At 48.1% G+C, this 144,179-nt stretch overlaps 2 protein-coding genes, 1 non-coding gene and 1 pseudogene across 3 annotated transcripts; 2 read left to right on the top strand and 2 right to left on the bottom strand.

Moving 5' to 3' along the window:
• Positions 1-67,665: 67,665 nt before the first annotated feature.
• LOC149356501 (U1 spliceosomal RNA) lies at positions 67,666-67,830 on the bottom strand. The gene has a single exon (XR_016291972.1). It is a non-coding gene; the product is annotated as a U1 spliceosomal RNA (small nuclear RNA).
• Positions 67,831-87,288: 19,458 nt separating this feature from the next.
• Positions 87,289-141,275, top strand: LOC149356498 (uncharacterized; annotated as a pseudogene).
• On the top strand, positions 111,031-111,954 carry LOC149356500 (uncharacterized). The gene has a single exon (XM_089575365.1). The coding sequence runs from the start codon at positions 111,031-111,033 to the stop codon at positions 111,952-111,954; it is 924 nt and encodes a 307-aa protein (XP_089431491.1).
• LOC149356499 (uncharacterized) lies at positions 115,991-123,109 on the bottom strand. Its single transcript, XM_089575364.1, has 4 exons — positions 121,678-123,109; positions 120,713-120,967; positions 117,777-118,037; positions 115,991-116,816 (listed from the first exon to the last, which is right to left on the bottom strand). Exons 1-4 carry the CDS (start codon positions 123,107-123,109, stop codon positions 116,023-116,025), a joined length of 2,742 nt encoding a protein of 913 aa, XP_089431490.1. The 3' UTR covers positions 115,991-116,022.
• Positions 141,276-144,179: the final 2,904 nt, after the last annotated feature.

Genomic DNA, 144,179 nt, shown 5'->3' with positions numbered 1-144,179 from the left:
CCATCCATCCATCCATCCATCCATCCATCCATCCATCCATCCATCCATCCATCCATCCATCCATCCATCCATCCATCCATCCATCCATCCATCCATCCATCCATCCATCCATCCATCCATCCATCCATCCATCCATCCATCCATCCATCCATCCATCCATCCATCCATCCATCCATCCATCCATCCATCCATCCATCCATCCATCCATCCATCCATCCATCCATCCATCCATCCATCCATCCATCCATCCATCCATCCATCCATCCATCCATCCATCCATCCATCCATCCATCCATCCATCCATCCATCCATCCATCCATCCATCCATCCATCCATCCATCCATCCATCCATCCATCCATCCATCCATCCATCCATCCATCCATCCATCCATCCATCCATCCATCCATCCATCCATCCATCCATCCATCCATCCATCCATCCATCCATCCATCCATCCATCCATCCATCCATCCATCCATCCATCCATCCATCCATCCATCCATCCATCCATCCATCCATCCATCCATCCATCCATCCATCCATCCATCCATCCATCCATCCATCCATCCATCCATCCATCCATCCATCCATCCATCCATCCATCCATCCATCCATCCATCCATCCATCCATCCATCCATCCATCCATCCATCCATCCATCCATCCATCCATCCAGCAAAAACTCGGTGTTTTGGGTTTCGGTTCACCGATGTCGATGCAGACGATTACGCTTTTGCATCATGCACGGCTCAACTAAGTAAGTACCGTTGTAAAACTTGGTACGGTACAAAAGGTATTATAATACTCAAGCTCTGTGTGCAGTTTCACCGCAAACGAGCCAGCGGTTGAGGTAAGAAAATTTTTGAAAGTCTTTACGATAAAAACGCACAATACTGTATGTTAACTGCACCTGCATTCAACTCCTATTTAGACTCAAAATGTACTGCGTGTATTTGTGGGGCGCGATTTGCTGTTACATTGAAAACAACTTTTAGCGTAGTTTTGATTTGCTATATTGTTTTGAATATTCAGAATAACACATGCATACATTAACATCCTTCAGAACACGCTGCCGTCCCGTCCGGCGGCCCTTCCTATGGCAGCTACTGCTCTGTGTCGTTGTGCCAAAACAACGGCAGAACGCACAAGAAGCCAGGAAATAGTTTCTTCCATATACCACGGGACAGCAGGTGCGTTGAGTTTTCTTATGTTTTGAATTTCTTTACGCTTACTATCTGCGCAATAAGGGTGAAAACAAAAATCGTTTATTCACACTTATAGTGCTAGCTTCTTAATAGGAAGGCTTGGGCAAAATGGCTTCTTCATTTGATTTCAAAGCATTGTAAATGATTACCAATACGGGTTAGTAAATATTGTAGCTATTATTTCGGAATGCTTGCAGTGGCGGAGCAACTACACATTTTTTAATTTTGGATAATCCGTAAAAAATGCGGCAAAAAAGGATATGTAAGCAGGGCTCTCAACAATATTGGCTTTGTCTGATATGTATTATTTCAATCGGTGCAGGTGCTACTTCAAGACCCCCTCAAAAAGGTAAGTTATGCTTTTTGGTCAATGCCTGTCATAAGCTTGCTGCGGACCCCACAATTTTTTATTCCTTAAAGTTTGGCTATATTAACTGCCTCCGGTAAAAACATCTTGTGGTACCAAGTGTAAGAATATTATTCAAGCAATTACGCTTATGCTAGGTGCATCATCACCATTGCAGGATGACGGCATTGGTGCAGTACACTGGAAGAGACGACCTTCTGAGAAAGCCAGCCAGCCTACTGTATGCCACATACACGGTTTGCAGTGACCATTTTACTGCAAAAGATTTAATGGATCCTGGCCACACGAAGCTCACAAAGCTGGCCGTGCCTTGTGTCTACCGTAACTACTTGTTTTTTGTCTTCTCTGCTAGTACTTTCAGATTTGCCTATGTTAAGGAATGGCATTATATTTCCTTTCTATACCATGCTGTCCTCGGTTTGTGTGTAGCCTGATGGGCTCATTCTTTATATTGCCCTGGAATAAACAGTTTCCTCGACACTCCGTCTGTTTATTAAATACTGCTATGAACTTCCTGCTATGAATTTGTATGCGCAGATGGCGAAGTTGGAATTATAATCGGCTGCATCGGTGTATGGCTCCAGGATGATTGAGGTACTCTGTATGCAGAGCTCGCGCTCTGGCTCGCCTTCTGCCACCGTGGAAGCCCGGTAGCATATTTTTGGGGAGCGGTTTGATGAGTTTGTCGGGCACTCCGCGTATTAGAGGGCCCGGTCGGTTAGACATGGGTTCAGCGTTTATGCCTATTCGATCTAGAATCTCTCGTCCCGCTGTAATGTTGGCCAGTCTTTGGATGTGCATCGCCTTGTGTGCAGTGATGAGTTCTTCTGCAGTGTTGTGTATACCCAAGGATAGAAATCTGTCCGTGGGTGTGTTTCTAGAAAGCCCTAGACCAGCTTTTTATAAGCTCGTCCGAGTAACCTGTTCAATATGTCGATGTCCACCTTAAACAGTGTGAGGTATGGTAGAGAGTAGGTGAATCTGCTAATGACGAATGCACGTATAAAGCGACAGGTGTCGGCCTCCTTCATACCTCTCTTTTTAGCAGTGATTCTTCGAATGAGTCTATCTGGTTGACCGTTGTTTCCAGACGGCTGATTGTAATGTTGCTCTTACGATTATTTTGTATGAACAGGCCTAGTACTCGAATGGTTGTGACAAAGAAAGAGAAATAGGGGCCGTAATGAAGAAAATGAAAATTGTGTTTGAGGAACGGAAATTGCTCAGTAACTGTCTCACATATCTCGGTGGACACCCGTCATCCGTTTGTAGAGGAAGGAAGTCCATGGGAGTGAAAGAAGAAAGAGAAAGAGGGGCTGTAATGAAGAAAATGAAAATTGTATTTGAGGAGAAGAAATTACGAAGTAACTGTCTCACATATCTCGGTGAACACCCGTCAAAAGTGTGACACCTCTGCTGGCAAGCTTCTGCCGACAACCTTCTGTCGACAACGATGAGGAGAGGTCACAAGAGGTCACCATGCACTCGGCCAAGGCTGTGGCATGTGCAAGTTGCGCGTCCGTGCCGTGGGTGCCGCCGTGGTCGAAACGATTGCAGCGATCCTGGTATCGGCGGTAAACGCGGCTGCAGCACTCGGCTGCGACTGGCGTCAGGAAGTACGTCACTACTGCGCAAGCGTGTCGTATTCCCACCACACGCGAGAGGGCGCGAGCGTCTAAAGGAATGTAGCGCACAAACTTCTTGTTGCTAAATAATTATGGTCGAACGCCACTGTTTCAACATATATAAGAAGATGCAGTTTATTAAAAACGCTTCAAAGTTTTTTTTTTTCGTTTGCACTGTCAGCACTCGGCTGTGAACAGGTTAGGCACGTTTTTACAACGATGCTGCTTGAAAACACCTGCATAAAGAGTCATCAAAGGCTACTGTTGTGTTTTTACATCACAGTGAGCTATGACATACGGAGTAAGACATCGCGGAGCCCGTGTGGGCGGTTTGTTTACAAGAGTAAGGCGGTGAGATAAGGTGGCGTGAGGGGCCAGAGCACGGATGAACACAGCATGCACTCACTGCGCGGTGCATGCACAATATTCTAGACTTGTGATAGGGTGGTGCATACGGGAGGCAAACTGCCTGCCGATGTTGGAGCACCTTTTTTTTTCACTTTGTGCGCCAGCTGCAAAGCGTCACTATTTGAGGACGTCCAGCTTGTATTTTTTTTTCTGCAAGGAATAACGATGTTGTTCTCTCTGTCAAAAATTTCAGATTTGCTTGTATTAAGGAACGCAGTTATCTTTGTATCGAGCCTTTCTGTACCATTCTGGTCTTGGTTTGTGTCTAGCCTTTGTGTTCATTCTTTATATTGACAAAGAATAAGCAGTTTCCTCGACACTCCGTCTGTTTTTTAAATACTGCATGCTGGATGACCACTTGCTCCGAACAGGAGACAAGCGCCAGACAGAAAGAGCCCTTGTTGATTCATGAGCCCATAGCTACCTGTATTATAGGTATACTATTCTGCACAACTTGCATTGAAATAATTTGGGTACGACGAAATTCGGAAAAGTGATTAAAGGAGACATTGTCCACCTCCGCTAAACTTGCGCCAGTGGAGACGAAAGAACTGTGTGCAGGTTGCTTTCACAAACTTCTGGGTGCGCTAAAATCCATTGGATGGCGCGCAAACAACCTGAAATTCGCTCCAGTGAAACCGAAACCGGAATGTCGGCCAGTTGATCTCACCAACCGCTAGGTGCGCTAGACTCGATTGGGCCTCTGGGGTCTATGGGAGTGTCCTCTATTATTCATTCTTTCTCTATGGGAGCTGTTTGGTTTCCCCAGAAATGCGTCGCATTCAAAGCTGCTTCCAGCGGGCAAGGCGTCGCGCCGAACGGGCAAAGGCGTTCCGTGGACTCGCTTGCAGCTTTGCAATGGGTGAGGTGCGTTCCTTCCTCCATGGTTTCCACATTCAACGCAGAGACTCATGGGAAAGCCGTCTGCTACCGCTACTTCCGGTTCCAAATTTCTCCGCCTGCTCGCTTGCTTCACGGCAGTCGCTCTGTTAATTCGTTTCGTACACTGATTTATTTCCACTGCAACACCGCTGATTGTATTGCATCATCGCAAGACCAACTATTCGTCGACTCTATTCTGCTTCGTAGCGTGTTTTCGCATGAAGTACAACCAAAATAATGTAAACGGTCGGAGGCTTTCTATGCGTATGCAGTGCGATGTGTTGAGACGCGCTGCGCGCACGGTTGCAAGTATGTATCTGCTAGCCCACTGACAGCTTTTACATGCTTTGAGGCAGATACATCTAACGTTTGCTAAACTATGCAACCTCAGCCTTTGTTTCCTTCGTGGTGCAGCAAAAAAAATTAACATACAATGACCAACGTGTTAAACTAGTTCCGCACACACAGCCGACTGCCGTGCATACGCAAAACTGCCAGCCTTCGCTGTCAATATTATAACTGCGAGAAAACACTCGTACCTTTCGTAATTGTCATTTTCTGCGCTCAGGCCGGACGCGTTCATACACGGCACGCGGTGACCTTACGGTGATGCTGTGGAATATGCAATGTCGCAGCACAAATAGATTAGCGAATAAACGATGCACGAATGCACGGCAACTGCTATGCAGAAGGAAGTGTGTGGGAAAAATTTGGAAGCGGAAGTAGCTGGCAGATGATTTTCCCATGGTTCTATGCGTTCACTTCGGAAAAGCACCTCACCCATGCGTTGTCACTTTCCATTCCTAAAGGCGAAGCTTAATTGTCCTCCAGTTTTTGCCACCTGAGCGGTGAGCGACAATAACAACGGACAGCTATTCAGCCTCTCCTTCCACATCATCCATTTTCCTTCTTTCAGCCTGTCCTGTTTTTCTGACTGCGCAGTGTGGGCGTCCCCCGACAGTCACCTTTCGTTCTGGCCAACGCGCGGCGCGAAATTTGAATGAAGCGCGGTGGAATTGGACGAATTGCAGATTCCTTCAGTCAGACGATTATGCAATCAGTGAGAGATTGATACGTGATCGATAAGTGATCGATGCGTAACCGATAAGTGATTGAGAAGTGATAATAAGTAATTCATAAGTGATCGATGAGTAACTGATAAGTGATCGATGAGTAACTGATAAGTAGGGCCCGGAACTTTAGGCATTTGCCTAAACATGCCTATAAATGCCTAAACGGGGGATTTTTGCACTTGCCTGCCTTTTTGTCATTTTTTTAGGAAATACTACCTATTTAACCGCACTTTTTGCCTATAAATGCCTAAATCCGGCACTTCGGTCCTCGGTGCCATTTTTCAATTTTGAGACATCTGTCTCTGTATGGTGAAAGGCGCGCGCCGATGCATGCTCAAAAGGCGCGGGTCTCGCCGAACGTTTTTCTCGAATTGTAACCTGAACGTAATGTAACGAAGTGGTTATCTCGAAGAGTAGCAAGAAGCGTGTTTGGAAAGAGACCTGACATACCTTAGTGCAAACTTCCCAACATTGACGGAAAGGATGACAAAGTTGGAAAAGGCTGGACTCTCAATATATGAGTCGTTGAAGGTAGTGGCAGAAGTACCAGCAGCACTTCGGGAACTGGAAGGAAAGGGCGCTACTGCTTCTACGAAGATGCAACAATTGGTAGAAAAAAATAGATGTGGGAATCCTGGCTTTCCGCCGTCGCCTTTGCGCGGCTGTGCCGGCTTCCCGCGTTGTTTCTCCTCTTTTCCTTGCTGCCGCCTCAGGCGGTGGAGAGGCGGCTAAGTGACTAATCATTGTCATTTGGCCACAGCTCCGCCCCGGCTCCCCAAGGGCCTTTGCCATTGGCGCCTTTTGGCGGTAATTCGGGACCCGCTTTTGGCGGCCGCGCACCGCGCGACCGTCCGAGTGGGGCCCAGAGAGAGAGAGATCCCTCCGAGACAGCGTAAGGTGCGTACGTTACTGTTTGTCCGTGCCGGCCTTTGCCGTTCGGACCAGTGCTTACTCGAGCTCGCCCGCACGTGTCCTCTGACCTGCAGCGGCTCGAGCCTGTCCGCGGGGTCCAGCGACCTCCGACAGGCGTACCTTGCGTTGATTGCCCACTCTCTCTCGCAACCGGCCCAACGGTCGACACGAGAGAGAGATCACAGCACTGCCGCGGGGACATTCTCCTGCAGCGGCGTGCTAGCGGCGCGCATTACTCTGGTCGCTTCGTGCGCGGAGCGGAGCCTTGCTCCTCGCGCGCCCCCGGGACGGGGTGACGATTGAGTGTGTGTGTACTGCTGAAGGACGACGTGAATAAACGTCTCCTTGGTGAACTTGGAGGCCTATTTCTTTGCGGCGAATCGCTCTCCTCCCTGCGGAGGTTGAGTGCACCGCGTCGGTGTCCCAGTGTAGTGTGGTGACGGCTGATCGGGGCCCTTGGCTCGCGCGAAGCTCGAACCCGCGGTGGTTGGTGGCCTGTGTCCACGTAGAAACCCACAATGTCCAGAAACAATTTCCCAAATCAGAGACTTTCTACGCGCAGACGATACGGTTACATCACCTGAAGGCCTAAGCCTTTATCAACTCTCATGATTTAGGTTCGCGCAACTAAGTTCATGTGATGTCAAAAGGCTACCCCGAAAGACGCGGGTTTGATCCCAGCCACGGCGGTTGATTTTTTTTTGGAGGAGAAATTCTAGAGCCCCGTTTACTGTGCGATGCCAGTTAAAGAACCCCAGGTGGTCGAAATTTCCGGAGTCCATCACTACGGCGTCTCTAATAGCCTGAGTCGCTTTGGGACGTTAAACCCCATAAACCAACCCAAACCTTTTAAAGTACAAAGCTGTACTTAGTGAAACCGAAGGAGCTTCAAGTTCGAAAACCTGAGAATGCACTTTATTTCTTCAGTTGAGAACTGCGTACGCTCCGTGCTTGACTTACAAATCTTGTGCTTATGCATAAAGAGTATTATTCAAAGCGCCTATTTCAATATTTTTTAGAGCCTAGTTGCCTGCTTATTTCGGGGTTCTTTAGTGCCTAAATTTCCGGGCCCTACTGATAAGTGATCGATAAGTAACTGACAAGTGATCGATAAGCAACTTATAAGCGATTGATACGTGATATATATGTCATCGATAAGCCAATTAAATGGGCAGTTGTGTGTGCGATATAAAAAGAGGCATTTATTAGCATTGAGAGGCAATTAGGAGCCAAGAGAGGCGACGAGTGCCGAGGAGGCGTCAATGCTTTCGCATTACTCCAGTGCGGTTTCCGCAGTGCCCGCTAATGTTTTAAGCATGAAATGCTATTAGCTACCGTTGTCGGCAGTGTGGTGACGTCACGCCGAGACCGAGAGCCAACATCCGGGCACTGAATTCCACTCATCCGGGCACTGAAACGAGAGCATCCGGGCACCGTACGAGATTTAACGAGACTTTCTAAGAGAGAGGGCCGTGGAGGGCCGCTTCCGCGCCGTCCCCAAGGATTGCGCTGCGGTCCCACACTCGCGCATGTAAAAGACCGGCCGCTGGGCCTTCAGCTCATGACGTTTGCCCCTTTGGCGGGCAGATGTATACACGACCGCGGAGTACTAGAACGCGCTGCTTATACATTCTTCTGCATCGTCCTGCATTTCAATGCCGCCACCGTCACAGCTGTTTAAGCCGAGCAATGGAGCCTGATGAAGGGGAGGGAGGAAGCATCTTGCGGAAAGCGATCGCTTTGCGAGTGATACGCCATAGCAGAAGACTGCTCGCCGCTGCCGACAACGCCATGATTATATAAGTGAAATGCACAAGAACTTAGACAGGACACAGAAAGAAACACATACAACAGCTCACGTGCGCTCGTGAACTGTTGTATGTGTTTCTTTCTGTGTCCTGTCTAAGTTGTTGCGCATTTCACTTATATACTATGCAGAACCAACTAGCCCGACAACACGCTCTTCTGGGCCATGATTGTGCGGCCGCTCCCGCAAGCGACCAGGCCGCCACGGTTCGTGGCTGCCTACCTAAGCCCGCACTATTGCAGGCGATCGCTTCGACGCAACAAGAAGATTGTGGTGTGGTGTGGTGAACACTACACCCATTTCAAGATTTTGACTAGTACCATCTACAACCAATGTGTTATGCCCGTAAACATTTCACGCTTACTCTACTCTCGATTACGGGAGAGGCAGATTTTTTTGAAAAGGCTCATTAATAACGTAGTTACAGCCATCGCAATCAAGCTACTTCGCCATGCTCCTCTCCTTCCGTTCCCTTCTCGAGATTTTTCTCTCTCAGCCTCGTCGAGTAGGCTACGCAACGAAAGAAATTGGCTGTGGTTTGACCAATGGCCATCCCGAGTAGAACTGCGGAAGCAACGCCGCGGCAATCGCAGCGGCGGCGGCATCTCAGGGGGCACTTTGACTGTCTAAAAAGTGCGTAGAGGCGAAAGCGTTTTCTGCACTACTTTGACTGCCTGTGTGGCACTGGTGACGTCACACATAATTACTAAGTAATGACAAACTACTAATTAATGGCTGATTAATGACTAAATATAACTGCTAATTAATGACGCCTAAGCTTCGCCTTTAGGAGTGGAACGCGACAGCTAGCGTGTTGTCGCGCTGCCAGGGAGTCCACGGAACACCACCACCCGTTTGGCGTGATGCCTTGCCCTTTGAACGCAACGCTTTGTGACGAAAGGAAATGGCTCAGTAATTCTCTGTCATCTCGGTGGACACCTGAACCCCACCGTACAGAAAGGGAAGTGGGAGTAAAATAAGAAAGAGGGGCCGCAATGAAGGAAATGAAAAATGTATTTGAGGAAAGGAAATTACGCAGTAACTGTCGCACACTAGCTCCTCGCGCAAGCGCAGCTGGGGATCTCCGGGGCTCAGCGAAATCGCTCATACCTAGCGTAGTGTTGCTTCCGCAACAAAATCGCCCTTCCTCCTCTGATGTTAGCAGGAGGCGCGGTGTCTGGTGGAGTGCGTCACATGTCTACGTCATGGCCCCGAATTGAAAAGAATTATTTTCTTGCTTTTTGCTACCCGGCTTATTTAGTGGGAGGAGGGGGGGGGGGTCGCGCGGGTCTCTCTACGCCCTCTCTATTTTGCCCCTTGGGTCTGCTCCTCTCTTCGTCCTTCCTCTCCCAAGTTTTTTTTTTGTTTGTTTGCTTCTTTGAAGCTTGTTTGAAGCCCCCCCGCCATTTTACGACCGGACGGGCGGGAGTCGCATTTGTGCGAAACTCACGGTGTAGCGCAGACCCGGCAACCGCCCTCTTGCGATTCTCCGTGTGTGTTTATGTGTTCTGTGCTTTGTGTCTTTTCTCAGCTCCTAAGCTCCTGTCGCTAAAGGGAGCCAAGACAAACCAGGACCGTGTAGACAAGATGAACGAGCGATAAGCAGTGCGGGTGCGGAGCGGTCGAGTGTGCGAGAGAGGGAAAGGCTCTAGGACACACGGCACGACATACGCACAGAACACGCTGAAGCATACATGAACTGGCACAAGTGTCTAAAAACCTTGTTTCGGGGGGCTTGCATGGAGGAAAAAGAAGGAGGGAGCGCGCACACAGCGGGGCTAGATATCACAGCATGCTATCACGTGGCGTGATCACGGCGGGGGGGGGGGGGGGGGGGGACTCTTTCCGTTTCACTACATTTTTACTTTTTATGACTAGGCTTCAAGGCTGTCGCCGGGTGCTCCCTCCTCAATTTTCTTTTCCTCCATGCGGGCTTGTATGCGTGTGCGAAAACGGACGGCGCTGCAGAAAGCGTGCGCGCAACGAGCAGACAACCCGACAAACTGGCTACGCCCAACCTTTGCCCGTCAGTCAGAACGACGCACCAATGGAATGCCTTTAGCAAAAGCTTTCAAAATGACGTCAACTTGGAGTCTCGGTAGCCAGACTAGAGAATGAGGATGTTTGCTTCTCGAAGGAAAGAATGAATGGGCTTCGATTTGAATTTTTACAGGTTTTCGGGGCGCCCATGGCTCTAGCATTTTGCCGAGGTTATCTTCGATGTCTCATCTATGCAGTGGGCTTGTTTTTCTAAAATGCCCAGACCCCTGGTCCGTGGGCCTTCAAGTGATGACGCGCGGCTTCCTCTGCGTTCGGTCACCCGCTTGCATGATCCATGTGTGCGATGCGCTGCCGTAAATGGGTATTTGTGTCCCCTAAATTTCCGCAGATCAAATGATTGGCGCAACGCACCCTTGGGACTAGTGCCGCCATGGGCCTATCTTAGCGCGAGCCGCAAGAAATAAAAAGGTGAGGTCTGCACGTGCAAACAGTAGGGCAGAGTTGCATGTGCTCTCTTTAAGTAAGTGCTGGCAGCACACAGCGGCGACTTGATTCTGCTGCAGCGCTCTTTTGTCGTCTCTTGAAAGACGCAGGTCAGGTAGTAGAGTAGATAAGTTTTTGCTGCCACCCGAGCTTTTGCATCTTCTCTTTTATGCGTTGTGGTCACGTTCCCCGCGGTAACACTGGAACAATATATACTTCCCTCTTGAAGTTGTTGAACAACGCCGAATTTCTCTTCAACTACAGAGTTTCTGTGTAACTTTCCTTTGTAGCTGTGTATGGCTGCGGTTTGGTGGATGATAATGAGTAATTACTTCCTTGTTACAAATCAAGACCAGGCTGGGGAATTCGCCTAAACATCTGAATTACATAATATTGCAGTTTTTGAGCGCAGCTCCTTGGCGCCCGTTTCTGCGTTTCGCGGCGCCGCCGTCGCTGTGTCGTTTTCAGTTGTAACCAGCAGTGGACACCTTAGTCGCGCTGCGAAACCAATGGAGCGGGAGCTTGGAAAGCAAAGGAAAGGCGCATAACTGCCCTCTTGCAACAGTGGACACCTCAGTCGTGCTTTAAGCTACGTGGCGATAGTGACAGTTGTGCGCTGCATACGTTGGAATTGACAACGTTGTGCCATTTTAAGGAAAGAAAGTGCGCATAACTGCATGGCTCCCTGGGTTAGTGGACGCCTGAATCGGGGGGTGATGAGAGAGAGATGTGGGCTGCATGCGTTAGCGCTGACAACGCTGAGGGAACTCTCGCGATCAACCATTAAATGCCAGGGTGGGTGGGGACTTTAATGTACATATAAAGACAAACAGGAATTTCTTACCACTTATGCGTGAGAACATTCCGTTCCTCTCGGTCGTAACACCTCCAACGGCTGTGACAACCTCGCGAAATAAATGCATTGACCTCGTCTTTGAGAACCAGGCATTGGTGCAGCAAGTTGAGCATCATTTCTCCGACCACAACGCTTCCTTCGTGACAATCAAGAACTGTTAGTGGAGTGTTTCTTGAGGAAGGAAAATATGTGAAAAATAACAAGTTGTCTGTAATTGTACTTTCGGGGACAGAAGTGGTATACTCCACGCGGCAGGAGACCGAGCAACGGCGGAAAACTGCGTTGCAACGCCATCTACAGGCGGCATCTGGGATCGAGACAGCCAATGCGTGACCATTATTATCAGCTGGCATGTCGCTTGGCTCGTTTCAATGTTTCGTGGTTTATAGCTGGCCAAAATACCGCAGTTTTCCGTTGCTCGGGCTCCCGCCGCGTGGAGTATACCACTTTTGTCCCCGATAGTACATACATGTCTTGCTCGAATTCTTTTGCCTCAATCGAAAAGCTGCAACAGCTGATGAGCTGCACTCAAATATCGCATTAGGAAGTAACGTAATCGTCGGCCATTTTTTTTAAGCGAAGGTGCACTGTATGCCACCCTGAGCCTAATGAGTTTTACAGATGGGCACATAACAACTGTAGCTAACAATACATAACAGGACTAAAATATCAAGCTGGTCTGAAACGAAACTGCCCCGTGATGCTTCATTACGGCCGGGGTACCAATGTCAACTAAATCATTCTGTAATGTGCTGATGTAACAGTACACCAAATCGAATGTTTTGATGCCTGATGTAGTCTGAATCCACCTTTGACGTCCAGCCGTCGTTCGGTTGTTGGAATTGAATCCGAGCAGTATTTGAGATGAAAAATCAGTTTTAAATTACATAGCGCTGATATAGGGGAATACCGCGGAACGTTCCATGTATACACTAATGTCTAACTCATGGTACGATTGGCCCGCCGTGGTGGCTGAGTGGTTATGGTGCTCAGCTGCTGACCCGAAAGACGCGGGTTCGATCCAGTGTTCCTGAATTGTGGGATATTTGCCATATCGGGGGAAAATAAAAGCAAGCTACAAAGAAAAAAAGCGAAATTCTTTAACCCACTGAAAATGTGAGAAATTTAGGGTGTCACTGAAAACTGCTGTTCCAAATGTGTTTTCTCGGGAAAATATCTGGAGATATAGTGAAACATCTTCCGTCGTGGCGGCCTGACCAGTCTTGGGGCAGAAATTCGGCCCGTCTTCTTCTTTTTCCTGCCTAGCCTTGCCTGCAGAACCACAGAAACCTGCCCAGGAGTATAATTAATCGCGGGGCGCGGCACGGGCACACTGCACAAGAGGCCGGGGTGGGACGCATTCTCTTTTGGGGAGGCGGGGAGGGGACAGCTTTCTCATAGTATGTCCCTCCTCGTACACACTGATTCCAGGATTGAAGTTCAGAATGGCGCAAAAGACACACACACAGGAAAAAAGGGGATGACAGAAAGAGCGCCAATTTTTCCTGTGTGTGTGTCTTTTGCGCCATTCTGAACTTCAATCACGAACCAACTAGCCCCAAAGCAAGTTCTTCAGCAACGCATTCCAGGAATTCATCGAGATACCTTGACTACTTTTTTGGCAATGCAGCAGAGCTAGGTTAGTCAGGGTTTTTTTCCCCTGCGCGGGAAGTGGGTTGATCGCTGTTCGGGCTGGGGGTGCCGAGGGGTGAAGGAGTTCAGTTCGAGAGAAGGTCGCCATAGGATGTACCAAAGAGGCCCATCTGTTCTGTGGACACGAGAAGGAGGGGCCCCTCCACATCGGCTCCTTCAACCTCTATCATCCCTCCCCTCAGGGCGCAAATGACATACGATGACTCTTTTTGGCTTCCGCCATGTATCTGTGATATTTATTTATTTTTTTATTTTTTATTTATTCATACTGTCAGCTGCTGCCAAGACAGGAGTTGAGATCCTTGAAATAATCAAGAACTAGATGTAGTACATCAGCAGATCACTGCCTTAGGAGAAATACAAAACAATACAGCAATACAAATTTATAGGAAAGACAAAATGACATGTGATATGGGTCAAAAACATACCAGTCAAACCAGTCACAAATACTTCATGAGGGCGTTTTCAAAAGCCTTTAAATCCGAACATTGAATCACTTCTTTTGGTAATTTGTTCCATTCGTCAATAGTGCGAACCAGAAAAGAGTATTTGAAGGAATCTGTTCTAAAATCCAGAGGTGTGATATGTTTGGAGTGTTTTGTTCTGCTGCCAGAAGCATTCAGTGGTTTGATGTATCGGTCTAGATTGACCTTACAGCTACCTGTCAGCACATGAAAAAAGAATATCAGTCTGTTTAGCTGCTTAATATATAGTTGCTTAACGCCAGAATCGTGAACTTGCAAGAACAGGAACATATGGACTTTGTCGGTGCGGTTAGAGCACTGCGAACACCTATTTCACACGCATCAGTGCTTGGTCCGGGAGGTGCCTCTCCAACATGCCATGAAAAGTGCGTCGCTTAGACCATCCTGCGAGATATTTGTCGGAGGAGGCGGAAGAATATACCTTTTAATTTGAACCTCTCAAACGCAAGTAGCACATGCGTGCCAATCTCATCTCAAAACTTATCAAATTAGAAGCGACGATGACGACACGATGCAGCGCAGCACAACAGCTTTTTGTCGGAGGCTATATCGCAGGGTCTCTATTGTAACGCTGAGTCTGCAGAGAGAACTGTTCTGAGGAGGTGAAACCGCTACAAAAAGCTATCTCCGATTTTCCTAATTCATGGACGTTGTATTTAATTTTACCAGACTGATTTTTTTCTATCGATTTCCCTAGCGATATTCACTCTAAAGTTGCCCTTTTGCGAAATAAATATTGTTTGGGAAACAAAAAGGGAAATTTATAGTTCAGAACTGGGAAAAGCCAACTGACCAATTCGGCAACACTGTATTTGTACATAGCCTATACTGCCGCCCTACCCGTATCCTTTCTTACTATCGCTGCACCCCTTGTTTCCCTCTCTGTCTTTTTATTCCCGCCAGCCGCAGCTCAAGCGCTTCAGGTTTCGGTGGCATACGCCACGGCTAGTAACATCTGTTCTTTCCATATAGTATATATATTTTTTATTTTTTATTTTTCTTAACAATAAATTGCCACTAACAACTACAGCAAATTGTAGGGGCCCGTGTACTCTGCGACGTCAGGGCACGTTAAAGAACCCCAGGTGGTCGAAATTTCCGGAGTCCTTCGCTACGGCGTCCCTCATAGCGTCGAAAAAAAATCGTATCATGTCAGTCGTTTGCCGCAGAATGTTCCCAATGACGTCATACTAATCAGCGTTTCGTGCAGCATAAACTTACTGTTGTGTCCCCTTATTGCTTTTGTGTGTGTGCGCCCCCGCATCCTCCTCCTAACGACCACTCGCATCCTCCTCCTAACGACCACTTTCCCCTCGTCGCACGCTGTCGCCAGATGCCCCCCCATGGTGCGCCCCCGCATCCTCCTCCTGTTTTGGGAAGCCACTCCCTCCCGTGGACGCTTCTCCGCTCCCTCCTTTCTTCGGGCGGCCAGTTCGGCTCCTGCCTCGGTCGACGCTGGTCGCACCCTCATCGGCTTTAAATAAACGAAGTCTTAAAGTACCGTGTGCGTCTTTCGCTGCATTCAACACAGCGACCGGACACGACAGTGGCGACGAGAAAGTGGATTCGACCCGCGCTACGCAACGCTATTGACAAGCCATGGCTACGCGAGGGTTTCCCAATCAGATACCAGAATTCAACGGCTCATCGTGGTCATCGTGGGTTGGACGCCTTCAGTTCTACTTTGAAGCTAACAACATCACAGACCCAGCCTTGAAGAGGGCCAACCTGCTGACGCTGTGCGGGGAGCAGACCTACGATACTGTCTGCGCCCTTATCAGCCAAGCACACCAGCGGCAGTGTCTTACGACGACATCGTAAAAGCGCTGCAAAAGCACTACGACCCAAGGCCATCCGAGGTCTACAGCCGGGCTCGCTTCCAACGACGAGATCAACTGGGAGGAGAAACTGTGAGCGCCTACGTAGCCGCGCTCAAGAAGCTCGCTGCCGACTGCAATTTTGGAACGCTGTCGACAACAGCTACCGGGCAGGAGGGAGACGCAGCTTCTTCTGCTAATACCACCATGCTTCCCTTGGACGTGATGTTACGCGACAGATTTGTGTGCGGACTGAGTGACGAGTCACTGCAGCAGCGCCTGTTCGCTGAGAAGGACCTCACATTCAGCAAAGCTTACGACATCGCCGTTCGAGCGGAGAGCGCCGGTCACCAGCAGAGAGGGATTCGCCGGAACACCGAGCCGGTACACCAGACAAGCAACCAGGTGCGCAAGCCTTCTGTTGTTGTAAAATCGGTCAAAAAGGCACAACGCTGCTGGCGGTGTGACGACCAACACAACCCCCAGGGATGTCGATTCCAGTCAGCCACGTGTAATTTTTGCCACAAGCGAGGGCATATCGAAAGAGCATGCATTACGAAACGGAGACTTGCCAAGATAAAGTCACCTTCCCAGCCTAATCACAGCGTCAACGCCTCAGAGAATACGCCGCTATCTGATCTCCATGGAACAACATCAGCAACACCATCTGTGTTGTACGACCTGAACACCATGAATCTCGGCACGCGACCGAAGATTTTTACAGAAGTAAGCGTACATCACCAGCTGATTAAGTTCGAGGTGGACTCCGGCGCAGCCTGTACTCTGATCAGTGAGGACACGTTCCGAACTTCATGGCCATCTGACGCACCCGCCCTGCAACAAGACGACACGCACCTGCGAACGTGGTCAGGACAGAATCTGCCACTATTGGGCTCTGCCAACGTGCAGGTTAACTACAACGGCCAGACCCATACGCTACCTCTGCTTGTTGTGAAGGGCACAGGATCAAGCCTTCTAGGGAGAAACTGGTTTTCTCCACTAGGCGTGATGATATGCGGCATACACCAGACGCCGAGCCAGAACATGGTTGAGCAACTGCAAGAGAAATACGAAAGAGTATTCTCGGAAGAGATTCCAGGAAACGAAGGGCCCCCGGTCACACTGGAGTTGTTGGACAACGCGCAACCCAAATTTCTGAAGGCCAGACCGGTGCCGTTTGCTCTCCGAGATTCAGTTGAAAAAGAGTAGGACAAACTGGAGCAGCAAGGTGTCATCGAGCCGACGCAGCATTCAGAATGGGCCACACCACTTGTCGTAGTTCGCAAGAAGAACGGAACCATACGCCTCTGCGGAGACTACCGGAGCACCGTCAATCTTGCGACTAAAGCGTCCTCTTACCCGCTACCGACACCTGAAGAAGTATTCAGTGTACTACGTGGCGCAAGAGTCTTCAGCACATTGGACCTCACCCAGGCGTATCAGCAGCTGAAGGTGAGCGAGTCAACTGCTGAATTATTGGCAATTAACACACTGAAAGGCTTGTACAAAGTCAAGCGACTGCCTTTTGGCGTAGCTGCAGCCCCGGCCATATTTCAAAAATTCATGGAGACAGTGCTTCAGGGCATCCCAGGAGTTTGTGTCTACCTTGACGATGTCATCATCAGTGGCACTTCCACTGAAGAGCATGCAGTGCGCCTAGAGCTCGTTCTCGAAAGGCTAGCAAACGCTAATTTGTGCATAAGCAAATCGAAGTGCTGTTTTGCGGTGCCAGAGGTGCAATTTCTGGGACACCGAATTGATGCGGAAGGCATTCACCCTACCGAGGACAAAGTGCGAGCGATCACAGAAGCACGAGCTCCAACAAACAAGCAGGAGCTACAGGCTTTTCTCGGACTCTTGACGTTCTACGACCGGTTCTTGGAACAAAGAGCTACCGTGGCCAACGACTTATACCAACTCCTTCGGAAAGATGTGACATGGACATGGTCGCCACGCCATCAGCAGTCATTCGATGCCCTGAAGGACCTGATTCGAAGATGTACAGTCCTCCGCCACTACGACGAAAGGAAGCCTCTGCTTTTGGCTTGCGACGCATCACCGTACGGAGTCGGCGCGGTTCTATCGCAAACTGACGAGCAAGGAAGGGAAGCTCCCATCGCCTTCGCCTCACGTACGTTGTCGCAAGCAGAACGCAACTACGCGCAACTTGACAAAGAAGGGCTAGCCATCGTCTACGCGGCGACACATTTTCACCAGTACATTGCCGGCCGGAAGGTGACCTTTATAACCGATCACCGACCGCTATTGGGCATTCTGGGACCACAAAGGCCTATGCCATCAACTTTGTCTCCGCGAATGACACGTTGGTGCATCAAACTCTCAGCGTACGACTACGCTCTGGTCTACCGCAATGGGAGTAAACATCAAAACGCCGATGCGCTAAGCCGTCTGCCACTAGACGCAACTGTTGACGAACCATTTCCACCAGGAGACGTTCTGATGTTCGAAGCACTGCCAGAACCTCCGCTTACAGCAGGCACAGTTGCAGCATCTACGCAGAAGTGCGCAGCTCTCCGGCTAGTTTACACAGCTGTTCAACAAGGCAACGTGCATAAACTCAAAGGGGACAACTTCGACGCTTACCGCAGGCGAGCTACAGAGTTGAGCACCCATCGCGGCTGCATCATATTTGGGTCCCGAGTTGTGATGCCGAGAGAACTACGCGCACAAGCTATGTCTCTCATCCACGCCGGACATCGGGGCATCGTTGCAATGAAAAAGTGTGCCAGAAGCTACATGTGGTGGCCTGGCATTGACAACGACATCGAAACAGTGGTGCGAGAATGCAAGCCTTGCCAGAGCAGCCGGAGCGCCCCGCCGAAAGCTCCTGTCCCAGAATGGGAAAAGCCAGACACACCATGGCACACACTGCACATTGATTTTGCAGGACCAATTGAGGGCTGCACTTTCCTTGTGGTCGTAGATGCCTACACAAAGTGGCTTGAGATAAGGCAAATGGGACAGACGACTTCGGCAGCAGTCATTGACAACCTCCGATCACTATTTGCAACGTTCGGCCTGCCGCGCAAGGTAGTGTCGGACAACGGAACACCGTTTGTGTCTGCGGAGATCCTCAAGTTTTATCGCGACAACGGGATCTCATCAGTTACATCGGCCCCCTACCACCCAGCGACAAACGGACAAGCCGAGCGCTACGTAGCCGAGCTAAAACGCGCCCTTGAAAGAGATCAGACAGGCTCGCTGCAGCGCCGGCTTGCGCGCTTTCTCTTCAAGCAGCACACGACGGTTCAGAGCACAACAGGCGAGACCCCCTCGAAAATGATGTTCGAGCGTGAAATGCGAACCCAGCTCACAGCCATCCTCCCCGAGCCAAAGGCAGAGACGTTCCGGGAAGAAAAAGCAATTCCGCGCTGCGGCACGCTTAATGAGGGGCAGCGCGTCCTCGCCCGACAGTTTCTGAAAAAGCCACGCTGGGAGGAAGCTACAATTGTCAGACGCATAGGCCTGCGCTCTTGGCTCGTCAACATACATGGCACAGTAGCACGCCGACATCTCAACCAGCTGCGTAGATTTACGACGCCGTCTGAGAGCTGTCCGCCAGCGGAGAGAACACGTGCACCATCTTCCCACATAGCCTGGCACCTCTTCCCGGAAGAAGAGACTTCGCCCAGGACAGACCTAGGAGACACAGCGAACAACAGCCAGCCTACAAGTGTTTCTCCCCCGAGCGCACAAAGCCAGCGCGCCTCCACGCGTGAGCGCCGACCCCCTGCACGATACCAGGCAACTTTCTAAGGGGGAAGGAAGTGTTGTGTCCCCTTATTGCTTTTGTGTGTGTGCGCCCCCGCATCCTCCTCCTAACGACCACTCGCATCCTCCTCCTAACGACCACTTGCCCCTCGTCGCACGCTGTCGCCAGATGCCCGCCCATGGTGCGCCCCCGCATCCTCCTCCTGTTTTGGGAAGCCACTCCCTCCCGTGGACGCTTCTCCGCTCCCTCCTTTCTTCGGGCGGCCAGTTCGGCTCCTGCCTCGGTCGACGCTGGTCGCACCCTCATCGGCTTTAAATAAACGAAGTCTTAAAGTACCGTGTGCGTCTTTCGCTGCATTCAACACAGCGACCGGACACGACACTTACTAATTAAGTTAGAGCCTAGCTTGCGGTAGGAAGTCGAACCGGCGGCCTATAATCGGGGGCTGCATGTGTCCAACCAAGATATGCGAGATAGTGATGCGTCATTTCCTTTCCTCATATCCAATTTTCATTTGCTTCTTTACGGCGCCTCCTCCTCTCTTCTCTCACTCCCACCTTCCACCCCTCTCTTACGATGCGGTTCGTGTGGCCACCGAGATTTTGAGATTACTGCGCCATTTCCTCTCCTCAAAAATGCGTTGCGTTCATAGGTGCTTCCAACGGACAAGGCGTCGCGCCGAACGAGCGATGGCGTTCCGTGGACTCCCTGGAAGCGGTGAAACACGCTGTCGCGTTACACTCCTAAAGGCGAAGCTTAAGCGTCTTCCAGTTTTTTCCACCTGCGCGGTGAGCCCCTCTCGCTCTACTGAAGCCACAGTAATAAAGGACAACTATAGTAGGTATTCAGCCTTTCATTCCACCTCCGATTTTCTTTCTTTCAGTCTGTCGTTTATCTCTTTTTCTGACGGCACAGTGGTCCTCCGACAGTGACCTGTCCTTCTAACCAATTTAAGTGCCGACGTGCAGCTTAATCTACTTTCGGTCGCCCGCTTGCATAATCCATGTATGCGATGCACTTCCGTAAATGTGTACTTGTGTGCCCTCTATTTCCTCAGACTAAAAGACTGGCGCAACGCATCCTTGGGATCAGTGCCGCCACGGGCCTATCTTTGCGCGAGCCGCGAGAGGCGAAAAGGTAAGGTCTTGACGTTCGACCAGGGCGGCACTAAGGAAGTGCTGGCAGCGCACAGGGGTGATTTGGGGGAGGGGGGTATCTGTCACTACTCTCACAACCGGCTTCGTCGCTTCTCATGTTTGTGTAGCGTTTGGAGAATGGCGTGCGCCCAGGAGGAGTAGTTGTTTTGGAGCAGTCTATACTGGGGCAGGGACTGACGGAAAGCCGTCCAGTCTGGTAGGCGAGCCTGCGCTATGGGGCGGTGTAGGAGGCGGGCATACCTCGACAGTATGCCCGTAGCTGTAGCACTGCGGCGAAGCCGGCGCAAGAGCCATTGGCTAGCAACCGCCGCACCTGCGCTTCGCTAAAGCCATTGAGGCGCTTTACGCTTCGCCGCTCCGTCTGGTATGACGTCACCTAACCGTTGCGCTCGCCATCGGCAAGAGTGTTCGGTGCTCTATCTGTTACGATGTCACCCAGCCGCCCGGCGGGGTACGTATATATAGAGGCAGTTGGTTCGTCAATAGACGAAGCTGACGAACCGCTATGGAGGACGATGGACCATCTACGGCCCTTGCGCGCTGGAATGAAACCAAGAATAGACGCGTGCCGCGGAGACAGCAGAAGAGCTCATAAAACGCCTGGAGAAACGCCGTGAAGGGGATGCAATTAGGGCTCTTACCGAGGATGAGTCTAGGGTCAGCCAAGATAAACAAAGCTTGCCACTAAAAGCTTGGCTATATCGAAACTAGGCGTAGCCAGTGGTACCAAGCTGTCGCTACCAACCAGGCTTGACCGGAGCTAAACCACAGCCAATTTTTGTAGAGTGAGCTGCACTGGCCGATGTTGAGCAGTTTCGCGTGGCTCCTGGAGAGCCATGCTGCGCATGCGCGAGGAGCAGTGGCGTCACTATGCACAGCTGGCGTGCCTCGCCGCACGCGCTCGCCTTCCTTTCCTTAAAATGATCAGAGTGAAAAACGTTGACAACGCCAACACCAAAGAACACAATGAACGCCGACGGCCTATGGCTTCAGCGCCGCGTTTCTGGCACAACGTTGTCAATTCCTGCAGTTCACATTTCTATCTCATCACCCCACGTACCTATAAGCACGATTCAGGCGTCCGCTGACCCAGGGAGCCAGTTATGCGCACTTCCTTTCCTTAAAATGATCGGAGTGTGAAACGCCAATACCAACGAACACAATGAATGCCGAACAGGCAACGGCGACGGCAGCGGCGCGAAACGGGCGCCAAAGAGCTGCGCTCTAAAACACTACAATCAAAAAGGCGACCGCAGTCACCAAAGACAAAAATTCAATGGGGCACTTTGTTGACCTAAAGTGCAGTGAGGCGGAAGCCTTAAAGGTACACTGAAGAGGAATCTGAACTCGTCTTTTTGCCGCGGGAACTCAATCTGCACGTTCCGAGCATTCTTAGAAACTTCGATTTATTGCCCTGTGTGGCTGATTTTCCTAATTAAATCGAATTAGCGTCCGGCTCCCGCCTTTTTTTTTCAATTCTCCCTCGTACGGTGGGCGGAGTCGACCAACACGTGGAGTGCCTTTCAGCCAGTCCCGCGGCGGCGTGCCGCTCTCCCATCGGCGGAGTAATACGTAGTAGTTCGTAGAAGCAAATAGTCCGCGCGTATTTTTATTTCTGCGGGCTTATTTTGCGGCTATATTATCTGCGAATGAAACTATTGATTCATGGAAACCTAAAAAACAAAATAAAGCGAAAGCAAAGCCTCCACGGAGCTGGCTGAAGGGTACTCCACGCGTTGGTCGACTCCGCCCACCGTACGAGGGAGAATTAAAAAAAAAGGCGGGAGCCGGACGTTAATTCGATTTAATTAGGAAAATCAGCCACACAGGGCAATAAATCGCAGTTTCTAAGAATGCTCGGAACGTGTAGATCGAGTTTCCGCGGCAAAAAGACGAGTTCAGATTCCTCTTCAGTGCACCTTTAAGCGCGGTGTTGCTGCTTGTGTCCCTGATATGTGGTTAAGATGTTAAGCTTCGATTCTAAGAGGGGAACACGACAGCGTCTTGCAACGCTGCCAGGGAGTCCACAGAACGCTATCGCCCGTTAGGCTCTACGCCTTGCATGTCAGTAAATTGATTTTTGAGGAAAGGAAATGTATCTATCTCGCATATTTCGGTGGACACCTGAACCTCGCGTAAGAGAAGGGAGGAAGATGGGAGTGAACGATGGCACCGTATTCACTAGACGCGCCTTTGTTCATTCCAAACCATCGAGCTGGCATGGCGGAGTGGTTAGCATGCTCGTCTCGCAATGCGGCGACCCTGGTTCGATTCCCCAACTCGACCAGTTTCTTTCTCGTTTTTGTTTATTTCTCTGGTCGGACTAGAAAGGTTAATTAGGCTAATTGGTTAAATAATGAAGTTAACTGAACTCAGTCCCACTTATTTGGAACATCACAATACCATTCCTCTAATTGGTTGTGTGGTCACCAGCCAAAGTACAATTGGCCCCGTTTGAAATTCGCGCACTGTGACGTCACGACCATTTTGACCTATTGAAAAGCGTGACATTTCTGTCGACCACTCCTGGTTACAACGATGAGACATTACAGGCTTCCGCCTTATTAAAAACCACACATGCGGGAAGCCCGCCGCGCGGCAAGCGGTTCGGGGAAGCGGCAGTGGGTTACAAGGATTTCGCCAAGCATACTTTTGAATTTCCAAAGTGTGTTCGGTAATTTTGTAAGGGGCGAGACCCACTAGGGGCTCTCCCCGAACACCTCTCTGTAAAATACCAAATAAATGCTTTTCACTACCACCACCCGTGTGCTGTGCGATGTCAGTGCACGTTGAAGATCCCCAGGTGGTCAAAATTATCCCGCAGACCTCCACTACGGCACCTCTTTCTTCTTTCACTCCCACCTTCCTCTCTTCCCTTACGGCGCGGTGCCCACCGAGATATATGACAGGCTCTGCGCCACTTCCTTTCCTCAAACAACAATTTACACCCATTTGTCGGCGATTTCGTTCCAGACCTCCACTACGGCACCTCTTTCTCTCTTTCTTCTTTCACTCCCACCTTCCTCCCTTCCCTTACGGCGCGGATCAGGTGTCGACAGAGATATGTGAGACAGACTCTGCGCCACTTCCTTTCCTCAAAAACCAATTTACACACATCTGTCGGCGATTTCTTTCCAGATCTCCACTACGGCACCTCTTTCTTATTTCACTCCCACCTTCCTCTCTTCCCTTACGGCGCGGATCAGGCGTCCACTGAGATATGTGAGGCAGACTCGGCTCCACTTCCTTTCCTTAAAAACAAAAGTCGGCGATTTCATTTCACGGTTCCATTCGCTCCAAAAAGACACAAATACCATTGCTGATTCACTAGCAGCGTTAGTTTCGTATCTTTGAATCGTAGTTTTTAATTATTCTAGCAATGTTTATTTTTTATTACCATCAGCATACTCTACGTAATGCAGTTAATGAGTATTTTGAATGCAATACTGGTGGCACTTATTTAATTTTTTTTCATTCATTTTACCAATGCGATTGCGGTGTCAGTCGGGATGAAAATGACGCCGGTCGTGGTAGTGTCTGAAACATATTATCGACAATCAAAGGTCGTTAATCTTCAATAATGCGTGTATGAACCTTGTCATGTACGTTTTGGGCCTGCTTATAGCGTGTGCGGTAACTATTTCGGGGCGCTAGCATGCATTATGGCCTCGTCCAGTGCTGTTTCTGGCCTCATCGGTGGCTGAAACATGTGAACGACTACACGGTGTTGTTTCGTGTTGAGTTGTGTTTGCTTTGATGCTTCTTTGGCTCGTGCGGACACTGTTTAGTGGCGCTAACGTGTATTACAGCGCCTTGAAGGGTCATGTAGCCGCGAGCACAAACGCTGCCAAGGCCATCTCGTTGCAGCGGGCAGCGTCTGCTTCGTCGTGTGTTTACGAGGTTCGCATGGCGAGCGGCAGCCCGGCTCAGCAGACGGTAGTAATACTTATCGTGTTCAACTTATTTGCAGGTAAGGACGGTTATGGTCTGCAATTGTTTTTGGCGTGGGACATCTTCTGCCAAGGTCATCTCGTCGCAACACGCGATGCCGGCTCCGTCGTGCGTTATGTCGATGAAAAGTCAATTTCGTGTGACAAACTCCAGCCTGACTGAGCAGAAGGTATTAATGATTTCCGTATTAACTGTTCTGCATGCACAAAAGTTATGTATTGGTGCTGTTCCTTTTGTGTGCAATAACTTTCTCCATTGGGGGATAAAGAATTTGCTTTCTGCTACAATCCCTGTAAAATTATCTGGTGTGTTGCAGCCTAGAGTGGCGATGATCACATCACATCGTTCAAAGACGCCGTGGCTTCCCGGGCAATTATCTCTCACATTGCGCGGCGGCAAGAAGAAATTTTACGTCCGTCTCGCAGGAGCGGGGCGTGATTTGGGTCCACATTTTAAAGTAGCCGGAAGGAGTCGCTTGTGGGTAGGTAGGTAGGTAAAAACTTTATTGATGAACCAAGTAAGGGAAGGAAGTAGGGGAGATTTGGTTGGCTTGGTTCTTAATCCCGGTTGGCGGCCATCAGTCCATGACTTCTGGCGACCTTCTCCGCCCATTCCACCAGCCTCTTCTGTGAGGCCGGCTCGGAGCTAGAGACCGCGATCTCCCTACCTTCTAGGTCTGTAAGGTTCCAACGAGATGGTGGCTGCAGTTCGCGGCATATGAAGAGTATGTGTTCGAAGTTGGCTCTGGGAGCCCCACAAAGACAGCATTCGGGCTTGTATTGATCCGGGTGTATAAGTGCCCGATAGGCCGGTGAAGGAAACGTTCTGGACTGGAGTTGCCTCCATATAGTCTGTTGTTCCTTCGTGAGGGTGTGGTGTGGTGGTGGATATGTGAGCGTTTGCTCTCTATAGTGTAGCGCGATTTAATTGTAGGTGATTAGTCTGTCCCGCACGCAGTCCCTCACCACTGTTCGGCCTGCTCGGTTGACGTACGCTCGAGCAATAGAGTGCGCCTCCTCGTTTCCGGGTGATGGTTCAACAGCGCAAACACACACAGACCAAGAAGGAGACAAGACACACACAGCGCTGTGTGTGTCTTGTCTCCTTCTTAGTCTGTGTGTGTTTGCGCTGTTGAACCATCACTATGAATCTACACCAACTAGCCCAATCTGCAGTTCTTCTATCGTTTCCGGGGTTGCCTGCGTGGGCTGGCACCCTAACTAATTGAATTGGTCTGCGGTCGTGGGGGTTTAATTGGAGAATTTTGTAGGTGGCAGAATGGATCTGTCCCTTTACAAAATTCCTGATTGCGGTTTTGGAGTCGCTCATTATGAGTGTGGCAGTGGAAGATGCTATGGCTAGTGCTATGGCCGCCTCTTCCGCTTCGAGAGAGGTGATTGCCCTTATCGAGGCCAAAGCCTTGTGTTTGAGGTCGTGTGACACCATGCTTAGGGCGTACGCTGGGTTGCATGGATATTCTGCCGCGTCTACATAGGCTACGTCTTCGTTGTCCGCGTGTTTTTATGCGAAGCATATTACTAGAGGTACACTACAGCCCTTCGCCGTGGTTACGCGCCGTGCACACCACGTGACACATGACGTCACGACAGAGGAAGATGACGGTCCACCTCGCGCCGTTGCTGTGGTTGCACGCCGTGCAGACCACATGGTACAGTGACGACACACCACGTGACATACCACGTGACACATGACGTCACGACATATCGCCGTCACGCGCTGGGAGAGGGAGAACGATGCCATCGCCCAGACACCGGAATGTCCTCAAGCGGCATTCCCGCGCATTTCGAACGCGCGTTCACACTCGGTGTAGGTGAAACGCTCGCTCCACCGGGCAGGCGGACGCGGCTTCCGTGGCAATCCAGGCGCCCACCCAACGCGCGTCTCGGGGTTAGTCGGCGTTCCGCTGTAGCCATGCCGTTGTCTTCCCCCACGACGAAGGCTTCTAGTGGTTGTATTAAAATGATCAAGTATTCAACCAAGGAAAGGCATGTATTAACAAGCCTAGCCATCAATATGCTTCGCATCTGACCAGGGTTAACCATTTTAAGCCTACGCCATTTTTATACAGGGCTTTGGCGCGTGCTTCGCGTCTTTCCCGGTTGTGGGTTGGGTGTGCAGGCTGCCCGAGCTCTTATATGCAGAAGGCCCGCCTGCCAGGTCCGTGAAGGAATGGCGGCTTTGGTACACGAGGTATGCTAGCCGGGCAAGGCGCGATGATGGCTGCTTTTTGACTGAAATTGGGTAAGTGTTGGTACAGGTGCAACCGCGCAGTGATGCGGCAGGTCGTTTGAGAGAATGCTTGTGGTGATGCTTATCGCAGGGGTACTGGCGGTGGTCATTTGGAGGTGGGGGGGGGGGGGGGGGGGAGGGCGTTGATCGGCTCCTGGCCATTATTGGCCGACCGGTTGCGCTTAGGAGGCCGGTGCCCTTTATGGCCACACCAAGCGTGGTATGCACAAGTTTGAGGTTGTAGTTCAGGAAGCATTGATTGCAGTGGCATTATGTGCCATTAGGAACTGGGGTAAACGGACCGTGGTTTTTCTGGGAAAAGCAGTACAGAATTCAGTCCTTCGGAAGTGGGCACGTTGATGCATAGCTAGTAATCAGTGAGCCCACTACAGCTGTTGGGAAACGCGAGGAACAGTGCGCAGAGATATGGACAAGCAAATGTGGCAAGAGATGACTGCGGCATCGACAAGGTCATTTATTTGCTACATCCTTGGCATGTCTGGAAAGAAGAGAGGAAGAATCTGAAGGAAAAGAAAACTAAGCTAGCACAGAACAAGCAAAACCACTAGAAATGGGGGTGGAAGAGTGCGTTAAGGTGAAGTATGTATAATAAGTGAGTAATTACTCATTGACGTCCACCCAAGCGCAGCCATACGGCTACAAAGGAAAACTGTACAGCTTTCTAAGTATTTATGTTAGAGCTGTGACGACAAGAAGCTTACACGAGATGGCGATGAAGCATGAACACACAGATTGTGTTAAGCTCCGAAAGGTGAAATAGCATAAAACTAATCCTTCACCAGAGTACAAAGATGAAAGTACCTTGAGGGTGGGAATAACAAACAGACACCAAATTACACCACCAAGACAGAGTGTGGACCATTTTCATAAGCTGGGAGTGTCTTTCCATCACATTTGTAGTGCGGTAATTGCTCATAACATTAAAGGAAGGCTGGAAACTGCTACTTTGCTTTGTAACATGATGGTAAATGTTTTGCTTTCTTTGCTGTTTGCACAGTGTGACGGTGGAATGCCAGCAGCTGCTGCTAGTGCCTGTGCCTCGGCTGTGGCGAACGCAGGCAGCAATCGGGCGGCCACTTCTGTCGACATGCGCTCTAATGGGAGTGCTGTGAGCCGTAAGTACTGTCATCATTGTGTCATGTTAATTGAGGCAAACTACATAAACATTTCACAGCAGTTCCTCTAATGTATTCTCGACTGTATAAGTGTGTAGGGCTGTGTAGATCCTGAATTTGAGTACAACAAGGTGTTGGCGTGGTAATCGTCACTTTACTGCTGTGCATGCCCGAAAGGCATCTTCTGCGGCAATAAATTATGAGGCAGTATCTGAAGTTTTTATTTGTACAATAGCGGGATGTGTGTTATTGTTTGTTACAGTAACCAGTTTTTTCAGCAATCATTACCCTTTGGTTTGCATCCTACAGATTGGAAAATTGCTAAGATCGTTCCAGTGTTCAAACGCGGAAACTAAAATTCACCGGAAAACTACCGCCCTATCTCACCAACCTGCATTTGCTGCAAATTATTCGGCACATTATCGCTTCCCACATTTACTGCCACCGGGAACTAAATTTTTTTTCCTAATCATCCCAGCTTCCGGAAAGGTTTTTATTGTGACACCCAACTGCTAGAATTTGCGACTGACTTGCATTTCAACATGGACGCTAACCTACAAACTGACGATATCTTTTTAGATTTTGCCAAAGTCTTCAACCACGTTGCATATTCCCGCTTCTCAAACTTGTCTGCTCTGTGCCTTGATTCTTTAACACTGTCATGGCTTCGTAACCTTCTTACATTTCGCGAGTAGTTCACTACAGATAGCAATTTCACCTCCCCACTCTGTGATGTTGCTTCTGGCATACCTCAAGGCAGTGTTATTGGTCCATTATTATTTCTAATTTACATTAACGACTTGGCCACAATCATGTCTTCTTCTATACGACTCTTTGCTGATGATTGCATCATTTACTGCCCCATTAATTCTATAGATAATCACCTCGCTCTACAAACTGACCTGAACCTCATTTCAAATTGGTGGAGTAAATGGCAAATGATGCTCAACTCAACTAAATGCAAGGTTATCTCTCACCTGCAAGCGTAAAAATTCTAATTTCTCGTACTTCATTGATGGTACTGTAGTGTCTCGGGCATCATCTTCTAAGTATTAGGTATTCACCTCACAGATAATCTTTTGCGGGCCATACACATTCAATCCATTTGTGCCGAAGCTTCTAGATCACTTGGGTACCTGCGCCAGAACTTGCAAAGCGCCCCTAATAACGTGCGAAGAGTGGCTTACGTAACAACTGTGCGTCCACAACTAAAATTTGCTTCACCTACATGGTCCCCTTATCAATACTACCTAATCAATATGCTTGAATCCTTACAAAATAGAGCTGCTCGTTTCATCACAGAAAAGTACAATTACCATTTCAGCATCACTAAGAACAAACTTGATATCTCCCTCGGACCATTACATATTCATCGCTCCATCGCTCTTTTATGATTACTTCATATATATCGTCACAGCACCAGGCCATCTCCCTTGCGCTTCGAAGAGCCTTCATGCAGGACAGGACAGGATAACTTTATTTGGCTCTAGCACAAGTGTTTTTTTTTATGTGGTCAGATGAGTCCATCCGCAACGGTCGGTTGCCCCTATTCCAGGGCTCCGCTGGATGCTGCCGTCAGCTGAGCTCGCCGTATCAAACCGATCTGGTCATCGCGGCAGTCGCTGGAGAGCAGACCCTCCCATTGCTCCACACTTGGGTTTTGTATAACTGGGACGATGTCGACTTTTTGACATGCCCAGGTGATGTGATACAGTGTAGGTTTTTCATGGCCCCACGGACAATTGTGTGCGTAAAGTGTGGGGTGAATTTTACTTAGTGTGTTTAGATTTGGATATGACCCCGTTTTAAGTTGTCTCCATGTGACAGCCTCTTCTTTGTTTAAAGATTTGTGCGGTGGTGGGTACCGCATCTTGCTGCCTTTGTAGTTGTTGAGTATGGCCGAGTATTCCTGAGGTACTGGCAGGGATTCCTCAAGGTTGTTGACGTTGGATGCTCGGTAGTTAGTATATCCTCGAGCTATCCTGTCTGCCTCTTGGTTTCCTGCCACCCCCGTGTGCCCCGGTACCCAGATGATCTTATGTTTGATCGGCTTGTGTGGTTTTGCATGTGTTTGTTGCGTCTTGCAGTCTACAGAGAGGAGTATGCGGAGCGCTCTGTGACCGACTCTGCCGCAAAGATAGTTGCGGCAGGCTGCTTGTGAATCAGTAAGAATTGTCAGTGACCGCCCAGTCCGATAGCCCTCCGCTTCCGCTAGAGCGACCGCCGTTTCTTCAGCCTCAGCTATCGTGCAGTCTTGCAGTGAGGCGCTGGTAATCTCGTGTAATTCCGAGTTGGTTACAGTTGCCACTGCGTTGTTGGTGCCTTGTCCCCTATTCATGGCATATGTGGCAGCGTCGACATACACTGTTGTATCCTGGGATGCGTGTGTTTTCTGTAAGCGGTCGGCCCTTGCCTCTCTTCGGTCTTTGTGGAGGTTCGGGTCCATGTTTCTTGGTATTGGTGCCACCGTGAGCGTGCTGCGGTACTCATCGGGGATCGTTTTAGTTCTCAATATTTCCCGAATTTGTTCGTTGTAGCCCAGTTTCTTTAAAAGAACTCTGCCTGTGGGGGTCTGCTGTAGTCTGCGCATTTGGGCAACATGCTGCGCTTCCCGTAATTCCTCGAACGTGTTGTGCAGTCCCAAGGCTAAGAGCTTTTCAGTTGAGGTGTTATGGGGTAGTCGAAGCGCGGTTTTATACGCTTTGCGTAAAATCGCGTCCGCTTGTTGTATTTCACTTTTGATATGATTGTAGTACGGGAGACTGTATGTCGCCCGGCTGACCACTAGGCTCCTGACCAGCTTGAGTGTGTCTTCTTCTCGCATGCCATGACGTCTGTGTGAGATGCGCGTAATCATGCGGGCCACTTGGAGTGTAGATGACTAGTAGCGCAAGGGTGTGAGTACAGCGTTGATTTGACTGCATCCACATCCCTAGTACCCGTATGAGTGTCTTCTCTGGTATTGGTTCTCCTTCGAGGTAAACTTGTAGTCGAAGTTCTTTACTGGTAGGGACTGTTCGGTTCTGTTTTCCTCTCCAAACCCGTAAGAGCTCAGATTTTTCGGTCGAGCATGCTAGCCCTCTTGCTTTGACATAGTTCTCAACGCAGGTGGCCGCTTCGTGTAGCCTATCCTCTTTCTCGCCGAGTGAGCCAGTGTTAGTCCATATTGTGATGTCGTCGGCATAAATGGCATGGTGGATGTCGTCAATTTCTTTTAGTTGCTTCGCCAGTCCGATCATGGCCACGTTGAATAGCGTGGGTGAAATGACCGACCCTTGAGGTGTTCCCTTATTAGGCGTTCGAAACTTCTCGGACCGAAGTTCTCCTATACCGATGGTTGCAGTTCTGTTGGATAGAAATGCTTTGACGAAGCTGTGAATCCTGCGCCCGCAGTTCAGGTTGTCGAGGCCCGTAAGGACTGCTTCGTGGCTCACATTGTCAAAAGCTCCTGTGATGTCTAGGGCCATTATCACGTTTTCTCCGTCCCTAGGAACGTTCCGAAGTACACCTTCATATAATTGGAGGAGTACGTCTTGAGCTGATAATTTTGCTCTAAAGCCGAACATGCTGTGAGGGATCAGTTCGTTGTCTTCCATGTAGTTTTGAAGTCTCTGCGTTACCACTCGCTCGTATAGTTTTCCCAGGCATGACGTAAGCGATATCGGCCTGAGGTTTTCTATCTGCAGTTTCTTGCCTGGCTTGGGTATCATCACCACTTCAGCATGTTTCCACTCCTCGGGGACAGTTTCAGCTTCCCAATGTTTGTTGAGGAAGTCTGTCAGTTGAGCGCCCAGCGCATCGCTGAGGTTGCGGATGAGTGCGTTGTTTATTTTATCCGCTCCCGCGGCCGTATTTCTGGTGGTGTTTCGCATGGCCGCGTAGACCTCTTCTCGTGCGATGGGTCTGTCCAGATTAGCGTTATCGTCTCCCCGGTACTCCCCTGTATAGGTCGGCGGGTTCGTGCTGCCAAAGCATTTGGCGCGCAATCTGTCGAGGAGTTCTGAGTCAGTGCCCTCGAACTGGTGAATGAACCGGTATATGGATTTATTGTTTTCAGCTTTTGCCTTAGTCGGATCGAGGAGCGCTCTAAGGATACACCAAGTCCGTGTCGTGCTTAGCGTCCCACTAAGAGAATCGCTGAATTGTTGCCAATTTTGTTTTGCCAGCTGTGTGGCGTATTCCTCTCCTTTCGCTGTAATTTCGGCGATTTTAAGCTTGAGTTTCCTGTTATGTTTTTGTTTTTTCCATCTCCTGGTGAGACTGCGCCTAGCATCCCAAAGCTTGAGCAGCCGACCGTCCACCTCGGGTGTTTCCGCTGTTCGGTTTATAGTTTTGGTGTACTTGTCTTGCGTATCCCTTAGCTTGCTTCCCCATTCCTCTAACGACTGTATGCCATTCTCGATAAGGTTGCTGTCGCATGCTTCGCGGAACGCATTCCAGTCCGTCATTTTTGCCGCGCCCAACTGGCGTCTCAGCCTGTCTGAGGTTACTTGCGTCTTGAGTATGAAGTGGTCGCTGCCTAAAGTTTCCAATACGTTCTCCCATTGTGTTTGTCCGAGTCCTCTTACGAATGTGAGGTCGGGGCAAGTGTCGATGCTGACGCTATTTCCAATTCTGGTAGGGGTTGCTGGGTCCGTGAGTAGGTTGCAGTTGAAGTTATCTGCAACCTCGGCTAGCGTTTTGCCTTTAATGGTGGCCTTTTGGTACCCCCAGCTCTTGTCCATGGCGTTGAAATCCCCCAAGATGATTAGCGTGTTGTTTTTCGCTAGTCTGTGCATTTCACGTTGCCTACATAATCAGTATAGCATTAAATTTGGGCACTGCGGCACCGAAGCAAACATGGGCGTCACCAATCCTTTCGTCTTTCTGCTCCAGGTTCTTCCCGGATTGATGCTGGCTGATCCCTGCAATTCTAACACGAGCCGTCCGGATATCATCGGCACTTATGGCTGTTGACATAAAAGCTATCAAGAGCGAAAGTAAAGAAACACATGAATCTTTGGAGGCCATCCATGATAAATTGGATACGCTTGCGCAGCTCGAGGTGAGGGTTAAAGCTGCTGAAGAAAAAATAACACACCTTCAAAACAGCTTGATTAGTCTGGAACGTAAACTAGATGATCTTGAAAACAGAAGCACGCGGTCGAACTTAATCATATACGGCTTAACTGAACATGAAGATGAGACAATCGAAAGCCTAGAAAAAAAAGTGACTGATCGCATCCTTGAAGGCAAACTTGGCGAGACAACCTCTGGGATTGAAAGAATACATCGCTCGGGCGCATAGAGGGAAAACAAAACGCGTCCTATCATCTTCAAACTACTGACTCCAGAGATAAAACAAAGATTTTGAGGAACTGTTCGAAACTAAAGGTTTCATCTTTTTCGGTCAGCGAAGACTTTTCCCAGCGACTACGCAACATAAGAAAAAAGCTGTGGGATAGCTGCAAGGCTAATCGAGACAAGCAAGATAAAGTTTTTCTCGTGTATGACAAGGTCGAGATTAATGGCCAACTGTTCCCGTGGGATGCTACGAACGAAGGAAAAGAAGCCGTATCAGAAAACACGCTAGATCACAGCAGCGACCGAGGAAGGATCGAATCAGACGACTAGTTATAGCAAACTTAAACGCTAGGAGTATCGTAAATAAATTAGTAGAGCTAGAAACATTTCTTCTTGAATACCGTGCAGATGTAGTAACCATCACTGAAACGTGGCTGTCCTCGCATATATCTAATAATATCTTTCCACCGGGGTATCTTATTTTGCGCAAAGATAGGCATTCTCGTGGCGGTGGACTCATAATTTTGATTAGGGAGGACATATACACTACGCCCTTACCGGACGTCGATGGCGCAGAGGCACTTTGTTGCAAGATCCTTGTAAATGAAGCTCCGATTTACATTGGCCCAATGTATCGTCCTTCAAATAGCAGTGCAGATACCATACAGTCTTTATCAGATTACATGCAGCGTCACCTTAACCAATCTAGAAAAATTACTCTTACAGGGGATTTTAATCTCCCAGGCATAGCGTGGGAAACTCTGAATAGAGGATCCATTGACCAAACCAGTGCCGACGTGCTTCTTGATGTCGCATTTGCTTTCGGCCTCAAACAAATTGTGTAGGAACCTACCCGTATCACAGATACAAGCCACAGTATTCTTGATTCAACTTTTATAAACAACTGTTTGACTGAGGGTGCCTCTTCATGTGAGGTACTCGATGGTATATCCGACCACAGGACAACCATTTGTTCGCTGTCCTTAATTGCCTCAGCACGCACGAAAAAATAACACAAGTATATGACTGGAAAAATGCTGATGATGTTGGTGTTCTTGATGTCTTTGATCACTTTTATTCAGATTTTGCAGCAATGTACGCCGATCCGTCGGTATCATGTGATGACTTATGCTTGACGTTTAAGCATAAAGTGGAACACTGCATATCCCTTTATGTTCCCGCACGAGTAAAAACTAAAAACGTTTAATCCTTGATAACTCGGGACATCATACATACGAAGCGCAAGCTGTCACGGCTGAGGAAACTTAAACGACGGAAATCACCGACAACTTGTACTGAACACATTCTCTCAAACTCTCAAATGATCTAAAGCAAGCAATTAGGACTTCAAAACACAAATATACAAATGTTACCTTCAGCAACTTTATCAAAACCGCTCCCCAAAAATTTTGGAGATATCTGAACTCTAGAAAACACAAACAAAGCCATGTACCTCCGCAGGAGGCTTTAAAGATAGCTAATGACTTCAATCAGTATTTTCAATCGGTTTTTACGTTTGATGACAATTCTATGCCTCACCTAGATTCCCAAATAGGTGACTGTAGCCTAGACCTGCCCGAACTAACAATAAATGAATCGGGAATTTTCGCTCTTTTACTTAATCTTGACGAGAAGAAATCTAGTGGCCCAGATAATATTCCGAACATGTTCCTCAAGAGATATGTAGAGTGGGTATCGAAATATTTGCTCCTTGTTTATAAGATGTCCCTAGATAACGCAGAAGTGCCGAAAGACTGGAAAATAGCTAAGGTTGTTCCTGTTCATAAATCTAGGGACACTACAAATGTATCTAACTATCGCCCTGTTTCACTCACGTGTGTTGCATCCAAGATATTTGAACACATCATTCTTAAGCACCTAGTAACATTCCTTGAAGAAAATAATCTACTGAGTTCTAATCAACACGGCTTTAGGAAAGGGCTATCAACTACAACTCAACTGCTGGAAACGATCCATCCACGATCTCGCATCCGCACTGGACAAACGTAGCCAGGTTAATGTTTTATTTCTTGATGTGTCGAAAGCGTTCGATCCTGTATCACACCCAAAATGGATGTTTAAACTTCAACACTTTCTTGGTTGTAATAAAATTACAAACTGGACACAAAATTACCTTTCAGACCGCTATCAGTTTGTGCAATATGACGGCCACGCATCGCACCATGTCAAAGTAATGTCTGGAGTACCTCAGGGAACGGTATTAGCACCCATATTATTTCTACATGAACGATCTAACAGTTAAGCTTAACGCAACAGTCCGAATGTCCGCAGATGATCGCATTATTGATAAAGAAATTAAGTCGCACGACGATCAAGTCACATTAAACAATGCAGTTGGTCGAATAGCAAAATGGTGTCGAGAGTGGCAGATGACCCTGAATCACGAGAAATCAGTGTGTATGACTGTATCAAGAAAAAAGAACCCGCTTGTTTTCTCATATGAAGTCGAAAATAAATTTTTAAAATCCATCCAAAAATATAAGTACCTCGGTGTTGTCATCTCCTCTTACCTGAAATGGGATAATCATGTAGAATATATATCGTCAAAAGCACTTTCCGCACTCTTTTCTCTAAAGTGATCAATACCGACTGCCTCTCCCGACACCAAGCTACTGGCATACTGTTCCCTTGTCCTTCCTGTGCTCGAGTACAACAACCTGTGTTGGTTTCCGCACACACAGAAATGCATAAATAAGTTAGAAAGCGTCCATCGGAAAGCAGTAAGGTTTATTTTTAACAAATATAAACGTAATGACTCTCGAACTGAACTCTTATACAAGGCAAATCTCTCCACTATCGGGCGCGGTTACTGTTAGTAACCGCGCTTGAACCTCGAAGCTTAAATTCGTCTTTCTCCTCTTAAACGGTGCCCTTAAAATAGATTCTGAACTTTATTAGTTCCTTCACCAAAACGCAATACCAGAACGAAACACTCACAGCATTTAAGAGAGTATAAATTCAATACTGACACCTTTCGTTATTCGTTTTTTCCGCAAGCGATTAGGGAATGGAATATGTTACCTGCAAATGTTGTTAGCTCTGAATCTCTGAGTAGTTTTCTTTGTCATCTGTTATAATTTTTTCTTTGAACTTTTTAGTAAGGCATTGCATGTATTTTTTCGAAGAAATATTTTTTCACACTGTGCTTTATTTTGTGTTCAATACTGCGTCTTGCATTTCGAAACTGTCTCCCATGATTATCCCTTTTACAATGTTATTTCAGTTGTGTGAACCTTCTTCGTGAACTTTTTTTATACTAATAATAATACTTTATTTCTACCAAATCAAATACAATTTGATGGAGGAGGGGACAAAAAAAGCGGCTATCTGCTTGACGGAGTTCTCCTCTCCTGTTCAGACGGCAGTGACAGAAAACGAGGAACTAAATTGAACATGAAGTCATCAAGTCATTAAGAACATCAAACGAGGAACTAAATTGAACATCAAGTCATACATGAATAAAAAAAATCAACATAAGCAATGTCTATAACCGAACAGAATACGCAGAAATCAACAAGGGGTATCAGCAACGAATAAGGGGTATGAGCACAGTAGACAACCAGTCATCAAATAACAAAAAGGGTGCAGAGCAATTCATAAAACAGGAGTTGATGTATTAGCATTTAACCAAATGAACAATCATACCACGCAGAGAGGATATGGTGATTTCACGAAGGTTCACGCCTGCTTCAATTAACTGGTTTTGTAAATACGGTAGTTGGTAATTAATTTTTTGACGACCGTAGCCAGTTCTTGTGAATGGAAAAAACCATTTTGGTTTGTGGCGATGCGGATATGGTGAATCGGACTGATGCAAAGGAGCCATAGAGGAAATGGTGTCAATATGGCGCTTTTGCTCAACTGTATACACGCGCAGCAGTCTGTAAGCATAGAAGTTTAATATGGTACTAATGTTGAGGTTAATTATCAAATCCTGAGTTGTGTGTCTGAGTTGTGTGTCTAATCGCATTAAGACGTGACAGTGAAAAAAAAAAAAGCCGCTGCTACCATTCAGTCGCTTTCCAAACTGTCTTAGGGAAAGCGAGCGTTGCCGTCGGCGAATGCCCAAAGGTCGCTTAATAGAGCACAGCTCCTTGTCAATTTTTTCAGTTTTTCTCGACAACCAATGTAATATGGCTGTTTGGGAGTGTAGCCCTGTATGCGCAAAGCACAAAAAAATTAAGCACATGCAGGAGTCGAATAGAAATTCAGGTGATGGGAACGGGCGCGCTGCGAGGCGAGTGTGAAACAAAAAGGGGCGCGCAAGGCGTGCACACCAACGGTCGCTTTTGCGTTGGACCAACCAACAACACTCGGCTATAATCGGGGCGATGATAGCTGGCTGAAGCTCGGCCGGCTACACACAGGTGCGCCCGAAGCACAGCACAGGCGCATCGCGAACGTTCCCGCGCCCACGAGGGCGACCCTCGCGTCGGTGAGGCGCACTCAGAGGGAAACGGTTGGCCCGCTTCCGGTCGAAAAGCCACTTTGTGCACTGTTTTGTGCGCAGCTCTTGCCTGTTCTACACAATGCCGAAATGCAACACGAATTGATGCGTTGTGGGCGACAACGGCAAGTATAGCAACGCACCAGGAACGAAGTTTTACAGGACTCATAGCCACTCCGAATAGAGTAGAACGGCGTCAACGCAGGATCGCGCTCGGCCGACGGCAGAAGTAAGCTGCTTGATGTTCCGGCTTTTCGCCCAGTGCGTTGGCGCTGAATCCGTTGCTTTTACAACACTGGCGACAGCAAATGGAGAGCTGCAGTGCATACCAGGATGTGCAGCAAACATTTCGTGAGTGGAAGAAAATCTAAGCCGCCGCGGTGGCTCAGTGGCTATGGTGCTCGGCTGCTGACCCAAAAGACGCGGGTTCGATCCCGGCCGCGGCGGCTAGAATTTCTTTGGAGGAGAAATTCTAGAGGCCCGTGTACTGTGCGATGTCAGTGCACGTTAAAGAACCCCAGGTGGTCGAAATTTCCGGAGCCCTCCACTACGGCGTCTCTCATAGCCTTAGTCGCTTTGGGACGTTAAACCCCATAAACCAAACCAAACCAGAAAATCTAACGAACAAGGCCACCCTGCTTTCTATCCCTCGATATTTCCCTCTGTATACAAGGCAACGAGTGGGCTTCTGTCATGTAACCGCTATGCTAGTTAGAGGATATATATATATAGCGAAGTATACGCCTCGTTAAAGGAAACATACTTATTCGACTCGACTATATATATATATATATATATATATATAATATATATATATATATATATATCGATATATATATATATATATATATATATATCGCTATATATATACGTATAAGTAGCTTATATGTATATATACATGTATATATATGTATGTATATATATATATATATATATATATATATATATATATATATATATATATATATATATATATATATATATATATATATATATATATATATATATATATATATAGCAAACAAGGGAAGGGGAATGAGGGGCTCGTTATAAATATGACAGAAGCCAACAGCCACAGAAACCAAGGGGCACAGGGGACTTTTTTTTTTTTTTTAAATTTCTTTATTTATTTGTGGTGTTGATCAATTTAGAATATTACTGAATATGTTATCGCTTAATGCTAATTGATAAGAAAAGCAGAAGAAAAAACAACCACATGCCGCCGGTGGGATCCGAACCCACGACCTCCGAATTACGCGTCCGGTGCTCTACCTCTGAGCTACGGCGACGGCTGTCAAATCTTCTGCTTTCGGGGGTATTTATGTTTACAAGTAACCTAACCTTGAGAGTGTTCGTCAGCGCCACCCACGTTCATAAGCGGCGGACGTGGAACGTCCTGAGTTACCGCAGGTGTGACGTAGAACGTCATCGAACGAAGAGGGTGGAAGCTGCGCGAGAACCCTCTTATGCTTCCTATGGCGTCAGGGCTGCCGGAACCGAGGCCCTCGCTAAGCAATTAAGCAAACAAGGGAAGGGGAATGAGGGGCTCGTTATAAATATGACAGAAGCCAACAGCCACAGAAACCAAGGGGCACAGGGGACTTTTTTTTTTTTAAATTTCTTTATTTATTTGTGGTGTTGATCAATTTAGAATATTACTGAATATGTTATCGCTTAATGCTAATTGATAAGAAAAGCAGAAGAAAAAACAACCACATGCCGCCGGTGGGATCCGAACCCACGACCTCCGAATTACGCGTCCGGTGCTCTACCTCTGAGCTACGGCGACGGCTGTCAAATCTTCTGCTTTCGGGGGTATTTATGTTTACAAGTAACCTAACCTTGAGAGTGTTCGTCAGCGCCACCCACGTTCATAAGCGGCGGACGTGGAACGTCCTGAGTTACCGCAGGTGTGACGTAGAACGTCATCGAACGAAGAGGGTGGAAGCTGCGCGAGAACCCTCTTATGCTTCCTATGGCGTCAGGGCTGCCGGAACCGAGGCCCTCGCTAAGCAATTAAGCAAACAAGGGAAGGGGAATGAGGGGCTCGTTATAAATATGACAGAAGCCAACAGCCACAGAAACCAAGGGGCACAGGGGACTTTTTTTTTTTTTAAATTTCTTTATTTATTTGTGGTGTTGATCAATTTAGAATATTACTGAATATGTTATCGCTTAATGCTAATTGATAAGAAAAGCAGAAGAAAAAACAACCACATGCCGCCGGTGGGATCCGAACCCACGACCTCCGAATTACGCGTCCGGTGCTCTACCTCTGAGCTACGGCGACGGCTGTCAAATCTTCTGCTTTCGGGGGTATTTATGTTTACAAGTAACCTAACCTTGAGAGTGTACGTCAGCGCCACCCACGTTCATAAGCGGCGGACGTGGAACGTCCTGAGTTACCGCAGGTGTGACGTAGAACGTCATCGAACGAAGAGGGTGGAAGCTGCGCGAGAACCCTCTTATGCTTCCTATGGCGTCAGGGCTGCCGGAACCGAGGCCCTCGCTAAGCAATTAAGCAAACAAGGGAAGGGGAATGAGGGGCTCGTTATAAATATGACAGAAGCCAACAGCCACAGAAACCAAGGGGCACAGGGGACTTTTTTTTTTTTTTTTTAAATTTCTTTATTTATTTGTGGTGTTGATCAATTTAGAATATTACTGAATATGTTATCGCTTAATGCTAATTGATAAGAAAAGCAGAAGAAAAAACAACCACATGCCGCCGGTGGGATCCGAACCCACGACCTCCGAATTACGCGTCCGGTGCTCTACCTCTGAGCTACGGCGACGGCTGTCAAATCTTCTGCTTTCGGGGGTATTTATGTTTACAAGTAACCTAACCTTGAGAGTGTTCGTCAGCGCCACCCACGTTCATAAGCGGCGGACGTGGAACGTCCTGAGTTACCGCAGGTGTGACGTAGAACGTCATCGAACGAAGAGGGTGGAAGCTGCGCGAGAACCCTCTTATGCTTCCTATGGCGTCAGGGCTGCCGGAACCGAGGCCCTCGCTAAGCAATTAAGCAAACAAGGGAAGGGGAATGAGGGGCTCGTTATAAATATGACAGAAGCCAACAGCCACAGAAACCAAGGGGCACAGGGGACTTTTTTTTTTTTTTTTTTTTTAAATTTCTTTATTTATTTGTGGTGTTGATCAATTTAGAATATTACTGAATATGTTATCGCTTAATGCTAATTGATAAGAAAAGCAGAAGAAAAAACAACCACATGCCGCCGGTGGGATCCGAACCCACGACCTCCGAATTACGCGTCCGGTGCTCTACCTCTGAGCTACGGCGACGGCTGTCAAATCTTCTGCTTTCGGGGGTATTTATGTTTACAAGTAACCTAACCTTGAGAGTGTTCGTCAGCGCCACCCACGTTCATAAGCGGCGGACGTGGAACGTCCTGAGTTACCGCAGGTGTGACGTAGAACGTCATCGAACGAAGAGGGTGGAAGCTGCGCGAGAACCCTCTTATGCTTCCTATGGCGTCAGGGCTGCCGGAACCGAGGCCCTCGCTAAGCAATTAAGCAAACAAGGGAAGGGGAATGAGGGGCTCGTTATAAATATGACAGAAGCCAACAGCCACAGAAACCAAGGGGCACAGGGGACTTTTTTTTTTTTTTTTAAATTTCTTTATTTATTTGTGGTGTTGATCAATTTAGAATATTACTGAATATGTTATCGCTTAATGCTAATTGATAAGAAAAGCAGAAGAAAAAACAACCACATGCCGCCGGTGGGATCCGAACCCACGACCTCCGAATTACGCGTCCGGTGCTCTACCTCTGAGCTACGGCGACGGCTGTCAAATCTTCTGCTTTCGGGGGTATTTATGTTTACAAGTAACCTAACCTTGAGAGTGTTCGTCAGCGCCACCCACGTTCATAAGCGGCGGACGTGGAACGTCCTGAGTTACCGCAGGTGTGACGTAGAACGTCATCGAACGAAGAGGGTGGAAGCTGCGCGAGAACCCTCTTATGCTTCCTATGGCGTCAGGGCTGCCGGAACCGAGGCCCTCGCTAAGCAATTAAGCAAACAAGGGAAGGGGAATGAGGGGCTCGTTATAAATATGACAGAAGCCAACAGCCACAGAAACCAAGGGGCACAGGGGACTTTTTTTTTTTTTTTTAAATTTCTTTATTTATTTGTGGTGTTGATCAATTTAGAATATTACTGAATATGTTATCGCTTAATGCTAATTGATAAGAAAAGCAGAAGAAAAAACAACCACATGCCGCCGGTGGGATCCGAACCCACGACCTCCGAATTACGCGTCCGGTGCTCTACCTCTGAGCTACGGCGACGGCTGTCAAATCTTCTGCTTTCGGGGGTATTTATGTTTACAAGTAACCTAACCTTGAGAGTGTTCGTCAGCGCCACCCACGTTCATAAGCGGCGGACGTGGAACGTCCTGAGTTACCGCAGGTGTGACGTAGAACGTCATCGAACGAAGAGGGTGGAAGCTGCGCGAGAACCCTCTTATGCTTCCTATGGCGTCAGGGCTGCCGGAACCGAGGCCCTCGCTAAGCAATTAAGCAAACAAGGGAAGGGGAATGAGGGGCTCGTTATAAATATGACAGAAGCCAACAGCCACAGAAACCAAGGGGCACAGGGGACTTTTTTTTTTTTTTTTAAATTTCTTTATTTATTTGTGGTGTTGATCAATTTAGAATATTACTGAATATGTTATCGCTTAATGCTAATTGATAAGAAAAGCAGAAGAAAAACAACCACATGCCGCCGGTGGGATCCGAACCCACGACCTCCGAATTACGCGTCCGGTGCTCTACCTCTGAGCTACGGCGACGGCTGTCAAATCTTCTGCTTTCGGGGGTATTTATGTTTACAAGTAACCTAACCTTGAGAGTGTTCGTCAGCGCCACCCACGTTCATAAGCGGCGGACGTGGAACGTCCTGAGTTACCGCAGGTGTGACGTAGAACGTCATCGAACGAAGAGGGTGGAAGCTGCGCGAGAACCCTCTTATGCTTCCTATGGCGTCAGGGCTGCCGGAACCGAGGCCCTCGCTAAGCAATTAAGCAAACAAGGGAAGGGGAATGAGGGGCTCGTTATAAATATGACAGAAGCCAACAGCCACAGAAACCAAGGGGCACAGGGGACTTTTTTTTTTTTTTAAATTTCTTTATTTATTTGTGGTGTTGATCAATTTAGAATATTACTGAATATGTTATCGCTTAATGCTAATTGATAAGAAAAGCAGAAGAAAAAACAACCACATGCCGCCGGTGGGATCCGAACCCACGACCTCCGAATTACGCGTCCGGTGCTCTACCTCTGAGCTACGGCGACGGCTGTCAAATCTTCTGCTTTCGGGGGTATTTATGTTTACAAGTAACCTAACCTTGAGAGTGTTCGTCAGCGCCACCCACGTTCATAAGCCCCTCATTCCCCTTCCCTTGTTTGCTTAATTGCTTAGCGAGGGCCTCGGTTCCGGCAGCCCTGACGCCATAGGAAGCATAAGAGGGTTCTCGCGCAGCTTCCACCCTCTTCGTTCGATGACGTTCTACGTCACACCTGCGGTAACTCAGGACGTTCCACGTCCGCCGCTTATGAACGTGGGTGGCGCTGACGAACACTCTCAAGGTTAGGTTACTTGTAAACATAAATACCCCCGAAAGCAGAAGATTTGACAGCCGTCGCCGTAGCTCAGAGGTAGAGCACCAGACGCGTAATTCGGAGGTCGTGGGTTCGGATCCCACCGGCGGCATGTGGTTGTTTTTTCTTCTGCTTTTCTTATCAATTAGCATTAAGCGATAACATATTCAGTAATATTCTAAATTGATCAACACCACAAATAAATAAAGAAATTTAAAAAAAAAAGTCCCCTGTGCCCCTTGGTTTCTGTGGCTGTTGGCTTCTGTCATATTTATAACGAGCCCCTCATTCCCCTTCCCTTGTTTGCTTAATTGCTTAGCGAGGGCCTCGGTTCCGGCAGCCCTGACGCCATAGGAAGCATAAGAGGGTTCTCGCGCAGCTTCCACCCTCTTCGTTCGATGACGTTCTACGTCACACCTGCGGTAACTCAGGACGTTCCACGTCCGCCGCTTATGAACGTGGGTGGCGCTGACGAACACTCTCAAGGTTAGGTTACTTGTAAACATAAATACCCCCGAAAGCAGAAGATTTGACAGCCGTCGCCGTAGCTCAGAGGTAGAGCACCGGACGCGTAATTCGGAGGTCGTGGGTTCGGATCCCACCGGCGGCATGTGGTTGTTTTTTCTTCTGCTTTTCTTATCAATTAGCATTAAGCGATAACATATTCAGTAATATTCTAAATTGATCAACACCACAAATAAATAAAGAAATTTAAAAAAAAAAAAAAGTCCCCTGTGCCCCTTGGTTTCTGTGGCTGTTGGCTTCTGTCATATTTATAACGAGCCCCTCATTCCCCTTCCCTTGTTTGCTTAATTGCTTAGCGAGGGCCTCGGTTCCGGCAGCCCTGACGCCATAGGAAGCATAAGAGGGTTCTCGCGCAGCTTCCACCCTCTTCGTTCGATGACGTTCTACGTCACACCTGCGGTAACTCAGGACGTTCCACGTCCGCCGCTTATGAACGTGGGTGGCGCTGACGAACACTCTCAAGGTTAGGTTACTTGTAAACATAAATACCCCCGAAAGCAGAAGATTTGACAGCCGTCGCCGTAGCTCAGAGGTAGAGCACCGGACGCGTAATTCGGAGGTCGTGGGTTCGGATCCCACCGGCGGCATGTGGTTGTTTTTTCTTCTGCTTTTCTTATCAATTAGCATTAAGCGATAACATATTCAGTAATATTCTAAATTGATCAACACCACAAATAAATAAAGAAATTTAAAAAAAAAAAAGTCCCCTGTGCCCCTTGGTTTCTGTGGCTGTTGGCTTCTGTCATATTTATAACGAGCCCCTCATTCCCCTTCCCTTGTTTGCTTAATTGCTTAGCGAGGGCCTCGGTTCCGGCAGCCCTGACGCCATAGGAAGCATAAGAGGGTTCTCGCGCAGCTTCCACCCTCTTCGTTCGATGACGTTCTACGTCACACCTGCGGTAACTCAGGACGTTCCACGTCCGCCGCTTATGAACGTGGGTGGCGCTGACGAACACTCTCAAGGTTAGGTTACTTGTAAACATAAATACCCCCGAAAGCAGAAGATTTGACAGCCGTCGCCGTAGCTCAGAGGTAGAGCACCGGACGCGTAATTCGGAGGTCGTGGGTTCGGATCCCACCGGCGGCATGTGGTTGTTTTTTCTTCTGCTTTTCTTATCAATTAGCATTAAGCGATAACATATTCAGTAATATTCTAAATTGATCAACACCACAAATAAATAAAGAAATTTAAAAAAAAAAAAAAAAAAAAAAAGTCCCCTGTGCCCCTTGGTTTCTGTGGCTGTTGGCTTCTGTCATATTTATAACGAGCCCCTCATTCCCCTTCCCTTGTTTGCTTAATTGCTTAGCGAGGGCCTCGGTTCCGGCAGCCCTGACGCCATAGGAAGCATAAGAGGGTTCTCGCGCAGCTTCCACCCTCTTCGTTCGATGACGTTCTACGTCACACCTGCGGTAACTCAGGACGTTCCACGTCCGCCGCTTATGAACGTGGGTGGCGCTGACGAACACTCTCAAGGTTAGGTTACTTGTAAACATAAATACCCCCGAAAGCAGAAGATTTGACAGCCGTCGCCGTAGCTCAGAGGTAGAGCACCGGACGCGTAATTCGGAGGTCGTGGGTTCGGATCCCACCGGCGGCATGTGGTTGTTTTTTCTTCTGCTTTTCTTATCAATTAGCATTAAGCGATAACATATTCAGTAATATTCTAAATTGATCAACACCACAAATAAATAAAGAAATTTAAAAAAAAAAAAGTCCCCTGTGCCCCTTGGTTTCTGTGGCTGTTGGCTTCTGTCATATTTATAACGAGCCCCTCATTCCCCTTCCCTTGTTTGCTTAATTGCTTAGCGAGGGCCTCGGTTCCGGCAGCCCTGACGCCATAGGAAGCATAAGAGGGTTCTCGCGCAGCTTCCACCCTCTTCGTTCGATGACGTTCTACGTCACACCTGCGGTAACTCAGGACGTTCCACGTCCGCCGCTTATGAACGTGGGTGGCGCTGACGAACACTCTCAAGGTTAGGTTACTTGTAAACATAAATACCCCCGAAAGCAGAAGGTTTGACAGCCGTCGCCGTAGCTCAGAGGTAGAGCACCGGACGCGTAATTCGGAGGTCGTGGGTTCGGATCCCACCGGCGGCATGTGGTTGTTTTTTCTTCTGCTTTTCTTATCAATTAGCATTAAGCGATAACAGATTCAGTAATATTCTAAATTGATCAACACCACAAATAAATAAAGAAATTTAAAAAAAAAAAAAAAAAGTCCCCTGTGCCCCTTGGTTTCTGTGGCTGTTGGCTTCTGTCATATTTATAACGAGCCCCTCATTCCCCTTCCCTTGTTTGCTTAATTGCTTAGCGAGGGCCTCGGTTCCGGCAGCCCTGACGCCATAGGAAGCATAAGAGGGTTCTCGCGCAGCTTCCACCCTCTTCGTTCGATGACGTTCTACGTCACACCTGCGGTAACTCAGGACGTTCCACGTCCGCCGCTTATGAACGTGGGTGGCGCTGACGAACACTCTCAAGGTTAGGTTACTTGTAAACATAAATACCCCCGAAAGCAGAAGATTTGACAGCCGTCGCCGTAGCTCAGAGGTAGAGCACCGGACGCGTAATTCGGAGGTCGTGGGTTCGGATCCCACCGGCGGCATGTGGTTGTTTTTTCTTCTGCTTTTCTTATCAATTAGCATTAAGCGATAACATATTCAGTAATATTCTAAATTGATCAACACCACAAATAAATAAAGAAATTTAAAAAAAAAAAAAAGTCCCCTGTGCCCCTTGGTTTCTGTGGCTGTTGGCTTCTGTCATATTTATAACGAGCCCCTCATTCCCCTTCCCTTGTTTGCTTAATTGCTTAGCGAGGGCCTCGGTTCCGGCAGCCCTGACGCCATAGGAAGCATAAGAGGGTTCTCGCGCAGCTTCCACCCTCTTCGTTCGATGACGTTCTACGTCACACCTGCGGTAACTCAGGACGTTCCACGTCCGCCGCTTATGAACGTGGGTGGCGCTGACGAACACTCTCAAGGTTAGGTTACTTGTAAACATAAATACCCCCGAAAGCAGAAGATTTGACAGCCGTCGCCGTAGCTCAGAGGTAGAGCACCGGACGCGTAATTCGGAGGTCGTGGGTTCGGATCCCACCGGCGGCATGTGGTTGTTTTTTCTTCTGCTTTTCTTATCAATTAGCATTAAGCGATAACATATTCAGTAATATTCTAAATTGATCAACACCACAAATAAATAAAGAAATTTAAAAAAAAAAAAAGTCCCCTGTGCCCCTTGGTTTCTGTGGCTGTTGGCTTCTGTCATATTTATAACGAGCCCCTCATTCCCCTTCCCTTGTTTGCTTAATTGCTTAGCGAGGGCCTCGGTTCCGGCAGCCCTGACGCCATAGGAAGCATAAGAGGGTTCTCGCGCAGCTTCCACCCTCTTCGTTCGATGACGTTCTACGTCACACCTGCGGTAACTCAGGACGTTCCACGTCCGCCGCTTATGAACGTGGGTGGCGCTGACGAACACTCTCAAGGTTAGGTTACTTGTAAACATAAATACCCCCGAAAGCAGAAGATTTGACAGCCGTCGCCGTAGCTCAGAGGTAGAGCACCGGACGCGTAATTCGGAGGTCGTGGGTTCGGATCCCACCGGCGGCATGTGGTTGTTTTTTCTTCTGCTTTTCTTATCAATTAGCATTAAGCGATAACATATTCAGTAATATTCTAAATTGATCAACACCACAAATAAATAAAAAAATTTAAAAAAAAAAAAAAAAAGTCCCCTGTGCCCCTTGGTTTCTGTGGCTGTTGGCTTCTGTCATATTTATAACGAGCCCCTCATTCCCCTTCCCTTGTTTGCTTAATTGCTTAGCGAGGGCCTCGGTTCCGGCAGCCCTGACGCCATAGGAAGCATAAGAGGGTTCTCGCGCAGCTTCCACCCTCTTCGTTCGATGACGTTCTACGTCACACCTGCGGTAACTCAGGACGTTCCACGTCCGCCGCTTATGAACGTGGGTGGCGCTGACGAACACTCTCAAGGTTAGGTTACTTGTAAACATAAATACCCCCGAAAGCAGAAGATTTGACAGCCGTCGCCGTAGCTCAGAGGTAGAGCACCGGACGCGTAATTCGGAGGTCGTGGGTTCGGATCCCACCGGCGGCATGTGGTTGTTTTTTCTTCTGCTTTTCTTATCAATTAGCATTAAGCGATAACATATTCAGTAATATTCTAAATTGATCAACACCACAAATAAATAAAGAAATTTAAAAAAAAAAAAAAAAAAAAAAGTCCCCTGTGCCCCTTGGTTTCTGTGGCTGTTGGCTTCTGTCATATTTATAACGAGCCCCTCATTCCCCTTCCCTTGTTTGCTTAATTGCTTAGCGAGGGCCTCGGTTCCGGCAGCCCTGACGCCATAGGAAGCATAAGAGGGTTCTCGCGCAGCTTCCACCCTCTTCGTTCGATGACGTTCTACGTCACACCTGCGGTAACTCAGGACGTTCCACGTCCGCCGCTTATGAACGTGGGTGGCGCTGACGAACACTCTCAAGGTTAGGTTACTTGTAAACATAAATACCCCCGAAAGCAGAAGATTTGACAGCCGTCGCCGTAGCTCAGAGGTAGAGCACCGGACGCGTAATTCGGAGGTCGTGGGTTCGGATCCCACCGGCGGCATGTGGTTGTTTTTTCTTCTGCTTTTCTTATCAATTAGCATTAAGCGATAACATATTCAGTAATATTCTAAATTGATCAACACCACAAATAAATAAAGAAATTTAAAAAAAAAAAAAAAAAAAAAAAAAGTCCCCTGTGCCCCTTGGTTTCTGTGGCTGTTGGCTTCTGTCATATATATATATATATATATATATATATATTAAGCAAGCAAGAGAGGGTTTTTTCTTCTTTTCTAATCAATTAGCTTTAAGCGATAACATATTCAGTAATATTCTAAATCGAACAACAGCACAAAATAAATAAATAAATTTTAAAAAATCTCCTGTGTCCCTTGGTTTATGTGGCTGTTGGCTTCTCTTATATATATATATATATATATACCACCTGCCACTCTGTAACTCACCTCCTGCGGCGCGTGGTCACTCGACGCTCAGGTCTCCACGAGGCTCACGCGTGCCGAGTTGCCCACGCGCTGGCCCTCAACAAGGTCTTGTACTTTGCACCCTACGCTTCCTTCACTCAGACTCAACTTAACGCTCTCGAGACTGCCCTTGTGGGCCTCTACAAGGCAGCTCTCAACCTGCCTATCACTACCTCTACCACTAAGCTCTTTGCCACAGGCCTCTTCCATCCTCTTCGTTCTCTTCTCAGTCTCCATCGTGACTCGCAGCTTGCCCGGCTTTCCCTTACCCGTCAGGGTCAGTGGTTATTGACTCAAGCGGGTATCTCGCCCATTCCAATCTCCCCGTTTACCTCTCCTATTCCCACCCCCGCCCCCAATCTTCGTATCCTTCCCCTCCCGACCAACATGTCCCCCGTCCTGCACGCCGGACGTCGTCATGCGGCCGCGCAGCACCATTCCCCTCTCTTTGATACCCAGGGTGTAGCTTACACGGATGCCTCTTTCGTGGCTCCTCGAGGTTCCAGCGGCTACGCCCTGTACCATCCACACCTCCCTGCTCCTGAAACCCACACCAGCGGGCCGTATCTACACCCTCCAGACGCATTGTCCCTCGAGGTTCTCGCCATTGCGCATGCCCTCCAGTCATTTGCCCTCCTTCCCTCTCTCCAAGAGTACACAGTCTATTCAGACTCACAAGCCGCTATACACCACATACAGAAACGCACCCTGACCCCTTCTCTCCAACAGGAGGTCGAACGAGCGGTCTCCGCACTGCAGCCTTCCATCGTTTTCGTCCGCTGGGTCCCTGGGCATTCAGGGATTGACGGCAATGAGCTGGCCCATCAGCTCGCCCGCGACACACTTTTCCGGGCACCGTTAATCCCCTGGCCCAAGCCCTCGGAGGACGGTGGGAGACTCACCCTTCGCCGCACCATAAAAGAGGTCTACCGTGAGCTCCGCCTAGACAAACGCCTTTACCCTCCCCCTCATCCATCACTCACGGTGCCGGAGTCTCGCCTTCTTCGGCACATTCAGATGAATGCAGTTATCACCCCGTCCCGCCTCTTCCTCTATCGCTATCGATCGGACCCTTCCTGTCCCAACTGCCCCTGTATCTATGCGGACCTGGCCCATTGCCTCTTCTATTGCCCGGCTGCTCAGCAGTCGGGTTCCTTCCCCCCACCCTCTCTATCCATCACCACCTGGCTCGACTGGCTTGGCGCTGAAGGGGAAGAAGAACAGCGGCTTCTGGTCGCCCAGGCGGTCGAAATGCTCGGCCTATAAATTTTGGTCGAATAAAAGTCTTTTACTACTACTACTACTACTATATATATATATATATATATATATATATATATATATATATATATATATATATATATAAGCAAACGAGGGAAGGTGTATGAGGGGCTCGTTATAAATATGAAGGAAGCCAACAGCCACAGAAACCAAAGGACACAGGGGATATTTATTAAATTAATTTATTTATTTTGTGCTGTTCAATTTCGAATATTACTAAATATGTTATCGCTTAAAGCTAATTGATTAGAAAAGCAGAAGAAAAACAACCACATGCCGCCGGTGGGATGAACACTTTCAAAGGTTAGGTTATTTGTTTACATAAATACCCCCGAAAGCAGAAGATCTGGCAGCCGTCGCCGTAGCTCAGCAGCAGAGCACCGGATTCGGAGGTCATGGGTTCGGATCCCACCGGCGGCATGTGGTTGTTTTTTTCTTCTGCTTTTCTAATCAATTAGCTTTAAGCGATAACATATTCAGTAATATTCTAAAACGAACGACAGCACAAAATAAATAAATTAAAAAAAATCCCCTGTGTCGTTTGGTTTCTGTGGCTGTTGGCTTCTTTCCCATATATAAATATGTGAAAGAAGCCAACAGCCACAGAAACCAAACGACACAGGGGATTTCATATATATATAATTTGCCCTCAGTTTGAGGTAGAGTGACTAACGCCAGCTGTAGTTTTGTTCGTTGACACTAGATTTGAGTGCGTGGCTGCGGTGCTGCAGTGAACAAATATTGTTTGGCTGTGATGGCCCTCACATGTGCTAAGCGACGTGTTCTTTGTGTTTTTGTTTTGTAGCGGGGAAACAGACATCCAGTTTTGACCAGCAGCCACAGGGTGCGTCGCAAGCCCCGAACCACAGATACCAGACAGGCCGCTACACTGACAAGGGCCTCGTTAGACACCAGTCTGCAAGTGACACGTTTTCTGTTAAAGGGAAACTGCATAGGTTTTAGAAATCAACGAGCTTAAGAGGGGCGAATGTGTGAAACGTGCAGGTAAAGCATGCGAACTCTTTTTGGGCTAGCGCTTGAAATAGTGAAGTAATCGCCGATTAAAAACCGGACGCCCTTCAAGCTTCTCCGCAGCGCACAACGCCAAGTGGGGGGCGCATGATGACGTCATCGAAGGTATCGGTACATTTCCAACGCACAAACGCCTACTTTGAAGCAACAAAACCAACGGCACCGAAGGTGAACCCTTCTGAGAGTTCATGGTAGAGAGAGGGTGCGGTAGATGGTCCTTGGCGATCACAAAATGAACAAGGGAGGGGAAAACCTCAGGTTGCTAGAGCTAACGTTCCGACAAGGGGACTTGTCTTCGTCTGGGCGGAGGGGGTAACAGGAGTGTCATGGTTGACACCATGACACTCCTGTTACCCCCTCCGCCCCCACTTTTTGGCTTTCTCTGAACATGAGCCATTTCCCCCCCCCCCTGCCTTGTCCTTCCTTGGAAATGCCCCCCTTCCTTTCTCCTTCCAGTGCCAGCCTTTTTTTTTTCCTTGTTCTCATTTCCCTGTACCACGCTGACTAATCCTTTTATCTGAGTTTTGCAGGTTCACCCAGCGCCTCATCCCCTTCCCCCGTCGCAGCCCCTTCAAAGCCTTTTGTTCATTATACACCCCCCGGATATAAGTTGTTCCACTATTGCAGCCTAACGAATCATGATTCACCTCCCTCCCCTTCCTGACACGCATCCCCTCCCACACCACTTTCCTTCCCCAGCCCCGGGGGCTTCCTCCTCGGAGCGAAGGCCCTATTTAATCCCTGCCGATGATGAACGCTTTGCCCAGACGAAGACAAGTCCCCTTGTCGAAACGTTGGCTCTAGCAACCTGAGGTTTTCCCCTCCCTTGTTCATTTTGTGATGACCTTCTGAGAGTTGTTTGGCAGCGCCTAACGCATCAGGGTAGGGTGTGGCTGGGGAGAGCGGTAAATTGAAGTCATACCTTCCGGGACGTCACGCTGAGTTTTCCTGCACTCCTCCTGTGCACTGAGGACAAGCACAAAATTCAATCGTCGATTACGTCACTATTTTAAATGCTAGTGCAGAAACACTTGGCATGCTTTACCTACAGCCTACATAGATTTGAATCCTTGAATATCGCGAAATTCTCAAAAAAGTGCTGCAGTTGCCCTTTAATGTAAGCTAAATTTTGCCGCGTATAATTTGTGCTTTTCATTGGATTTAAGTCACTGATGTGTTAAGCTGGTTTATAATGCTGGTTTCAGGCCTTAACAACGACGAAAAAGTTACTTTCAACATGAACTTCTCATTTCGACCAAAGATTGCGATGGAAATGCGTCATCCTACATAGGCTGCAAACAAGCCTGCCGCACAAGCTTGACCAGCTCATGCAATTCGGGTTGTTCGGACAAAAAGACTGAGCCAGTGTGCAGAGAGCCTTTCTTTGCGGAGTTCAGATCTCTTCAGCATTATGAAAACGCCTTTCATGTGTTGACAGCAATTAATTTTTCACTTCTCAGGCTAGAGGTTTTCTAGGAGGCGCCGTCAGTGAGTGACCCACCGCGGTAGCTCAGTGGTTACGGCGTTGATGACGCACAATTAGAGCCCGTCCGCGGCTGGCGCGTTTCGATAAAGGCGAAATGCAGAAGACGCCTTAGTGATGCGCAATGTCAGGGCACATTGAAGGACCCCAGGTAGTCGAAATTAGAGTCACTGGAAAATTTCCCTTTTAAGAGGATGAGGAGGTAAACTTTACTGCTCTAGCATTAGGCGCGCGGGTTGTGCTGATGTTGATCTCCCCGCAGCCTTCCACTGACTCTGCTCCACGCGGTGGTCTTCTCTTCTAGACCGAACACAGGTGGCCGACCGACGATGTCGTTCGGCGAACTCTTCGGCTCGCCCCGTGACTGTGTTTTGAGCATCCGGGTCTGAGCTCAACAGCGCAGATCCCCACTGCGATTGCATAGAGAGCTGCACACTTTCAGATGACTTGCGACCATTGGATACCGTTTGAAGACCTGCCCTGCTTTATTTTGTGACTGCCTCATTTGAGGGCAGTCTTCGTTCCACCACGGCATTTTAGAATTTGGGAGCCTCCCATTGGAACGAGGAATTGATTTGAAAGCTGCATCTGTAATTACCTTGGTAACCATTGTATTTTGTTCATCATTGGATAAATGTGCAAAATCTTCATGTACTATTATTGCATATTCTTTATAGGAGTCCCAGTTGCCTTGTCCCACCTTCCACCGAGGAGGCCGAGCACATGGAGTCGGACTGGGAGTTGATGGAGGTGGAAGGAGGACGGGGGAGAAATGGTCACTTCCAAAGAGGTTTTGTATTACATTCCATTAGTAATTCAGTGGCAATCCTGATGATGCAAGGGATAGATCTGTAGCATAGTAGGTTCTATATGCTGTGTTGAAGTGTGTCCTGTTCCCGTTAAATGTATTTTAAAAGAGATGTTGTGCTAGTTGGATTTCTAACAAATTATACATATTTGTAGCGCAACCAGGACAGAAACACAAAGAAAGACAAACGCGAGCGCTATCTGCATCACTGTGATCTTGAAAGAAACGAACAATATAAGTAGAATTCTTTACAAGGAAGCGTTCAATATTATCGAGGACATTCAAAACTTTTAAAAGGAATTTACTAACACAGTGCTGCCACGTGCCACCTTCATTCACATCTGTACGAAACGGAGCATCCAGTTTGTGTCTTAACGCTAAAGAAAACATGCAACGCATCACTTCCACTGGCAGATATATCGCTTGCAAACGCATGAAGATCTAGGCGCTTGCAAAACTCGACTGCTTTAGTCTAAATTCTAGTTTGCCGTTTTTTTACACTAGTGAAATTCTTGTTCCCGGCCAATGAGGCTTTTTCCTTGTACACTCGCCGTCAAATCTAAATGGAAGGCGACTTTTTCCAAAAAATTGAATTTCTTTAAATATAAAGCATAATGATCCATGCTTGTTGGTGCACAGTGCAATTGGCAAAATCACAATTAGGCTGCACATATGTATTCAAGGATTCATGAATTGGGGGGCCAATGATTAAATTTTTACGCGAATATAGCCTTCCATCTATTGTTGACGGCACCTGTACATGGACCTTGGCAAGGCAACAAAGCCGCCGATCTTATCTGCCTGCAAACGACAAAGGTCATTTTGCTTGCAGAATTTCACCACCTTCCGCAAACGATCCTCAGCACCATTAGGTAGAGACTCTGAATATAAAAGAATGTAAAAGAGTCTAGCATAATGGGCTTTGGCTTTATCTCCGAGTCTCTATGCATATGGGACATGGTAGCCCTATACGCACAGGGTTAACCCGCGCTGCCCAGAAGATAAGAAGATAAGGAAGGAGTGAGATGAGAGGACAGGTTGGAGAAAGGAGATATTAAAGATGAAAGTGTATAGAAGGGGACAAGAAGTGGCAACTGGCTGATTTCTCCCAGGCGGATCAATCCAGGGGTAGTGTCTATGGGAAGCGGGGCCCAAAGTGCAGTGTTTAGTCTGCCGAGGGGCCTTAAAGGTCCAATCACTCGGCGTCTGTTCAGCCACCAGAATTCTTTTTTGCCCAGACACGGCTAAGCCGCGCGCAGCCGAGACAAGGGTGCTCGGGTCCGTGGTGGCGCACTGCTCACCATCATATCCCCCTGCGGATGCTCAGGAACCCGCGGTGTCGCAACTCACCAACGTCTCATCTACATTGCAGCAGATGCCCCTCCGGGGTCATATACAGTGTGTCCTAGCGAATTTTAACCAGGGTTTAAAAACATGCCGCGGCACTCTAAGACGACGTGGCCAAATGCATGTTCCTGGCTATTATATGGAGCAAGTCACACTATTTTTTATTGCGTTTAATTGCATAATTAGTGGAAATTAACCGACTTCGCAAGCAATGAAGATAAGCGAAAAATTCTTATGGGAAGGTTCTAGAAACGTAAGGAAATCGTCTGATTAAACACTTTCTGACTTTCCATCTATTACGTATTAGCTTTTTTTTTCTCACTGCAGATGCCCGAGAAAAAAAAATAGCACGTGACATTTCCGTTTGCGCGCCGTGATTGCAGTGCTTTCAAACATTTCGCCTACAAACGGACACCTCATTTGGCCGGTTACGCTGCCGCTGGAAAGGTGGTAGGGCTCCAACGCAGGCATTTGGTCTCGTCGTCTTAGACTGCAGCGGCATATTTTTAAACCCTGGCTAAAGTTAGCGGGGAAATCCTGTGTAGTAGTGCATTATAGACCAGAATGCGATACTTTCGCACGGAAACCGGTTGGCGCTTACTCTCTCAAGCCCAGGCAACACGCGCCATCTTCCGCTTGGCTCCCAAAACGCTACGAAGTCCCTTTACGTCATGCACAACAAGCGAGCTTTGTAACCTCTCACAATGCTGAAACATATCCCTCTCATTCTTCTGGAAGTACAAGAAGTCATCTGGGCACACTGCGTTGTCTACGCATGCATTAATAGCCCGAGGAAAAGAAGCAGCTGGGTTTTGGAGCGCTGTTCGATGAGCGCGACGTATATCGAGAGATCTGACGCTGCGGAGTGTTCTGCCTGTATCGCTGCCCAACGGGACTTAAAAATGCCAACCTGTATCAAATATGGATTTCTGCGGTGCATAGAACGAAATACGAGGAAAATACTAAATCACGAGTACGTAGTGCATCGAAACGGTCGGCCTAACTGCGGGACCATCGCAATATGTTTAGCAATCAGTGACTGCGTTATGGGAATATGCTGGTAGGATCGGAGCATTTGGGACAGAGTGAATATATAGCGGAGAAAGTATATGCAGCGCAAGTTCAATCTCCTGGCCGGTCGGCCTTTCTTGACGAGTGCGCCTTCCGTAATTTTGATGTGCGGGCGGAGTAAGGGAGTGACCGGGGGCGCGAGGCCGTATGCCGAGATCGCTGAATTCAGCGTGGTCAGGTAAGGCAGGGCGACGGTCAAGGGAGGTTCCTGGAATTCCAAGCGGCAACAATAAAAATAATCTTCGGAGATGGTGGAGAAGCCGAACGCATCAGTAATCGAAGCTCCTATCTTGCGCCGCCACTGGCTCAAATAGCACTCGGAGTTATTGTATGGTAGATTTTTTTTGCACCGTTAGCAGTATAGCCTCCTTTCCCGAAAATTACCATATTTGGTGTGTGTGCGTGTGCTGCGCGAAGCGCAGCAGCGAGAGGATATGAGACGCCCGTCAGAGAACTCAAGGTGCAGCAGCCCGAGAACAGCGTCACGAAGCCGCCCGCTAGCGATTGTCATTTATGTCTTCATAAGCAGAACAATTTCAGTGCATCGGCATAGCAGAAAATAAATTCCTTGCAGCTAAATTTCATTGCAGCAGCACCTTTGTTGGCGTAGTCATTATCGCATGCCAGAGAGAACATGAGTTTCAGCATGGCCCCCTGTGTAATAGCTATTTTTTAAAGCGCAAGCTTTACTACTTGCACTTTCAGCCTTTGCCGTGGCGCGGCGGTGCCACCATTGACCTTTAGTTCACCTCTGTGCGACGTCATGTGTGACATCACGCCGAAGAGAAGGGCGAGCGACTCGCGCCGTCGCAAGCCGTGGCTTGCGACGGCTTGCGACCAACTCGCCCATCAGCTCGTGCTTTCAAGCCGTGGCGGTGCCACCACCGGCGCCTAACTCCTGCGCTCTCCGCCAGGAGCGCGATTGTGGCGTTACGCTGAAGAGATTAGGCTCGACTCACGTTGCTAGAAATCAGTAGCTGTGCCAACCACCAGCGGCTTAACATTGCGTCGCGATCTCGCGCCGTCCGTGTGCGACGGCGGTGCACATGAACGGCGGCCTGACTGGACTGGATTGAATTAGAATAGATTAGATTACATTAGATTACATTGGATTGGATTGGATTGTATAACAGATGCATCGCCACAAGTCTAACCACAAGCACCACCACCAGCTACACTATCAGCTGAACCATGGCGTACGTACGGATATTGCTATCGCAATTACCGGGCTTAACCAAGCTAAGCCACAGCGAATTTTTTTTTTCTTAAAGGATACTGAACGGAACTTTTGGAGCTCCTCTTTTACATGTAAACAAGATCTTGACTGCTCAAATTGATAAATACGACAAGCATTTTAGCGCAAAAAGCCGGATAACACGTTTTTTTCGCGATTTATTGCCGTATCGTTGCACCTGGCGGCCGCCTGTGGAAGCTACGACTAGACGCCATTACACCCGTGCGCCCAGCGTTCCCGCAGGAGCACGATTGCCATCGCTACTAGCGGTTGTCGTCTGCTCACGGCGCACACAGATATGTCAGTTGTTAATCGATGCTGTCTACATACAGTAACCGTATGCACGCTTACGTACGCTAAATGCAGCTATTTTCCCGGACTTTACGCCATTTCTAACATTCTTACTTTTAAAACAGAGGCACGATGATATTTAGACTGGTGGCGCCATCGGGTGGTTATGAGGGAAACCATTGTTGTCAACAAACCGACGCCCCTCTTAGGCTAAAGGGGGCAGAATCGTCACTCTAAAGAAAAAATAAAGCAAATTTATTACTCGTAAGTTTTCTTATGGGCGACAGGAGACGAAGCGAAAGACCGGTGGCCTATTTACAGCCACTGAACGCGTTGAAGAAGGCAGTAACAACGACGAAACCAGTCCGAAGCGAGGCTTCATGCATCGAAGGGCGCCGCCATATTTGTCGCCGCGGGAGGGTGCCATGACGTCACGCTCCTCACCTCGCACCGACGGGAGGGCTTGGCGCGCGCTCATGAAACATCGAAAATAAAACCATCCGCTGAAAAATATGCGCAGTGACGACTAGATTTCGGTGTAATCACACTCAGAGAATCTATTTTCAGCGTTTTTGTTCAATTTTAAGATTTTGCTTCAGTATCCCTTTAACCACAACCGCTGCTACAAGGCCACCTCCCCTTGCTTATTTCCGCAAATGCAACGCAGACTGTTCGGATTCTTAAAAAAAAAAATTCTGGTTGATGAAGGTCCGGCCAAATGCGAATAAGGTGTGATAGCAGTTCGGTGTTCACTTCGGTTCCGGTGTTCAGATCCAGTGTTCGCGGATGGCAGTTGTACGGATAGCGATCATGGGTCCGCATACTGGCCGTTGTGCGGATAGCGATAATTAGTTAATAATGTCCTTATATGCGGATTTCGTCATTCGCTACATTCATAGATCCCTGGGAGCATTTTCATCACTCCTGGCGCAGTGGTGCAGCGTTCAAGCGATGCGCCACTGCCCGTCTATGCAGGTGCTGCCGGCGGTAGGACTTGGGTTGATTGGGTTGGGTTGCGATCCAGGCTGCTCTCCGCGAGCAGCATTTCCCGAATAATTGCGCTGCCGCCTGCCACAAAACTAGTTTAAGACGAACAGAGAAACTGAAAAACAAACAAACAGGCAAACACACAATGACTAAACGAGTTGAATGACCCCTTTAAGTGCTCGCGCACTAAAACAATTGGAGGGGACACTTAAGCTTAAGGATATGAAATGATAGTGTGATGGGTTAATTCCCATATATGCGTAACTGGTCATTCTCTACTTTACATTCATCGATCCCTGGGAGTCCTCCCACTGCTCCTCGCGCAGAGGTGCAGCGGTTAAGCGAAGTGCCACTGCCCTGGGATTGCAGGTGCTATCAGCTACGGGCCTTGTGCGACCCTGATTGCTTTTTCTGAGCGATCAATCATTAATTTAACTGCCACCTGTGACGGTGGGCTCTTTGGTCACAATGTTGTGATCACGCATCTGACAAGTGCATACTGCAAACTAGCAACCTGGGGTCGTAACAACATGCTGACTAATAATGCCTCTGAATCTAGCTTTGTCTTCTTTTCATCTCCTTGTAAGACTATTCTTGAATCTCCACATATTTCCCTCGACTCTCACATGTCCATTGCTACTGATCATGGGATGTTTCTTGGAGTAGAACTTGACTGCCACTTAAAAGTCCACAGACAAACTGCCCAACAAGAAAAACAGGACATGACATATGGGTACTCATTAAGGTACGAAATTATTTGAAGTTAGACATGCTAATTTCATTGTACCACGCTTTACTCGATAGTCATATTAAATATTGTGCCGCCGCGCTAGCTCAGCGGATATAACGCTCGGCTGCTCACCCTAAAGAAGCGGGTATGATCCCGGCCGCGGAGGTCGAATTTCGATGGAGACGAAATTCTAGAGGTCTACGTACTGTGCGATGTGAGTGCACGTTAAAGAACCCAAGTTGGTACAAATTTCAGGAGCCTGTCAACGCCGGTTGATCTCAATTTCAGGAGCCCTTCACTACGGCTTCACTCATACCTTAAGTCGCATTGGGACGTTAAACACCCATAAACCATGTTCATTATTACATTTCTTCTTGGGGAAACACCTAGAGAACACACATGTCAGCGCCATACAACAACTACAGAATCAAGCGATGCGAACTATTACAGGCAATAAATATTTTTAAAGTGCTGCAGCCTTACTGCGGGCTCATAACATTCTACGGGTCCCATCCATGGTTCATTATTCCCTTGGCATTCTGATCTTTAAGTTCATGAAAGGATCACTTCCCAGTCCAATAATTAATGGTATCCAGCTTCCTCGACGAGGTTTCACTCGCTTCTCATGCGAAAATAAATTTTAGGTATCGGATTCGCTCTGGAGGACAGAGAAAATCCAGGGACACTATCGTGCAGCGTGCAGTTCGCGTGAGGAATTCCCACCTGCTCACCGTTCACAACGTGCTTGTCGTCCTTGATGATACCGTCAGCCTCAGATTGACGATCATATACGCTAGACGTGCGAGAAAGCTGCTCTTGTGACGCAGTATCTGCTTCCACCTTTTAAACTGGCTTTCATCGTGAGGCAATATGAAAAAATGATGACCGGTGGCGTCGTTTCCGTTGCCCCTTGTGCAAACGGGCGCAAAACTGTATGACTCGCTGAAAGTCGGAAAGTGCACACGTTTCACCACCTAGAATTTTTCATAATCACTGCGAGCACTATCCACGCAAAACAGAGCTTGAAAATTTGAGTAGCCCATCGTTACTGCAGCAAACGAAACTGCCGCGACAGGAGACGAAAAGCCCAACTACAGCGCCACTAGTTCCCGCGAACGCCCCTTCAGGCACCTCCCGAGCGGAGCTGCTAAACTGAAACTGTCTTAAGAACGTTGGCTGCTATAGCAACGCTGCGTGTGGGCAGAAAGCCGCAGGGGTGAGATCGCCATGGCGCACCCTACCAATGCCCCTACGCGTCGTTTCTTGCCTGTCTGCGCCGCATAGAGTTAATATACGCGCTCTAGAGGGAAAGCTGCGCATTCAGCCCATTCAATCCAGCGGGCATCGCATGAACCCGCCATGCTCTGACGGTTTGTGTGTGGCCAGGTGTTTAGACATTTCCTAAATCTGGACAAAAAACGTAGTTGGAACCTGGCAACGTAGTCATTGGGAAGATGGAAGTATGCAGAGTAGCTCTTGACTGCTGTAAGCGTACTGTAGGCAACGGGAAAACCGTCGCGTTTGGAGCATTTCTGATGGTATGCAGCGCCGCATACCAACTGCAACTTCATACTGGTGCCATATTTCTTGTGAATTGTTATTTCAAGCCAATTACTGCGATTGTGACGCATTTGGAATGCATTTCTTTCATCGAGCGCGCGAGATTTTGCATGTCCTCTTTTGGCGAGAGCAAATACACGTCGGAAATTTGCTTTGGCCTCAAAAGGACGAACACAATTCCTAAAGGAATGAATTCCCAAAGTAAATCGAGCAACTGCTCTGCGTGGTTTATTTTAAATGGTCAGAGTTCTGCTATGGTAAATGTCGATGGTTTGTTAAACTCCCGTGGGCATCATCTATTTTTTTATCTTTCTCCTTCGCCGAGGAAAACGGTCCATGTCTTTTCTGGGCGGGACGACCTCATAATAGGATTCTTGGCACGCAGCAACGATCACAGTTTCATCACGAACGAATGAAACAAGGTGGAGGCCGACAAGCACGGAACAACACGTACCGCTCTAGATACCTTCCTTTCATGTCCAGCATTGTATGTACAAAATTGTGGGCGCTTGGTTGTTTGTTGTGGTGGGTTTTTCGTTATTATTTTTTTTTTGTTTTCTTTAGGTTTCTGACTGCTTTTGCTTCGAATGTATGACTCTGCGGTTGCTTTGAATGCTCAACACTGCCTTTTCTAAGAACTTTTTCAAGTTCCTCTCTTTGGTTTCAAAAACCATTTATCACAAGCTAGTACCACTAGTACTTGATACGCAACGGGTTAAAAAGGTTTCTGCGAGTACAAGTATGCTGTATTGTTTTCATACCGATTTCCTGTCAGTGACTATGTTCGGAGCGATAATGAGCTGCGTCACATGCTTGATCTGAGGATTATAAGTGTGCCTCTTTTCCGTCTAAAAAACATTTGGTAGTTTGCGCATGTGTTGTCTTTTTCTTTTGCAGTTGTCGTTGCTCGGCCGTTCATTTCAACAGTGTCACCTTTACTTAACTCATGCAACAGTGCTGCAAAACGGATTACGAAAAGCATTTAAGCAAGAGCACCTACACCCTTTACAAGTAGCACCAATGTGTCCTCTCAAGCAAATTGAGGCAATGGCGTTAAGGAAGCCGAAGGCAGTGAAAAAGTAAACGGCGGCCACGTTGATTCACTTCGTGTCAACCGCCTTTATAGACAGTTCCGAGAGCGGCAGATTTTCGTTCACACGCTTTGCAGTACACAGTTCTCGCGAAATGTGTAGTATTATTTCCCACGTTTGCTCACAGATTATGCGACATGCCGGACTATTTTGCAGCTTGTGCCATCTATACAACGCTCGAAAGTGGCAACGCGATAGATGAAAGCGCGAGTGACTCTTTGTCGTATGCCGCCCCTTGCATTACGTGCCTTGATCCCATAGGTTTATTCCCTTAGGCAACCTGAAATCAGTTTCGAAAGCAGAAGTTTCAAACCGAAATTCCGAATCCGTTTACTCCATTTACTCATGAAAATCGTTCAAAATCGTCTGATATTAAAAGAAACGAACACAGTATGCTAAACATTGCAAAATGTGTCTAAAACATTGTAAATACGCGTAAGAGTGACATATAATTATTTTCTCTAATGCAGTTTCCCGGATTCAAGTTCAAGCTTTATACCCACCTTTGCCTTAGCGAGAAAAAACAGTGCTGGCCACAATAATGTGTTGTAAGATGGCGTCAAAGATGGCTACTTACTGTCGTGGACCGCTTTGCTAGCTGAGCTTCAAGCCCTGCAGCGCCATTTCTGGTGGCACGATGCCCTCTCCCTCAACCAATACTTGCGCTTTCCCCCTCAGCAGATGTCTGGCGCCTCCGCTCACCTCCGTATTCTGTCTACGCTGCGCTTCTGCGGGATGACGTAACACTATTTTTATGACCATCTCGCGAGCACGAACGAACGCCGCCGGCTTTTCTCTTGATAGGACAAGTCATGTTTTCGCATTAAAAATGCCATGGCACTGAGCAAGGCTACAAACAGTGCCAGCGCCAGACCAGGTCTTCACGATGACTAAACCCGCGTGGCCCTCGCCGCAGCCTTCTGCGCTACGTGTTCTCACCAGCATCTTCGATGTCTTTCATCCATTCGTTTTGCGCTTCCGAAATGCTCAACGCCATTAGCATATCCATCATGACCATGTAATGGAGCCTTTAAGCCTTATTCAATAGGAGATAGGACAGCCTACCACTGTCGCGAACGGGAGAGAAGCTCAGCGCATAAACTGGGCACGATCGATATTGCGCATCCAGCACTGCAAGCACTCAGGGGTGCCGAGTGCGCTGCCAGGACAGACACGTGTACTAGCTGAACACACGCCGGGAGCGCTGTCCAGTTGTGGAAAGCGGGCGGTGCCGGCGCCTCCTATGGTCGCGAAAGCTGACAAGGCGTTCATGGCGGTTCCCAACACGACGGGCGAAACCAATGGCGAGGGCACATTTAACAGCCAGAGAACTTGGTCAATGTCCGAGTGCGTTTCCCGCCGGCTCAGAGCCCATGCACTGCTGTCTTGAATAGCGCTACGCCTTTCCTGCGACAGATTTCATGCTCACGCCCGCTCTCAGCAACAACATAGACAATTTATTACGTCCATTACCGACCGATTCTGCAGTGAGGAAGGCAAAACGGTGTTTGGAGAAAAGCCATAGCAGATGCCTGCAGAAGCCGGAAGACGTCATCCTCACTTTGTCAAGTGCGACTAACCGGTGCTCATTCCACAAATTGATTGCGATACTCTAGTGTACTCCGCTTATTCACCGAACAGAGCAGCAGTGCTGTTTATAATGAGGAGCTCTGCTAAGCTTTGGAGCGCACAGCGTGGATATCCCATGCAGCTAACGCCACCAATCAGGAAAATAAAAATGAAGCACAAGTCACCCCAGTCCAGCGATCTCCAATAGAAATCCTGCAATCCACACTTCGCGCTCCACTCATGAAACTGTCATGGAGTGGTTACGACATTCCCAGAGACAACACTAGCTGCTTCCGAGAAAGCGAGCAAGCTGTACTGTTTGACGTCCAAAATTGCAGGTGAGTGCGGAACCGCTGGACGGGTGCTACGGCTGGACGCCTCGTTCCGCGTAGCTTATCCCTTTGTGGAGGTCGCCCAGGAGGCCACCGTGGCGACATTTTTAAGAGGGCTGCCGGAGAGGCGATAGCGACGCAGCGGCGGCGGCAGCATCCGACCGGGGCCAAGATCCACGGCGTTCTCTAGCGAGTGCTAGCGACACTTCGTCCTCTTCCGCATTTCGCCACCGTCGGCTTCGCGGGTCACTGCACCTTCAGCGCGGATAGGAGAATGCACAGTGTGAGAAGGTGGGGTTTCTCATGCCACCTGCGTCTGGTTCATTGGGAAGCCCGTTCAGTCGTGATCCCTAGTTTCTTTCTTTGGGGCCCCCCGAGAGGAAAAGAAATGCGAAAAATAAAAGAGGAGGGAGCGCTGCCCTGGTGGCGTAATTGCATTCTCAAGTTAATCAAATACAAAAGAATCAGGGCTGGAGAGTGGTCAAAGGGGAAATTTTAGTGCGAAAAGCAAGCAGGAAAAAAGAAAACGAGGGGTAGGCAAGAGAGGCTCATCACCCGATGTCAATGAGGGCAGAAGGCCCTCAGCAAGAACGTGTGGTAGAAGCCATGGTGGGGACCACATATATCACCGTTATCATCAGCCTGACTACGCCCACTGCAGGACGAAGTCCTCTTCCATGCCTCTCCAAATAACCTTGTCCTGTGCCAGCTGCGGCCACCCTTTCCCTGGGAACTTGTTAATTTCTTGCGCCCACCTAACCTTCTGCCGCTCCTTGCTACACTTCCCTTCTCTTTGAATCCAGCCTGCTACCCTTTAGGACCATCTCTTATCTTTCCTCCGCATTGCATGCCCTGCCCGAGCCCATTTCTTCCGCTTGATTTAGACTACAGGATGTCATTAACCCGTGTGTAATCCCTGACGCACTGTGCCGTCGTCCATTCAACGTTACACCGATCACTTTTCTTTCCATAGCTCTCTGCGCTATCCTTAACTTAAATTGAACCATTTTCGTTAGCCTCCAGGTTTCTTCCCCAAAGCTTAGTACCGGTAAGATACTGCTGTTATATATTTTTCTCTCGACAGATATTCGTAAACTGTCATTCATGGTATGAGAGAACCTGCCAAATGCCCTCCACGCCATTCTTATTCTTCTAACTATTTCACTCTCATGATCCGGATCTGCGGTCACTACGTGCCCCAAGTAGAGGTATTTTTTTACAACTAGCAGCACCTCGCTAAAGATTGTTAACTGCTGTTCCCTTCCGAGTCTGTTTGAACATTACTTTCGTTTTCTGCGTATTAATTTTAATACCCACTGTTCTACTTTGCCTACCTAACACATTGATCATGCTTTGCAGTTCATCTCCTGAGTTACTTAGGAAGGCAAATTCATCAGCGAATGGAAGAATACTAAGGTATTATCCATTAAATCTTATCCCCCACTGTTCCCAATGCAGGCCTCTGAATATCTCCTGTAAAAAGATGGCGAACAGCATTGATGAGATCGTGTCTGTCACATTGACACCCTTTCTTATTCCAATTTTATTGCCTGCTTTATGGAAGACTATGGTAGATGTCCACCCGCTATAGATATCTTTCTGTATTTTTACATACGGCTCTTCTGCACCCTATTTCCCAAATGCCTGTATTACTGCTGAAGTTTGGACTGACTCAGATGCCTTCTCGTAATCAATCTCTATAAAGACTATATATAGGGGTTTGCGATAGTCTGAGTAGTTCTTTGTGACCTGATTGATAGCGTGAATAGGGTCTGTTGTCGAGTAGCCTTAACGAACGCCTGCCTGATGATTTAGTTGACTGAAGTTTAAGGTTGTCTTGACTCTACTAGCGATTAGCTTAGTAATTCTCTTATAGGCAAAAGACAGCAAGCTGATCGGTATGTAATTTTTAGAGTCCTTGAGGTCTTCTTTCTGATGGATTAAGATTATGTTAGCGTTCTTTCAAGCTTTTTGTACGTTCAAGGCCATGCGGCATTGCGTATACAGGGTGGCTAGCTTTTCTAGCACAATCTCCCATCCTTTCTTCAACAGATGTGCTGTAACCTGATCCTCTCCAGCCACTTTCCCACTTTCTATTGCCCCTAAAACTTTCTTCCTGCTTCGTTATTGGCTGGATGTTCCAGTGCTGAGCGCTACTGCCTCTCTGAACCTCACGATTAAAATTGCTACTGTAAAGGTTTAGCTCATTTCTTCGGCTACTTTAACTATCTGAACCATATTGCTAAAGGCATTGCCCTCTTTGTCTCTTAACGACTATATCTAGTTTCTTTTCTATGCTTAGTTTTCTCTTCACCGCTTCTAAGCTACCTTCGTTCTACTTAAAGATGGGCTGGCCGCGCTACAGACATAAATACCGCAACAATCTGAGGAGCTCCGCCTTTCCAACTGGGGACAGATATGGGACGGCATCGCCGGAAACCTGTCTAGCAAACGCGCATGGCAACTACTCCGACATCTCATTCACAATACACGCACCAAATCAGCAACACAACACTACGTGACACGCCTCAAACACGAACACATTGACGATCCTGACACCCTCCTAGACACACTTCAAACCACATACACCTCTCCATGGGCCCCCACACCTCTACTGCCCTGCACAGGACAAGCCAATCACACACTCGACACAGACATCACGAAGACAGAAGTAAGATCAGCCCTTCTGATTCTCCGAAACAACTCCGCACCTCGTGCAGACGACCAATCGGACGACCAATCGAATCTGGACGACTAATCGATCACCCAAATTACGCAATCCTTCAGCCACTGCTGACGGGAGGGGACCTCCCGCAGTCCGGGCGCTGCGCGAAGGTAATATTCTTACCAAGACCCAACAAACCACTTATACTCCATAGCCTTCGCTCTATTAAGCTAACGTCATGCCGCGGGAAGCTTTTCGAGTATGTTTTGTTAGCGAGACTCACAGGGCACATGGTGGACAACAATGTATACCCGCAGAGCATGTTGGGATTCCACCCCATCTATCCGCGCAGGACGCAATTGCAACAAAAACACATTTTCGACCCACTTCTTCCGGGTCACACCAAAGCATTCGCAGCTTTGGATCACTGTAAAGCTTTTAATCGAATTGAACATCAGGCGATCATGACTGCCTTATCCCTACTGACTGGGCTCAGGTCGGCTCGGTTCGGATCGGATCGCCTCGGATCGAAGGAGCGCATGCACTCATTCAGCCAGCTGACACAGGCCTATAGAGCCTCGCGTCAGCTTTACCTCCCGCCCCATCCCCCCCTAGATAGCAAACACGCAACACACTGGCGGAGACTGCAGACACACTCTCGCCTTACCCTAGCCCGCTCTAATCAATCCTTCCCCATTCCTGCCTGCGCCCTGTGCCCAGAACCCTTCGCCTCTGCCCTCCATATCATCTCCCTCTGCCCGGCGGACCCTCCGCCGCGGGGCCTAGAGAACCTGAAGACCTGGGAGCACTGGGAGACCCTGCTGTGCTCGGAGGACCCGGCCGTGCAGACCGTCGCCACTACCCGGGCTGTAAGTTTTATAGACCTTAAAAACATAACTCCTGAGTGCAGTGCGGTCGCGCGGGGACTCAGGGGCGGGCCTGAATTCCTTTATACTAAAAGTTTTCTCTCTCCCTCTCTCTTTAGAGCATGCTCGATTCTCCCCATATTAAACTTCCTTATGTTTTCTACCTTACGCTTTTTGATTAACTTACATAGCTATGCCAGTTCAATTCTGTCTGTGGGGTTAGACGCCTTCATGCTTTGGCGTTTTTTAATCAGATATTTCGTCCGCACAGGTAGCTTGCTAGTATCCTGTAGAGCAGTTTCCGTAATGATAGCTCTGTGATTATCCTTCTCTCAGTTAAAGCCGAATATCTGTTCTGCAAAGATCTACTGAATTCCTCTCCTTTCCCTCTAACTTTTAGTCTTGCGGAAGATATTAATCGTCCATAATTTTTCACCGCGCACTCTACTAATAACTGCACCCCTTTTTCTATAGCCTATAACCATAGTTTCTTACGGCCTCAATCCTAACGCGTATTTCACTGATCTCCTCATTGCGAAGACGGTATCATAGATCTCCCTTTTGATTCAAATAGTTCGGGGGTTCGGGGTGCCTGCCGAACCCCCACTACCAAAAATTTAGTGTTCCAGCTTCCCCAATTTGGGAAAGAGGCGGGCTTCAGCCGGCCGCAGTGCAATGCGCCGGCCTCAACCCGGGAACTCAGCTTTGTTGATCGCTGAGTTTCCAACACCAGGTAAGTGTGACTCCGAATTCCTGCTCTCTGGGAGCCGGTCCAAAGAGTCCACTAATGATTCTCAGGTGAAAGGAGCACCTTATTTGAAAAAAAATGGTATCTAAATGTAGCGTGGTACTGCGAAGGTAGGGAAAACGGCCGTACTAACGTCGATGAACATGTCTGAAAATTAACTACAAGGTGAAACTTGCAATATTTCAAATAAAGCACATATTAAAGCGCAGTTTTATTGAAATCTGCATCGCTCCGACCGCTACGCGCTGGCGAATGCAGTGCACGGGCTCACGCTATGCATTTACCCTGAGCTAGCGATCACGCGTGCTATTCGCATAGCAAGAGTCAACGTTTTGGGAAGAAGAAGAAAACTCCATTATTACTTTGTGCTGCGAGATAACTTTTCTCCGGGGATCTTTGTGTGGTTGTCTTTAGACTGTGTAATCGTAACAGACCGATTTCACATGCAGTTGGGGTGCGTAGCGGTGGAACAGAGGTAATGGCGCTCGGCCGCTGACCCCAAAGACGTGGGTTCGATCTCGGCCGTGGCGGTCAAATTTCGATGGGGACGAAGTCCTAGAGGCATGTGTACTGTGCGATGTCAGTGCACGTTAAAGAACCCCAGGTGGTCGAAATTTCCGAAGCCCTTCACTACGGCGTGCCGCATAAATCGAGCCACTTTGGGACGTTAAACCCCCATAAACTAAACCAAACACAAGCAGTTGCGCTACGAAACCGCCGCTGAGATGCACCCTGGGACTCGTGGTACTCCGGCCGGTCACCGCGCCGGCAGCGGCGCCGCAGCTAGTTGTCTATGCGGGGCTAGCAGTGCTGTTTGGATCGCCACGTCGCTGTTGGCTTCATGTAGTCATTTTTTATAGGACGGATGGTTGCCTCTGATCATCGCCATATGCTGTGACAGGTGCACCGAGCAGACGGCGCCCGATTTCGCATACATAGCCGCAAAAAGAAGAATGGTCCACACGAGGAGCGTCCAGGAGGAGGTCAGAGGGGCAGCTGGCGAGGCTTTGGTCGGCACGTTTAGCTTCTTGTCTCTGTAGATCAATGTGATTTGGCATGGCGCAAATGTCCACAGTGTAGGCTTGGCGTTACTTTTAGAAGCGCCTTGCTGTAAAATTCTGGTGAAGGAGCTTAAATTGTAGGAAAGGTCGCGGTCGGTTTCACCCTTACGCTACTCCGTGAAGGTGTTTTACCAGCATTCTACCTGGTATAACGCTGCAGTGGATTAGCTGAGAAAATTTTGAGAACCAATTTCGGTCTTCGAGGCGTTAGCACTCGCTGCGGGTATTCTGTGCTCATTACTTACCCTCCCGTACTCCAAAAAATGCTTTTTATGCTATCTCGACAGCATCCGGGTGACAAAGCTGTCATATTAAAGACCTGGGCAAGGGTGTGTTAATGTGAAATATTCCCAATATTATCTTGCACATCCACCTTTGGCCATGCATAAGTATGCTGGCTTTCTTCTGCGTGAAATTCTGTCGCAGTATCGCCGGTATCTTACTCAATACTTGCCTTTATACAAAACAAAACTGTTTTGAGAGCGCACCATTTCAGCGTTTTCAAGCATGGTCAGGCGCCAGCACTGAGTTAGCATACTGGTTGCGGGGCAGCTGCTCCAAAAGCCATTATAAAATTCCACATTGAAAAAGGAAAACAGTGTAGCAACGGGCACCACTGAAATGAACATAAAAGCTGCATTAGTAATCAATATATATATTCAGTCGAAAAACAGCGCACTAACATCTCCAGTCTCATCTGCCTTCCTCATTTCTTTTAAGAAAAACCTTCATGACTCGCTGCTACCGCCCAATTCTGTTGCTGCTGCGGTTGAGTGAAAGAAGAAAGAGTGGCCGTAATGAAGAAACTGAAAATTGTATTTGAGGAAAGGAAATTATGCAGTACCTGTCTCGCATATCTCGTTGGACACCCGTCAAAACGCGGACACATCTGCCGAGACTGCTGTCGACACGGCTGCTAACGACAGCACGAGGCATTAAAGGCTTTCGCCTTAATAACGAAAAATTGGCAGTGGCTTAGCTCTGCTATGCTAGGATATACGAAGCGTGAGGTGAAGGCGAGGTGTTCACATCTCGGTGGACACCTGAACCACAGGGAAGGCGCATAACTGCCCTCTTAGAACAGTGGACACCTCAATCGTGCTTTAAGCTAAGTGGCGGTAGTGACAGGTGTGCGCTGCATGCGTTGGCATTGACAACGTTGTGCCAGAAACGCGGCGCTGAAGCCATAGGCCGTCGGTGTTCGTCGTGTTCATTGGCGTTGGCGTTGTCGACGTTTTACACTCTGATCATTTTAAGGAAAGGAAGGCGAGCTCGCGCGCGGCGAGGCATGCCAACTGTGGGTGGTCGCGTCACTTGCTCCTCGCGCATGCGCAGCACGGCTCTCCAGGAGCCACGCGAAACTGCTCAACCTCGGCCAGTGTAGCTCACGCTACAAAAGCTGCTTTGGCAAGCCGTGGTCTCTTCTTCCCTTTGTTCTTTCATTTCCACCGCCCTGCCTACCCGCATCCCTCCGGGCTCTGTTCCGAGTCTTTCCTCCCTGTCCTCCCGACAATGACAGCTGTGGCTACGCCTAACGAGTCCTCGGAAATATGAGACGGTTACTGTGCGCTTTCCTTCACTCAAAGGACGCAACCGCGCATTTCAGCACACTTTCTTGGTTGGTTGGTTGGCCTCAAGTAGAATGGCACATACCCACTACGGGGGAGTGGCCAAGACACAGGCTGTGAACTGTTGGAATGATTAAGAGTTTAGAGGAAAAGGAGAATTAATAGGGTATAGGCTGACAGATTGGACGACGCAACGAAAGCTCATCATCACGGGGCTCGTGTCAGTGTGGCTCGTGACGAAGGACCGCGAGATATGACCTCGTGAGAACGGTGAACGCCTGCTGCTAAGAAGGACGCTCGCACGGTGTGTTACGGCAGCTCTCGGATTCCGGCAACTAGGCCTAGCGCTGTGCCAAGGGGCTACGCGTCCAGACGAAACCAGCGCCAGACCATCGCTGGGTTTGCGGCCTTGCGTTATCTTGCTCTGAGGGACGCTTCAGTTCTACGAGGGATTGCGAACTGTTTCGCCTAAGGTGAGTAATTTTTTCTCCGCCACTGAGGCTGTGTATCGAGTTCCACGCGAGCGCTTCATCGGGAATGCCTACCTAGTCTTGAGTGCAAGACCAACGTTACTAGAACCAACTCAGTTTCACAGCTCTGCCCGGAGAGCTGTCCCAAGTGGCAGTCGCGCGAACTAGTGGCGCTGCGATCGAGTCTTGCTCCCTCGTCGCCGCTCGGTGCGGCTCGCTGGCCCTGCTATGGTGGCTAGGAGAGGTGTCAGCATCGTCGCGGTCGCGCCGTGTTCGGAGGCGTGCTGGTGCTTCATGCCGCCGTGAGGCGGCGCGCACGTCGCCACCGAGATCCGTCGAGAGCACCCGCCCACCGCCGTCGCCGCACGTTTCGTCGCCTGCAGACGGGTACGGGCGCGTGTTCTCACAACGTCTGTGGTGTGCCGGTTTGAATTTGTTTGGGATCGCTACGTACCGACGTGGCCATGCCACAGTGATGTCTAAACCTCATCTCCTGCCTGTCTGTGAAGAGGTTAAATATCATCGGGTGTGAGCAGCACAAAGTCGAAGTGACGAATCAAATCATTCGCTTCTTCACACTAACAAAGATGCATTTTCTTGTTGCTGGAGAAAATGCGTCCAACCGAAAAAAAGCGAGAAAAGATGAAGTTATTGAAGGTGAGACGTACTACTTAACTTTCATGACGTTATCACAGCCAACAAGGTTTTCTTTTTTCATGTTATTGTACATCTACCCACATTGTGTCGTCTGTTGTGACTTTTTAGTAATGTCTTATTCACATTGTTACGAAGGTCCCATTAGCAAATTTGATCTCACAATTTGGCTATGTTTCACAAAGGCAGAAATCAATTTTCGTAAACTGGTTTATGACTACATCTGTGTTTGCCAATCAAATCTCAATACCATGTGTGTATGCCTATTTTAGCATTGCATATTGACTTCTTTTTACTTGCCTTATTTATTTCCTTTAGCCTAGTTTTTGTATAACTTAATGTTTTCCCCTACACTGATGCATATTTTCTGTTTATTTTCTTTTGATGGTGTTTTTGACGTTCAGTTGTAAGAGTGTGTCAAAATAACTGTCTTGCTTATGAAAGCTTGTACGAAATAGACCTTGCGTTTCGATGTGCAAGGCATCAAAATAAAGCGTTCAAGTACGGTTGCTGATGCTTCTACTTGAATTGAGATGTCATGGAGAACACCGCGTCATCAAAGCGAAAACTGCACGGACGTTGTTTTGGTGACAATTGCTCACGGCAAGTCATTTGATTCGCCATCTTCCAGCGCTTCGGACTGCCAGCGGCACACGCAGCTAATATAGAGGGAAGCAAGTTCAAACATAGTTTTCAGTGCCAATACACGCTTTGCTGCAAGCCGTCAGAAAAGTGTGCCAACTAGCCTTTTTTGTAATCTGCACGGTATCGTGAAATAGCTGCAGCGAAAAGCGGGTGCTACGCGCGCGCGCGCGCTGGGGGAGCATGTGGGGAGTCGCGGAGCCGACAGCAGCGCCGCCGCATCTGGATAAATTCTCGCTGCCTCTCCGCCCGCCGATGCGAACGCCTCTCCTTCTAGCCACCATAGCCCTGCTGCGCCCTTTTTAAAGAGCGCTCGCGACAGCCGTTTTGTGTCGTCTGCTTCTCGGTTAATTTTAAGGCGAAAGCCTTTAATGCCTCATACTGTCGTTAGCAGCCGTGTCGGCAGATGTGTCCGCATTTCGGCGTCACTACTTAAAAAAAACTGTCGAGGCTGAGAATCGAACCATGGCCTTTGACATTTGAAGTCACTAACTACTCATTTGGCATTTGAACAAATCATTAACAACTCATGACGAGTTAGTCATGATTGGTAGCAATGACTGGTTAATGAATAACTAGTCATGGCTAACCAATCATGACTAACTAGTCACGAGTGATTAATGACTGGTTAGTCATTAATCACTCATGACTAATTAGTCATGATTGGTTAGCCAGACATAACTAGTTCTTCATTAACCAATCATGACTGGTTTGTCATCGCTGGTTAGTCATGACTAGCTAGTCATTAACCAGTCATGACTAGTAATGACTGGTTAATGAATAACTAGTCATGGCTAACCAATCATGACTAACTAGTCATGAGTGATTAATGACTTAGGCATTAATCACTCGTGATTGGCTAACCAATCATGACTAACTAGTCATGAGTGACATGACTAGTTAGTCATGATTGGTTAGCCATGACTAGTTATTTATTAACCAGTCATTACTAGTCATGACTTGTTAGTTAGTCATGGTCAGTCATAACTGGTTAGCCATGACTAACCATGACTAATGACACATTAGTCATGACTGGTTAGTCATTAGGCAGTCGACTAGTTAGTCATTAACCAGTCATGACTAGTTATGACTGGTTAGTCATGGCCAACATTACTAGAACCAAGTTCTAGTAATGTTGGTCATGACTAGCTAGTCTTTAGCCAGACATGACTAGTTCGTCATTAACCAATCATGACTAGTTGGTCATGACTAGCTAGTCATGACTAGCTAGTCATTAACCAGTCATCAATTAACTAGCCATGACTAGTTAGTCAATAACCAATCACTACTTAGTCATGATTGGTTAGTCATGAGTAGTTAGTCATTAAACAGTCATGACTGGTTAGCCATTAAGCAATCGTGACTAGTTCGTCATTAACCAGTGATGACTAGTTATGACTGGTTAGTCATGACTTGTTTGTCATCGCTGGTTAGTCATGACTAGCTAGTCATTAACCAGACATGACTAGTTCTTCATTAACCAATCATGACTGGTTTGTCATCGCTGGTTAGTCATGACTAGCTAGTCATTAACCAGTCATGACTAGTAATGACTGGTTAATGAATAACTAGTCATGGCTAACCAATCATGACTAACTAGTCATGAGTGATTAATGACTTAGGCATTAATCACTCGTGATTGGCTAACCAATCATGACTAACTAGTCATGTCACTCATGACTAGTTAGTCATGATTGGTTAGCCATGTCTAGTTATTTATTAACCAGTCATTACTAGTCATGACTTGTTAGTTAGTCATGGTCAGTCATAACTGGTTAGCCATGACTAACCATGACTAATGACACATTAGTCATGACTGGTTTGTCATTAGGCAGTCGACTAGTTAGTCATTAACCAGTCATGACTAGTTATGACTGGTTAGTCATGGCCAACATTACTAGAACCAAGTTCTAGTAATGTTGGTCATGACTAGCTAGTCTTTAGCCAGACATGACTAGTTCGTCATTAACCAATCATGACTAGTTGGTCATGACTAGCTAGTCATGACTAGCTAGTCGTTAACGAGTCATCAATTAACTAGCCATGACTAGTTAGTCAATAACCAATCACGACTACTTAGTCATGATTTGTTAGTCATGAGTAGTTAGTCATTAAACAGTCATGACTGGTTAGCCATTAAGCAATCGTGACTAGTTCGTCATTAACCAGTGATGACTAGTTATGACTGGTTAGTCATGACTTGTTTGTCATCGCTGGTTAGTCATGACTAGCTAGTCATTAACCAGACATGACTAGTTCTTCATTAACCAATCATGACTGGTTTGTAATCACTGGTTAGTCATGAGTAGCTAGTCATTAACCAGACATGACTAGTTAGTGAATAACCAATCATGACTAGTAAGTCATGGGTCAAGTCATGACCCAATTAGTCATGACCAGTTAGTAATTAACCAGTCATGGCTAGTCATGACTGGTTAGCCATTAGCCATGACTGGTTAGTCATAACTAACCATGGCCAATTACTAATTAGTCATCACTGGTTAATGACTAGTTAGCCATTAGTCATGACTGGTTAATCATGACTAACCATGACCAATTACTAATTAGTCATGACTGGTTAATGACTAGTTAGTCATTAACCAGTCATTAGTAGCCATTAGTCATGACTAGTCATGACTGGTTTGTCAAGACTAGCCAGTCATTAACCAGACAAGACTAGTTCGTAATTAATCAATCATGACTAGTTATTCATGGGTCATGACTAATTAGTCTCGACCCAATTTGTCATGGCTAGCCAAACCAAGTCGCCCCATAGCCGCCTCGTGTGTGCCGACGGCCGTGCGGCCAAAGTTGCGTGGAAAGGCTTTCGCCTCGCGCACTTTAGATCGTCAAAGTGGCCCCTGAATTTTTTGTTAGTATTTTGTGACATCGGGCCTCTTCATGTTGACCTGCTTTGCACCGGGATGCAATAGCGGGTATCCCAACGATGACTCCACGGACAGTCATTTCAGCGTTTTTGCAATTTTTTCACAATATTAACAGCCTAATTTCGCATCACACAAACGTGTTCTCCAAGATAACACGCAGCTTCTAAGCAAAAGCTGCCGTAATGGAAGTATTATTTTACTGCAGCCATGTAGAGCGCGAATGCAGCGCGCCAAAACCTCATATGTGCCGGCCGCTCCACGCTTCCGCGCTGCGTGTAGCAGACGACGCGCCCGGCAGGGAGCAAGACTCGACTGCAGCGCCGTTAGTTCTCGTGACCGCCGCTTGGGACACTCTTCTCTGCTGGGCGGTATGGGGAGCTGTGAAACTGAGTTTGTTCTAGTAACGTTGTGCAAGACTGCTCGCACCAGCTGCAGTGGTCGCACAGATTTCGTTACTATACATGGTGATTCATCTAATATTAACGCTAGAGCGTTAAGGGCCCCGTGTCGCAGAAAAGCCGATGTCGGCGTCGGCCTCGTTGGCCGTGAGCGAAAAATCCCAGAAGCCCGCTACTTTTCCTCTAAGCATGGCGCTCACGTAGCGCCATCAGACGGCGCCCACTAAAACTTTCTCCTCGCAATGTACTAACGCCACTGCCCCTAAAGCCCTTCAATGAAACAAAAGTAGCGAAAAGCTTTGTACTTTCCGACACTCCTCCTCTCCTGGCGCGCCACAGGATAATCGAGCCTCCCATTGGCCGAGGCGCCGTAGTCACGTGTTAACGCGCGTTTTTATGGCTCCGCACCACACGCCGGCGTAATTGCAGGGGCTATGAGTCGCGCTTCGTTTTCTGTGGTTGGTTTTCAGTTGTAAGTCGTGTTTTTTCGGATGATTTGGTGTGAAGCACCAGCGGCTGCAGTCTTTCTTCGCACTAAATGCTGTTTGGCATGATTTTAAACAGACTCGTTCGCTAGCGGGTACGAAAGCCGTGCTGAAGTGCAGGTTTAATGTTGCTCGCATTGCGCGGCGTGTCGGCTTGGTTGCAGTCGGGCTCGTTCCCATGTTGTTTGAGCCCCGCCGTTTACGTTGCTCGCTATGCAGGTCGAGTCTTGATGTTGCGCGCATTGCTTGCCGTATTTGTGTTGCTGCAGCTGGACTCCTGGGCTCACGAACTCGATATTAAAGGGGCGGTACTCGCTGTTTGAGATTACGCTGCTCATGCTGCTCGCGGTGCAGGTTTAGCTTTCATGTTGAACGCATCGCTAGAGGTATTTGTTTTGTTACAGTTGCACACCTTCGCTCACGAACTCGACACCAAAGGAGTGGTACTTGCTGTTGAAGCTCCTGCTGCTCATGCTTCTTGCGATTAAGGTCTACGAGGGTCGTTCAATAAAGATTTCCCCTGACTCACTTCCTTTGGACGGAGAGCAACGAAACTTTGCAGATTTATTAGTCCTTCTGTACATAGGCGCCACCCAGGACCACACACTTCTCCCATTTTTTATGCATCTGTAAACACCTTGCTTGTAGAAGTCAACACGTAGCTCCAAAAGCCAGGTTGTGACTTCGGAAATCAGTCTCATCATCTGGAAAATGCTTGCCCTTCAAATATGACTTCAATGTTCGAAAGAGGAGGCAGTCCAATGGTGCGAGGTCGGGTGAATAAGGGGGATGCGGTACAATTTCAAAGCCGCAGCAGCGTGCTTCCATCTGGGCAACATGAGAGTTGTTAACTGAGGCATTGTGTTTCAGAAGGCGGACACCTTTGGTGAGCATGCGACGTCTCTTGCTTTTGATGGACTCCCGCAATTTCCGCCGCAGTGAAGCATAGTATGCCCCAGTAATCGTGGCACCATTTCCTAGGAAATCCATCAAGACTACTCCGTGCTGGTCCCAAAAGACTTTGAGCATGACCTAGCCCGCCGAGGGCTGGACGCGTGCCTTCTTTGTAGGCAGTGAGTCCAAGTGCTTCGATTGCACCGACTGGACATTAGTCTCCGGATCATAGTAATGGACTCAGCTTTCATACTGTGCAATCAGTCTGTTGAAAAAGTCCTCCTGGTTTCCATGGCACATGGTCAAAAGAGCCTGGGAGCATTCGACTCGTTCCTGCTTTCGGAAAGGTGTGAGCAACCGGGGAACCCAGCGAGAGGACACCTTACGCATGCGAAGATGGTTCTGAATGATTTTTTCCACGGACCCCACACTAATCTTGATATTTTGGGCTAGGTCTCGAACGGTTACGCGGCGAATTTCTAAAATGGCGGCCTCTACTTGCTGGATGGTGTGTTCATCGATAATGGAGTGAGGTTGCCCTGCAATCGGAGCTGTTTCCACCAATGTCCGACCACATTTGAATTGACGATGCCAGTTCTTTACTACACCATACGATGGGGAATCCTCCCCATAAACTTGTTTTGCCGCATCGAAAATCTCCCTTGGAGTGCGGCCTTTCAAGTACAGGAACTTGATGACTGCTCTGTATTCCACTGCATCCATTATCACACCTCACACCACTTCAGCACCTGTGAAAGGAAGGCCGTTATTAGTTAAGAGTTGCATATTAGCACGTGACCTATAGGGACTTAAGTCATTACACGTGCGCAGTTTCAGCATCCTGCAATAAGTAGAAGTGAGTCAGGGGAAATCTTTATTGAACGCCCCTCGTAGCTTTCATGTTGTACGCATTGCTGGACGTATTTTTCAAGCAGGGTTCTAAACCAAAATCTGGCGTTACTGTGGCTAGGCACATTAACACACATGTCGCTTGAATACTCGATATCTGCGTGTGTAATTTATTTATTTTTTTTATTTATACAGAATACCCCTAAAGGCCCTCGAGAGGGTATTACATACTTGAGAATGCAAGCAAAGACCTTTGTAAAACATAGTTTCAGACATTTTGGGTTTAGACCGTCGTCGCTGCCGCGAATTCCTGCGAAAATCACGCTGAGTGGGGCTATGTTACGTGGATAGGTGGTGTGAAATGAATCACTAACGCAGGGGCGCGCGCAATGATCCAGACCATTTCCAAAGTTCGACATTGGAAAAGCTCCTCATGGCCTTTAATGCGGAGTGGTGACGTGTTAACACTTGTGTATTCTTTTTTCAGTTATGAAAGGTCACGCTCTATATTTTTTTTTCGTGCCTTGACATCTCCCACGCCACAATCTCAATGCGGCCGAATCTTAGGCAGAAAAAGCAACAAAAATCATGCGGGCGCGCGGTCCGCTGCGCGCCAAAGTGCGAGCGACGAGAAAGCCACTCGTCGAGTGATGGTATAGTCACTCTAGTGCCGCGAACTCACTCGCGCGCGCCACTTCCAACGTGTGCTCCGCAGTCAAAGCGATCGAAGAGCAAAAAGTTTCTATAAAGCAGTGCAACGTTGGTCTGGGCAGTTATTACAGTAACTGATTTTTCAATCTCTCATTTCATGATGTCATTTTGACCGATGCCAAGGCAGAAAACGCAACAAAAAGTTCATTCGGGCGTGCGGTCTGCCGGGCGCCAAAAGGCGACGGTTGGGAGCGTCTGCTAGCTGCTCCCGGCCTAGGTGCCGCCACCGTCGGCGCCCGGGAGAAGCCGAGAGAAGGAGCGCCGGCATTGGAGGAGGACGGAGGAGATGTCGCTACTGGGCCTCTTCGATTAACCGCGCTCGGGCAGCCCGCTGGCAGTCCGCAAGTTCGCCTCTGACAGGAAAACGCATCATGATCACGTGGGCTGGCGGCCACCGGAACCAGCCGCCGGCAATCACGGCGGCAAGCAATTCCCGGATCACGGAGGGCAGATGCTCTCTCTAGCTTCGCGTTCTGCGTCTCACGCGCGAAAGGTAGGAATCGGCTGCTTGGTATCGATAACGACTCGCAGTTATTGAGGGCTGCGTGCCGCAGACTGCAGAACATGCAGCTGATCAAGCTCGCACTCTTATACATCGGCAACGACAACGCGAGCGTGTGCCGTCGGTGCACTGTGTAAGCTTCAAGCATAGGACGGAAAAACTGCCCGTGCGTTGTTTATCAAACGACAAGCCGTACTCTCGGATTATTGCGTGTTTGCTTACTACGCAGTAAGTATATATGACTGGTATGACCGCCGACGATCGACCCTGGTGGACTCTGCTGTGGTCGTTCTACGCTTCCTGTAAGCTGTAAGCAGAAAAGAATCGGGATACGTTCGTTCAACTGTAGTCTGTCGGCCGCCGGCTTTTGCTGCGGGCAAGGAACGCATAATCTCGGCAAAAGCGCATATCAGCTTGTTGAACGTCCACCCAGAACAAGCGGGTGCACTGTATAAATTTAGCTGCGTCGTCTAATAATACAGCTTTATAGCAGAGAACTGGCACTGGAATTAAAGGCGCTACAATAAAGCCCTGCGTGTCGGCGCCTCACGTTCCGCGTGTGTTTGCATGACGATCAGCGCTAGAGCTCATTTTTATTTCTTTTTTAAATGAGCCAAACGCGAGGAGGTGCATGCCTAGGGTAATTCTCAGATATTTTGAGCATATCTGGCAGAAGGCCCGAGCATGAAGCTGTACAACAGTTTGCGACGACAGAATCAGCACTTGGTCGGCGCGACAATTATTGCCTGCAGAGATGTCTCCAGCAATGTGCTAGTGAGGGCTTTTAATATAGGACATGCTTCCGTCAAGCGTTTTTCAAAGCATATCCACTTTAGCACTGCGCCAAACGCAACGAAGACCATACGCTCCCGTATCGCGCTCAACCAACACTTCGTAAAACACGTTCAGCACATGCATATATGCGCGCGTCTGAACGCGTACTCGGAACTGGAATCCGGTTTCTCTCATGAAAGGCCTCGAACACCATCGCAATATCCGCCGGGCGCACGAAATTAACAGCCGAAATATTTTGTGAATCAGCTGGTATGCGATCGTAATATGAAGCGAGCAATTGTGCTTGCGAGGTGGTGAGACGATCGAAATATGATCGCGCATTAACACGCAAAACATATCAATAAACACCGAGAACTACCGCAAAAGGTGCCATTGCAGGCGACACAGTCGATATGCACCGTGGCCTAGTCGAAACAAGCGCCTGCATCGCGCAAAACATCGCAAGAAGAACCGCGGTCCTTCTAGTCCTTATAAAAATGGCCGCGCGAGCTTCCCGCTACCGTACACCTCTCTGTCGTCTGCTAGCTGCCCGAGCGCTGCCAGCACAAAATCGTCCTGGCGAGTCTGGCCGCCGGCTGGCAGCCCGAAACCGCCCAGCCAGAGAAAAACGAACGCGTTCCGGGCAGCCACCGGAAGTGGGCGGAGCAACCCGAGAAAATCGAGCGCGCTCGGGCAGCCCGCAAGCAACCCGCGGGCTGCCAGAGGCGGATAATCGAAGAAGCCCACTTTTAGTTTATTTAAGGGCCTTTAACTGCCCCAACAGAGAGCGCGCGACGACAGCGCCTCCCGCTCGTCTCGGTCGGGCGCAGTGGGGCCGTGCGGGGACGCAGGAACCACGCGGTGAGCGGCGAACAACGCAGCGCGCACTTCCAAGGCGCGTTCACCACGAAGCTTGCGGCTTGCTGGCCGTTCGTTCGGCGCGGAAGCTATGCTGGCGTTTGTGGCATTGGGTTTGTCGAGAGGCCTCCTAAACACTCCGAGCTATTTGTCCAACGGGCAAGGCGTCGCGCCGAGCGGGCGATGGAGTTCCGCGGACTCCCTAGCAGGCTGCGACAGGCTGTCGCGTTCCACTCTTGAAGGCGAAGCTTAAGCATCCTCCAACTTTTTTACAGATTTTTTAAAACATAGGTTTTTTGAGTTAGAAGAGCGCTTTTTTTTGGCATAGCATTGACAGCGGTGTAGTTACCAGAATACAGTTAAGAAGTGCTAACTAGCACGATGTTTAAGTAATATTCAATAGTTAATTTTTAACTATTACTGTTAGGCTACTTAATTATTTAGAGCCGTGTAGCCCAAAGTAATTAATATTCATATCAGTCTAGAATTTCGGAAACGCGAATATCCTCGGCGCTGTGGCTCGGATTTGCTAATTCCACGCCGCCACGGTGGATCAGTGGTGACAGCGCTCGGGTGCTGACCCGAAAGACGCGGGCTCGATCCCGCCCGCGGCGGTCGCTAGAGTCCCGTGTACTGTGAGATGCCAGTGTATGTTAAAAAATCCCCTGTGGCCGAAATTTCCGCAGCCCTTCACTACGGCTTCCATCATAGCCTGAGACGCTTTGGGACTGTAAACCCCATAAATCAAACCAAACCTATTTCCACGAGTTGTGTGCACTGGAGAGGTTGCTCTGCCTACAAGCTTCGCGAAAGCGCACGCATTTTGGCGCGATGTAGCCAAATATCGTTGGGCCACAGCGCCGAGGGTAACCGCGTTTTCGAAATTCTAGAATCTGATATGGACGTTACTTAAGGTGGGCTGCACATCATTATCACCATCATCGTCGTCATCGTCATCATCATCATCATCAGCCTGACTACGCCCACTGCAGGGCAAAGGCCTCTCCCATGTCTCTCTAATTAACCCTGTCCTTCGCCAGTTGCGGCCACCGTATTCCCGCAAATTTCTTAATCTCACCCACCCATCTAAGTTTCTGCCTCCCTCTGCTACGCTTGCCTTCTCTTGGAATCCACTCCGTTACCCTTCAGGACCAGCGGTTATCTTGCCTTCGCATTGGTGGGCTACACGCCTCTCAATAATTAAGGAGCCTAACAGTAATAGTAAAAAGTTAGCTATTCAATATTAGTTAACGAGCCTGTTTGTTAGCACAATACTTCGCTGAACAAAGAGCTCTTCTAATTCAAAAGCCCTATTTTTAAAAATTGCGTAAAATGCTAGGTGAAACGCCCTGTATGTCACCAGAGCACGTGAGGCCAGTAGGACTTTGAGATGCGTTAACCGGAACTGTGTGGCCGCCTGGAAGACCATTTGAGCTTAATGGAACAGCCCAAATTGTCAATAAACCCAATTAGAACTTGTTGCGGGGCTAGCTGGTACTTGTTTTTGGTCGTAAGAAGGCGCAACGAAAACGGACACGAGAAACGTTTGCGATTATTCAGCCGCATTGCGCGTTATATCCGCGAAACGAACATGAAGCTCAATGGCAAGAAAATAATATTATTGTCATTCATACCGCCTTTTCGCAATCACGATGTATTTGGATTTTATGGGGTCTAACGTCCGTAGACGACTTAGGCTATGAGGGACGCCATAGCGTATCTCAGGGAATTTAGACCCTGTACTGGTATCGCACAGCACACGGGCCACTAGCATTGCGCCTCCATCGAAATGAGACGCCGCGGCTGGATCGAGCCCGCGCCTTTCGGGTCAGTAGCTGAGCACCATAACGACTGTCACCACGGCGGCTGTGGCCAGAAAGCCGCGTTTAATCTATACCTGAATCGACTGAAGCTGGATCACAGCCGTAATGACCAGCTGCAATGTAGTGAAATACTTACGGGAATGAAGGAAGAATATTTGTTTGCTGCAAACGCCCAGAGTGGGTGAGAGAACAAACTTGCGTTAATTATATCCTAGTTGAAATCAAGATGAAGAAGTGGGCTTGGGCAGGGCATGTAATTCAAAGGCAAGATAACCGCTGGTCCTTAAGGGTAACGGAGTGGATTCCAAGAGAAGGCAAACGTAGCAGGGGGCGGCAGTAAGTTAGGTGGGCGGATGAGATTAAAGGGACCCTGAAAAGCTGTTTGCCAAGGTTAGCAAAAGCCCACGAGAGATCGTTATTCTATCACTTGTCGCCGCACCGCAAAAATTGTTAAGCGAACTCCATCAACACCGAAGATATCGCCGATTAAAAATGATGTTCCTCCTCTCCCCCACATACTACCCTCAACTCATACACGCGGGGCTCGCTCCGAAAAAAAAAGAAAAGACGGGCCGATGCTCCGCCCATGCATACGTCAAGCAATGGCGCTCTGCTTGTTTACTTCCGGTGGTCGCAGACACATGTGCGAAAAGTGAGTGCGATTCAATGCGGTGCGCTGTTGCGAACGGCGTCGCAACGTCCGATCGCAGCTGGTCGCCTGCGTGCAATTTGCTAGATGTCAATGACGAGCCGCGCGCGGCAGACGCAACGACGGGAAGCGGGAGCCAAAGCGAGCGCGGAGAGCGGCAGCGTTGTGATGATGTACAGCGCGCTCCTCAGGGCGCTCGGGGCCGAGCCACGCCGGGCCGGCCTGCCAGCCTTGATGCCGGCCGCCGGCGAGTGAAAAACGGGCTAGTATTGTTTGTTCACGTTTGTAGCAAGCCCTGGGATAGATGCATGTCAAAAATGCATCACTTCTGATGGTCATTGGCCAATACCGAGCTGATCGTTAAAGTGATGAATGCGATACTAGCAAATTTCATCCTATAGCCGCTTTGGAGCAGGCGGCGCATCGCCTGTCGCCTGCTAGCTCCGTTGCTGAAGGCGTCGTGGAAATCGAATATATATTCTATTATGGGACGAGTTCGCAGTAAAACGATGTGAAAAGTAGACCTTTTGATATAGCGCAAGCGACTTCCGAAGCGCCGCCAGCCGCGGCTTCCATGCGAAACCATTAGGCCTAGCGACGACTAGGGCAACCTGGGACCAGCGCGCAGTTCGTCGGCCGGCGTTGCCGCAGTCGGTGTCGTTGCCGAAAGTTCCACTTTTTAACAGACATGTTGTCGTTGCTCGAATCTAGGAAGCATCATCTCTGGTAGAATGGCTGTTTTGTATTTCCTTGTGCGAACGTCAAGTACGCCGAGCATGTCGGCCGGCCGGCCGGCCTGGATCACGTCTGCCGGCGTCATAAAAAATGAGCTAAAGAGTGTTCTTGACGTAAATAATAAGCCCTAGGCCAAGAAATGTGAAAAATGTGTCATTTTTCACGATCGCTGACCAATACTGAGCTGCTGGTAAAGGTAACAACTGTGATACGAGCAAATTTCTGGCCACAACCGCCTTGCAGCTGCCGCTGTCCTGACGTTGGGGTCCGGCTCGCCTGGCGCCCGCTCGCTTCGCTGCTGGAGGCGTCGCGGAAAGTGACCATACTATTACTTTATTGTGAGATGATGCTGTTGACTGTAAAGCGATGTGTAAAGTAAGCCTTGTATTATAGCTCAGGCGACTTCCGAAGCGCCGGCCGCTGCGGCCTAGCGACGACCACGGCAGCCAGGCAGCAGCAGAGCTCGTCGCTCGGAGAGCCCGCGAGCGATGCCGTTGCCGAAAGCTCCCAACATAAGCAGGCATGCTTTGTAGCTGCTCGAGTATAGCTGGCAGTCTTTCTGATGACGATCGGTGCGGCGCGCCGGCCAAGTTTTCGCACATATGTGTCTCCTACTTGCTGCTCGAACGGCATGGATCCGGAGCTCGAAGCGCGGCTGCGTGCAGCCACCGCTGAGACCCATACGCCATACCGAGACCCAGAGGGCGCCAACAGCAGCGATATATATAATTCTAGTACACTATAGCAGCGACTCGTCGGCGCAAAAGGAAACTCGCAAAGGCGGGCGCCAAGATTTGACGAGAACACATGCTTTTGTGAGCAGACGGATTTCCTTCTTTACCGGAAGTACCACATTAATTTCAAGAAATGCGCTGGATTCTTACCTCTGTATACGTGTTTTAAAAAATAATAAGCAATCAATAAAATAGTATTTCAAGGAGCATAGTGCTCAGTTTCAAATGAAATATTGCAAAAACTGCGCGTGACGTCATATGGAAGAGCCAATGATAAGGGTCGCCCAGTCCATGGCCAAGGCTGCCCAGTTTACTTCATGTGTACACTGTATTCATCTGGTAGGGGCGGGTAAAAACGCGCGGTGAGGTGTCGCCCTAATCGGCTGTGAGCGGCAAGTTTGAAAAATTGTTTGTAAATTATTGGTTCCACGCGCAGCTTTCTGAATCAGACTAGAATACTCTTAGAGACCACCTCTACAGAGTTGTTACAATAAAATATGATTGAAGAAACCATTTCAGGGTCCCTTTAAGAAATTTGCGGGAATATGGTGGCCGCGGCTGGCGAAGGACAGGGTTAATTGTAGAGACATGGGAGAGGCCTTTGCCCTGCAGTGGGCGTAGTGAGGCTGATGATGATGATGATAATCATGATGAATGGGAAAACAGCGCAACGGAAGACGACACAAGAGAAGGGGAAACACCAGCGCTGGTGCTTGTCCTTCTCTTGTCTCGTCTTCCGTTGCGCTGTTTTTACCAGTTCTTCATACATGTCCCAACCAGCCCGTATTCGCACTCTTCTGGAATCAACATTGTACTTCACATCCGCTCATTGTTTAATCACTGGACTGTTTTAGTGCAAGTGCAATTCGCTGCGATGGTCGTATACAGTAAACTCCGAACAGGTACGCACTGACGACGCAGTATCATGGAGTCAACTGTACGTCGCTGAAAAACATACGGACCACGGGGTTGAAACATCTCACCAGCCTGCCTAACGCACTTTTTACTTACTTGCAGGAACAGCGTTTTTGTTTTTTCGAACGTTCATTGATTCACACACCGTTGAATAGCAAAATATTCTCATTTCTGAAGCACATCTTCAAGCTACAAACCACTGCAGTCGCCAGGAGGGACGAGCGATCACCGGCTCGCTGCTTGAGAAAGAGACCGCGTGGCGCCGCCGCCGTCACTGAAACGGCCGAATACGCCGCCTATGTATAAGCTTCACCTGACCTACCAATGGACCTTTTTTTTATGCCGCGCAGGGTTGGAACAAATGCCATTCTGAGCCTTCATGAATCCTTACCCTTTTTCAACTATATGGTTTGGTTTGGTTTATGGGGTTTAACGTCCCAAAGCGACTAAGGCTATGAGAGACGCCGTAGTGGAGGGCTCCGGAAATTTCGACCACCTGGGGATCTTTAACGTGCATTGACATCGCACACTACACGGGCCTCTAGAATTTCTCCTCCAAAGAATTTCCAGCCGCCGAGGCTGGGATCGAACCAGCGTCTTTTGGGTCAGCAGCCGAGCACCATAGCCACTGAGCCACCGCGGCGGCTTTTCAACTATATCGATGGAAGCAGCGAGCCAGGAGAGGTAGTCGAACCGCAACGTTTTTTAGAAGTTTGCGCCTTCTTGCTCGAGTACAAGGTCTCCGGTTCGTTACCTAGCCTCATGCCAATGCAGACGAGCATGGGAAACCGCTCTCGGGCTATGATTTCGGCGCTCACTGAAGAGGCGTTTCGTAGCTGCTATTCTTCCGAAGCGCTCCGCTGCGGTGACGAGCCGTAATCGACTAAGGCCTAGCAATGCCCAACGTGGTCGTCCTTCATCAGAAGAATTCCGTTACGGTGCTGGTCCGTGGTCGAACTTGGCCACTTTGACGCAGTTTTGGCCTACGTGCTTGTCATTCATTCGAAGCTCTCCGCTGCGGTGTCGGGCTGTTATCAACTTATGCACCCGTGGGCGAGTGGGACCCCACATGTTGGTAATTCGCCCCATGCCGGGCCGATGCCGGGCCGGTTACGATGCCGGGCCGTAATCGACCTAGGCTATCTAGGGGTATTGGTGCCCCATGTGTTCATTATTCACCCTAGGCACTCCACTGCCGTGCAGGCCCGTAATCGACCTAGGTGCCCCATACTGTGGTCCTTTATACAATGCACACCGCTGAGTTGCCGGCTTGTAATCGACCTATACGGTGCCTTGCTTACGCCACCTAGGCGTAGCTGTGCCCCAAGTGGCAGTCGCCCATCGCCTAGCTAGTCGCATAGGTAGTCTACCAAGGCCTTAACATTAGTAGGTAATCTCCCTGATCGGTGGAAACTACTTGGCTTGAATCCCGATACCCCGATGATTTTTACAGCAGACTTTAAGGACGTTTTGCGAGATGTTCCTCCTTTTTAGATTGCCTAGCTACCTCTGCGATTCCAAGGCTGGAAGTATGCGGTGCTTAATGTTTCACGAAGTTGTATTGCCGTGTTAACTGCATGCCCGGCTATTATGGCATAATGAAGTCGTGGTGCCTAACATCAGGAGCGCTGTCACTGACGCCCACGATGCAGCTGCTGAATTCAACCATAATTACTTGTGCAAAACCTCTTCGCAGCTCGTATCAAAGGCCAAGAAATCGAGCACTTCCGGGTCTGCCCCTTGGTCTTCTAGCTTGACTGCCGCTCCAGAAGAAGACATAGTCGAACTCAACGCAGAAGCCAGCCGAAGAGTTTGAAAGGGCACCATAACCATCTGCCGCAATGACGCTTACTACAGAGCCGTTGTTTCTTCCTACAGAGCCGTCGTTGCTTCCGGGGCCGACGCCATCGGCGTCCAGGTTCTGCGTTCGCAAACGGCAGGACGACTGCCGGGAGATGACGCTGCGCGTCCATTGTTTAGAGTCCGGCTGGGGCACGCCGACAGCAACTCAGCTGCGGCGGCTGCTAGGCCTGCACTGCGCCGTGGACCAGGTGGTGGCCGGAGACCGTTGCGAGGTGGCCGTCTACGAGAGCCTCAATTGGACAGCAACCATGACACTGCGACTCGAGCGGTCACCCAAGGACTCGTTCATGCATATCGTACTTAAGTGGTGAGCACGACAAGTCGTTCTGGCTTTGCCCTTGCCTGTCTTCTTTCAGCCTCAGCAATCATTTTGTCAAGCATGTACTGCCGCATAAGTTGAGAAACTCCTCATGTGCCCTGACATGGGTCCAAAAAGCGGAGGTTAGCTGATGCGTGCGTATTGGAGGTTAGGTGACTGCAGCGCCATTTGGGCAATCCAAATGCATATTGAACCACTACTATTTATACCGTGATCGAGGGGAAAGGCTGTTGAGCTTCATAAACAACTCATTGCGCGAATCATTGTTGACACCTCCGTCTGTTCAGATACCGAGAGGCGTTTATGTAGACATCTCGATTCATAGTTTCGTCCCTGGTGCAATTAAAGAACTATCGGTTTCCGCATACTCATAGCCGCCGTACTGAGGTGGTTGAGGGTGGTGACAGTACCGCCATTTCAGTTCGAAGATATCGGTTCATGCGCCTGTACCGGCTTTTGGTGCCGCATTTCCAGTTTACTTTCTTATCCGCAGGTGCGACCAAGACCAGGACGCGGCCAATAACGGCACGGCTGCGGGAAAGTCCGGCCCGCCAGAATGGTGGCTCGCATCCGAGGAGCTCGAGGAGCACTAAGACAAGGGCGCCATGGAGCACAAGGACGTACCCGTAAACGCGTTTGCCCTCGGCTGCTTCCTCGGGTACAACACGTTTGTGGCGCACTTTGACAGCGCCTACACCACGCCGCCACCGCCACCGCCCTCGTCGTCCAAGTCTTCATCCTCTCCCTCCGGTCAAACAAAGTCTGTGAAGCGGGGAAAGAAAGCAAGAGGGACCAAGTCTAGCTTCCCGTCAGATGGGACAAGCTCGCCAGGGAAGACGTCTTGCCCGAACAACCAGTCACCCGACGCCTAGCTGGCCTCACCGAAGAGATCGCCGGCAGGAACTCTCGGGGAAGTTCAATCCATGAGAAAGCCGGTTACTAAGACGCCTTCACCGGAGACGCTGCCGCAGCCTGTTCCACCAAAGCCGTCCATGCCACAGGGTTGTGACCACGCGCCTCCGGCCTTGCAGAAGACATCTTCCCCTAGTGCGCCTAAGCCGTAGTTAACGTCGCCTCTAAAAGTGCAAATACCGGCGTCATCGCCGCCTGCGGAGTTTGCTGCACGGGCACCGACTGTGGCACCGCAGAGCGGACTGCCGGCTTCCTGCAACTGGTCTGCGCTGCCGGCATCGAAGGAGACGTCTGTTCCACCGTCCCCTCCGTCACCTTGTGAGAAAGAGTCATCAGCATTCTTCACGCCTTTAAAGAAAGGCGCTGAGAGTGAGCTTCCGAGTCCCAAGACCTCAGTGACATCTTGCGCATCGTCGTCGATCTCGACGTCGCGTACGCCGTCCTCAACGACGAGGAGCCTCAAGCCGTCACCGCCTGCGCCCTCGTCTGAAGGATTTAAGGTGACATGAGATTTAAGTATAGGTGTTCTCTGACGGAGTCTTTCCAAAATTTGGAGTTATGGCAGCTGTGAATGGTTGCATGGTGAATGGTCATGAGAATAAACCTTGTTGCTGTCGGTGAGGGCTTAGGGTAAACTAAAATACAGCCTGAATCGCAAGGGGGATATGAGAAGAGTATTCGTCACTATATCAGGCGATACGACGGCAGTGGTAGCTCATATATGCACATTAAAACTAACGCTGTCCTCCCAGATCAGATCATGGGTGCGTGAAGGCAAGGGAAATTTTCGGGCATGATAGCCATGCACTTTACACAAGGGCCCTTTTCAATTCATCTGCATGCCTCACTTTTCAGATTGGCTCACTTGACGGGGAGCATAAATTGTCATGTGGATAGAATTCATGTAACGAGCAGCTCCAGAAAAATTTATGGGGTGCCTAGCCATTACAGATACCAGTAAGAGAGAGAGGTGCGGTGCTTTACACGGCACGGTGGCTTAAAACAGTTTTATATACTGCGGCCAGTATAAACGACCTGCGATTCACCGTTCAAGTTTTCTTAGGGCATAGCGATTTGAAGGAGTGACGCTATGTTGCATGACATCGCAGATGTGGATGCTATGCCGTGCCCATCCTCAGTCTTAGAGAGGACTTTCAAGGGTTGTATGGACAGTGCTTCTCCTTACATAAAACACTTGGAGCGCCGGGAATGTATTATCCACTCTGCATGGTGCAAAACTGTACCGACATGGATAGACCTGCGATTCTTAGGAAGTACTGCAAGTTCACATTGTGAGCGGAAGAATTAGGTTTTAGAGCTGTCTTCTGAACGCCTTCTCTTGCGCCAGGTGACGCAGTGCAATGCGCACTTTGAGCACAGTTCCAATGGCTTGTACCTGTACTTCGTGGACGTCCGCAAGCGGACCTCCACGCTGTACCGGCTACTGGTGCGGTACTCGAACGTCTGCCGCATCATTCTACGCAAGACGTCGCCAACAGCCACTATTGTCTACCTACACCTGTTGCACCCGCCGCTGCTGTACAAGGTGTGCGCCGGTAACAGCTCCACTAGCCAGTGCAACCGCGAGGGTGACTACCTGCCACAGGTGAGTAGTGCTGTATCGTTAAGTGCTTTCAGTGGACTAAACAGGAAGCCAGGCTGTCTCCAAGAATTGTCCTATACAATTACGGTTTCCCTTCCGCTACAGTTTCCTTTAGTCGTAGAGTTCTGCATTTGGCCTAGAAGGCCAACCGTAGGACTACAAGGAAAGTTGACGGACTTCGAGAAAAGCTGTATGAAAAAGAGCTAGATCTACCAGTGGGGCTAGTTGGTGTACCACCTGTACGGTTTTTGAAAGCGCTAACTGTGCGCTGAAACGGGCGCGCACAAGACGGCGCGCTATAGAAACCAAGGCCTGTACAGAAACCTGTACATAATCCTGGACGAGTGACTGCTGACTGCTTGTCTACTAAAAGTGTAGGATGAATATTAAGGGACATAAGACGTATTTTAGCGCTGCTGGGGCCTGTCTTCGGACTTGCTCTTCCAGTCAACGTCCACTGCTCCTTACGCACCTTAACTCTAACTGCTCAGCTTGTGTTTCTCAGTGACTGGTCTCTCTCAATTTTTTTCAAACCTTGTCCAACTCCCCTCCTTTCTCGAGACTGCTTAGCCTCTCTCCTTTCAGCAGAAGCAGTAACGGACGTCGGACAATGGGCATCCACACAAAAATGCCATATCGACTGCCCAGGTAGATATGCAGTGTCGACTTGGAAAAGCTTAGTTTTACGGCAATAAAGCTGGAAGGGATTTCGCCTCACCGCAGAAGGAACTCAACGTCAGGTGCACTGCATTTTAAGTCCTTATCTTGAGAACCACATTGCCTGGCCCAAACACCCGCATATCCATATCCCATTCACGAAGCTTAGTGGTAGAGTGACAATACAGTCGTGACTTCACTGCATTCTTTGTTTGGCAAACATTAAGCTGCTACAATGGCGGTCCATAGAAGCTCCTTACTAACACAGCCATTAGTGTAGATGATGGGCGCTGAAAATGAGGTCAGTCATCATCATCATCATCAGCAGCAGCAGCAGCAGCAGCAGTCAGACTGTGCCCACTGCAGGACAAAGGCTTTTTCCGTATCCCTCCGTTTAACCCCGTCCTTCGCCAGCTGCGGTCAACTTATCTCCGCAAACTCCCTAATTTCATCCGCCAACCTTACTCTCTGCCTCCCACTGCTAAGCTTGCCTTTTCTTCGAATCGGGTCTGTATCGAGTCTGTTACCATAAAGTACCATCGGTTATCGTGCCTTCCCATCACGTGGCCTGCCCATGCACTGTTCTTGATTTCGACCAGGATATCATTAACTTGCGTTTGTTCCCTCGCCCATGAAAAAAAAATAGAAATTGAGTCCAGACAGGCTCGAAATAAGAGACGCATCAGCCTGCTCAGCCACCACCTTGCCTGACGCAGTTCGACCTGTCCGAAACCACCCCGTGGGACCGGGCCGTCGAGTTCGGCGAAGGACCCTTCAAGTGCGGCGCCGACGTTCTGGGCAAGAGCCGCGTGATGCGGCTGACGCTCAGCGGGCCGCGCCACTGGGCGCCCCTCTGCAATCTGATCCTGCGCACGCGCAACAATGCGCAGGTGTTTTACGCGCCCGTGCGCGAGTTGCAGGCGCGCCAGCTGAAGGCAGTGGCCAGGCCCAGCGTGCAGGACTTCGGCGTCATTTACGCCTTGCTCAGCGTCTGGTCCGAGAGCTTCCAGGTAGGGTTTCAACTCACTGCACGGATTTCTTACCCCCGACAACAGATATCAAAAGTGGACGAATTGAAAATTTCCCGGAAACGTAGGCATCGAACCGCGTATCCCCGTCAACATTTCTTGTTCTTGTCACTTCCAAGCATCCCGCTCGCCATATAGGGTGCGTTCATGCCTAACAAAACTGCCCGAAACCGACAGACATGCAAGGCAGTCAGTACAAAATTCCCATTACGTGTCGATATATACATCGGGATTAGGTCAAGTACATGACATGGACATAACTTTCATGTACTTGACCTCATGAAGATTCATGTCAAGTACATTCTAAACGTACCCGCCGCCATGGCCCAGAGACCACGCTACTCGGCTACTGACCCGGAGGATCCGGGTTCAATCCCGGCCGAAGCGCCACGTTTAGATGAAGGCGAAGCGCAAAGTTGCCCGTGTGCTGTGCGATGTCAGTGCTCGTTAAAGATCCCCCGGTGGTCGAAATTTCCGGAGCTCTTCACTACGGCCTCCCTCATAGCCTGAGTCGCTTTGGAACTTTAAACTCCCCATACGACACCATACCATTGTGAAGACAGAATTAAATAAGGGTTATGGGGGATTAGCGTCCCAAAACGACTCAGGCTATGAGGGACGCCGCAGTGAAGGGCTGCGGAAATTTCGATCACCTGGGGTTCTTTAACGTGCACTGACATCGCACAGTACACGGGCCTCTAGAATTAGATAAGGATTATCACGAGTGAACGGACGCTGCTTCAAAAGTATACGCTACACCGCGTGGTCAGATCTTCGCTCTTGATTAATAAAGGTGATCTTCGTTCGGTTATTTGCCGCCATGGCTGTTTTGGCGTATCGCGCTGTACCGCAACCAGGCGTAAATAGAAAACTGCGTCATTATTCTATGCGCGAATTTTTGCGGACTTACGGTGTCATTTGGCTTTTTATGTGACAGCTTCCCGAAACCAAAGTTGAACAAAGCGGGCGGATTACTTCAACGGTGCTTGAAAAGGACACTGTCGAACGCGGACGAGCAACGCGTGGACTATCGCTTTTGCAGGTCACCAATGTGCTCGCGATGGACGCTCAGAGCTGCCGGGAAACATTCAACGAGTTGGCTGCGTGCGCCGAAGAGTGTCCCCGTGCCCTGGAAGAAGCCCTCTTCGAGATGTATTTCTCGATTAGCCAGGGAAGGGTGAGAAACCTTATTGGCAGGCTGGCTTTAACAAGAAAAGCTTAAGGGCTCTCTAATGGCCATGCCCCTGCTCTAGTGGGGAACGCTTTTAACGATAGCAAAAACGTTAATGAAAAAAATTGCAAGACTGCGCTCCAGTGATCTGGGGATATATTGATTGTTACAGTGAAATCTTCCATTGTTTGAAAAAATTGTATTCATAGACGTTTTCCCACTCAAATGTTTTTGTCCAGAATTGTTGGGTACGAATACGGGCACATGGAAAAGTGAATGGTGTGTAGCCTATAGTAATCGATGGCATTTTCAGGAGCTGAATATCAAGGTGTCATTTTAAGCGAAAAGTTAAGATTACTTTACACGTAGGAAGTGCCGGTGTGCCCTGAGCCTTATGTATTTTTATTTTTATTTCATTTATTCTCGGACTATAACCTTATCTTCTTCCTTGAATCCCTTTCGATGCTCTCTGCACATCGACGTTATCCTCTTAGTCGCCCTGGCCACTGTGCAACGCTGGAGCAACACTTAATCCAGCGCATCAAGAACTGCGTGACACCGCGCGCAGGTGTTCTGGTTCTGCACCGCCCTGAAGCGCCTGTACTCCCGGTATCGGTCGCACCGGCAGCGCACCGACGCCTTCACAGGCTCGGTGATCGCCCAGGAGCTGCCGTCCCATATGGTCAAGGAGCGCAAGGTGATCCTTACGCCCACTCGACGCGTCTACCTGCCTCCGCAGCTGGTGTGCAAGAGCCGCCTGCTTCAGCACTCCGACCCAGATTACGGCCTGCGCATCGTCGTGCGGGACGACGATTGCAAGCTCCTCTCTTTCTCGCTGGGTGCCTGCAAGGACGACTTCCTCAACGCGGTACGGTGTTTAGAGGTTCACCATCGCCCGGTGAATCAGTAGCCGTAGCAGGCTTAATTTTTGAGCATGTGCAGTAGCTGAAGCACGAGAAAGAAATTGGCTGTTGTTTAGCTCTGGTTAACTCTAGTTGAATCGCGAAAGCAATTTAGCGCGTTGTCTCTTCCTCGCTTCCTTCTTTCGTTGTTGCCTCTCTTTCGCGTTCTCCATAACGACTACAATCCACTGAGGTCGGTCTATGGGTTGGTCTATGGAGTTTAACGTCCCAAAGCGACTGAGGCTATGAGAGACGCCGTAGTGGAGGGCTCCGGAAATTTCGACCACCTGGGGTTCTTTAACGTGCACTGACATCGCACAGTACACGGGCCTCGAATTTCTCCTCCAAAGAAATTCAACCGCCGCGGCCGGGATCGAACCCGCGTCTTTCGGGCCAGCAGCCGAGCACCATAGCCACTGAGCCACCGCGGCGGCCAATCCACTGAGGTGAAGTGCATATATATATATATATATATATATATATATATATATATATACCCCACGAGGCGACACCTCCTCTCCCTCTACCCCAGCTGGGCACATCTGGTGGAGAGAGCGGCGACGGCAGCGGCGCCATCTGTTGGAGCGCGGCTGCGGCGTTGCTAGGCAACGGCGGCTCAAAGTCGTTCGTGGCCCACGGCATACGGCTCGTGTGCGGCCATGCGACGAGCCGAGCTGGCTGGCGTAGTGTTGCTTTCGCAACAATAAAATGGCTGGCGGTATAGCATTGCGAAGCACGAAATGATGTGCGAAAGCACGGCTTTTGCAGGTGTACACCAACGCTACGTACCTTAAAGGGAGAATGAGGTGTCCCCTGACCCAGGCATCCATTTATGGGCCTTTTCTTTCCTCAAAAATTGAGGGAGCGGAGACCTTTCGCTTGTTTTGAGGAAAGGAAATGCGCATAACCCGCAATTTGTTGGTGGATGTCACCGCCTATAGTCAGAGGTGTTCACTGAACCAGTGAGCCAGTTACATTACTACTCACGGGCTGCACACGCACAGACACCCCTGAAACCTGGAGAGTGCGGCTATAAGTGCTTTAGCAATAAAATGTACAGGAAACCAACAGTTTCGTACGACAAATGTACGTTAGCAGTGGTACTACATTTCGAACTCGCATTGATGAACTTCCATTAGCCTATTATAATTTGATTTCAGCGTCGCTTTTGAGTTCCGTTGTTGCATGGATATAATTGGGTGGAGTACAGAGGAGGGCACAAAACTGAATAAATATTCGATAGGAACCTTGAAGAAAGTTGAAGGATGTGCTCCTTGCGATGGCAATGTGCAGCTCCCATTAGGTTCTGACTTCAACCGTGGGCTCGTTTTGTGTAGGTGATCAAGCGTCCGCTGTCGTCCGGTCTGAAGATTGGTGGCCGCCGATTCATGTTCTTGGGCTGCTCGACGAGCCAGCTACGTAACCACGGCGTCTGGTTCTACGCGCACGACACTCAGGGCCGCACCGCGGAGCAGATACGCGATGGAATCGGCGACCTCTCCGCCATCCTCAGCGTGCCCAAGTTCATGGCACGGCTCGGACAGGTCAGGAGCCAATCAAGTTCTTGTTGAGAGAGGTGATGGGATAGGCGAATAACTGACATGAAAATCTGTGGGAAAACCTCTTCGCTTTTAGCAACACAGATGGTGTTTGCAAGGCAGCAGAGCCCAATAACTGCGCCATTCATCTTCGTTCATCACATCTGTGAGGTCACGTGCTTTGCGTTAATCCACATATGTTTGGATAGCATCTTTCGAAACGAACAGCCTTGTAGCAAAGCCAATCCTTCTTTTATCAATCCACTGGAGGCAGGTCAGTCACGAACGTCCGCAGCAATCAGGCGCCATGTGCAGTGGCTCAAAGCCGGCTCTGAAAATATCCTCGAAATCATACGCCACATCCTGCACGTTTTCGATTCTAATGTAAGTGTGTCGAAATAATTTCAAGAGGGAATGGAAGGTAAGACTAGCTTCCACAAATAATCACGATACTGCACGGACAGTGCCCAGAGGACTAACCACGCTTATCAGCCTCCTTTGGGAGTACGAGTTCCTCTGCTTGAGGTGTTGCATCCTTTACACACACTCCTCTTTTGTCTGAGAAGCCATTCATTATTGTTCTCTAGACTTGCGCAAAAGTTTCCCTACTACCGGCTACATAGCCTTGAATTCTGTGTCACCAGTATTAGAGCCAACCAGCTAAGGCGGGTGGCCCACTCGGGAGAACTTTTTTTCTTGTGCGCAGGCCTTTTCGCAGTCGTTGGGACTACTGTCGGTCCCGAGCCAAAACACGACTGTGGAACCGGACATCCGGCACGCAGGCCATGGGTGCAGCAGCGGTGGTTCCCGTCGCGAGTACATTTTCAGCGACGGCATCGGGCGAATATCGCACGCCCTGCTGCGCAAGGTATGTGTATTATCGTCATTATCGCCAACCAAAGTAATAAACTCATTGTAAACTAAAGGCGCCAAAAAACCCACACACACAAGACAAGAGAACGGGACAGAGCGCCAATCACAACTAGTTTATTTTGCACACCACAGACACATATATACACAACGCCAGCGCCTGCGCAAAGAACAAAGAACAAAATTACGCATAAATGCGATAACGACTGCTCAAAAAACTTTCTTTCCGCTTGATAGAGAGATACGGAAGTTTCGCTAACACACGCACTGCCTTTTTTGCAGATATAAAACGCTTCAATCAGTTCTCTGGCTTCAATATTCTGCTTCTGGCAAGGATCCGCACGGATGAAAAGCATGGCTCACAAGAGCGTGACGGGCAGGATCAGATATGTTTCGGCAAATTTGTGGTTTTTTGGCGCCTTTAGCTCACAATGAATTACCAACTAGCCCAGCAAGAAGTTCTCTTAATAAACTTATATTCGAGCGTTAGCTCATAACTCTTCCCACTGTTATACGGCGGGTAGCGGTGAATTTGGCAGGTGCTATGGCTCTTCGGCGCAATTACCATGGCTCGACGAGCGAAATCGGCAACCTGCCAAAGCGTTGCGAGGCGAGTAGCAGCAGTGCATGGCTCTGAAAAATTCTTTGTTCTCACACCTCTGGAAATGCTCATACACTCGCTTTACACACCCGGTAACATTCCTGTGGCTTTTTTTTATTACCTACAAAAGCCCTTTTTTTCTGCCTCGCACCTTCCACAGCCATCTTGTCCGAACGAACTTCCTGAGAGTAACACTCCACCCAGAACTCTGCCGCCCGTACTATGCTTTGCTTCTTTTTAAGGCGGATGCCTTTAATGTCTCATCGTTGTAAGCAGGAGTTGTCGACAGAAAATGTCACGCTTTTCAATTGGTGGAAACGGTCGTGACATCACAGTGCGCGAATTTCAAACGGGGCCAATTGTACTTTGGCTAGTAACCATGCAACCAATTGAAGGGATCGTATAGTGATGCTCCAAGTAAGTGGGACTGAGCTTAGTTAATTCCTTAATTACCCAATTAGCCTAATTAGCTTTACTAGTCAGGCCATATACATAAATAAAATCGATTAAGAAATTGATCGAGCTTAGAAATCGAACCCCGGTCTTCGGCGTGAGAGACGAGCATGCTATCCACTCCGCCATGCCGCTCGATGGTTTGGAATGAGCAAAGGCGCGTCTAGTGAATACGGTGTCATCACTCACTCTCAGCCTCCTCGATTCTTTTCCGGCGAGGTTTAGGTGTCCACCGACAAATGAGAGACAGATACATTTCCTTTTCTCAAAAACCAATTTACCGACGAGCGAGGCGTATAACCGAAAGGGCGATGGCGTTCTATGGACTCCTTGGCAGCGTTGCGAGACGATGTCGCGTTCCACTCTTAGGGGCGAAGCTTAACATCTTAACCACACATCAGTGACCACACTTTAGGTCAAAAAAGTGCCCCCCTGAATTTTGTGAGACAGTTACTGCGTAATTTCCTTTCCTCAAATACAATTTTCGTTTTCTTCATTACGGCTCCTCTTTATCTACTTTCACTCCCACTTCCTGCCTTCCTCTACGGTGCGGTTCAGGTGTCCACCGAGATGACAGAGAATTACTGCGCCATTTCCTTTCCTCAAAAAGCGTTGCGTTCAAAGGGCAAGGCATCGCGCCGAACGGGTGGTGGCGTTCCGTGGACTCCCTGGCAGCGCTACAACGCGCTGTCGCGTTCCACTCCTAAAGGCGAAGCTTAAGCGTCATTAATTAGCAGTTAATTCGTATTCAGGCATTACTCAGTAATTAACCATTAATTAGTGATTTGTCATCACTTAGTAATTAGTACTCAATTATATGTGACGCCACCAGTGCCACAGAAATAGCGAAGGTGGTGCGGAAAACGCTTCCGCCTCTACCCACTTTAGACAGTCAAAGTGCCCCCTGAATTTTTTCTTGAGAGAGACCATCGGGGGTCTGTTGTGAGCAATGCATGTGTTATCAAAGTCCAAGTGCTGCCCGTCCATTGCTTACTCATGCACCGTGCACGTGGAAAGTTTGCATTCCTTGAATGCAGGAAGCTATGATGCATATGATAATGCTTTACAGCGGCAACTGTATACGAGACTTCTCTGGGGCAAGCATTGTCGCCGTCGGTGGCAACCCCTATGTCGTAACTAAAAACTCGCCTTCGGGCCGCTTAGAAAGTTAGAGACTGGGCGCTCTCGGCAGTGTGTCCTGTGTGGCTATGGTGACCTAGCGGATCTGGCCATTTTGACGCTAAGAGTAAGAAAGATGAGCGCCAGGCCAGAGGAAGGCTTGTACCGGTACTGAACTGGGGATCACTTAATCCCGTAGCTTCCGCATATCAAAAGGCCGTGGCTGTTTTTTCTGTGTTTGCATAAGGCGTGTACTGACCTAAGTATGTAGTCGTTCGCCGAAGGCTTAATTGTCCGCCCTAACGCAGGTCCATCACGCCCTGGAGCTAGAGGAAGGCGAGGAGCCGTGCGCCGTGCAAATCCGCTACGGCGGCTGCAAGGGAATGCTGCTGCTGGACCCGACGCTGAGCGGACGCCGTATCATCTTCCGCGAGAGCATGCGCAAATTCCACTCGGACCACTCCGACCTATACGTGCTGAAGACGAGCAAGCCCCGTACGTTGCCTTCATGCGCTACGACCATCGACAGAAAGGGCTTAGATAAGCAGCTGGTGCCGGAGGCACATAGTTCCGAATATACAACTCAAGAACGAAGCGGCTTTTCTCCGTCAAAGGACTCCCGTCCAGCCAATGGCGTCGGCCGACTCTGATGACTCAGTAAGCGTTACAGTGCAGGCAGCGGCGCGACAATGTAGGGAGGTGACTATCCCCGACCATAGAGGGAGTGGACAATCGCCTTTCATCTGCCACTTCCTGCCTTGTCATGCTAGCAGTGTCATGAGAATCGGCCTACGCGAGTTAAAACGACGCCACTTAAACTCCTTTGACGGGTAAAAGCTGCTTCATTTTTCATTTGTATGCGACTATAGTTGCGCTGTGTCCTAAAGGGCTTGTGCTGGGCTTCTTACGAGTATGTTAGCATAATTTTAAGCGATCTATACTTCGGGTTTTTTTTTCGGGCATACAATAAATTGTCATGCAGAGCATCCCACATTTGCTGCTTAAGTGTAATGCCGATTTGTTTTTTTTTTGCGTGGCCATGTAAAGTCATCGACCAAAGTTTACGGGAAGCAGGTTTGTAGACAAAATTTCCCTCGTGGTCAGACAAACCTATTAACTGAAAGGCCAGAAAATGGGAGGGGAATGCCTGCTCTACCCGGTGGAATGAATACCAAATGAATGAATAGCGACGCAAGATGGTGTAATTTTTTAACGCAAAAATTTGAGTGTACATTTACCTCTCAGTGAGGCGCTAACATCGATGATTTAATGCTTGAAACGGTGACAGTCATCCACTGTTCTGTACTTTTGTCCTAGCTACCGCAAGTAGGCAGAAGGCATAGTCATCGAGCCAGAGTATATTATGAAGCATGGAGGGGGGCGCCTTCCTTCTGCGTTGGACTTCGCTGATTTAACGTTGAGTATAATTCGTGGCATGCGTTGCATAAAGTAGAGGATTACTGCAAGATGGTCACATTTTGAGCTTGCAGCGCAGACAGTATCTACGGCTTCTCGCAGGCGTTCTTTACCTGAACCGACCTATGATCACCATCTTGGAGCAGAGTGGCATCAAGGCCAAGGTGTTCCTGACGCTGCAGAACAGAATTCTCGACTCCTTCATCGACAGTATGATGGATCCCCACGAGGACGCGCAGGTGAAAATTTTTCGTCCATGTTCGCAGCTTTTTGTGCCATGTGTGATGTCAGTGTTTGCAGTGTTCTGCATATAACTAAAGCCCATATACTACAGCCGATCCCATTTTAGTCTAATTACTGAAGCCCATGTACCACAGCCGATCTATTTTAGTCAAAATTTGAGAAAAGGTTCAGGATTTCGGCGCCCAGGTGCAACGACCTATGAAGCAGGACGGTGATTATGAGCATATGAGACGAAACTGGGCGCCTTATTAACTACGCAGGTTCTGTGCGCCTACTGCGCCACGCGTCTTCCGTACAAGGAGCTGGCTGGCGTGGGCATCGACTTGACAGTGGAGCCCTTCTTTCGGGCTCTGGTTCGCGCCGTCAACAAGAAAGTCCTCAGTGAGTGAAACGCTCGATCTTAACCGCTTTTGTTGGTTTCGTAGTCTGGGAAGAAGGCGCAGAGAGGCAGCATCCTGGCCCTGACTACGTATTTTGTTTATTAGTTACGCTCATTTTGCAGGACCTGGCAAAGTTATCGCAAATTTCCAATTGCTTCACGAGATGTTTCTTGTCGGTTTTGTGCGCATGGTTAGCGTAATCATAAGATTCTTGATATGAGGTGTATGTAACGGACAGTAGTTTAAATGCACCAGGTGAGTGATCATCCAAAACCTATCGCTTGGATTAGCCGAGCCTATTGCGGCAATAATTGTAGTTATGACACTTGGCGGCTAGTATAAACCTGCATTTCTAGAACACGATATTCAGTCCTGTGTGCCTTCAGTCAGTGAATAACATATTTCTGGCTCGTGGACGTGTCTTGTAATCGCCGACGAAGGCATATGGCGCCTAAAGGGCCGGCTTAGTATTCAGAAAGTTTTGGCAAAAATTAGTTAAAAATGGCCCATAAAAATCAATGTTTCCTGAGGGCCAACATCAGCTCGTAAGGCATCGAATGGCCCTCAGGAAGCATGCTGAAACTTGTCTACAACAATGCGTGAACGACGAACCGTTGACTATTCAAAACGGACAATGTATGCGCTTACGCAGAGGAGCTGAGGACCAAGGCTCGTATCCTGGTTCCTCCGAACTACGGGCGCACCATGTTCGGCGTGCTGGATGAGACCGGCACGCTCGAGTACGGACAGGTGTTCGTCCAGTACTCGAACGACATGCTGCGGTACAAGGTCAACGACCCGGCGACCATCCTCGAAGGTACCCCGTTAACCCGTGTTCGTGCTAGCAAGCATAGTGCAGCATAGTCTGGGTGCGTTTAGGCAGCAGCTTTCGTATTTTCTTCGAAAATCTCCACCATCGGAGGATCTAGTACGAATTCCTTCTGTTGAGCGATGGGAGGCCGTGCTGGTCAGGTCGGACCCGGGAATTCAAGCCTTGGCCACCGAGTGGGCCGCTCAGGTCACCGCCAGCCATGGCTTGGTGGCCATCTAGCGCGGACCGTCTGCATCTGCATTTTTGACGGAATAAATGTTTTCCAATCCAATCCATGGATGTGAACACAACTAGAAATGGTAGGGGCATAAAGTGCGAGTGTACAGGCTTTAAAAGCGTATACAAACGTGCTGCGTGTTCGCGGGTGGTGGTCTCAGAGATGTTGACTGTAGTAATCGGATCGAAACGTAAACTACTGCGGCGATGCTCCCAAGTTATTACAGTCCGTATTCGTGGACGCACGCGTAAATTTCTCGTGTGTTGGAAATTATCTCGTTTCGGCCTCGTCTGCGATATCCCCATCTAATCACCGCATTCTTATTTTTAAAGCCGAAGCTAGGACTTCACTAATGCTCAGTTGACCGAGAAATGTCGCGGATATATCTTGGGACACATCCGTGGTTTGTAACCACGGTTCGGGATCAATGCCTTTATGTTTACAGCATGGGATATGCAATAAAAGAATATAAATAGTGAGGTACCTGTTCGTTGTGCGCTGCTATACTCTCGATAATCTTGCTAAACCGTCGTCTGGAGCGGAAACAGTATGCAAAGAACCACCATTTTATATATGGTCTCGCGATGCACCGACTATTTTATTTCCGTTATATCGCACGGAGGAGCCGATAGGTTATCGCATGAGATTCACTTTCTTTTTTTCCTTTTTTCACCTAGGCCGCCGCGGTGGCTCAGTGGTTATGGTGCTCGACTGCTGACCCGAAAGACGCGGGTTCGATCCCGGTCGCGGCGGTTGAATTTCTATGGAGGAGAAATTCTAGAGGCCTGTGTACTGTGCGATGTCAGTGCACGTTAAAGAATCCCAGGAGGCAGAAATTTCCGGAGCCCTTCACTACGGCGTCTCTCATAGCCTCAGTTGCTTTGGGACGTTAAACCCCATAAACGATAACCATAACAACTATCTTTTTTCACCTGAATTTGCAGCCCCACTTGGCGTTAGTGTCACTGAGTTCTCCCATGCTCCGTGTGATGTGCAGGCGACGTGATCGTGACCAAGAACCCGTGCATGCACCCGGGGGACATCCGCAAGCTGAGGGCGGTGAATGTGCCGCAGCTGCATCACGTGCGCGACTGCATCGTCTTCCCTCAAAAGGGAGAGCGTCCACACCCCGACGAGATGGCCGGTACTACACAACCTTCTTGGCGCGCTCCATGTTGACATTGTGCTGCGCGGGGACGGATGGAACCGTCGCTTTCAACGTTTGTGACTGAGGGCTTACCTTAGTTCACATGCGCGTTAGGACTACGCTCTGCCAAGGCCAGAATCCTGTGGTCTTGCCTTCAGAAGACACCCGGGTACCTTCGTCGACGCTTAGAACTCGAGACCCATAGAACGCCTACTGGCGTAATGAGGGATAAATCCCTCGCTTTCACCTTTCGTAACTGCAAATTTCTAGCATTGGGCAAAGATTCAGGAATTGTTCCAGACCCTGCGTGACTTGTGTAAGGAGGCACAGCGCTTGTCAATCGCTGTCAAAAGAAAGTAACCGTGCTTTGCCTGAACCTGCATGCCGTTAGTGCTGGCACAGCACGAAAAAAATTCACTGCGAGGATGCATGATCTGGAGCGCAAAATATTTCGTAGTTTGGGCTTTAGGAGTTTGAGTGATTCCTCTAGTCGTAGAGGCCCATTCACCATAACTGCTTTCACAGACGTCCGCAGACAACTTGTTTCTAATGGTCCCTAATGTGGACTCCACCTGCGCTCAGGGTCTGACCTGGACGGCGACGAGTACTCAGTGCTATGGTACGAGGACCTCATCTTCAAGAGAAACTGCAACCCCATGCATTACTACAGCGACCCGCCCAAGGAACGAAAGGCGCCCATTGGGGTGAGCAATATCGCTGATTACTCCTCTTAGTCTTGCTAGATCTCAGTGTGGGTATGGGGAGGGCGTGTTATACCCCTGTCACACTAGCAAATTGAATGTCATTCGAATCGAATGACATTAGCACCTAATGTCATTAAACGACTGCTACACGGGAACATGTAATGTCATTAGGTTCGAATGACATTCGCCATCGAGTAAGTTAGGGGAACTCATTAGCATTCGATCTCGAACCGAATGCGTATTCTGGACACCAGATACGCAGCAGGAACAAGCGACGCGAAAAATATAGCGTGCACACTGCCAAACTTAGAAAGTGCATTTATTTAGTTCTGCTAAAAAAGTTAATGTTTGTGCTAGTCTGTTCACACTGGAGGCTGTCGTGGATAGCTGTTACTCTCGGTCTCAGCAGCCTACCGCAGCGGCCGAACGTGAAGCAGCGTCTTTCCCGCGACCGTCGGTCATTTTGGGATGCGTGATTCTTGTTGGTTGGCGTGCCATGCTCGTTAAGCTCGAAGGTTTACTTAAAGACGTAACTGAGCAGTTCACCTTTAGGAAGTCATTTCCAAGCTCCGCGCGTGTCCGCGCGCCGCCATGTCAGCCATTTTGTTTGTTTACATTTATCGGATTTGTGGTTGATTTTGTACTTGGCTTGGCTTTTGATGGCTAAAGGGGTGCAGAATGGCCGCAAATAATATTTTAAGCTTATATTACGGCACACAAATGTTCTCACCCGCTTTTGAAACACTTCACAACAATTTCAAACATATTTTAAGCGCGCTGATGTCGTTCAGTTGGACTTTTTTTTTCAGTGATCGTCGATGCCATCATTTTCGAATGACATTATTTTTTCCCGTGTAGCACCGAAAGAGAACGAATGACATTAGGTTCGAATGACATAAAATTTGCTAGTGTGACAGGGGTATTAATTTTGGTGGGGTATTTTAGGCGTTATTGGGCCAGTTGCACCAACTGGAGTAGTCCCTACGACGAGATAATAAATTTTTCAGCAAATTCAGCGGTGGGATACGGCGAAGCCTGGATTGTCACTGACTGATAACAAATGAGGCTTAATGAGGCCCTAATATATTGCAAGCGTCCTTTTAGTATGAAACGAGGCAGTACAATTCCGTTTTAGAATAGGCTGCATCACTGACAAACCTATTGTCTACTTTTCCGAAGTTTTACTTGCTTGTAGAAAGCATAAATAAAAGGACACCTGGCTGCTCATTTGGAACTCGCGAGAGGCAGCGCTCTTTGCTCAATTGTGACTTTACCTTGCAAGCCTGGCTTCGTTTTGGCCATGTTAGGTTGAGAGCGGTGGCTGAACCATTGGACAATATCCGTAGATAAGTGAACATAAACAAAACGATCCGAGCAGATGGTCGTTCACAATGAAAACCATCCGTTACTTGCTTATAAACACGGAATACCCGCAGTACTGAACTGTGGGAAATACCTCGAGCACGTACTAACTATGGTTACCAGATGCTACGTAATATTGCCACGCGCCTAACGCGCCGCGCGGCCTCCGCGCTGAATCGAAGACGACGACGAAGCGGCGGTGGACTCTCGCGGCGCGCTTGTTCTCTTTGGTGTCGTGGAAGCTGGCTCTATAATTAAAAGAAGGCTCCCAGTCTTGGGTTCTTGCCGACGCCTACCTTCGCGGCTCCTCTGGTCGTGACAATATGCTCCCGTCGCTCTAAACAAACGAGTTGCTTCATAGCCACAATACTGTTTTTTTTTGTAAATGTATCATAGCCATAATAATTGCACTTTCTACCTTTTTCTGCTTTGCATCGTACATTGTATACTTCATTAAACACTCTCCTAATCTTGTAATTGTCTTTGCTTATCTCTTGATTTTGTACCAGATCCTCCCATGTCTGATGCGTTGTGTTTGTACTCTAGTTTTGTTTCCAATGCCATGTTTTTGGGACCGTGAACCCCGTCAAGCCCCGTTAGGCTTTCTGTTCATGGTCCTCAGCGTCTGTAATGTTGATGTTGGAATACAATAATGATGATGATGATGAAACTTGTCTGAGCTCCTGTGAGCTGTCAATGATGGCGCCCCGAAAGCGTACAGCATGGCTTACCCTTTTAAGCACCCTCTTCTCTCAGAAAACAAGATTGTCTTAAAACACAAGTAACGCATTGCCGCGGCTGTGTTGCGAAGTTGAGTGCGAGGAGACGGCTGCTAAAAGTCGGCAATTCCCTCCCGCTCCAGAGTAGAGTCAGCAACGCTGGTCTAGAAGCGAACCGCTCGCGCTAGTTCCCTCAAGAGTGCCACCAAAGGTTTCGCACACGTGTAAAGACCCTGATCTCTAGTTTTTTTGAAGGATGTAAAGGGACGGTGTGAAAAATTCTGTTTATCATCCGTCTGACGAGAGGACTTCCCTTCTTATACGGCGACGACAGGTCCAGGACATGGTGGACTTCTTCTGCCAGTACATCAAGGGCGACAATATCGGCCTCATCGCCAACGCGCACCTCGTCTGGGCCGATATGCTGGACGCTGGCATCAACTCGCGCCGCTGCCGTGATTTGGCGCGTAAGTGCGCCGTCAACCTGGACTTCGCCAAGTGTGGCGACCTGAAGGGCTTCCAGAACTCCGAGAAGCCACCCATGTACTCGGACTTCATGGAGAAGCTCGACACAAAGAACACCAACTGCTCGCGCAAGGTGCTCGGGCAGCTCTACCGGAACTGCAAAAAGGTATGCTCCCGCGCTTGCCGAGTTGTGGTTCAGACGGCTGCCCTTACTCTGATGACTAAGCCTACAGAAATAGTTGAACCGCGTTATAACGACGCTGATTTGACCCGGCAATCACTTCCTTATAACCCGTCTTGACAACTTCCAAGGGGAATCATCGCTTTTCGTGATATCCATTATTTTAATATAAACCGTTTCGCTATAACGAGGTTCGACTATATGCAGGATATGATGTGTGAGACGATAGTGCTGTTCATAACGCACATGTCTCGACCGCAACTCGTGTTTGCTCCGGGTCTCTGTTGTTTGGCGCTGTCTTTACTACCCCAATTGCGCACTCAGGTTTTAGATCTCGCGAACGGCCACCTCTGCGACTTTTCCAAGATGCTTAGGTTCCATACGTGGAAATGAGCGACAGGACTGCTGAAAGAGCCGCTTTTTCCTTCAAGGTTGGCATCTACAAGATCCCTGTTTGAAAACGCTCGAGCAGCATTGCGGCAACCGTTAGTTCAGGGCCATCTGAGCTCTTGCACGAACTTGTCGGTTGAATTTGATGCTAGTTTATTGCATAGTTATAACTTATAAGCCCCGTGAAGCTTCTGACGTGAATATAATATGCCAGCGTGGCTTAACACATGTTGATCATCGCATAAACAAGTACGTCTTGAGCGTAATTGGTTGGAGCCGTACTTCTTACGTGATAATTAGCAATATATCTATGAAGGTCTGAACTGAATAGATTGCGGCATGAAATTTTTATGAACCACGTAGCACATACCATGCCCGAGATTGTACTCCATGGCTGCTTCTGGCGATGTACCATCTTGTTCATTTGCATGGGCGAATAGAACCATAGCGTTAGTCTGAATTCAAGAAGCTCAAAAAGCTCTGCGTTACCCCTCCGTGGAACTGCGGCAGCCTGTTTGGGGTTTTCGTTTTGGGAATCACTGTCAAACTGCCAACTATCAGCATGGGTCTAAAGAGGTCTTATACGACATGTCAATTTTGCTGGATAGGACAGTTTGGACTTCTTTAACCTGCCCTCACTTGCTCTCTACCGACTACCTTTGAATATCAGCACGGGGAAAATTTGATTTGTCGAGTCTGGCAGTAGCTCTCAAGACACCCCTGCTGAAAAAATCTATGGCTACGATCTATGATCTTGGCAGTATTTCTATGACAAATCATAAAATTGTACGACAACTCATTCAAGATGAATGATATATCATACTGAATATATGACTTATGACGGAACTTCTATGATGTACGACTCAAATGTATGATATGTCATAGAGTAAGACACGATATCATTGCAGAATCTACGACTTATGACGAAGCTTCTATGATTTACGACTCAGATCGCATCATATATCATACAGTCAGAAACGATATCGTTGCAGAATGTATGACTTATGATGAAGCTTGTATGATGTACGACTCAGATTGCTACCAGTCATAAAATCAGACACGATACTTGTGAGCGACATCATAGAGTTTAATGATGTATGATGTGAAGCTGGTGCGACAAGTAAATATGAAGCAGTGTGGGGTGGGTGACATGAATATTGTTGCAAAGGTTATGACACATCGCAAAGGTCAGTTAATTAAGACAAGAATCATGCAAGTAAACTAGTAACTGTCTCTGAACCAAACTGTTTATACCATCATGATGCCTTTTTAACCAACATGAAACTTGGCCGGGTTTCAGCAGACCAACGATTGGTGTGCTGAATGAAAAACAACATGCACAAGGTGCGGCTTTCATTTTATATGTGCAATGCCAGGCCATGACAACTGTGAATGTGGTGCTTAATTAAGCACCACATATGGTTACATCATGCCTCTGTTATTGTAGCCACATCGTCTGTCATTAATGTTAAGTGAGTGCAGAACCAAATACTTCAGAAACACAAATAATAAGTGAACCTTTCAGATTTAATCATTTAAAAGCAGTCGCAATAACGGCAGTTGGAGAAAACAAATATATACAGCAAGCACTCAGCCAGATATCAACAGACAGAATAGAAGGTACCGTACAATATTCTTCCATTTCAGCATCTCAAAAAAGTTTCAAATCAGTCACACCAAATCAAACAGGGCAGATAGCATGTTGTCACAGCTGCAGATGCAAAAGGCACAAAACAGAAGCTTCTTCAGTATTGTATATGTACAATGTATGCCTCCGTTTCAGGGTCACACAATATGAACACGAATTCTTTCAAGCATGCAATGCTGTCTTAATCAAGTTGGCCAATGTGCACATGTCACAGGAGTTATCTAGTAGTTAGAGCATCCACCTCATAAGCAGGAGGTACATGGTTCAGTCCTCAAAGCCGCCAGGTGCCCATTCACAAGAATGTATAAGCCCAATTACGGCACTCTTTGGCAGACATTTTTGCGTCATGAAAATAATCATCATCAAAGTGTAAGTGGCCAAAGTTGCAAAGTTATACTGAAGAGCCACTGCATAACAACCACATTGATACATAGCGTCTTTCCAAACTTAACTAAGCAGCCACGCTGGCAGCCAGAACAGGCTCGCAGCTGAGGGCAGTGCTGTAGTCTGCAACGCTAGCCCCTGCTCCTCTGCTGAGAGTGCAAAGTGGCTGATGTAAGCTGCATATGCACACCCTCACTCTTGTTCCTTAGATGATAAGTAGTTGAGTTAAATGAGTTGAGTTGTTTGGTGCTACAGGTGGAATTAGCCTTGCTTATTCTGCCAGCATTTGCTCCACCATAGTGTCACTTATATGTTAATAATGTCCTAAGACTGGTCAAATCTGCCCCACTATATACACAGACACTTATAACAGAACATGGGCCACTCCCACTGCCACCATCTATGCACACATTCAGTAACAACACAACAGTATCCAATCCAGATGTCACAGTAGAGCATAGTCCAATGCAGAGTCACCATCCATGCACACATTCACTCACAGAATAACATACACCACTCCAGAAGGCACTATCTACACACACATTAAATCACAGAAGGCAATAGACCGTCCCTGCTGTCACCATTTAGAGTGAAGATCAGTGTCCTGCAGGAATGTTAAAAGAAGGCGTCAACCCCTCTTCTGCATGTCTGGTTTCCACTAGGGTGGAGAATGTCCTGAACTGTACTGTGAAGGGCTCCTGTGCTCTTGAAGGAAGCCAACATCACAGACCTTTCCGCGTTGTACTCTGGGCCGTACATAATATAATGTTATATATCCCTGCACACACCACATATTGAACATAGCAGAGACGATGCCATGCCCGTCTTAAGCATCCAAGCAGGAATATGAGCAGAGCCCGTTCGAATTCAATGTAGTAGAGTGGCCTGGGATATTCTCAGACCCTTGGTCACACATGGCTTGTGAGGCGACTCCACAGGGTACTGAAAAAATCTAGCACCTTTTTTTTGAAGAAGGGTTTTGCATCTGGAGGGTCTTTTTTTGATGAATTTCTTGACAGAGCTTTATGGGCGACACTGTCTGCCACCTCACTGCCTCTGACTCCTATGTGAGAGGGCACCCATTGGAAATATAGAGTAAAGCCTCTGTTGTGCAGATTCTCTACCAAGCGTAGAGAGCTTATAGACAAGGTGTCAGTAGGGAACCTACGCTCTAACCTCTGAAGGGCAGACTTTGAATCAGTTAGGATGGCAACAGGTTGAGCCGGACAGGACCCTAACTTCCGTAAAGCCGCCTCAATAGCAACAGTTTCGGACGTTGTGGAGGATACGACTGAAGAAATGAGCACAGACCACTTACAGGCCAAAGAAGGATTGTAAAAAGCCGCTGCGCTAGCTTGTTTGACCTTGTCCACAGAACCATCCGTGAAAATTTGAAGATGGCAGACATACTTTTTTTCTAAATGTTCAAGTACGGGCAAACGCGTTGCTGCCAAAGGAGAGCTGCACTTTGCGCTCACATGGGGAATTGTGACCTTAAAGTCGAGGCACGGAAAAGACCACGGTGGTTTCAACAGTTTCCTTTGCCTTGGAACATTAAGGCCTAAAGAACTAAGAGTATTAAGTGCCAAGTAGGCCTTCGACTCATATCTGTTGCAGAGCGGCTGGAGAAGGGATTGCCAAGCTACCATCTCTCCTAGGCGGCTAAGATGCAGTAGTAGTCTCTGTGAAGCGACAAGGTTAAGTGGTTTCGATAGTGACTCATGAAGGACTGCCTTGTTCGAAGCCACCTGAGGAACTCCAATGGCTCTTCTTAGGCCCTTTCTACGAGACGTTCAAGCTGTGAGGCCGAGGGGGAAATTAAAGGTAATTGATACATTATGCGACTGACCACCAGCGCTTCATGAAGTTTGACCACTGAAGAAGGATGGTTTCCCCATTGCTCACTAGCAATTCTACGGAGCACATTGAGAAGCGAAGTTAGAGATGAGACAATCGCATCGACAGCTTTTTGCCACTGTAGATGGCAGTCAATAATGACGCCCAAAAAACGCGTGTTATTTAATTGACGGATGCAAGAGTGACCAAGGTCTATCCGCAACCGCGCTTGACGTCTTCCTACACCCGGAAACAGAATAAAGCCGGATTCTTCCACTGGAAGAGACAATCCCACACCTTGAAGGCAAGCTTGCACCGAAAGTGGAGCCTGTCGAGCTATCAGGGCTAATCGTTTGTGTTGGTAGCCAGTGTAGTGTTTGTAATCGGTATCTAGCCGAATGTTAGCACTCTGTTGGCCACTATGGGATAATAAAACATGGCGGCTTAAGTAGCAGGCGCGCTTTATCAATCTCGCCCAATCTCATCAATCGGACCTCATCACAGTCTCCTGGAACACTAAGATGGTGTCAGAAGTGCTCTTTTATCTCATGTGAGTACCACTACAGCAAGAGTCAGTCCGTCCAATCACCCATCAGCAGCAAGCGGCTACCGCAATCGTAGCCATGGCACATGTGCTCCCTGCTTTCCCGAGTTTTCACCTTCGCGCTACCGACGACAACAATATTGGTCCAGAATGGACGAAGTGGATAGAAAGGTTCGAAAACTTTCTTTTAGCTTGCGATATCTCGGCAGATGCACGCAAGAAGGCGCTCCTCCTGCACTACGTCGGTGAAGAAGTCTACGACATATATCGCTCGTTCCCCGACAGTGCTGCGCAAGGTGCAACGGCTACAAGCATGACCCAAACTATGCAGAGTACATCGACACCGAAATACGATGCCGCTCAAGCGAAACTGAATGCATTTTTTGCGCCGCGAGTGAACTCAACATTTGCTGTCTACGCGCGCCTCCGGCAGCTTTCTCGCCACTGTAACTTCGAAAACGTCGACTCTGAAGTCAAGAACCAAATCATTCTCGCCACAACGTCGTCTCGCCTTCGAAAGTATGCCATGCTGCATTCCCTCACGTTACCGGACTTACTTAAGCAAGGAAGAATGCTCGAGGATGTCGAACGGGATGTGTCCGAAATCAAAAAGCACGTTGATAACAACGCGGCGGTGTTCACAGTGCACAAGGAAGGACACCACCGTGGCCAACACCAAAGAAATGAACGACAGATGCCACGGCAGGCCTACACACCGCAGCGACCTCGTGTCTCGTCAGCAGATTGTCGCAACTGTGGCGGCAAGTGGCCTCACCAAGGCGGTCGATCCAGTTGTGCTGCATGGGGCAAGACTTGCAAGGCATGTAACAAGGTTGGTCATTTTGCACGGTTCTGTCGCTCAACCAGGAGAACAGTACATGCAGTGGACTATGACAATGACTCAAACACACAGCCTGCAGTAAGAAGAGTTCAAGTACTAGACAGCCTGCAGCCACCTGTGACACCAGTCCAAGCAGTGACGAGTACGTTTTTGTTGCCATGACTTGCCCTCAAGCAAGTTCATCTCCAAAGGCATCATCAGTTGGAACTGTCAACAATGTGCCAGTCACTTTCATAATCGACACAGGTGCTACAGTGTCAATTGTTGGTGAAAATGACTTCAAGAGCTGTCGCCTAAATGTGAATCTCCAAGAAACATCCATCAGAGTGTTCCCATACAAATCAAAGTCTCTACTTCAACTTTTGGGCAAAGTCTCTGTTACAATGCGATACAAAGATAAGTGCATTGAAGACGACATTTTTGTCATTCCAGGAAACTGTGCATCACTCTTAAGCTTCACAGCAGCAACCAACCTGGGGCTTGTCCAGATCACGTACCAAGTTTCTGACAATCCAGGTGATAAGTCAATCGTGGAAGCATTCCCCAAATTGTTCAGTGGAGTTGGAAAACTCAAAAATCAGCACATCCACCTTTTTGTGAATGACACAGTCCCACCTGTTGCACAACCACACAGGCGTATTCCGTTTGCCTTACGTGATGCCACACAAAAAGAACTTAAACGCCTCCTGTGTCAGAAGACATCATAGAGCCAGCCATCGGACCTACACCATGGGTGTCCCCTGTGGTTATTGTGCCGAAACCACATCAGCCTGACGAAATTCGAATCTGCATTGACATGCGTGTTGTGAACAGTGCCATTCAACGTGAACGACATTTGTGTCCGACAGTGGATGACATCATTGTTGCCTTGAATGGAGCAACAGTATTCTCCAACCTTGACCTGAAGAATGGATATCATCAGTTGGAACTTGACACTTCTTCAAGGCAGCTCACAACTTTCTCAACACATGTTGGCTTGTTTCGCTACAAACGTCTCAACTTTGGCATCAGCAGTGCGGCTGAAATCTTTCAAAACACCATCCGCCAAGTGCTCAATGGCATCCCCAATGTCCTGAATGTTAGTGACGACATCCTTGTTTTTGGACAAACAAAACCAGAGCATGACGCCTCATTGAAAGCAGTTCTGCAGCGACTCCAAGAAGCTGGACTGACACTCAACGAGAAAAAGTGTCACTTTCATCAACGAGAACTGAACTTCTTTGGACTTATTTTCTCAGCTGACGGCGTTCGTCCTGATCTTAAGAAGATAGCAGCCTTCCTACAAATCAAAACACCAGAGTCACCGCAAGAAGTGAAGAGCCTGCTAGGCATGATCAACTATTCAGGCAGATTCCTGAGAAATCTAGCCGATCTCACACAGCCATTACGTGAACTGACATTGAAGAATGTTGCATGGGAGTGGACAGAACGACAGCAGAATGCTTTTGAGAGCTTAAAACAAGCCATGTCAGATGCATCCACCCTTGCTTACTTTGACCCATCCAAGCCGACAGAACTGGTAGTAGATGCAAGTCCACATGGACTGGGTGCACAACGTGTCGGTGAACACATTGCAGTGATAGCCTATGCAAGTAGAGCGCTCACACCTGTTGAAAGCCGCTACTCCCAAATAGAACGTGAAATGCTTGCAGCTGTATGGGCAATGGAACACTTTCGCCTTTATCTTTGTGGAATTCACTTTCTTTTGCTGACTGATCACAAGCCTTTAGTGAGCATACTGGGAAACCCAAGATGATCACCATCTGCCCGCATTGAGCGCCTCGCTCTATGCATTCAACAGTACAAGTTTGATGTACAGCACACCGCGGGAAGTAGCAACCCTTCCGATTACCTTTCCAGGCATCCGCTTCCTGAGATGAAAATACATGCCCGCATCGACAAAGTACCCAACGAGTATGTTAACTTCATCCAGTGCCACAGCATCCCAAATGCCTTCTCAGTTCAAGAAGTGGCTGAAGCAACTAAAGCAGACCGGCAGCTACAATTACTTGTCAGTGCTATCCAGCACCTGACACCTAGCAGCTGGGTCTCAGTTGAGCTGAAGCCATTTGCATCCATAAAGAATGAACTAACAACAACACCTGAGGGCATCATCCTTCGAGGAACGCGCCTAATTCTTCCCACTAGCCTGCAGAAGCAAGCAGTGCTGCTCGCCCACAAGGGTCATCAAGGGATCGTCAAAACAAAACAGATGCTGAGAGGAAAAGTTTGGTTTCCAGGCATGGATAAACTAGTGCACACTTTGATCAAAAGCTGCCTACCATGTCAAGCAGTCGTTCCCCAAGCAAAGCAAGAACCACTTGCCATCACTGAACCACCCAATGGTCCCTGGGAGGAAGTTTCGGTTGACTTTTGTGGTCCGTTCCCAGATGGAAAGTACGCTATGGTGGTAATAGATGACTTCTCGCGATACCCAGTAGTACAAGTCACACATTCCACAAGTGCGAACAATGTGCTCCCCTTGCTGCGACGAGTGTTTTGCCAGTTTGGAATCCCTGCGCAAGTAAAAACTGACAATGGACCACCATTACAAGGCAGAGAGTTTGCTGCACTCTCGAAAGAGTTAGGATTTCGACATCATCGGATCACACCTTTGTGGCCTCAAGCTAATGGTGAAGCAGAACGGTTCATGAGAACATTGAAAAAGCATGTTCACACAAGTCAGCTTGAGAACACAGATTGGAAAGTAGAGCTTAACACTTTCCTGATGTCATATAAATCTTCCAAACACCTTACAACAGGCAGATCACCATATGAACTGCTGTTTGGCAGACCAATGAGGAATCTTCTGCCGTGTTACACTGAAGCTCCTTCGCACAATGAAGATTTAACAAGGTTGAAAGCAACCGTGCTCGAGAAAAAGGCATACAACAAACATCATGCTGACGCACGAAGACATACTCAACCACATCGCTTTTGTATCAGCCAACGAGTCTTGTGCAAGCAAGAGAGACGCGACAAGTTCACTCCATACTATGATCCAGACCCTTATACCATTGTAAGCATTCATGGATCACAAATCAAGGCATCGAGAGGAAACAGAGTACTAATAACGCGCAACTCAAGTTTTTTCAAAGATATCTCTGGCCTCAAACAAGCATCAGCCACAACACCGCTCCACTGCGATGACATCATGTATCCACCACCTGTAGTGAACCAGCCTGCACCTCCTATATTGCACCCGCCTACATCACCTGCATTGCACCAGAGTTCTCCAACACGGCACTATCCACAGAGAAACAGAAGACCTCCACGTCACTTTGAGACTTGACTTTGTGACTGTTTGCCAGTGAGAGACCTCTCTACAGTGAACTGTGACAGTGTGTGCACATCTATTTAACTTTCCCCAAGGAGGGTAGTGTAGTGTTTGTAATCGGTATCTAGCCGAATGTTAGCACTCTGTTGGCCACTATGGGAGAATAAAACATGGCGGCTTAAGTAACAGGCGCGCTTTATCAATCGCGCCCAATCTCATCAATCGGACCTCATCACAGTCTCTGGGAACACTAAGGCCAGTAACCCAAATACAAATGTCGTCAGCATATATTGACATACACACATGCGTGCAATTGTTTTTCAACGAATCGGAAGGCCAGCCATTATGACGTTAAAGAGCGTGGGGTAAAGAACATTTCCTTGAGGCACACCTCGTGATAGAACCCTTTCGGTGCTTATGGTACTCCCTAACCGTACACGAACCACACGATCACTGATAAACGAGTAAATGAACCTTAACATATGGCCCTGTATGCCCATGCCTTGCAAACTGTTCAGAATTGAGCTATGACAGACCTTGCCTCGTATCGCCCCGTGTCATTGACCTCCTGTGTAGCTAAGTTGATGGAGAAGCTGGCAAATAAATGCTTATTGTGGTGGCTTGAGGACAGCATAGCACTGCCATCATCTATGACAGGATTCCGCCGAGGTCTTGGTGCCCAAGACAGCGTCTTAGACTTACTGACTCACATTGAACACCAGAGAGCTTTCGGCCTTTCCACCTTAGCCATGTTTCTTGACGTTGCAAAAGCTTACGACAACATAGATGATAAGTAAGCGGGTAGCATATGTTCAGCGCTATTGTGCACTTGGGAGCAGTTGCCAGCTGCAAGCCTGCTCTGGCTGACGGTATGGCTGCTCAGTTGCCTTTGTGCGAAAACTGCACATAAGACCCTTTTCCAGTGCCACAAAAACGAACGTGACTATCTGAAGTCAGTCACGCTCAATTAAGTTGGGCAAAGTACACACATAGGATGTGGACTCGGCAGCGAAGTCTATGAAAAGGCATGGCATTGCCACATCCGCGGGAGTGAGTACGGCACAGGTGGTAAATGGGGACCTAAAACATGCTGTAATGTGGGGAGGCAGGCCTTCAACACTATCGAGTCCCAATTTTTGACAAAGTAGAACCACAATACCCGAAAGATTGTCAGATGGCTGGACTTGCAGTATCCGCCGGACAAAAAAAAAGTCATTATCATGCGTTACAATTACACAGCTGTTGCTTTTCTTTGCCTTTTTGTATAGTTGGCTATGGATTATGGTACCCTGAAAACTCATTCTAAAAAATTCATTCACACTGGTGCATTGCTTGTTTAAAAATCCATTCAGTGCCTGCTCCTCTTGCAATGTGAGGCATGGCTTGAGTGGTGCCCCAAACAAGCAAATGTCTCCAATGTGAAGGGCCTTTTGAGTACCACCATTGCCCAAAACCCGAGTGCAGAATAATTTCACTTCACTGGGCAAAGAAATTGAATGGAGGGCTACATCCAGTGCCTGCTCGACAACAACTCTTTCCAAGATTTGCATGGGGGCCCCCTTTGCTGCCTTCACCATCTTCACCACTTTTCCATTTCCAGTTTCAAATGGAAAGGCAGAATTCGCCCACAGTGGTCCCAGGTTTTCCACATTCTTGGCAAGGTGCAGGAGCTGATGGACATTGAACGTCATGAAGCGCTGTCCATAATATCCTGCTGCCTTGGACACGAAGTCGTGAAGTCTGCTTCCTGAAAAATGTAGGCAGGCTTTGCTATAACACTCGATGTTTGAATTCAGTTAGGCTGTGATACAAGGCAACCTTCAATGCAAAGGAATGTCTCCCAGCTACTATTGCACTGCTCATTTTTTACCAAGCTGGAGACACGTCCATTTGATGGCCCATTAACTATGTCAGAGCTCCATATTTCGTGAACTTTGTTTAACTCACTGCTTAGAAATGTCTCGCAACGAAGACGTGGAACCACACCAAGTTCTCCCCTCTTCCCAGATGCCTGCAAGTTATCTCGAACAGCGAATGCTGTATGGCTCATGCTACATGGTGCTTCGTTCTTGCAGTGCCCTGCTTAGCAGCAATTCATCAGTCAGCAATCTCAAAAAACACTTAAGTTGTTCCTTCGTGAAGAGGGTATCTTTGGATGTACTAATTCCAAATTCTGCCATTTCTGCAGCCTAATTCAGGACCTATATGTTTATTTATAGATTCCACTGCATGCATGAGGCAACTACACTGTTTTTCTCACACAATCTGTGAAATGCTCTACCTGCTATTGGCCTTGTCACTTAATTCCCAATATTTCACAGAGAGGAAAGGGGGGCTGAAAACAAAACCAGAAAATAAAAGGGAGATACAAAGGAATAGACACTCAGGTGACCGATTAGAAAAGATTACGTTTCAAACACTTCCGCTTCATCACACAGCTGTGAGAAGCGAAAAAAGCTTCTTCCAGAAATACTGTATTCCCTTTGGGAAGAAACTCATTACAAATAAGCTGCCACTGCACTTTGCACTTTAGTTTGCACATGGAAGCAACCTTTTGATCTCAGAGTGAATTTTTTGCTGGAATATGAATCAAAGGAGTGTGAAATCATCCATGGCACCTGTTTCTGGCGACGTAGCTTCATGCATTGTGATGCTACTGATTTAGGCTCCCGCCCTACAAATACTTTCCAAAACAAGCTCAAGTTACCTGCTTGCTGAAGGTCTCTTGGCGAGATATTGTCGAGAAGCAGGGCAAAGACACCCTCAACCAATAATACAGTGTGCTTCCAAAAACGCGGCTGCAGCACACCATACAATGTTGGAAGGCAGTAAAATAACAGCCAATTTCTCCACTCGCTGGCTTTCCAGAAGCACCGGTCATTCAGGGTCCTTGGCAGCCGTGTGAAAGAGTGAGGTGGGCATATGCTCAGTAAACGCCTGTCCAGGATGGCTACGGTAGATGGAGTGCCTGAAAAATTCAGAGGAGGATTTTGGTTCAGTTCTCAGTTTAAAACTACTCTGACAGACATGCTCAGTCTGCCATGATTCACTGCCTTTGAAATACCTGACTATCTGTTTTGAACTGTATTACTTGCACTTTAGTTGTCAGAGTGAAAGTGATTCATCATCACCATCAGCCTGACTGCGCCCACTGCAGGCCATTGCAGGGCACAGGACTCTCCCATGTCTCTCCAATTAACCCTGTCCTTTGCCAGCTGTGGCCACCCTGTATCCCCACAAACTTCTTAATCTCATCCTCCCACCTAACTTTCTGCCGCCCCCTGCTACGCTTGCCTTCTCTTGGAATCCACTCCGTTACCCTTAAGGACCAGCGGTTATGTTGCCTTCGCAGTACATGACCTGCCCAAGCCCACTTCTTCCTCTTGATTTCGACAAGGATGTCATCAACCTGCGTTTTTTCCCTCACTCACTCTGTACACTTCCGGTCTCTTAATGTTACACCTATCAGCTTGTTAGTTTTTTTTTCTTTTTCACATCATTTCATTTTATTTCTACTCTTGCCATACCAATTACCAAAACACTGACTGAACCCATAGCCATAGGCTAGTGTGGGGTTTAGAAACAATATACATGATGGCAGTGACACAGCACTTGTGTAAAATGAAGAGCACAAAATCACGGCGAAAGACCAAAATACAGCATACAATGAGGAGAAAACAATGTGTATTTTACAGCAGAATGAATAAAAATCTGTCATGAACAACACGTTCCAACAAACACAAACCAAGAACGACTCTCACATAGGTCAAATAAGGCTCATAAAGTATGTTCTTAATGTTTTAATTGTTTCATGGGACTCTTTTATTTCTGGGGGTTAAGCCTTCCAAACCCTGGCTCCTGACAACTGCACCAATTTTTCACTGTAGATGTTATTATTCGGTGGCAAATTAAAATTACTATACGTGAGGTGAGCTGGCTGCGTTGTCCATAACTTAAGCTGAACCCTCTTTGTTAGCCTCCACATTTCTGCCCCATAGGTGAGTACCGGTAAGATACAGCTGCTGTATGCCTTTCTCTTGATGGATATTGGCAAACTGCCATTCAAGATCTGAGAGAACCTGCCATATGTGCTCCACCCCATTCTTATTCTTCTAGTTACTTCCCTCTCGCGATCCAAATTAGCGGCCACTATGTGCCCGAAGTTGACCAGCAACTCGCTACCAACTGTGAACTGCTTTTCTCTTGAGAGATTGTTAAACATTACTTTGGTTTTCTATGTGTTAATTTTTATACCCACCGTTCTGCTCTGCCTCTCTAACTCACTGACTGTGCATTGCATCTCCTGAGTGACTTAGGAAGACAATGTCATCAGTGAATGACAGATTTCTTAACCAATCTCAATTAACTGTTATCCCCAACTGTTCCCAATCTAGGCCTTGGAACACCCCCAGTAAACAGGCTCACCTCCTGTTCGTGTCTCCCTATCTGACACCCTTCTTTATTGGAATTTTATTGCTGACTTTGTGAAGGGCTATGGTAGCTGTGCAATCATTATAGATATTTTCCAGTATTTTCACATAACAGTCTTCTACAACCTTATTTGACAATGCCTGCATGACTGCTGAGATTTGCACTGAGTCAAATGCTTTCTCATAATCAACGAAGGTTATATATGTAGGGGTTGGTTACATTCTGCGCAACTCTCTATCTTCTGTTTGATAGTGTGAATATGGTCAATTGTCGAGCACTTAACTAGAAGGCAACCTGCATAGCAATTGCAGTGAACTGGAATATGTTACAAAAATTCAGAACCCATTCCCTGTTTTGCCATCATAGACATGCAAAAGCCTACTACAGATTTGAATGATATCAAGAACAGCATCAGACTACACATACTGACATATGGCTAACAAAGTCAGCAAATGCAGCTTATTAAACCTAATGGGTTGTAGTGGCTGGAGACTGGGTTTGTCGATTTGCAAAACTCTGAAAACCGCATGTCTAGGGAAAAGTTTCACAGTACGACAAACCCCATTCTGCAGCCACTCACAAGGGTGCAGAAACATCAGTGACAGTTTGTTCAGTGCACAGAAAGGCTGGTGTACCATATTCCATTGACATGTAGTAAAGTATACATTGGTCAAACCGGAAAATGCACCGGTGAAGGCTAGGTGAACACAAATGTAACGTGGCACAACACTGAAATGGTTGTTTGCCTGTGCATTGCCATGACTGTCTCAGCGAATTGTACAAGGTGTTGTTCAGAGAATGCATAGTCGAAGAAGCAGGGATCATGTGGTGAGCAACATTATAGAGGCACGTCTGATGCACAATGAACGAGTGGGGTCCAAGGGTGCGCAATAAGTTAACCTTTTGACAAAAGAAACAATGCTCCTTCATCGCTTCAGTACGTGCAAGCACTCAGTTTCTTCTTTTTCTTTAGTGGCCCCGCCTCTGTGTATATGCGGCCGAGCTGCAAATAAAATTCAGTTGAAAGCACTTTGTGCAGTGCCTGTTCTTATCAATCTGCCCCCTTTGTCAATAATGTGTATACTTTTTTTTCATAAGTTCTTTTACCCTAACTCATCTTAGCATTCCACCCACACAAATGATTTCCCAGTCAGAGTTAGTCTTGCAGTTTCTTTAAAACTTTCATTGTATGAAGCAGGAATTGACACATACCGATGTAGAAAGGCTCGTGCGAGTTTGATGAGTCCAACCAGAGGTCCGTGAGCTGCCTTGCAACTCCAAGCAGGACGCAATGCATATAATCTACTGCTTGGCTGCACACCAGATCAAAATGCGGAAGGTTCACCAAAGGAGATGGACCCTTGAGGCCATTCACAGTCACGTTCCATTCGAGGGCGCGGTCCATATCTTTAACCATGCCCGCTGATGTTCTTGGAACTGCTGCTGTCTCAAGATAGCGGCGAGCACCTGCAATCATCAATAAGGTTTCACACGCTCACTACAAGGTTTAAATAAAAGTTGAAAAACCATTATAGTGCGGGAAATCCAGAACAGTGCAGTGAGGGGCTAATTGGTACAACATTATGAGAACAAAAAATAACTGCGCAAAAAGGACGAGACAAGAGAGAAGAAGAACCACACTGCGTCGAACTGCGTTTGTTCCGTGTGGTTCTTCTTCTCTCTTGTCCCATCCTTTCTGCGCAGTTATTTTTTGTGGGAAATTCCTTGTGTTCATTTTGAATGGCTAAATGAGTTACCTCAAATCACAATGAAGCTGACAAAACATGTTAAGAACAGTAGTAGGCATCGCATGCATGTCAAGCCCAGGGAAAAAATATGCCTTTCCTTTTTCTGTGACAAAGCTTTGCTTCGTATGGTCTGAGCACCACTTTTTATTGACTGCTGTGTTTTATGCAGTGAATTTAATTATAGGAACTCAGAGGAGTGCCAGCCACAAAGCAGCTCGCTAGCATGTCTCAAAGCTCGACCTTTTCAATGGGTTGCACAATGCTCATTCCCTCAATTCTCCCTTGTGGACGTCCCTTAAGCGAAACCCGCACCACTTTATTTGATATGAACCAACCTGCCTAACAACACGTTGTGTGGACCGACATTTTGAGTTTGGCTGCTCATATGCAAGCAGAATCACTTGCAGAATTAAGTAAAAACAATCATACCTGCAACTTGCGTTCCTGATGTAAGGCACCACGGACAGCCAAACCTTCCATTGAACTGGATGTGGTTTCCCACAGCAGCCCGAGCTGGAGCATCTACTGTGCAGCATACAGCATGAACACTGGATTGGACAGTTTCGGAGCAAAAGTTCCAGGTAATTGTTCCAACTCCATTTAGTTCCTCAACAAACTTGTCCATGAAGACTGTCATGTTGGGGTGGGTATGGCCAAACCAGAGTCCACCTAACACAGGATGCTGCTGCCGAAGCTTAGGTGGCAACTCATTCACAACAAACTGAATTGGCCACACAGAAGTTCTCGAAGATTTGTACACTGGGCTGCCGTCCGTGTTGATAGTGATTGTCAAGTCTTGATCAGTGAGGCCACCAGTGCTCCTTAGCCTCCTGTAGAGGCTACCACTGGTGATGTCACTGATCTGATCAGTGCCTTGGAGGACCTCGCCAATTTTTTTCAGTTCATTGAACAACGCCTCTTTACATGTAGAAATAAGCTGTATAAGCTGCTCCTTCACATTCATAATGCTGAAGAAGCATCCTTTCTCCTTCAGCACTGAAACTTGTGAGCTTTCAGTGCAGAGTGAACAGTGGACCTGGTCCGTGCCATGCACTGGGTCCAGCACGCTGCCACAGACTGCACAGTAGTAGTGGTGCTTTACGTGAGAACCCAACTGCGGGCTCCACAGTTTCCTGAGCAGATACTTGCTCCTCGGCAGCACGTTGCCATTGAAGCCGAACAATGCGTCAATGAGGCGCAAAAGGCCATCAACGGTGTCCCATGGGAGACCGTGGGCGACGATGAACGCCACAATCATGACGATCGCCGCCGCTTTTGTAGTAGTGGAGCCAGGAAGGGTCGCGGTGCCATACTCGTGCAGAGCTTCACTGAGCGCCTGGTGCACATTTAACGTTTGGCCACAGGGCTGATCTTCATTTTCGCCGGCACACGGCGGCATGTCGGGAATAGCTTCCGCTGAAGGGTCGCCACTACTGTAGTCTGCGCTGCTCGCCGCGAATGCAGGGGGCTCTTCGTTCCCTGCATTATCGGCGGAACACGGCGGCATGTCGTGAACACCTTCCGCTGAAGTGTTTACAGTACTGTCGTCCCCAGCTTCTGCGTTCGTGGCATTGGGCGCAGAAGTTGGGTTCGCGGTGACGGAAGACAGTACTGTCGACCCTTCAGCGGAAGGTGTCCACGACATGCCGCCGTGTTCCGCCGATAATGCTGGCGCGAACGCAGAAGTTCCTGCAGCTGTGTCCGGGGTGCCAGGAAACGCTATATGGCCGTCATAGTCTGCAGTTTCCAGATGTTCGCGCAACTGACGCCGACGGTAGTGGCGAGTTGACAGTGGCACATCGAATGGTTGGCTCTCGTGAAGATACGTCTTTCGTTTCCTCGGTGCGGAGGGGCCTTCCATAGCTCAAAGGCAGGACATGTCCACTTACGAAGTGCTTGAGTGAAACTCGGAGCGCACTTCGTAGAGATGCACTCAGGTAGAAAGGAGGCTGTAGAAAGGAAAGTAGCTATATATAGGCAGGCGGTGGGGAGGGGGTAGGGAGGGAGAGGATGGCGGTGCTCTTGGAACCAGTAAACCAGTAATTCTTGAGTATGTTTCGTTGGAAAAAGTGGTATTAAGCATGGTTTTCGTAAATAAATTTATCACTTTGGGCGAAAATCCCCCCCCCCTCCCTCTTAAATCTATCTCCGCTTCAGCCAGGCAGAGAAATACGATTTTTTGCTTCTTCTGCTGCTGATGAAGCGATATACATAACTCGTTTATTCGATAAATGCATCATTCGACGGCGCATTTTTTAGCTTCAGGGATATATCTCAAGGCAACGGCGCGTGTAACAGGTGCTTGCTTGAGGTACAGGTGGCTTCACTTCACGCAGGAATTCCACGGGGACCGCGCTGGATTTGAACGGCACTGGGAAGTCTGGGAGGCGCGGGCGTGAGGATTTTAGCGCTGAACCTTAGGTCTATCTTCAATTTTGTAACAATTCGCGTTAATTATTTCCCGTGACAGGCATAACGCTAAAGGCCTTGCGCCCGCGTCTCGCGCACTTCCCAACACCGTTCAAATCTAGCGCGCAGGCTGTCAGGTCACGTGGCAGTACGAAGCTCCGCGTGAAGCCAAAGCCATCCGTTTCCTCTTCTACCGCACTCTTCGCAACGGTCTTCGGCTCTTAAGCGTAGCTCAGCCGCTCGCCGCTGTGTTTCTTTGTTCGGATTAACTATGCCTCCTACCGCTCCGACCTACGCGTACGTTGAGTATAAGGATGGCGGCAAGGCGATTGTCGCAACCAGCCTGATCAAGGACTACGCGCCCAGCGATACAAATGATGTAGAAAAAAGCAAAAAAGTTTATTGGCGCTCCGAAGCCGCAGGCCGCGAAGCTGAGGAGGGCTACTACGACGGAGACGTCGTCGTCTTGGGACGTAAGTAAATTAATGCAGCATGCCCTTTTTCGAAAATGTAATTTCTCCCTGCTTTGCTGCATGCACTGACTACCTGCACAAATCGGCCAGTGTTATGCTGCGTTTATAATTGCCTTTTGAGAGTGGCAAAGCAACCGTGCGTTTTGACCCTTTCCCTATCACGCAAAATGCAGTATACTGTGCCAAATATACCAGAATTTTTTTAGCTCATTTAATAGAGCTTTTTTTTCTGAATAAGACGACATCATTCTTCCAATGCAGCACAAATTTTTCATTACTCAAATTGCGTGAAAAAAAAAATTGAATAAAGAAGGCTTCACTGCATTGAATGGATGCTCTGCGGAAGAGCCTCTTGCAGCATTCCATAGACTATGCAAAAAGAGTATAAAGAAAAAAACATTGTGAAAGGCACGAAAACCAAGCGCATGAATAGCGGCTACTTTGGCTTTCCGCGTGAAGTCTTTCTTGCTTGCTTGTGTGTAGTATTTATTGCAGTGCACTCTTCCTTTACCATGGAAGCAAAAAGAAACGACTACACTATGCTGTTTCACAGTGACCAAAGCTGACCTGGTTTCAAGGATGGCTAAGCGCCATAAGGCTGTTCCAGATGCTGTGTTTGACGGAAACAGCACTCACGGGCACACAGCGCCCTCCAAGGTGGGGAAGTCATTCTATTATGAAGTGTGCAGCATGCTATAGGTGTGGTATTTATATACTGCATACATTTTTTCCTTCATCTTTTTTTCCCAACTCATTAGGTTGGCCCCAAAGAAAAAAAAACAAAAATTAGCAGCTGCAAAAAAGGCTGCGATGGCCAGAATAATGAAAAAAAAGCGCAAAGCCCAGTATTCTGAGTCCGACACGGATAGTGATGATGACTGCGAGCTTGTGCCTAAGAGGCTGCTGCATGATGCAGAGCAAAGGGTCAAGGCCCTTGAGAAAGAGCTAGAGTCAGTTGAAAGACTCTGGCAGGAGGAGCGGCAACGCAACAGCAGGTTGCAGGACCTCCTGGACAGCCGAATGAGTGAGTGAGATAATGTGCAATGGTATTGCATGGAACAGTTTACAGAAGGAGGCACTCTTTGAGACTAAAGAAATGTCCCTCGCTGACTCAGCCACTCCGTCATCCTTCAGCGGCTGAATACATTTGCAATCCAGTTGTTCCTCCAAGGTGAACACAGCGTGATGATAGTGCTGAATGGTTATGGCGCAAGGGCAGCTCTGGCCTAAGAGTGCCTTGGCACAAGGTAATTTATAGTGTGAAAGCACTATAAATTACCTGCCTGCTTATAGTGCGAAAGCGCTATCAGCAGGCCAGGGGAAAGCTCGTGCCCATTGTGTCACTGGTGGTGCGCGGGGCCCTAAAGATTGAACCCTGCACCTCTTGCATGCAAAGCGGGTTCCAAACCGCTAGGCCACTAAAACTCTAGAAGATGCTTAAGCAGACTGAGATCATCACGTGCAAATGGGCTTTCCAGGATGGCAGTCTGCTGACGGTATCTGGAAGGCAGGACTGGGGGCTTTTTGCAGTACTGACAAAGCTTGCAGTTGTCCACATAGCTCCGGACAGAGAAGTAGGCACCTGGCCAGAAGCGCTGGGGCACGCAGTCATATATCAGGGATATGCTAGCATGACCTGCCGTTGGAGCATCATGGAGCTGTTAGAGGACAGTCGAGCATAGGTGTGGAGCAATGAGCAAGACCTCACTGCTGCCAGGCCACATATTGCATGTGTAAAACGTTGTTCAGGAGCACGAACATGGCAAGGGATGAATTACCACGTTACCAAGGGAGTAGGGATGAATTACCACGTTGAGGGTGGTAATTAATGGAGGGTAGTGGCAGGTCTCCGCGGTATTCAGTTGCAGTGTGGGAGAAGTATGATATAGAAAAGATGCAAACGTCAGCCTCACACTTGCTGTGGGTAGGCAGATCAATGGGCTGACGTCATATACAGCCTGCGTCCTGGTATAACTTCAAGTGTAGTTGTATTGTACACATCTTAAATCAGGGGGAAGGTTCCTGTGTTCTGCATAGCAGTTAGTCTTATTTCCATTTGCTAAGGTGTTTATTTTTAATCAGAGCACTGGCGCCATGACTGTACCAAAGTTTGCCACCAGCATTTTTATTTCCTTTAAATTTGATTCCAAATACTGCATGCTTCATATGCGTATACGCAAATTCTATTGCTTGTCACATTTCTATTAAAATTGGTGCGTCCTTGATATGTGCCCATCATTTCTGCAGAAGCGTTGGAGGCGACCGTCGAGAAGGCCTTGGTGTATGTCAAGGAGCCAGGAAGTCCGAGGCGGCCTGTCAAAGTATGTAGTGTCCTGTGCGGAATGTTTAGGTGGCTTTTTGCTGTTAGTTATTGTGTTGAAAAATAAGATCAAGATGCTGCTTGCCAACACCTTGTACTAATGTTAAAGTGCTGAAGACACAAAGCACAGGAATACAGTGTTTGCAGGTTATAGGTATGCTTCATTTTTTTCTTTGCATAGGTTTTCTTGTCATAAGCATTTATGTGCGTTTATTGGCACTACAGTGTAATGGGAGAAGGTAAACTAATTATTGTACTGTAGTATCTGGTTGTCATTTGCAGTGGTGGTTAGGTGTCTTGAACTGCATAGATTGCCAGGGACGTGTGTTAGGAAGGAATTCCCTGAAATGTATACAGCCTTTGTCAAAAGTTTGTAGCTGTAGGTGTAACCATGCAGTGGGGCATCCTTGGAAGTGCTGCCTTTGGGGGAGTAAGGACGAGATTTCCTCTTACCTCACGAAATTTGCAACACTGGCGATGCATAACAAGCCACATGGCATGGCCGAGAAGCAAACAACTTGGGCTTTGACCTTTTGGCATGAACTACCTGGTTGCTTCCACCTTGAAAGTCAGTGGTTTACAAAGTGCAGCCATGCGCATGCACAGTTGGCAGGTGACAGGCAGGTTGGTATGTATTAACTATTACATAGTGGAAACAAGACGACATAGTCTTTTTTGCAATCTCTAATGAATATGTAAGTAACCTGAGTAGCAGAATTACAGTCGGGGTCGGAGACTTTGGACCCTGAATGTAGTCTTATTCGTGCTCTGTTACAATTAACACCAGCGAACTTGCCACATTACATTTTAGGCGCAAAACTTCCATGACAAGCTAGGCAATCTAAATTAATAAATTTGCTTGTTAGTTTTTAAGTGCTTGCCTGTGTTGTTTTTCACCCGTGGCAGATGTGCTGACTTTACTGCACTTATGTATGGAAGGAATCCTCACGCTAGCTGTGTTGTTTCAGTATAGTACATGCATGTGATACTTGGTTACTGAAATGGAGAAAACCTATGTAGTTCAAGGAGACGAATCCTGATGCCCGTATTGCTTCTCCTTGCCTGCAGTACAAAATATAAAGATTGTGCATGCAGGCAACATGCAACAAAAGGCTGTGTAGAATATGTGGTCAGCTGAGGCCCAGGAACAGAATGCTAAGACTGATACTGCTTGTCAGTGTTCTCGTGATACTGCAGCTGACTGAAGGAATCGATGCTTTCATGAACTATGCTCCACCATCGAGAAAGATGGGAATAAATAAGCACACATAAGCTGAGCTACGTTAATGCCTCCGATTATATTCTACCAGCTCAGAAAGCCCGAAAATGAAGAAAAAAAATGTTGGGCTGATCCCTCCATGTAGCAGTACTAGAGACTTCAAACTGTTCTGCTAGCAAGCCCCCACACACTTGTGAAATGAATGCAGTTATGTACACCTTAATTTTAGGGTCACCAAGTTTGCTGGAAATGTTCAGAAACCGGCCAACACCAGCGCTTGTGGGTTCACCAGCACATCATGAGCAGTTGATGCTGTTTGCACTGCTGTACCTTTTCCTCGCAATAAACATGTGCTCATCCAGTAAGCAGCATGTTGAAGCACTCTTGTAAAGGCTCTGTACTCGGAGGTGGAGGAGCTCATATGCGAAATGAGCTGGTCGTAGTACTGGGTGCGACATTTGAGGCATGCCACAAAGTGCATGTGGCAGCCAAATGATTCGTAAAATGGCTGTCGTAGCACTGAGCCTGCTGACGTGTTAGCCACATGTTAGCCATGTGTTGAAAGTAGTCACAGTTCCAATAACACAGTAGTCTCATATTTTGCAGAATGATGGCGGTCGACATGGTGGCATGGACCGGAGTCCATCACCGTTGCTGTATGAGGATGAGGTATGTGTATATTGAGCTGCTTAACCATTTTTCTACCACAGCCGATTTAGGCTTGTGTGTTTGGTATTGATGACCATTGCAGTTCATTATTGTTAAGTGTCACATTGCTTCAGGGTTGTGACTAAATTGACAGGTGGTTTGAATTAAACTGGCACCATGCGACCAATATGGGTGAGGACTGTTCTGCATTGCATTACTTGAGAAAGGCAAGAGCTGTACTGCTGTCATTGTTTAATAGGTACATATTGTAAAATGTAGAAAATGCAGTGATGGCATACAGCTAGAGCATCTGCCTCGCGTGCAAGCGGAGTGGAGTTTGAACCCCACTGATGTGCAGTTCTCCACTGGGTAAAAAAAAGACAGCATAAGAACCAATGAAGTGGTCAGTGCAGCCTTTAGCCTTTGAGGAGCCCGTGGTGAAACACGCCATGATCGGCGACTGGTGGACTACGTCTGGGCAAAGTTTTGTGTCTCGTGTCGCCTATTTGCATTAGAAAATGAAAAACAAGACTCAAACCTAAGAAATGGTAATACAGAAGCAAACTCGATGCCGCAGCTTGTCCAAGAGCGCCTACTTGAATTCTTGGGCGCAGGTTCAAAACATCAGTCATATATGACCGGTGGCATGTGGCATGGTAAGGAAAGAGTTAACTGCATGGCTCATTCATACCTTATGTTGAAGCAGTGTGTCTGCTGTGGGTGCACCTGGAGCACACTTTAGTTTGGTTATGTCAGTTTGTTCTTGCTGTGTGTAATAAACATTTTGTTGGGGCATTCTGTACAGGACATTTTTGTCCCACCAAGTCCAGAGGCCACTCCCAGCAAGCTTGTCTTAGCTGTTTCGCCATCAAGCGTGTTGCAGCCTGGCTGGGTGGTTTCCTCTATTCCGGCCCAGCATCCAGGCAGCATCAAACAGCCTCAGGTATCACAGACCTTATTTACGCACTTGTAGAATTTCTTCAGTTCCTTTACATTATCATCTCTTTTAAGCATACCTCAGCACCCACATTTCCGATCAGAAAAACATCAGTAGTGTATCCATGGAATAATTATCAGTCTTGCTAATTAGCTTGAGGTTTCCGGTTGGTTGGTTTGGTTTATTGGGGTTTAACGTCCCAAAGCGACTCAGGCTATGAGAGACGCCGTAGTGGAGGGCTCCGTTTAGTGTCCCTTTAGTGCTGTGCATAACCATCATCTTGTGCACTGCTGGTCTGCAAGCATTTTCAGTCATTTGCCAAGCATTGGCACGTGCACTAATTGTTCAGTTTGTTGCCATGAGAGATGGAAGTCAAAAGTATTTTGACAGCAGGTGACATGCTTCCTTTCCTGTTAACTGCATGACTCATTCATAAATATGCCAGCAGCATTGTTTACTGTGGGTGCACCTGTAGCATGCTTTGTTGCGGTTCTGTCATTTTGTTTCGGAGTGCACCTCTTGAAGGCACCCGTTTCTGGTTTGTGTGTCAGCATTGCAGCTGGCATCATTGCAACTCACTGAGTGAATTAGGAGCACAGCTTGGGATGAAAGTGTGGTGATGGCAAAGAGATTGTGAGAAGGACAGAGAAAGAGGAGGCTAGTGCGAGAGCATAAATTTTGAGGAGGAGGTTACAGTGAGAATAGGTAAAAGCCTACCCTCTGTAGCATCTGCAGCGGCAGCTTCTGAGAAATGCACTGTCCAACGAGAGGCTCAGCGGCAGTGGACCACTGTGCACACTACCCACCCCTGTTTGGCATTGCATGTTCTGCGATCGCTGATGGTTCAAATAGTGGAGCAGCTGCGCTAAAAAATTGCATTACCAAGAATCCTAATTGCCGGCTCATTGTTTTGCATGTGTAGCAATCAGTTTGCTGGGTTATTTTCAGGGCTTAATTTTGGCACAGAGCCCTCAAGCCGCTGTGAACGAAGCGGCCACAGCTGGGCCGTCCGGGGTGCCACACCCTTCACCATGTGTCCAGCGTCCAGGCGGCATTGTGCAGCCCCAGGTACTACAAACTTGATTTGTGCAGTTTTAGAATTGCTCCAGTTCCTTTTCTTATAGTGTTGTGGGCATGCTCAAAATGCCAAGCTTATTTTTTTTTTTTTTTGCTGAATGATGGGTACTGCAAGCATAGACTGCAGAGGATGAGACTGAAAAAATGCTTCACTTTTGTTTACTGTAGCATCGCACGCATTCAAGTGGAATGTGAGGGTTAATGTTTCTTGCATCTTGGGTAGGGCAGACGCACAGCAGACGGCCATTTTTCATCTCCTTGCACGCAAGGATGTTTTCATTTTTCTTCATTGAAGTGCTGTCAGTAGGCTGTGGGTGTCAGTTCATTGTTATTGGATACTCTTCACAAGGGACAACACAATGAGTATTCCTGCTGTGGTGTCTCTCTATGCATCATATGCCTTGTGTGTAAGCGTTGTAGAACATAATGCAACGCACACCTTGTGGCTAGGCCAAATCTCAACCGTGTGCTCGGCAGCAAAGTGTTTTAACCAGTGCGGTGCTGCTGTTAGTCATAACGTTTTTTAATACAGTTCTCATTGGGAAGCTCTTAGTTTCCCCAAGTCATCAACATCATGTTGATAGCTAGCTGTAGGGATCAAGAAACTGTTAGTGAGGGTGGCTAATTGGAGTGAATTTTGGGAAACATTTTAATGGAGTAAGGGGAACCATGAGAAGGTACACAGACCGCTACTCTAAAATTTTGCTGGCGTGTCACCAGAGTTCTCTTGTTTTCCATCCTTTAGTGCTGAAATATGACTGAGAAGTCGGATTGCACAAAATATGTCACACTGAGGTTGAATCTGAGTCGCAACTCTTCATGTTTTCAGCCGCATGCATGCTGCATGGTGAACATGTTTTTCTGACTGGACCTTTAACGAGCATTTGGTTATAGGTGCAGCAAGCATTTACATTTTGCACAGATGAATAAAATTTAAAACAAGAAAATGAGTTTACAGCACTTGTGCTACTCATCAAGCCACAGTACTTGAGTAGCTGTGGTGGCTATTAAAGTTCCTTTGTTTCGGTCCCTGCAAACAGATTTTTATTTTTTACCTTAGTGCACTTATCTGTACATAAGTGTTTGCTTGTGCTCATCAGCTTAGCCAAACAATTTGCAGCTTTCTCAGCTGCTGAAGTTTATATCAGCCTCTTTGGCCTAGTATGCAGTGCATTTACTTTTACAATTTGCTTCCAAGACTGCATTCTCTTTTTTCAAAAGTTTAGCTTTAGAGTTGTATGCACATAGTCAGCATGCTAATACACTGTTTCCACTTGGAGGCTTGTTGATTTAAAATGCAGTTAGTGTTAAATGAGCTTTTGCAATCAATTTCAGAAGCCTGCTCCAGCTGTAATGCCCGTTTTAGCTGCGAGCTCAAGTGTGGAGCTGTTTGGTGCCGTTGATGGAAAGGTAGGCTGCATTCGTGGAGTTTTACTTGTACTGCTTGATTATAGCATTATTGTGACCACTGCGAGGCGAAATTCTGGAGGCCCGTGTACTGTGCGATGTCAATGCGCGTTAAAGAACCCCAGGTGGTGGAAATTTCCGGAGCCCTCCACTACCTGATAGCCTGAGTCGCTTTGGGGCAGTACACACCCATAATCCAAACCTAAACCAAACAAGAAGAGAAGACTTCAGTGCTGATTTGCACAGTAGGTAATTATAGAAGTAGTGGTAATACTGGAGGCACCAGGGAAAGGAAATGCCAGCTACTACCAAAGAGAATAAGGGTAAGCAGTGCTGAAGGAAAGCAAGCCGGAGAGGATAAAGTAACTAGATTTCTGAACATCAGCCAATGTATTTTGTGCTAGGAACGCCTGCAGCTTTGGTCATAATATACCTCATAACTGACCATAGACTGGTGAACTCATGAGTTGACTCACTAGGGCTCACTAGGTGCACATTCAGATTATAATCTGAGTCGTGAGTGTGTCTGGGCTGATGTTCAGATAATGGTCTGTGTTTTCGCGATGACGGCATGCACTTAGTTTTTTATTTTTTCCTTGTTTGCTGGCTGTGGAGTGGAGGAGTGATTTACTGCCGCAACCAAGCATGTTTGAGGGTGAGGCAGCTTGGTGATGTCGGCGAGGGACCGCAGAGGATTCTGTGGAAGCAAGGAGGACGGCGTTTTGTTCTTACCTCGTTGCTAGTTTAAGCGGGTGCAGGTGTAGTAACGAGCCGCATGGGGATGTATCGAAAGCTTTGTCAGAGTTTCAGCATGCAGCTGCACGGGGGGTAGTGGCCCTTTTTTGTGAGTCTCAGTCGGATCAGGGGTGCGCCACTTAGGCACCACACAGAGCCTACTGTGTCTTGAATTGAAACAGGCGAGCGAGCCCAAATGAGTCGTGAGGCAAATGAGCGAGTGAATTCATGAGTCGTGACTCAATTTGAGAGGCTGAGCCCAATTGAGTTGGGACCCCGGATGAGTCATCAGTTAAGTCAGTCCACATGAGTTGTGCTGCTTAGATGAGTTGAGTTCATGAGTGAGTGAGCCCATAAGTTGACTAAACTTTTGTGAGTGAGCATTCATCATTTTACTGAAGTATGTGACTGACAGTGGCTGAGTAGTATCTTTCAAAATTTTGTTTAACAGCTGTCTTCTGCCTGGTGAGCAGGAGAGATAATTTTCTGGTGTATGGTGGCAGGCAGAGGTGACACATGGTAGGGATGTTTGTAGGCCAGTAGGAGAGCCCTTTGTCCAGTAGTGGATGCAAACGGGGCTGATAATCATAGTGAATGGTTTAATTCACATTGATTATATGCATGCTTTTATCTTTTTTTAGGTCTACCTTGGCGGTAGATGTTTCATTGATGAAGAACGCTGGGCCTGGCTGCAGCAGTCCAAATCTGACAGCATGTTTACTCGGCAGCTGATGAGAACACTGTGGGAAGAAAAAGAACTAAAAAACCGGAGTGTGACAGGGAGGGCGTGCCCGAGGAAAGTCCACGCCGGAGCTGAAGCGAAGCCTGCTCTGACTCCAGAGAAGTTGGGTGCAGTCCGGGGTGAGTAGTCTATACAGTTTTTTAAAATCATTTCGTGCAGTGCGTCAGAGGCACGGGAGCTCACCTGCCAAGCCCATGGTCACTGGAGTTAATACCATGATGCGACAGAGGTCGCATTTTCTGGTGACAGAAAGCAAAAATGCTTGTGCACTATCAACAGATGTTAGCGGATTCCAGATTGTTCAGCTTAATTGGGAATTGAATATGCTATCTGTTATAGCTCGTGTGCAGCTGTGGGATTTATTAGATTTCACATATCATTTAGTATACCTTTCATGTAATGTAGCTGGATCACAGGTGAGGTCTTTGATGTCTAGTGGACTGAGAGAAGTTTTTTCCTCTGTAATGGCTGCAATACTGCTTACTGCAGTCGTTAGGAAAACCTAATTTATCCTCCCTCAGCTGTGACTAGTGTCTCAGTTCAGAGAGAAACATTACAGCTCCAGGATTTTTTTTTTTTAGCCAGTAGCAGCCAGTGTCACAAGTGAATGAAAAATAAAACTGCATATCAGTGTATGGTGGCCCATGTTGGCAGTGGTAGCATATTAAAGAACCCTAACAGCTGAATGCAGTTGTAGCAGAAAAACTTGGCTACTCTTCTGCTGTGAAGATGCAAGCAGAAGAATTCTTGCCATAGTGAATGCTGCTGGCTGCTCTAGTGTGACGTAATCAGATGTGTGGGTTGTCTTAATCGGTTTTTTTTTCTGCTGAAAATTTGCGCTTTTGTCTTATTATTGTGAAATGTAGCAAATATACTTGTTTTCTTACTCTCAATGCATTTGAGTCTCTACTTTGACACTGACAAATAGTATCAGTGAAGCTTTTCTTTGGCCAATTTATTTGAGCAGCTACATTTCTCTCCCTCTTTATTTTCCTCTCCACCTGTGCTCGAATCACTACAGCACGTCCCCTTCGATGAAGCCAGACTTAAGCACCGACTGGATGCACTGTGGCAAAAGGGTTTTCGCTATGCGGGAAAGCTAGGGTCTGTATTTCAGACAGTGTTCTTATTCTCATTAGTTGATGAGTGCTTATTTGTGAAATCTTCAGTACTGCTGCAGGTACATACTGCAAATGGTTATACTCGTCTAAGAACCATGAATATTCAGTTCGATTCATGGAAAACAAACAGGCTATTCATGTCATTTGAATGTTGTTTTCTTTTAAACTTTGCAGATGGTCTGGGCGAATATATCCGGCTGCACCCAACTGCAAACCTGGCAGCGGCTGACAGGCTGCGAAACATAAATAAGTATGTTGCGTGCTTGTTGCGTGATGTCAGCTAATCTAATAAAGTGCTGCAGTTGCAAATTCTATGTTCATTTGGAAGCTGATTGTGCATGTACAGTCGTGGACCAAACTTTGCAGGATGTGGATTCACTGAAAAAAAATTTGTGTTGCTTCCTCACTGGTCAGTTGGCTGCTATTTTTCTGGAAGATGGAATTTGCATGTGCACCCTCATGCTCAATTCTTTTCCTTGCCTTTCTCTGCCTGCACTGAAATAATTTTTTTTCGCAATCTTGCATCTAGCAATATTTTGTCCATGACTGTACATTATTAGCTGACATGCACACAATACATCACATCATGGTATATTAATGTATAGTTGCACAGTTATGTACGCTATACTTCAGTTGAGTGAGCATGCTAACGATGATTTGTCATAGGCCATCTATGTCATCGTAGCTTAACGATCTATGACATCATAGCCTAATGATGTATGACATCATAGCCTAACGATGTACGATATCATAGCTTAATGATGTACGACATCGTAGCTTAATGATGTATGATATCATAGAGTAACGATGTATGATATCATAGCTTAATGATGTATGATAAATCGTAGCTCTACGATGCAATAACCTCGTACAAGAAAAGTCGTAGAACATCATAACATTTTTTCAGTAGGGACAGGAACAATTTTAATGTACTATCGGTGCCAAAAGTTGCTGACCCCTCCTTCACGCCGGCCTCGACACCAGCAGTGCATCATCATGTGGCATGCTTCTTCGGAACTTGGAATGGAGGCATGTGGCATGTGGAGAGACATGGGAGAGGCCTTTGCCCTGCAGTGGGTGTAGTCATGCTGATGATGATGCGTTCACGGATGCTGTCTGCATTGTTCATTCATGATGTGCTGAATGCGCGCATCACCCTTTTGTGTCGTCCGGTGGTTCCGGTGAACAGGTTGAACTGAGCACCGAGTGCCTTGAAGTGGTGGAAGACAGCCTTCCGGACCCTCAACTGCTGCTTGAGGGACGAGAACAGTTCCTGCTAGAAGCCACGTCCGCCTATAAACGGTACGCACTGTATCTCAACACTTCAGTAGACAAAGTGTGCTGCAGCAAAGGAGTCGCAAGATATTAGCATTTTATCATAATTATGCCGGTGTTCTCTTGCTACTGTAGGACAAAAAGAAGTTGCAGTGTTTTAGCGTAGTTAAACCGAGTAGACGTGCGGAAGCATGTGTTTATTATCGGTCTCTTGTTTCTGGCATCTGCATGTGCGCGTTTCTAGCTATTCATCTTCGCGCCCTCTTTCCACTCTGGGGCAGCTTGCGTCACGCTCCTCCGAACTAACCCGAGCTTAGCCGAATCACACCGAGCGACACACAAGATTTTGAAGCGAAAAGCTTGACTAGGCTAGTCAACACCGGGTCTGGCGTATGCTCCGTGATCAGAATTAGCCACAGCTGCGCGTGCGCAGAACCGAGTGACGTCACAGAAGAGGCGCAGGTGGTCGGAGCGGCCGCCGCCGCAACCGCCGCTGCGACTCCGCCGCCTGACCTTTCGGCGCAGCCAGACGACAAGCGCGGGCTCGGGCTCTTGAGAGACAACACGGCTCCCGACCCGGAGTATATTATGTAGACGTAGCAGGGCCATCGCCCACGGGATTTTACACGGCCGCTGTCGTTCACCAGGAAATGCACGTTGGTGGACTCTCTTTTCGAGCCCCGAATTCAATGCGAGCCGAGGAAGTAGCGATAGCGCTTGCTGCCGCCCACGCCAATTCGAGAATCATCATTACGGACTCCCGAAAAGCATGTGATCATTACTTGGCAGGGGAGATCTCCCCCTTAGCTGCTTGCATTCTAAGACGGACTGCCACTGATCCAACACCGAAAAGAATCATTTGGGCTCTTGGCCATCAGGGCTTACGAGGTAATGAGGCCGATGATGCGGCTGCCCGAGCGCTTATTCACCGGGCTCCTCATCCCAGCTCTTCTGGCTCGGAGATTAACCAGCCGCTGCTGAGATTCAGGGAAATAATAACGCATTATAGCAACAACCACCGCCTTTTCCCGGCCCCTGCAAAGGGGCTGAGTAAGACGGAGGAGCGAACTTTCAAGCGCCTGCAGACAGGTACTCTACTCTGTCCTGCAATCTTAAAACATTACGATCCTAACACGGATGGGCGATGGCCGCACTGTGGGGAGACCTGTGATATATTCCACATGGTGTCGGCATGTACTCAAAATTCCCACCTCCCCCCTTCCCCTTCCAGAAAGGCATGGGAGACTGCTCTCCTCAACTGCTCTTCGCTTGAGTCCCAAAGGGCTCTGGTGAAACGGGCGAGAGACGGGGCGTTGTCATGCGGTGCCCCGGACTATGGACGCCGACCATGTAGCGGGGCCACTCTATGGCTCCCAAACTCTATTTCAGCAATTAAAAGTTTTTACCACCACCACCACCGCGCGCTGCTGCGCATATGCGCCGCCTCCTCACCGCCGCTACTACTGCGCGCTCGCCTCCTCGCCACCGTTTGACCTTCCGTTGCAGCCTCGTGTTTACCACAGTTGCTACGCACGCGGAAGGAGGGCTATATAACGCGCTTGTCTACACCGCTGTCGTGGTGCTCCCAGTGCATTGTGCGCGAACTGCGACAGCCATGACGTCAAACAAAGCATAACTGCAGCTTTTCGCTTGTATATCCAGGCTTAACCAGAGCTAAGCCACTGCCAATTTCCTTTTTAATGTTCAGCACCACGATGCTCGTGGTGGAAGCCGTTCAAAATAGAAGTGTTTGTCCAGATTTCCTGGGCTTGCTTGCGTCATAACCCATCCTTTTCCGTTGCTACATCTCGTGCATGGTTCTCTGACAGTACCTCCTTTTTCGTTGCATCACCTGCACAGTTCAATAACACTACTTTCTCTTCCTTTTCCGTTGCTTGCATCACCTGCATGATTCAGTGACAGTACCTCCTCCCTTTCCGTTGCTTGCATCACCTGCACAGCTCAGTGACAGTACCTTATCATTTTCCTATGTCCCAGGTACGCGATGAAGATCCGGGCGCTGCTCAAGTCGTACCACATCGAAAGCGAGAGCGAGGCCCTCTCCGGTGCTGTGTCCAAGCTGAGCAAGTACGTGAAGGAGAACAACGACCCTACGGACATGGCCATGGTGCTCGAGAGCCAGGTCGAGCACGTGGTGCGCCGAACGCGCGAGGAGTTCTCACAGCAGCTGGACCCGGCTCGCGAGAACCTTAAGGCCTCCGCCTGGTACCAGGTGAGACATCGTACGCTTTCTTTTCTGCGTGCATCGCTTTCGATCTGGCATTCTGCTGAGCTGTGGTCAGTGCATATTGAGGGAAGCTGGGTGAGCGAACAAACCAGCCGGAAACAGATATGGCACACGAACGCAACGCTAAAGGCTGTCACCTTATTCTGTTGTTAACAGTGTTGTATATGTGTCACTTCCTTTGTCTTTCGCTGCCTTATTTAGCTGCATGTAGAACTTGAAGGGAAGACGGAGTGATTAATGGTGGCCGCGTGCCTTGGAGGACTGACACCAGCTCCGCGGAGCGTTGGCCGCTAGGTCTGAGACCATGCTGCACGATGTGTTTGCGGCGGCTGACTATAACGGGTGGCCTTATAGTAAGGGTACCCTGCAGCCGCTTTCATCATGAGCGGCGCTGATGTCAGTTGAAGCGACGTGCTCTAGCATTCGTGTTTTAAGCTTGCAGAGGGTGTCACAGTGCAAGATGGGAGGCTTTTAGGTTGACCATTTCTTACTGCGAGCCTCACCCTTTCCCCTTCTCGTTAATGGAACTGCCTGCCTGGCTGGCTGCGGTTATAGCAGAAGCCTGAAAGATTGTGCTGTTCAAGGGGGGCTGTCGATTGTCGTGGTGTACCTTCTAAGCAGAGCCCAATACACATACTTGAAAAGCCGGGCTGAATAGCCACACTAATACATTCTGAAGGTAGCATGACGGCGACCAAGAAGGCAGATAGTTAGGACCTCATATCAGCGACTGCATGCAGTCTTCCATCGACGTTACGCAAGCTGCCCTCGAATAGCTTCTGGAAGGTGAATAATGCTTGCGGAGGGAATCTGAAGCGTCTGAATGACCGACTATCTTAGTGGCCGTCCTAATTCTATGCCAGATTCCGCCAGTCCACAGACGCATTCGACGACAACTAATTTGAAAAGTTAGGTGTCGTAGTAAGGAACAGATGATTACTACGGTCGTGGCGGAAGCAAGGTGGGTAATAGCGAGCTGAAGTAATATGCCCGTGACCCTTCCTCCGGGAATCCGACATAAAGCTTTAGACGAAGAATGAGAAGAGATTGTTCGAGCTTGTGGCCTTATTTGTACTGCTCAGTAATGCATCTTGGTTATACCTTCAGCGAAATGAAAGCCTTTTTTTAAATAAAAACTACTACAGGGCTCATTCCTCCCGCGGTTTTCAGCGTCTTCTGAAGAGATTTCACGGTGACTTATGTTTTGACAAAGACCGATGATCTAGCTTTAGCGTTTTCGTTCGATGACAGCCCTAGACTAGCTTTACACCTTACGGCAACTACGTTAAGGCTAACGCCTTGTGCAGGGTAATTCGCTAAAGTATCATGTGGGGTCGGGACGCAGGTGACGTACGAGCTCCAGTCCTCGGAAGGTGGCATCCAGAGCTTCCCCTGGGTGGTGTCCGATGTGCTTATGCGCATCGTGGTCAACACGTCCTCCTGCGTCCCCGGGCTGGCATCGCGCAACAGCTTCAGCCTGCGACTCGGTGCGCTGCTGCTGGGCAGGCCGCACCCTGTTGGCGGCGACCAGAACGACACGCAGCACGGCGACACGCAGGTGCTGACCAACCTGCTCAGGCTTATGTACGACTGGATCGACTCCAGCCGCGAGTTCCTCTTCGTCAAGGACCCGAAGGAACTCGGTCTCTACAAGAACATCATGCGCGAGGCATGCGTCAAGGTGCGTGGGGTCAGCAAGAGAGCTGCGTGGGGCGGAGATCATGCGCGAATGTAAACGTACAAGTTAGAGGGCTGGGCACATTTGCGTACTTTGTGCATGGGGATCTTTTATGCATCGCCGACAACTGTCTTGAGTTCTTCGCCATCCAACATTTGTAGGAAGCGGGATGGAAGCAGCATTGTGGATGGCCTGCTCAACAAAACTGAGTCCGTCTTTCGTACAGAAACACTATGTGCAGCTACATGCGGCACCTTTGAAACGAAGCGCCATGCACTGCTGAATGGGAATATTTCAAAGCGCAGGCGTTTTGTCCCGTATTTGACCTTGCGTGAAGTCTATAAGGATGAGGGTGATAGTCACTCGACATAAGCACCAGTTTTTGCTGGTTGTGCTCTATGAATATAAAGTTTCAGCACAGCGCAAACGTACGAACGCACGCACCGGATAAGCCTTGGCCAATGGTAAAGATCATGCACCTGCCTGCCTACCTCCAGCAGTCAACCGGCTGGTACGGATATGGCTACGCTATTACGTCTCCGCTATGCTGCTATCAGAACTTATCAGAACTTAATAATAACGAGCAGCTGTACTTCCTTGACGGTTCCTCCTGCCTTATGTTCGGTTTCTTTTCAAGCAATCGGGAAATGCGCAGGATCGGGCGCTTAACCTAGATTAAGGTTTATGTTGTGAAAGTTTCCAGAGCTTAAGAAGGTAAAGGGGGTATTTATAAGAGCTTTCAAGACCTTTTACACGCTCCTGGTGTAAAGAAGTGAGAACGATGTCATGTGGCAGCACATTAATTTCACCGCACTGTAAAGAAAAAAAAAATGCATCCATAGGTAAATGTACTTAGAGTGTGTGTCATTCTCAGTGTGCGAGGGCCTGTAGCGGGTGTTCACTGTTCATTTCCCATCACAGGTGTCCCGCTTCCTCTCGAGGGACGTGCCACCGCACAAGCTGGTGGTCCTGTGCCTGCGCTTCGCGTGCGCATGGTGCCTCAAGATCTTCCAGGCCGGAAGCAACGGAGAACTCATCTCCCTGGAGTGTCAACGCCGCTACCGGCTGGGACACCTGGCCCGCATCACGCTCAACCGGCTTTCCATGTCCGGCAACCTGGCCTATCTGCGCAGGGCACCGGAGGTGTGCCCCTCCACAGAGCTAGTCAGGTATTTCACACACTGTTCGGTGTGTTAACGAACTGCGTCAGGAGTAGCAGCTGACAGGTTGTGTTACTGCCATGTTTTAAGTGGGTACATAATCAGCATGATTGGAGAAATACTCTAAAATCAGCATACTCCTCTCAGTCTTGATTTATTGAGGAAGTAATTAAAAACAGCCAGTGCATGTTTCGGAAATCCAAGGCGACTTCACAGCTTTTCAAAAGCACCGCTACGCGCAGTGCCTTGGTAACTATTCATCGCAGTGCACGAAATACCCTGAATTGTCTTCCGCTGTCCTCCCCAGGATTTACATCGACCGGGAAGACGAAGAATTCTTCCTAATCCTGCGTCGCTACGAAGACGTCTTCACGGCGATCATGATGGACTGGTCCGGCGCACAGGACATCCAGTGCGACCTCAAAACGGACCGCATGGACGAGTGGTTTCTCTAGCTCATGGTCACCGGGAGCCGCTGGGCTCTGGAGCGCCTCAAGGAGATCGTCGTCTACCCGTCTTTCCGCGAGGTGCTGTCGCTCGTGTTCAAGCGGGAGCTTTCACAGACAGACCTAGAATAAAGCCGTCGCCAGGACAGGACAGGGATGGTACATACATACATACATACATATTTATTTTGTCATATTTACACATGGAAGTATGTGTGCCCGCGGAGGCGCAAGACTGGGCGCTTGTGGGCGGGCCACGGCAACCAAACAAAGTGCAGACTCAGTACAGACAAAATTACATGGTTCGCAATATAAAAGAGAAAAAAAAGAAACAAAAACATATACTGATAGCAAGAACAATCACACTTGTACACACTGAAAAAGTAAGTTAAATACGTAGATTAGGAGGATGCAACAACAACAACAAAATAAAAAAGCAACCGTGCTATATAACATATCAACAAGACCTTCAGAGTGTTTCGAGCCATTATGTCAGTCTACCGTTTTTAAGGTTCTAGACGTAACTAGCCAGGATTTTACTTGTGATTTGACCTCTTTGATCGTCTGCAATGATAGTATTTTTGTTGGAATCTGGTTAAAAAGGAAGGGGATGTAGAACATACGGCACCTTTTTCCAGAGTGTGTATACGAGGGGGTACCCAAAAGAAACCGGACTAAATTTTTTGGTCGGCAAAGCTTCTGTGGTACCGCGTTTTGCCACAAGGAGCGAATAGAACGAACATTCCAGAGTCAGTAAGCCGAGTTCCGTCGTTGAAGGAGGTCAGACTAGTTTAGGCAGAGTTTTAGAGTGACGACTGTTTTGTGTGAATGTCGTTTTTGCAATGGCTGATTTTCGTGAACAGCGTGCGCCGGTGAAATTCTGATTTTTGCTCGGGAAAAGTTGAATGGAAACTCTTGAAATATTAAGAAAGACGTACAAGGACGATGCTATGGGGACAACTCAAGTGTTCCTGAATCGAATCCTGAATGAAAGGAACAATCATGCCAATGGAAAACTTCAAATTCACCTCGCCTCAAGAAAGCTCGTCAGGTGAAACCAAACCTCCAAACAATGCTGATTTGTTTTTTCGACGTGAGAGGAGTCGTCCATTGAGAATTTGTTCCGCAGGGTCAGACAGTTAGCCGGGCTTTCTACTTGGATGTTTTGAAAAGATTGGGCAACAGTGTGCGGTGGAAGCGGCCAGATTTGTGGCGGTCGGGTGACTGGTTTTTCCATCATGGCAATGCCCCTGCTCACACAGCCCTGTCTCTACGACAATTTTGGACCAAAAATGGCATGACCCCTATTCCTCAACCCTCATACTCTCCCGACCTTGCCTCGTGCTACTTTCTTTGTTTCCTAGAATGAAAAAATAGGTGAATGGAAAGCGTGTCGCTGATGTTGCTGAGGTGAAGAAAAAACGACGGAGGCACTATCAAACATCACAAAACATGAATTTAAACAATGTTTTGAAAAATAGAATGAAAGAATCGACAAGCGTATCATTGCAAGTGGGGAATACTTTGAAGGAGATTGAAGGTCTGTGCTTAAAATGTGAAGAAATAAGTTCAAACAAAAATAAGTCCGGTTTCTTTTGGGTCCCCCCTCGTATATCTTGGGAAATTTAAACGGCTCTACTTTTCTTAGTATTTTAGGTTTGTTCACAGGAAGCTTAAAGTTATTAGAGAAGTAGTTTCTACTAATTACTACATGTGTAAATCTTGAATGAAGTACACATCAGCTGCAATCATTCTTTCAGCACTATCTAAGGTCTCCTTAAACGTGCCATACAAAATGTTTGCGGAAATTCTATGTAGTAATCTATCGATTTGGTTCCTTCTAGACAACGCACATGAGCCATAAACAGTTACACCATACCTTATTAGAGACTCTCATATAGCCTTAAACACAAGCTGACGCAACCTAACACAAGTATTGAATTTCATTCTGTAAAGATACATAGAAGTTACATGGAGACGTTTGATGAGATGCTCAACATGAGAAGACCAAGACATGTTGGCGTCGATATGAATACCTAGATATTTGACTCTTTCAGACAAGGGCAGTGAAACACATTGACATCTAGGGCAGAAAGTACCGTGCACAATAACAGATTCCTTTAATATGACCTTTTTGTGCGGATTTCTAAAACAAACCAGAGCCGTTTTCTGCTTGTTAATGTAAATCTGGTAACCTGAAAACCAATCACACACTTGTTTAACATCCGTTTGTAGCAGCTCTGCAGGCCTGTTGTACGACTCATTCGGAACAAGGAGCGCTGTGTCATCAGCGTACTGGTAAAGTACCGAATTCAGTCTAAGATATGCCAAGTCATTTACATAAATATTGAAAAGGAAAGGTCCTAAAACGGAGCCTTGTGGCACGCCATATAGAAGGTTTGAAGTCGCTGAAATTATCTTTGACTCACACAAGCTGAACACGATTTGAAAGGTAGTTAGAGAAAAACATGAGGTAAGGTCCGCGAAATCCAATGTTCTCTAATTTCTGCAACAGAATGCCGTGGTCCACTGTGTCGAAAGCTTTGGTCAAGTCTAAAAGCAATCCAAGGACAAACTCATTTTTATCTATATGCATGTTAATTTTGTCACAACAATCTTCTAGAAGATCTACAGTGCTAGTCTCACGCCTGAAACCATACTGTGTGCCATTTAGGATATCAAATCGGTCACAAAATGACATGCTCTGATATACGATTTTCTCCATTAAAATAGTAATGCTAGGCAATATAGCGATTGGTCGGTAGGTTCTCTTATCAGTTTTTTTGCCCGACTTATAGATGGGCCGTATAACGGATATTTTCATACCTTGGGGTATTCCCCTGTTGAGAAGCAACCGTTAAGAATATGCAGGAGCACAATTTTTAGTTTGCTGTTTTTTATTTCTTAGATCTCGTAGTCTGATCTTATCGTATCCGGGAGGTTTGCTCAGTGGGAGGACCTGAAGAATATTCCATAACTCAGTGTCATCAACCGTCGGTAAGTACGCAGAGTTTGGTACGTTTGGACCATAGTATG

The sequence above is a fragment of the Amblyomma mixtum genome, chromosome 3 (genome assembly GCF_055824585.1).
Source record: "Amblyomma mixtum isolate Tamu chromosome 3, ASM5582458v1, whole genome shotgun sequence".
NCBI classification, from domain to species: domain Eukaryota; kingdom Metazoa; phylum Arthropoda; class Arachnida; order Ixodida; family Ixodidae; genus Amblyomma; species Amblyomma mixtum.
Note: the sequence above shows the minus strand (reverse complement) of the source record. Positions and strands in the feature narration are given on the sequence as shown.

Excerpts from the sequence above, each read along its gene's own strand:
- LOC149356499 (XM_089575364.1), bottom strand. The coding sequence starts at position 123,109 with ATGGAAGGCCCCTCCGCACCGAGGAAACGAAAGACGTATCTTCACGAG. Across the intron at positions 118,038-120,712 it reads GCACGAGCCTTTCTACATCG|GCACTCCATCTACCGTAGCC; the intron begins GTATGTGTCAAT and ends TGAATTTTTCAG. Across the intron at positions 116,817-117,776 it reads AAGAGACCTTCAGCAAGCAG|GAAGCAGACTTCACGACTTC; the intron begins GTAACTTGAGCT and ends TACATTTTTCAG.
- LOC149356500 (XM_089575365.1), top strand. The coding sequence starts at position 111,031 with ATGGCACATGTGCTCCCTGCTTTCCCGAGTTTTCACCTTCGCGCTACC.